The 144,179-nt window shown below is 44.9% G+C and overlaps 4 protein-coding genes across 4 annotated transcripts; 3 read left to right on the forward strand and 1 right to left on the reverse strand.

Moving 5' to 3' along the window:
• Positions 1-15,362: 15,362 nt before the first annotated feature.
• On the forward strand, positions 15,363-17,338 carry LOC100282927 (RAB5-interacting protein). The gene is made up of 4 exons (NM_001291635.1): positions 15,363-15,569; positions 15,660-15,763; positions 16,859-16,988; positions 17,082-17,338. The coding sequence occupies exons 1-4, from the start codon at positions 15,450-15,452 to the stop codon at positions 17,118-17,120; spliced, it is 393 nt and encodes a 130-aa protein (NP_001278564.1). The 5' UTR covers positions 15,363-15,449; the 3' UTR covers positions 17,121-17,338.
• A 1,628-nt stretch (positions 17,339-18,966) lies between these two features.
• On the reverse strand, positions 18,967-77,131 carry LOC103631022 (uncharacterized protein At2g37660, chloroplastic). The gene is made up of 6 exons (XM_035960277.1): positions 77,053-77,131; positions 37,255-37,298; positions 36,386-36,447; positions 36,179-36,302; positions 35,881-36,070; positions 18,967-19,625 (listed from the first exon to the last, which is right to left on the reverse strand). The coding sequence occupies exons 1-5, from the start codon at positions 77,129-77,131 to the stop codon at positions 35,951-35,953; spliced, it is 429 nt and encodes a 142-aa protein (XP_035816170.1). The 3' UTR covers positions 18,967-19,625; positions 35,881-35,950.
• LOC103631021 (scarecrow-like protein 9) lies at positions 19,632-22,421 on the forward strand. Its single transcript, XM_008652040.2, has one exon. It carries the CDS (start codon positions 20,106-20,108, stop codon positions 22,284-22,286), a length of 2,181 nt encoding a protein of 726 aa, XP_008650262.1. The 5' UTR covers positions 19,632-20,105; the 3' UTR covers positions 22,287-22,421.
• On the forward strand, positions 29,778-35,874 carry LOC103629255 (scarecrow-like protein 9). The gene has a single exon (XM_020540195.3). The coding sequence runs from the start codon at positions 31,483-31,485 to the stop codon at positions 33,361-33,363; it is 1,881 nt and encodes a 626-aa protein (XP_020395784.1). The 5' UTR covers positions 29,778-31,482; the 3' UTR covers positions 33,364-35,874.
• Positions 77,132-144,179: the final 67,048 nt, after the last annotated feature.

Raw genomic sequence — 144,179 nt, forward strand, 5'->3', positions numbered from 1 at the left:
AAGGGTTTAATGGGACGCCCTTGGCTGACTAATTAGGAAAGCTAGTGGAGGACTACCTTACCCGAAAGGGGCAAGGGCAGTAGGGGAGTGGTCAGTGTAGGGAGGCCCTCGGGAGGATTTTGCTGCGATGGCGGTCCTGCAAGGGATTCCTGCATTGGAGCTTCCTATAAACTATAGCGGGTTTTCTGAAGCTAGTGGAACTTTGTAAAGGCCTCGTAGTGTTACCCTGCCTCGCCTCCTCGGTAGAGGTGTATGGGAAGTCGCGATCCCTTGGCAGATGGGTAACATGACTTGTGGGTAAAGGGTACCACCTCTGCAGAGTGTAAAACTGGTATACTAGCCGAGCTCACGGTCATGAGCAGCCCAGGACTCTCTGATGATTAAATTATGGAACTTAAACTCAATTTGTCATATGCATTGCATCGCAGGTGATGTTGTTACTTCTGTTCTACTACTTAATTGGGTTGGTATTTACTTATACTTAGTAACTGCTAATAAAATTTTGACCAACTTTAAAAGCAATGCTCAGCTCTAACCATCCTTTTTGGTAAGCCTTACACTTCACATGAACTCCCACCTTTGGCGAGTTCATTCACATTATTCCCCACAACTTGTTGAGCGATGAACGTATGTGAGCTCACTCTTGCTGTCTCACACCCCCCCCCCACAGGTCAAGAGCAGGTACCACAGGATGAGGCGCGTGGAGGATGCCGTGATGAGTTCGTGAGTGGTCTAGGTCGTCGTCTCCCAGTCAACTTTGGGTTGCTGGACCGTTGTCTCCTTATAATGTAATTACTTATTTATTTTGTATAGAACTCCTGTTATATAGTAAAGATGTGACATTCGATCCTGTGCCATGAATCATCATATGTGTGAGACTTGGTCCCAGCACACCTGGTGATTATGTTTACGCCCGGGCTTTGGACCCCTAAAACCCGGGTGTTACAGAAGTGGTATCAGAGGAATGTTGACTGTAGGACGAAACCTAGATAGAACTGGATAACCCTTATCTACTTACCTTTGCTACTCTGATTCTTTTCTAAAACTTTTCTTAATCTTTTCTCATCTATTTCCGCTTCACTCTGATTATTCTTACCTTTTCATTCTAAAGACAAATGTGGATTTCACACTTTGAAATCCTGTATCTAAAGTGACCTTTAAGAATAGGAGACCTAATCTTAGGAACAAAACAAAACTATTTTTATAGATATCTATACGCTTGAGTGTTTGTTCTTATGATACTTGTCTGATTTGGATCTTTGATTGAGTGTGATGAGTTGCGGAGTAATGTCCACAATTACATCTACATATACGTATAGGTATAAATATAAATAAATAAATCATAAGATGACTATACAAACTAAGAATGTCCCCCATTAAAAGTATATCTAGCCTAATAGCTCCATCTTGTCTTGAAAGATTATTTCTTATCTTAATAGACTCATCTTATCCTAACCACTTTACTTATCCCATCTTAATAGATCTAACTAACCTCAAAAGATTCTACCTTATCCTTATGGATTTATCTTGTTCTAATTAGCATACCTATCCCACTCTACAATAACAACCATGATCTAGCCTAAAATAAATAGATCTTATCTAGTTATACCAATCTGATCTAGACCCCACCTAATCTAACATGATCTAATCCAAATTGAGTTACTTAAACAAGTTAGTTAATATTGGTAACATAGATGGGTACTGAACCTAAATTAGTGTCTTAGACCAACTCGTCTATGGAACCACCACAACCTAGCCTATGTTATAGGTTGCCCAACCCATTTATCCCAAAAGCAAAGTAAACCTTGTTGGGCCTACCCAGCCCAAGCACCCGACAACTATCTTAACCATATGTCCATAACACGGATGGAAACTCTAAGGATGAAGGCCAAAGAAGAACAACCATGTCAAAGGAGGATAAGCATCAACTCAAGTATTCAAAGATCAAGTTGAGTCGCCAGAAGAATCAAGGTCCAAAGGTTAGGATGAAGTCTTTCCTTATTATGCCCTTGCAACAACCACTACTTGCCATAATCGTACCACATCTAACCTAATAAATGGCTAGACATACAATATTCATATTTTCCAAATCATCTACTAACTATTATGTAAAGACTTGAACAAAACTCTGATTCCCGAAACCAAATGAGAAACTAAAATTCTAGACCAAACCTATTTTATTCCTTTTTTTTTACAAATCTCGAGGACGAGATTCTTTTTAAGGGGGTAGGATTTGTAATACTCAAAATTGTATAAAAGGATTATATAGTGAATTCCTTATCTTATGTGCCATATTTGCATCATAAAAAGAGCATACATAAAAGTTGGAGATGAATTAAAACAAATGATAAAAAAAAGAATGCATCATGTTGGAGTTTATATGTTTGTGCATTAAATAAAATAATAATGTTAATGGTAATAAGATAATAATTACTAGAAGTTGAATTAAGCCCTAAATTAAACCTAGGGTTTTTGAAAATGAGAAGAAGAGAAATGATATAAAAAAAATAATAATATAATTATATTTCCAAAGTTGGTATTCTAAATTCCACAACATGAATTGAGAATAAATTAAGCACAAGTTTGAATTCAAATTCGAAATTCAAATTGAATTTGGGAATAGAGGAAGGGAAATAGAGAATAAAAAGGAAAAGAATAAAAGGCTATTTGGGCCTCAGACCTCCATTTCGGCCCAGCCAGGCTTTCCTCTGCACGCCGCGCGGCCCACTCTAGCGCTGTCACTGTCGCTGACATGGCGGGACCCCTCAGTCAGTCCGCGGATGAGCGCGCTCGGTCGCGGACGCCGGCTCTGCTCTCTGTTGACCGGGCCCACTGGGCAGTCGCTCAGCGCCGCGCGTGGGCGTCTTCCTCGCACGGCTCTTTCCCCTTCGCTGAACCAAACAAAGCTGAAGCAGCCACCAAAACGGAATCCGCGGAATCATCGGTAAATCGAGCAGGATCCGGAAATGACTTGGGGGAAATCGGCGGGCGGATTGCGCGGACTCCGTGGTGCCAGGGGACTTTCTCCCACCTTCCGCTGCGCAACAAACTCGACCGCATCTCGCGTGAGCTCACCGAATCGAACTCCGAATCGTCCGTGGCCCCTCCCCCTCTCTGGCCGGACTCCACGGCGGTACTATAAAGGCGCAGGGCCGCACCCTCCCTTGGCCATAGGGGTTGGGGTTCCTCGTCCGGGTGTGTGAAGCATGGGTGGCGGGTGGAAGAAGGCGCGCCGCCGTGGACCTGCTTGTCTACCGGCATTGAGGCACCGTCAACCGGCCATGGACTCTCCCTGGGACACACGGAAGAGGTTCGCACCGTCACCAAGCCAACTCGGTGGCCGGAACCTAGACAATTCCTCGTCGGACTTCATGGGGCGCTGCTGAACCGCCGGTCGTCGTGGCCGACCCCCGTAGCAACGCCATCGCCGGTGAGAAACCCCTCTGTCGAGCTCGGTTACCTCTTCAATCGCCGGTGCGTCAACGCGTTGTTGTTCAATAGGGCCCAGACAGCGTCTTGCACCACTTGATTTGAGAATAGGGGTCTTGGAGCGCTAGATTGGGATTGCTCCGGTGGAGCTTCCGCCGTGCTATGTGCACGCGGGCGCTCTGCTCGGTCGTGGGGATGACGATCGGTAGCCGTAGGATCTCAAACGGAAGGGTGGTGTCCGAACCGTTGATCGGTTGGCGAAGGGCTGCGATTTGATCTGAGGACGGATTCAGCTAGGGCTCCTCACGTCCGTAGATTCAAAGATGAACGGGTAATCAGGTGTGTGGGACACTTTTGATCCCGACTCTAGGATTAGGATCTGGCGGTCAGCAACGCGTACTGGTTTATCATGTGGGCCGATCTAATCACAGCCATCAGATAGAAATCCAACGGCTCACATCCAACCCTACCCCTTCGCCGAGCCTGTTTTGTAAATGAGCCCCTCACCTTTTAGCGAATCAACCCGCAGTCCAGTTTGACTGTAACTCTGAGTCTAGGAAACTTTTAAATCTTACCCCCTGTATTTTCCAGAATTCATGCGCCGGGTCCAGAGTTAAGTAAAATCAGAGAAAATAAAACAGAAATAGATTTTTAGTATGAAAATAATTCTGTAAACTTGTATAATTCATAGTTAATTCATTTTAGCTCCAAATTGAGTCATTCCAGTTGCAATAATTTTGTACTAATATTATCTATCAACTAGTAGTACTGTTTAGCCATGAAACTTGAATTAAAATTGTTCATTTGGATTAATTTATTCTAAGCATTAAATAAATTCAGAAATTCATAACTTAATAACTGTAGCTCCGAATTTAGTGGTTCTTGTTTCTACGATCTCGTAGCAGCGCGTAGATCATTATTATGCAATATGTTCTTATGTTTGGTGTGATGTTAATTTTGGCTATACCATGTCTGTTTGTACTGCTACGACTAGCGCGAGGTTACGAGTCACCTGAGGATCATCCTGGTACCTGGAATCTCAAGACCCAGGCAAGTTGTGCCCTTGATCACTTCTTTTTACCTACTCATGTTCTAATTAATCATAATGATCTGCATAGGTTAATTTTGATGGGACCCAATAGGTTACCCTAGTTTGATTATCTTTATACCTTGTTTACCACTGAACTTTTTGGGTAGTACTTGCTAGTGCTTTATGTGGTTTTGGGTATGAAGATACATTATTCATGATTATACTTTTGTTATCCGTTGTTATTTACTGTTCATGTCAAGATCATTAAATGTTAATTGGAACATAGAGCTTAACTTGAGAACCACGTGCCACCACAAGGGTTTAATGGGACGCCCTTGGCTGACTAATTAGGAAAGCTAGTGGAGGACTACCTTACCCGAAAGGGGCAAGGGCAGTAGGGGAGTGGTCAGTGTAGGGAGGCCCTCGGGAGGATTTTGCTGCGATGGCGGTCCTGCAAGGGATTCCTGCATTGGAGCTTCCTATAAACTGTAGCGGGTTTTCTGAAGCTAGTGGAACTTTGTAAAGGCCTCGTAGTGTTACCCTGCCTCGCCTCCTCGGTAGAGGTGTATGGGAAGTCGCGATCCCTTGGCAGATGGGTAACATGACTTGTGGGTAAAGGGTACCACCTCTGCAGAGTGTAAAACTGGTATACTAGCCGAGCTCACGGTCATGAGCAGCTCAGGACTCTCTGATGATTAAATTATGGAACTTAAACTCAATTTGTCATATGCATTGCATCGCAGGTGATGTTGTTACTTCTGTTCTACTACTTAATTGGGTTGGTATTTACTTATACTTAGTAACTGCTAATAAAATTTTGACCAACTTTAAAAGCAATGCTCAGCTCTAACCATCCTTTTTGGTAAGCCTTACACTTCACATGAACTCCCACCTTTGGCGAGTTCATTCACATTATTCCCCACAACTTGTTGAGCGATGAACGTATGTGAGCTCACTCTTGCTGTCTCACACCCCCCCACAGGTCAAGAGCAGGTACCACAGGATGAGGCGCGTGGAGGATGCCGTGATGAGTTCGTGAGTGGTCTAGGCCGTCGTCTCCCAGTCAACTTTGGGTTGCTGGACCGTTGTCTCCTTATAATGTAATTACTTATTTATTTTGTATAGAACTCCTGTTATATAGTAAAGATGTGACATTCGATCCTGTGCCATGAATCATCATATGTGTGAGACTTGGTCCCAGCACACCTGGTGATTATGTTTACGCCCGGGCTTTGGACCCCTAAAACCCGGGTGTTACAGATGGCTCCGACGAGTCGCCGCCGCGTTCGCTGGGGCACCTCGCCTGTGTGTCGGTCGGAGGGAAGGAGAACCTTGTGAACCATTGGATCCGGGATGGAGGGTAGAGATTAGATGGGCGACAACGGTTCGATTATGGCGTGCGTGGATCGCTGGATCGTGGGCCGACGGCCATGATCGGATCCTTAGTGTTTAAAATAGGCACCGTTGGATCTTGATCCGACGACAAGTGGCACGTACCGGTTCGTCGTAGCTGGCTTTTAATCTGAAGCGTCCGGTTCCTATCCTGTGACCAGGGATCCACCATACCCTTTCGTCATGGGCGTTTTACACAAGAGACCCTGCGAAATATAAGAATCAACCCGCCATCCTGTGCGGAGTTCTCTGTGTCTGGGGGATTTCATGTGTTAGCCCCCGAGTTTTCGGAAAATAGTGGCCACCGTCCATAGTCTGGGAATTTCAGGAAATAAAATCTAAAATGATTTTCAGGATAAAAATAAATATGATAAACTTAGAAAATTCATAACTTGATGAATTTAGCTCCAAATTGATTCATTCCAGTGGCATTAATTTTGTAAGTATTGTTTATTACCTAGTACCTTTATCTAACCATGAAACTTGATTTAAAATTATTCACATGAATAACTCTATTCTAGGTATTAAATAACTTTAGAAATTCCTAACTTAATAACCGTAGCTCCGAATTTAGTGGTTCTTGTTTCTACGATCTCGTAGCAACGCGTAGATTATTATTACACAGTTTATTCTTATGTTTGGTGTGATGTTAATTTTGCATATACCATGTTGGTTTGTATTGCTACGAATAGCGGTGAGGTTACGAGTCATTTGATGATCATCCTGGTACCTGGAATCTCAAGTCCCAGGCAAGTTGTGCCCTTGATCACTTCTTTTACCCACTCATGTTCTAATTAATCATAATGATCTGCATAGGTTAATTTTGATGGGACCCAATAGGTTACCCTAGTTTGATTATCTTTATACCTTGTTTACCACTGAACTTTTTGGGTAGTACTTGCTAGTGCTTTACGTGGTTTTGGGTATGAAGATACATTATTCATGATTATACTTTTGTTATTCGTTGTTATTTACTGTTCATGATAAGATCATTATGTTAATTGGAACATGGAGCGACCACCCGGGAAAACAGTGCTACCACAAGGGTTTATGGACGCCCTTGGCTGATTAATTAGGAAAGCTAGTGGAAGACTACCTTACCCGAAAGGGGCAAGGGCAGTAGGGGAGTGGTCAGTGTAGGGAGGTCCTTGGGATGATTTTGCTGCGATGGCGATCATGCGAGGGATCCCTGCATTGGAGCTTCCTATAAACTGTAGCGGGTTTTTCTGAAGCTAGTGGAACTTTGTAAAGGCCTCGTAGTGTTACCCTGCCTCGCCTCCTCGGTAGAGGTGTATGGGAAGTCGCGATCCCTTGGCAGATGGGTAACATGACTTGTGGGTAAAGATGCGCAACCTCTGCAGAGTGTAAAACTGGTATACTAGCCGTGCTCACGGTCATGAGCAGCTCGGACCCTCACATGATTAATTTATGGAACTAAATTCAATATGTCATATGCATTGCATCGCAGGTGATGATGTTATTACTTTTGTTCTACTACTTAATTGGGTTGGTATTTACTTATACTTAGTAATTGCTAATAAAATTTTGACCAACTCTAAAAGCAATGCAGCTCTAACCATCCTCTTTGGTAAGCCTTACACTTCACGTGAGCTCCCACCTTTGGCAAGTTCATGCACATTATTCCCCACAACTTGTTGAGCGATGAACGTATGTGAGCTCACTCTTGCTGTCTCACACCCCCCCACAGGTCAAGAACAGGTACCACAGGATGAGGCGCATGGAGGATGCTGCGATGTGTTCGTGAGAGGTCTAGGCCGTCGTCTCCCAGTCAACTTCGGGTTGCTGGACCGTTGTCTCCTTATAATGTAATTATTTGTTTATTTTGTACAGAACTCCTATTATATAGTAAAGATGTGACATTCGATCATGTGCCATGATTCATCATATGTGTGAGACTTGGTCCCAGCACACCTGGTGATTGTTCGCGCCCGGGTCTTGGTGCCCCGAAATCCGGGTGTGACAAAGAGGCACAATTTGTGGGGGAGGCGCCCGTGCGCGGAGGGAGCGCGGTGGGGGAGGCGCGATTTGTGGGGGAGGTGCGGTGGGGAACGACATAGGCGCAGTGGTAGAACTGGCACACGGGTGTGGACGCCTACAATGAAATCTTATAGAGTAGTAGAGATTTTTATCCGTCCCCGCTCACCAGTCTGGAGAAGAATTTCCTTGTTTTATATTATTTGGGGGAAAAACTTCTCCATTCTCGTACCCTAAGGACAAGTTTGAGAACTCCATTTTACAAGTAATTTTTATTTTTCCCAAGAGAAAATAAATTAATTTCTCTTGAAAAATTGGAAATCCCTTGTAAAAATGAGGTTTCTAAACTAGCTCTAACGGAGAGAAATTCCCATTGGGAATCAGGGCCATTGACTTCTCTATGGGCCTGTTTGGTTCAGTTTTTTCTGACTAACTTTTCTGAGAATCTGACTGTGGAGAGAATCTGACTGTGAAAAGAATCTGAATATCATGGGGATTACGTGCGGAGGGAGATAAAATTGTCAAAAGGGTTCAAAATCTAAAAAAGTCGAATTTCTACTATTACTAGGTGGATGCCCGTGCGTTGCAACGGGAAGATAAAATACCACGGTAACTCATGTACAAATGTGTTATAGTATTATAGGAAAAGGTTTCGTAATTTATTTATAATCCTACCTATACATTAATATACAAAAACACTAATTATATTCTATATTTTTGTTAGTATCACTAAAAGTAGATGTTTACATATCTTAAAAGATATAGATGTATATTCGTCTGTTGCTATGGAATCAATATGATAAGATACATTGATATGCAAAAATACTAATTATTATTCTATACTTTTGTTAGCATCACTAAAAGTAGATGTTTTCATAGCATCAGTTCGTCTAAGTTTTTTTGTTCAACATCACATACTTGTGTTGCTAATGTAACAAAAAAAAAATTCACACGCCTCACAAACATTACAATATGATCAAAATAGACACTAACCAAACCTTGGAGGACTTTGTGCTGCTAGTGAACACCTACTCTACTGCTATGCTGCTTACCCAAGACAGAGGAAATACACACGAGCAACTGTTGTGGACTTGTTGCAAAATAGCAAGGAAAGGTATTGGTAATAGCAAGCATAATTGTAGTAGCTGCAAGTATAACAATGACAGTCTGCTCTTTAGTACCTTACATGTATGAAATAAAAAAACTATATAGGTAAAGTGAACAACATGTCGTTATGTAAATCTAGCACACTAATGCTATGACCCTAAATTGCGAAATTCAAACAACCAAAAAGGCCAAAAATATTTATTTCATCAACCCATACTTGTTTGTTTAGGCCCACACAAACAAGAAGCAAGGAATCACTAACTTCTACACCCTAGTATTTTTTTCTTTTGGTTTAAAAGTAAGGGCTCAGATTCTCACCTGAAATCCAGAACGATTACCAAGCGAGATAAGCATCAAACATTATTTAAATATAGGGACTCAAACGAGTTGTATTGTTGCAGACTGGTATTGTATTATTGAAGCCTTTTATTCGTGTCTTGGACCATTTTTAGCTGGCTTAACACAACACATATTATGTTAACAAATAGGTGTAGGAACTCATGTAAAAATATTCAATAAGACTATGTTCACCATTTCTCAAAAATACATTCTGCCAACCATTACCTGCTCAATAAAACCTTAGCATCATGAGTGACCCTCTGTAGGTCCACAGTTATCACATCTCAAGATCTCTCAGCTGATTCCCTTTCCTGCTTTACTTTCTCATAAGATTCCACAGTGGGCAACACAGGAACAATAAAAGTCTCAGATTCATCGTTGAAACTATATGACAGGTGAATGAATTTGTATATATGGAGAGCAGTAAAATTAGTCACCGAGAATCAACCAAAAGCACATAAAGATGTAAGCTTTGAATGAATAGGAAGTGAGATCATCTGGTCAATTGCTACACCCAACCTTCCGTAGTGCAATATTATGCCCCAAAGAAAAAAAGTTAGCACAGATCATACACAAATCAAGAACATATATGCTACTATATAGTGATAACATACATGATTGTCCAAGGGTGACAAAGGAAATCAGGATGTGGAGAAGAGACAAATGAAGGCAGTAGGGAAGGTACAGGACAAGGTCGTGGCCTGACCTCGCTGTCAGACAGTGAGGGTGGACTTGTTGTTCCATACGGGGGCGCTGGAGTTGGTGTCCAGAAGCTAGAGTAGCTCCCGCTAGACAGGCAGTGCTGCAAGAGCGAAGAATCCCACCCATGTGAGATGAGCGAGCACATCAATCAACGACCGGGCGCAAACAAGATATGAAAAATTGATTTGAGGATCTAATACATGATAGGGTAAAATCGTTGAAGAAAGAACCCAAGATAGAAAGAAAAAAAAGAGAAAACAACACCTTGAGCGAAGATCCATGGCTGCTTGTGAATCACGTCGAGCAGGTGAGTGGAAGGGATTCGGGGAGCAGACGCTTCTATACCGTGAGCCACTTCCCGGAGCTGCGCGGCCATGGACCACGACCGCGTCGCGGAGGTGCTACAATGCTGCCCGACATTCCTAGTGCCGACGCCGTCAGGGCCGCTACAGACCTGTTTGTTCGGTTGTCATGTTTGTCAACGCTTACAGCAAATAGTAAGCGAATATATAGTACTGAAACTGAAAAGTCAACAAATGCAAGAATAAATTGATGGCCAAATATCATACCCGAACCAGCCACATGGTTGGAAATATAACACAACTTTGTCTCCGGTTGTCAGGTTTGTCATAACCATCTCTCCAGGAGAATCAACCCAAGTACGCCCAAATATCAGGTTGTTAACCTTTGTTAGTGGTGGCACCAAATCCAACACGACACCAGATTTTTTAAGTGTCACTCTAGTCCTGTGACATGGAAATTATATTACAGGGATTAGAATAACTGGGTCCCAATTCAGCCTTCAAAAAGGTTTCCATTTTATTCCAATAAAATATTTTTAAGCCATACAGATCTCCAAGAAAGGAATACAATTCTAACAATTAACCTTCCAACTGGATAGATTTTCAATGAATTTCCCAAGAACTTTGTCTTCACCTTAGGCGTGATATCATAAGTAAAATGCTCATTCTCACAGTGAGCAACACCCATTGGGGGATGATGGCTTACCTGATAAAAATGAGAGTACAAAATGCATAATTAGAAAACTTTGTTGACAAAGTTGTCTCCATTCAAGATAATCTGCAATGACATTCGTATCACCGACCTACTCGGCAAGAAATGTAATGCCCTGGTGGTTAACCATCTCATAAGTCTCTCCAAGGATCGGATTAAAAGGCTTCCATGTGCGCTGATATGTGAAGTATACCGAAACAGCCCATGTAGCTGAAACAAATTGATTAACAGCTCAGTCAAGTCAAGCATGATATGGCACCGAACGCTGTGCAAGGCAAGGGAAGGAGAAAACTCACAAGCATAAACCATATGCATGTATGGATCCTCACATTCATCTGCTTTGTCTAACAATTCACAGTATTCCATCAACTGCATTCAGCAGGAACAGGTAAAAACATTAGCATGAATCATCACAAGATAAAAGAGAAGTTATTTTCTGTATGGAGCTCAGTAAAGAATAGGAAGATCCTTGTATCACATAATGGGTGACCAAATCAAAACTTATAATGGCCATCCAATAATAGGGTCATACCGCATTAGGTTACTTACCTCTATGTTTTTTTATTGAATTTTTCATGGCATTACAGGCAACCTAATTTCTACAGCAGAACATGAAACACGACATCAGGAGTTTGCCATACAAGTAATTGCTACCGAACAACCATAAGGCAGCTTGTAAGGTCTTCTAACCTTATACATTAGTAAATAAATATTTGGTGAAGGGGAAAATTGCTACAACATAGAATACAGTTTATGCACAAAATTTTTTTTTAAAGACGACAAGGATCAAACAAGTTGTGGAACAATCTATTACGGAAATATTACTATAGGTCAAATTGAGCTAGAAAAAACTGTTTTTTAGAGTCGAACATAAATAAAAAATTCAGGTTATAAATTTGATATGAGCTAGCACAATAGAAAGAAAACTAAGCACATGCATTTCTGCATCCCATAGTAGAGGAATTCATCGATTCAAGAATAACCTTTAGCATGCATACCAATACTGCAGCAAAACCAATAACCCAAGTAAAAAGTGTATCTTCCAATTAGTGTAAAGTGGCCTTGCCAGATGTACCTGATCTTTGAAATAAGCAACAGCTCTCTTAGCACACTTCTCTAGACTTTCTCCATTTGGCGGAGGAATATCATAACTGCGGCGCCACTCATGTACTTGTTCTTTGCCAAATCGATCTATAGTTTCTTGCTTATTAAGGCCTTGTAGCTCACCATACCTAGAAATGTCAAGGGATATTTAAAGAGAAGCACAGTCAAACAACTATTATAATCGTATACTCCCTCTGTCCCAAATTAAAATTGGTCTTAGTAAATTAATAGATTCATATAATACTTGATGTATATGTTTTATATATGTGTCTAGAATCTAGATTTATCATCATCTATTTGAATATAGACATAAAAATCAAGAGCTAAAATTAATACTATTTTGAGACAGAGGGAGTAATTAGCAAATCAAAGAGTATGGAGAAAGTATTACATCCGTTCATTCAATTGCCAAGCTGTGATGACAGGAATGGACTATTTCATTGTCTCCTCACTGTATATCTGACTCCACTTGTGAGCTTGTTCACTCTCATTATGCGTGATAACTGGGATCTGTAAATACATATATCACCAGCAAAGCATGATTTCTCCAGCAAGTTAATACACATGCTAGAAGAAATTACTGGAATTTAAAAGGAAAGACACAAACCTTCTTGTGCCGATGCTGCATCATGGCAAGCATTGCGGTCATCTGAGCATGAATCAGTGATGAAGTATATATCACATCGATTGGGATATTGCATATCCTTTTACCTGCCTCAATGGCCTCCTCAACACCCTTCGGTGTCAGGGGTACATCGACGCAGCCAGTAAACAGATTTTTCTCGTTCCACAGGGATTCACCATGCCGAATCAATATAAGAGCGCTTTCACCTACAACGACACAGAGATAACAGATTAGCAGATCTTATTATATGCCCCCAAATTCTGAGAAGCCCAAAGTTAAATGTGTCAAATGGACAGTTTCTCAAATTAAAAACAAATAACCACCATAGGAGGTCGTTAAAATTACTTGATTTCTTTGGGGTGTGGCCGCTGTTGCCATCGGATGGTAGGTGCGTCGGCTCCATGACAGAAGACTGCGAGCTCGAGGCCCACATCAAACGAGCTTTTTGGAACTGAGGTATAGCCAAGATAGGGCTTCTGAAAATTATTATCCCGAACAACGAAATTGGATTTATAGTATTATAATACGTTCGGCCTCGGTATTTTGGTACCCGATCTCCTTTGATGCGTGCTCCCGCGCTGTTACGGTTGTTTATCTCGGTTTCCGTTTCTCAGAACGGATCCATCGCTCCCCAAGCTCCACCCGGCAGCGGTCCCGTCCTCTTTGCCGCTGGCGCTCCCGTCGTCTTTGGCGGCTGCGCTCCTGTCCTCTTTGACCGCGCCGCCTCTGGTACGTAGACCGTGCTCCCGTCGTCCTTGCCGGCGGCGTTCCCGTTCGCTTCCTGTCATTGCACGTTGGGTTGGGAGCTCGCGGCCCGCGTCGCTCGGATCACCGCTTGCCCGCCGTGCTGGGATCATAGTGTTGCTGCCCTGCTGCGCTGGGATCCTAGTCTAACAGACAACAAGCTCGTCAGCTAAGATATTGTTTATTTATTCTATGGGTCATAGTGTTGTTGCCCTGCTGGACTGATCTCCGAAGTGCATACTACTAAGCAAAATAGCTGTTGCTAATGGTGGCATACTGGATTTTTCTGGTATAAAATAGTAATTTATATGAGGATGTTAAAGGCGTCGAGTTCACCAGTTCAGTAAAATACCTCTGTTTGGCAGCTCAAACTGGGAACTTTCAACCAGTTCAGTAAACTCCAGTCAGCTACTCCAGTTCAGTAAAATCCATGCAGCTCAAACTACCTCTGTTTCACCAGTTCTATGCAGTAGCAGGTACCCCCGTCTCGTGCTCCTCCCAGGCAGCTACTCCAATTGAAGCAATGGAGACTCCCGGCAGCGCTCCGTCTCGGTCCCAGGCAGCTACTCCTGGCTGGAGGAGTCGTCAAAACTGAAATGAGCTGCAGAGAGCTGATGCAAGCTGGAGAGAGCCGTCAAAAACAGAACCCTGCCAAGACCTAATGCACGCTAGAGAGAGCTCAACAGCCGCACATTCCAAAGCGCCCAGCCAACTCAATGTCATCGTCAGAGAAAGGGATGGGAATGGAGAAGAAGAGCTCAGTTCCAAAAAGCTCCACATCAAACCCAGTTTTCTGCTGCCTAAACCACATCTTCCTTTTAGATAAACCAGGCGAGCATTGTCCATCCTCTTTCTGAATCTAGAGTTCTTCGCACTGCACCAGTGGGATTGCGAAAATGCTAGCGCGTGGTGAGAGATAGCCCTAGCCATTCTAATCCAAGAAAAAGAAAAGCAGTTAGTAACTGGTTCTACTGGTAATGAGTTCTAGGAAGAGGCTGAACAATTATTCGCTCGCTAACTTTATAATGAAACAGGCTCAATTCGACCATTTAGCCATAGAGCAAAACTGATCGAAGAAACCAACATAAGATTGATGAACTCTTCTAGTGAAAACATTCCTCCCTTTATTCCACAAAATGGCAGAGCAGTAAAATGGAATACATGACCAACAAAAATGAACAAGTCCTCAATGAAGCGCACCTCAAGAACTCAGCAATGTGCGGCATTAGAGCCGTACCCTTCCTCCCTGCCACTGCTGCCCTCCGTGGCGAGGTGAGCGATGTTTCCTATGCGCAGGTTGAAGGGCTAGGGTTGGTGGTGGCGAGAAGAATCTCTTTGTGAGTTCACCCGTGACGACGTCGCGGAAGAAGGCGGCGTCGAACGCGAGCTCGCCGGTCGTCTTGCCGGCCCACTTCCTCGCCAGCGCCGGCACGACCGCGTCCTCTAGGTACACGTCGATGGCCGTCTTGACCCTGCGTGGGCGAGCGCTGAGAGCGAGATCTGCGTGGGCGAGCGCTGAGAGCGGTGGAGGACTGGAGGGGATTCTCCTGCTCGGCGGAGGGATCGCTGATGGCTTGGGGATTGCATCGCGGGGTGGGTGGAGGGGCGACATTCGCGGGGACGGGCGCGGGCATGCCGGGGGTGGGGGGGGGAGGCGGAGCCACGAAAATGGTCTACACTATGCTCTTAATAGTTGTAGAGATGACGACTCGACTAATTATATGGTTTTACTAAAGCCACTCTTATAAAAGCGGGTTAAAAAATTGAGATGTATGGCGGTGACCACTTAAGCGTGGTGGCTTCTGAGTTTTGCCTCGATTTCGATTCTTTCTTTTTCCCCCACGTGCGCCGCCGCGACCTTCCTCGATCCCATCTCCCAACGCCCCCGCCTCGCCTCGGGATCCCGCCGCCGCTCCATCTGCCTTTGCTCCCCCACCCGCAGGCAGCGAGCGACAGCGACGGCGAGGGATGGCCAAGGCCAGGTCGTTGGCGAAGCAGAAGCAGGCGCAGCAATCAAACGGCGGCGGCGGCCACGCGCTGTCCTCCAAGCTCGCCCGGTACCTCGACCCGGAGGCCTCCTTGGACAAGGTACGCCCCGCCCGCCCCTCCTCTTGCGCGCGCGCGGCGCCGGGTAACTGCTCCTGTGCTGACGCTCCCGTCTCGGCCTGGCTCTTGCAGGACCAACTGCTGGACGCGGTGCACTGGATCCGCCAGGCGGTGGGGCTCATATGCGGCCTGCTCTGGGGAGCCGTCCCCCTCGTCGGCGCCGTCTGGATCGCACTGTCAGTTCCTACCTCCCCCTAACCCTCCGTCCCTCCCATCTTCTCGTCCTCCCTCGGCCTTGCCTTGTAGATCTGTAGCTCCCCCTTCGCGCGCATAAGCGAGATCGAGCTCTTTCTTATACGGTGTACATATACATGCGTACCCTTTGTAATTTGTTACAAGATAGATACCAGATCGAGTTTACGGCTGCTCAGGGACGTTGCGTCATGGCGTGGTCACTGTTAAATTGATAGCGCTTGTGCGATTGGAATCCATGAGACTGGCCGGTTTCTCAATTTTGTTGGTTGGCTAAGGGAGTCAGGGAGACAGGGACAATTTCACAACTGCTACGAGCGGTCAGATCTGTTGTTAGACCCTTGTGTTTACTTGTGAGTTTGGGGTCTGATACTCCGATTAGCTAGTTAGTGGTCTGATTAGCTGCACACTAGCTGAATTTTCCAGTTACTACCTCTGTAAAACAGTGCATTTACTTTGCCTTTTCTTTTGTCAACACCCAAAATCCTAATTCCTGCTCAATGGTACTACTGGGTCACAATTGTGTCAATATGTAGCTGCTTACTTCAACGATACAGTTTTGGCGGGTCTTCTTTGATGAGTGTATCCTATCGTGCTCTAGAGTCTAGACTATCTTCGGGCCATAATGTAAATACATGGTTTTCTATAATGAGTCTTGGTTGGGACTGAGTGTACAATACTTTAAGGCCTTGTTCGGTTATTCCCAATACACATGGATTGGATGGGATTGGAAAAAATTCTTAAGAAGTTTGACTTGTTTGGGATTCAAACCCATCCAATCCCACTCAATCCATATGGATTGAGAGCTAACCGAACAAGCCCTAAGGTGGCCTTAGCAAACAGGAAAAGGCTTGCAGAGTAGAACAATTTGGATGATTTTCTGCTAAGTTTTAGATGAATGCTAAGCACACAACGTGCTGCTTGCAATATAAAACGATTTTGTTGCCATGACCTAAATGCCGTAATCCGTTGCTAAAACTATGATGACTTGTGGGTTTGATCTTTATTTGAGCTCAGCGTGTGAGGCTGTGAGCTCTTACTATGGTTCTGTTATGAAATATAATGCATCCCCCTTACAGATTTATGGCCATCTCGACTGGCATTATCTATTGGTACTACACCTACTTGCTGAAGGTTGACGAGGAGGAATATGGAGGCCATGGGGCGCTTCTTCAGGAGGGTCTTTTCGCTTCATTCACCCTTTTCCTGGTAACTATTCTGCTCTACTTTCAAAAAAGAAGAAGGAAAGGACCTATCTCTTTGTAGTCGCTGACATGTCATTTTCTTTTTCGTTGCTTGCAGCTTTCGTGGACTCTAGTATACAGTCTGGCTCACTTCTGAGAAGCTCCTTTGGCGCACATACCTTTGTTCACTGTGCCAGACAGAAAAGACTCACCAGGACAGTGTAGACTAAGGAGCATTTTAGAACGAGCGTTGTATCAAAACGGTTCTGAGCTGTAATGTTATTTCCCAACCCCCAGTGTAATCTTGGTGCTATGGGATTAGTTCGGTGCTAAGCAGAACAAAAATGTTGCATACTACGCGTTTTTCAGTCAAACGACATCCTCTTGCATTAGGAACTGAATTCCATCCTCTTGCATTAGGATCTGAATTCCATGGACAACTTTTAACGCACGGAAGACCTATTTGGTTCGCTGCCTAACTTTTCTGTCTAAGGTTTGTTTGTTTGGTGTCTAAGGCACCACAACGTGCCTAACTTTTCTGTCTAAGCTTAGTTCTTCAATTCGAGCGACTAAGCTTAGATAATCTCTTCAATTCGAGCGACTAAGCTTAGACAATCTGTGGCACCTTAGGTAGAAAACCAAACAGATGTGGTACAGTTAGCTACAAACTAAATAGGCCCGAATTGTTCTAGGATTTGTTACAAGGCGATTTTGAGCAAAGGCAAACTGTAATGCAGCTTTATTTTATCAGATGGATCATATCGTCCTGTATGTATCATTGTGCTTTTTTCCATTGGAGTTACTGTTTGTTCAGATGCATCATTCCATAAACCCAATGCTAAAGCTCTGTTCTAGTATATCCTGGTGCATGGTTACTGTCAGGAATAATGGACTATGGTTAGGACCTGCTAAAAGTAATCTTCCATGGAAAAGTTTGCACCAGTTGATATGGAGATGGAGGTATGCTATGCTACCAGATCTACCAGCACCAAATGAATATGCTTTTGCAATGGCTTTGAGCAGCACTGCAGCATGAAGAAATATCGATTCGCAAATTTAATTAGACATGCCATTTTCAATAGCGTATATGTATACATCTGCATTTGCCTCCTGGTGTCATTTCCAAGACGCTTTTAGTCTCCTTAAACTTAGGCTCCGTTTCATAGGACTCTTTCTCTGTTCAGCCTATTCTCTAAGAAAATAGCTCTCTCTTTATTTTTAGGAAGAGCTCTAGAAAAAACACTATATTTAATTAGAAATATAGCTTCTCCTGGCGTAGAGTCGACGAAGAGAAAAACATGAGAGAAAAGCCAATAGAAGCTTTTTTTTCTGACTCCCGCCTCCTGCGGTTTTTTTTGAGGAGTTCATCCCTCTTTTTCTAGAAAAGCCCATCAAAGAGCTCACTTTGATAGATTTTTTCAAGAAACCATTGAAGGAGTTTTAGAAGGAGTCCTACCAAAAGGGGTGTTAGATGGACAAACTTTAATGGACTTATGGGATGTTTGGTTTCTAGCTACTAATTTTAATCCTTCTATTTCAGTTCATTTTAGTTCCTTGTCTCTTTTATTCCCTGTGTTTGAAAACAGAGATACTAAAATTAGTGTCTAAAACCATACATTCTCTTATTCTTCATTCTCTACGAGAAAAGGATGGGACAAAAAAAAAGATTTTTATTGGTTCATCCGTACCAACCTGGATCCATTTGTTTGTATCACTCTCCATCTTCCATCATTAGTTTATTACTCTAGTTTTCATCATCAGAGAAGAAAAATAAAGGTTCATTTCTTGGTGGCTTATGCCCGCTGTTACGTACTACGGTGCGACTGATCTGCTTTATCAAATGCTACCTGCCTTGTAGTTTGCTACAGATGGGACACCTGTGCGCTAAACTGCTGAAACCTGGAGACGTATAGAAAAAAAAAGTATAAGCATCTCTGCCGTCCATGAAACACAGTCAACTGCTAAAACAAAATTTTTTAAAAAAAACTACAGGCTACAGCACACAGGAAAGTAGGATGATATCATTCTGAAGTATATGCATCTCTTGTAGTTTGCCATATGGGTGAACGAAAACTTCATGTGTAATAGTATCGTTCCCATTTGGATGAACAATTATGGCTTCATCTATATGGTCAACAGATTTTTGTAAAGCATTAGTAGGCCTATTGTTAGGATATAAATCCATCAGATTATTCACATTGATCTTCATGCTATATAGATGGTATTGTCAAACTCCTTCATGAGCAGCACGGTAGCCTAACCAGCTGAGCTGGTCAGGCTGGTCTCGCTCTTTGCTCCCAATCTTTGGCTGTTATCGACCTTCCAAACTGCAGAGCTGAGCGGCTAAATTGTAGAGAGGATGGGAAGACAGCCTGGGCCATTCTCTGTCTGCGTCCTGGATGTCGACATCCCCATGGGTGGTGTTGCTCACTGTTCAGTGTAACAACACCATAGGGCACCTCAAGTCTTGTTGTACAAAGATTTTCTTTTATCTCTATATAAGGCTGCTTGCATTCCTGGAGAGAAAGACATGCTCTTCTTCCTGCCACCTCCTGCTGAAGGGCTTGAGCATAGGTGACATTGCTATTAATCAAGGTATGTGAAGTACAGCTTCAACGCTTGCTCTTCATGTCCAAGCTATATTAGCCATTATACATGCATCCTGCAGCCCAGAAAAGAGAGAAAATTAGGAGCATCCATTCTGCCGCAAGAAACGTTGTGAATGAGTCTTTCATGTGTGGCACTGATGCCAACAAGAAGACTCTTAATAGGCAAATAAAGCTAGCACTTATTTTCTTTTCTAACATCATCGATCCATCACAGTACATGGGTCGATCATATCTGTTTGTTGAAGCAAGACCACATTCCTGCCCAGCTAAAAACATGTTTTGCTAGTGACAGTATAACCTAGCTGATGCAAATAACCTATTATCTAAAAGCATTTATTAACAAAACTTTGAATATTAAGTGCATGGATTATAACGGATTAATCCAGCATACGAGTAAGATGGACCTAATTTTTGTTATCTTTGCAGAAAATCCATTCAAATACAAACTAGTTTTCCTCTCAGAGACAAGCTGAACACTTCTGTTCTACTGAAGAGATAATAATCCTTCCAGTGACCAGTGTGGTCAATATTCGATGCCGATTGAGCCTTCCTTTGATGATCTGTACACCATTACAGCGCCTGGACAGCGGCAAGATGGCTCTTCTTTCTCTTCTCAGCAGCAACTCACACTGTATGACCACAGACTCTGTGATCCCCAGTTGTTCCACAAACCAACCAATGAATCAAACATGCAATTTTCCGGTGTAGTCACCATTCCTGGAATGCACAATGTGAGTACCAACCTCGGACAAAACCACCTGCAGATTACCACAGGGGTTAGTCCAGACTACCAAAGGATCAGATCAAACAATGCTCTTCACCACATAAGCCAGATCCTGATGGAGGATGTGGATGAGAGGGTCGGCTCACATGAAGGTGGGGCCGCCCTTCAGGATGCCGAGAAGGCCTTCTACGATATTCTTCAGCAGGTATACCCACCTTCACTCGACTGGTCACCGCTACATAACAGCAGCGAAGCAGGAGGACCAAATGAGGGTAGCAGCAATTATCACAAAAGGCCTCGCAGAAGCAGTTTCACTAATGACATTTCCAGTCACAGCATGTTGCAGTCCTTGCCAGCCCCATTGAGTCCATATGGCTATGGCAGGAGCCTTTTACTTCCATATCAGTCTCTGGCAAACACTGGGAGGGCCTCAAGATTTGGTTCCCCTGCCTTGCAAACTAGAAGAGAAGCTGAGGATGCAAAGTGGTTCGATAAGATGGTGATCAATTTGGATGACGACAAGCTTTTCATTTCCATACTGACCACTGCTAAAGCAAAAAGAATAGTCGGGAAGAGCAAATATGCAATCTTTCAGATCACAGGCCACAGGAACAATCCATATATCCAGGACTTGGATACCAGGGAAGGGAGAAGTAAAAAGCATACCATCAGCTGCGAAATAAGCCGCAACGAGAAGTTGGACACCGTTCTGCTATGCTATGGTCTGGACTGTTTCATTGAAACAGCAAGGCTGAGAGACATGGCTGTAAAGGAAGTAAGTAAGGATGCACCGAAGGGTCAAAGCAAAGCAAATGCTCAACAGAAGTCTCAGGGTGGTACTAGGCAGCTCAAGAAAGAGGTGGTCGATCTCAGGACCCTCCTCATCCACTGTGCACAGGCTGTGGCAGCTGATGACCGTCTGTTGGCCAGTGAGCTCATCAAGAAGATAAGACAGCACTCCTCAAGAGATGGAGAGTGGTGCCAGAGACAGGCATTTTACTTTGTGAATGGCCTTGAGGCACGCCTGACTGGCACAGGGAGCCAGTTGTTCCACAAGATGCTGGCGAAGCGAGTAAGCGAAGACGTCGTGTTGAAGATCTACAACTTTTATCTTGCAGTCTGCCCTTTCCACAGGGCATCATACACCTTTGCTAACCAAACTATTATGGAAACCTCGGTGGGGCAATCCAGGGTGCACATCGTTGATTTTGGTGTCTGCTATGGTTTTCAATGGCCATCGCTGATCCAGCTTTTCGGTGAGCAAGGAGTGACTCCAAGGCTTCGGATTACAGGTATAGAAGTGCCTCGGCCAGGTTTCAGCCCCTTGGAGAACATCGAGCGGGCAGGGAAACTGTTGGCTGACTATGCAAACATGTACAAGGTGCCCTTTCAGTATCAGGGCATTTACTCACGGTACGAAGATATTCAGATCGAAGATCTCAACATCGAGGAGGATGAAGTGCTTATAATCAACTGCATGTACCGGATGAAGAACCTCGGCGATGAGACAGTAGCCATGGATAGCGCAAGGGATAGGGTACTGAAGATAATGAGGAGGATGAACCCGAAGGTGTCTATTTTCGGCATTCTGAATGGATCATACAGTTCCCCCTTCTTCGTGACACGTTTCAAAGAGCTTCTGTTCCATTACTCCTCGCTGTTCGACATGCTTAATACCAATGTTTCACGGGATAATGAAGCGAGAAAGCTGTTAGAGGGTGGGCTCCTTGGGCGGGACATCTTAAACATAATAGCATGTGAGGGTGCTGACAGGACTGAGAGGCCAGAAACTTACCAGCAGTGGCAAGCAAGGTGCCTCAAGGCTGGGTTCGAGCAGCTTCCTCTCGATCCTGCCATCATGAAGTCAGTATTATGGATGAAGAAAGAAATTTACCATGAGGACTTTGTTGCTGATGAAGACAACGGCTGGCTGCTACAAGGGTGGAAAGGGAGAGTACTGTATGCACTGTCCAAATGGAAGGTTAATTAATCATATATATGCTGATCGGTAATACTCAAACAATTGGTGGTATGCACCATGTGCACCTTGGCTCTCTCCAACAGAGCCTGTAAAGGCTCCTTTACCTTAAATATAGAGGATCGAACGGTCCTCTACCCCCTTCAACAGTGTCTTCTAAATGGTCCTCTAAATTAGAGGACGCTGCTGGACCCTCTCTATATAGAGTTTCTCTAAACGGTCCTCTATTCATTTGAATACTTTAAACAACCGGTTTAGCAAAACTAAAATATGTATAATACATTTGAGAGTATGACAAATACGTATGTACAAAAGTTTAAAAATAAAAATGTCTCTAATATAGTTATTTGCGTATAGAGGATGTGATTTAGAGGACGTTGTTGGAGAACAAGGAGATATAGAAGATGGAATCTTTTAGAGGGCACTGTAAAGGACAAATATAGATGATAGATATAGAGGACGTTGCTGGACTGTAAATGGTCATGTACGCTATATATAGCGGTTTTCGTCGTCCGGTACCTCTCCAACAACATCCCGTAAGACATCCGCTAAAATAGAGTTCGACTCTCGCAACCACTAAAGCTGGAGGAGAGCTGTGCATCCGCTATACGTCTCCGCAGGCTTCGTGTCGTCTCCTCCGGTGTCCTTGTACAACTACGGCGAGGTGGAGTAGGGACAAAAGACGACTACGGCGAGGCAAAGATGGCCATGCGTGTGTGGCCTCGGTCTCCTCGGAGCCCAACAGGAAGGTCACATAGGGGGCATCTAACCGGGTGGTTCATGCCTCTTTTTGCCAGCCTATCAGTAGTCCAACATTTGTTATGAGCCACCAGCCACAGGAAAAAATGGCACTTGGGTGGCATCCAAGATTTCCAGATCCTTTTATGATGGTGAAAGGAGCATGAACCCTGGAAGAGACCAACATAAGCAGTTTTAGCCGAGTAAAGACCATCTGGCGCTAAGGAGAAAATGTGCCTATCTTCAATCTCAGGATGCAACATTAAATCCGATAAAGCTTCGCAGAGGTGCAGATAATCAATCAAGGCCCCTTCTGTTAGAGCTCCCCTAATATCACCAATCCATCTTCTATTGACCATAGCCTCTCGCACTGTTCTTTTGTTGATAATTCTTTTAGGTATGATGAAGATCAGCCTTGGTGCAATATCAACGACCTTCTTTCCATTGATCCATTTATCAACCCAAAAAAGAGTATTAGCACCATTACCAACCACCAAAACCAACACTGCAGAGAAGAAAGATCTAGCATTGCTTGGGACCTGAATGGGGAGATCTACCCATGGCCTGGAAGAATCGGTTTTTTCAGCCACAACCATCTCATTCTAAGATCCCAACATAGCTTAGGTAGGCTAGAAATCCCCAGACCTCCCAGATGAAGAGGCATGCAGACCTTTTCCCAAGCAACCATACAATGGCCTCCTTTAGCATCCTTTCTGCCTCTCCATAAGAAACCTCTTCTAATTTTAACAATTGCATTAATTGCCCACTTAGGGAATTCAATAGCCATTGCGGTATAAATTGTCATACCAGTGAGGACATGCTGCACTAGAATTCTTCTGCCAGCCTTGTTCAACAAATCTGCCTTCCAGCTTGGAAGAAGATCTACAATTTTCTCAATAATGGGCAGAAACTGCTACTTGGTCAGTTTATGAAGGGAGAGAGGGAGTGAGAGCACCTAGAGGGGGGGGGGTGAATAGGTGATCCTGTAAAACTTGAAACTTAAAGCCACAAACTTGATTAGGTGTTAGCACAATAAAATCAAGTGACTAAGGAGAGCTCTTGTGAACCACAATTGACACAGTGAAAGCAAGCACAAGAGACTCGAGGATTTATCCCGTGGTTCGGCCAAGTACAAAACTTGCCTACTCCACATTGTGGCGTCCCAACGGACGAGGGTTGCACTCAACCCCTCTCAAGTGATCCAATGATCAACTTGAATACCAGAGTGTTCTTCTTTCTTTACTCTTTCCCGTTTGTGAGGAATCTCCACAACTTGGAGTCTCTCACCCTTACAATAAGAATCAAAGTGAAAGCACTAGAGTAAGGGAGGGAAGCAACACACATAAATCCACAGCAATACGCACACACACAGCCAAGACTTGAGCTCAATTGAATAACACAGGGTTCACCACTAGAACGGAGCTCAAATCACTAAGAATGCCAATCGAGTGCGCAAAGACGAAGTGTGAATGATCAAGAGTGCTTAGAGTATGCTTGGTGGTCTCCTTCATGCGCCTAGGGGTCCCTTTTATAGCCCCAAGGCAGCTAGGAGCCGTTGAGATCATCCAGGAAGACAAATCTTTCCTTCTGTCGACTAGTGCACCGGACAGTCCGGTGCACCACCAGACACTGTCCGGTGCAGATTTCTTTCCTATTCAGGCGCAGCCGACCGTTGGCGATTTGGAGCCGTTGGCGCACCGGACACTGTCCGGTGCACACCGGACAGTCCGATGCCCCCTTCAGACCGTTGGCCCGGCCACGCGTCACGCCCGGATTGCGCGGCCGACCATTGGCTCACCGGACAGTCCGGTGAATTTTAGCCGTACGCCGTTGATCGCTTCCCGAGAGCGACGACTTCGCCGTGGATGGCTCACCGAGACTGGTCCTGGCGCACCGGACACTGTCCGGTGCACCACCGGACAGTCCGGTGCACCCAGACCGAAGCTGTCTTTAGCTGCACATTGTCAGCTCTTTTCCAAATTGTTTTCTCCTGTTTTCTAGCACTTAGACAAATATGTTAGTACACAAAAACCAATGTACTAAGTCTAGAATCATACCTTTGTATTGATTTGCACTTTGTCCACCATTTGGCATAGTTTAACACATAATCATTTGTGTTGGACACTTAATCACCAAAATACTTAGAAATGGCCCAAGGGCACATTTCCCTTTCAGGGAGACCTAGATATTTGCAATGGAAAGAAGCACACCACATGGTAACCAATTTTGAACCTCCAAGATGGTCTGCTCCAAACATCTGATAGGGTAGATATTGGATTTCTGAACATTGTTGCGGAGACCAGAGGCGTGTTACTAACCTTGGGATTAACAATTGAAAATCAGTCCCTAAGGACTATCTGATATATATAGGCTGTAGGCCTGGGCCTGGGCCTAATGGGCCTTAACACCCCTCCTCAAACTCAATGTGGAAAAGGAGGATCTGAAGCGTTGAGTTTGATCATGTGAAATTGATGTTGTGCTCTTGTTTGTGCTTTGGTGAAGAAATATGCCAATTGAGATTATGAGGGTACATATTGAAGGTCAATAGTCTTCTGCTGACAATGAGACCGAGTAAATGATGCATCGACACCAATGTGTTTAGTAAGTTCATGCTTCACTGGATCATGAGAAATCTGTATAGCACTCATGTTATCACATAATAGAGGTGTAGGAGTGTCACAAGAAACACCAAGATCAGCCAATAGCCAGCGCAGCCAAATAATTTCAGCAGTGGTAGTAGCAAGGGCCCAAAGTTCGGCTTCAGCACTAGAACGAGATATGTCTGCTTGCTTCTTGGATTTCTAGGCAATAGGAGAGGATCCAAGAAGAATACAGTAACCTATAGTAGAACAACGGTCAACAGGGTCACTTGCCCAAGTGGCATCAGAGTATGCATGTAGCTGAAGTGGACTATCAGAATCATAGAGTAAACATCTTGATTGTGTCCCGCGTAAGTATCGAAGCATACAAAGCAAATGACCATAATGAACTGAGGTTGGTTTGGATACAAATTGACTCAACATATGAACATCATGAGCAATATCAGGTCTGGTGATGGTGAGATAAACAAGACTACCCACAATATGACGATATCGAGTGGGGTCTGCTAGAGGTGTCCCATCCCGCGGACAAAGTTTTAAATGAATATCCATTGGTGTTGCAACTGTCCGAGTATCAGTAATTCCAGAGCGATCAAGAAGATCTTGTATATACTTGGATTGAGACAGATAAAAACCTTTTGAAGTTTGATGAACTTCAATACCCAAGAAATAGCTAAGTGGACCCAAATCAGACATCTGAAATTCCTTACTAAGATGCTGCTTAACATGAGAAATATGTTCTGAGTTGTCACCTGTAATCAGCATATCATCCACATATAATAGAAGTAAAGTGCGCCCTTTTGGAGAGACATGAACAAACAATGCAGGGTCATGTTCACTAGAAGAGAAACCAACAGCTGTGATGACAAAGATGAATCGTTCAAACCAAGCATGAGGGGTTTGTTTCAGCCCGTACAATGTGCGACGAAGACGACAAACGTGTCCTGAGGGAGTATCAACCCCCGGAGGAGGATGCATATACACTTCTTCACGTAGATCGCCATTGAGAAAAGCATTCTTGACATCCATCTGGGAGATAGTCCAAAAAGATGAGGCCGCAACTGCAATCAAGGTTCGAACAGTAGTCATATGTGCAACAGGAGCAAAAGTCTCATCATAATCAAGTCCTTGAGTCTGTTGGAAACCACGAGCCACAAGACGAGCTTTCTACCTCTCAATGGAACCATCTGGTTTTGTCTTAATTTTGAAGACCCATTTGCATGTAATAGGAACAACATGCGAGGGTAAAGGAACGATATCCCATGTACAAGTGCGTTCAAGAACAGCCAATTCATCAATCATAGCTAGCTGCCACTCAAGAATCCTAGAAGCTTCCTGATAAGTAGTGGGTTCAACAATTGCCATACCAGCTCGTGGGAAACCATAGCGATCTGGAGGTTCAATGGTACCACGATCACGAAGACGATATCCCTAATTAAAAACATCGTTAGACTCATAATTGTTAGTACAAGAATCAGGTACATGATCAGTATCAGGACCAGCCGCAGGAATAGACCGGGAACGACGAATGTAGGTTTGGATGATAGGTGGTTTGGAAGAGTAAGTAGAGGATGACGTGGAGGTGGAAGGTGGTGTTATGGGAATGAGAACATCAGATGTGGATGTAGAAGGTGATGGTTCAGCAGCAGGAATGGAAGGAAGACATATGAAAGAAGTAGATTCTGTGGGATAATTTGAGGAGTGAGTAGACTGGTTGTGAAAGAAGGGTCGATTTTCATTGAAGCTCACATCTCTAGAAATTCGAATACGACGAGTAGATGGATCATAACAACGATATCCTTTGTGTTCAGGACTGTATCCAAGGAATACACACTCTACAGATTGAGCAGTCAATTTGGTCCGCTCACGAGGTGGTAACAAGACATAACATATACATCCAAACACATGAAGATGATCATATCGTGGAGAAGTGCCAAAAAGAACTTCACCTGGTGATTTGCCAGAAAGTTTAGATGATGGTTGTCTATTAATGAGATACACGTCAGTGGAAACAACTTCACTCCAAAAGTGTGAAGGAACAAAAGAAGATATCAAAAGAGTACGAGCACTCTCAATAATATGACAGTATTTGCGTTCAACAACACCATTTTGGGCATGAGCACCAGGACAAGAAAGTTGAGCTAGAGTACCCTCTATGGTCGATATCTGGCGAAAATTATCAGATAAAAATTTACCACCAGAATCAGAACGAAAAATTTTAATAGTAGCAGAAAATTGGGTGTGAACCATGCGAGTGAAGGACTTGTAAATAGAAGGCAATTTGGAGCGACGTTTCATGAAGTAAATCCAAGTATAATGAGAATGATCATCAATAAAAATGACATAATATTTATGACCACCTTTAGAAACAAACGGAGCTAGACCCCAAACATCAGAGTGAATTAGATCAAAAGGTTTAGCAGAGTGGAAATTACTAGTAAAATATGAGAGTTGTATTTTGTAAAGGCCCATATATTATTGTATGCCTATATATATGCTACAGTACCCGAGGGGACTATTATCTCGCCTAATCCATGTTAGTCACATGGTAACAGAGCAGGTTAGGGTTTAAGTCTAAACCAAACCCTGATCCAATTTTTCGGCGCCGTCGCGCCGTCGCTGTGCTGCCCTCGCGGCCAACTCCTTCCCCTTCTCCGGCTGCTGTCGCGACCCTCCCACTCCCGCCCGCCGTCGCGGCCGCGGGTCCTTTTCCCGGCCGCTGTCACGGCCTGCTGGCCGCCGCTTCGTCGCGGATCCGCCGTCCCTGCGCATCCGCCGTCCGCCGGATCCGCCTTCCGCCGCGCCGTCGACCTCCCGTCCCTGCGCATCCGCCGTCCGCCGGATCCACCATCTGCCGCGCCCCGTCGACCTGCCGTCCCTGACCGTCCGCCGGATCCGCCGTCCGCCGCGCCCCATCCACCTGCCGTCCCTGCGCCAATCGCGGATTCGCGCAGATCCGCCCGTCGTCGCAGTTGTCGTCCCTGCGCACGGCCTGCTCTGCGCAGATCCGACGTCCAGGGATCTTCCTTTGATGATGCAAAAGGCTTTAGTGATGTCTAGCTTGAAAAGAAGACATGCCCTATTTTGCTGATGCAAAAATCTCGAAGTTTGCTGAACTAGCATAAAGTTGTCTTGAATGAATCTTCCTTTGATGAAAGCACTCTGATTTGGAGATACCAGATCGTTCAGTTTGCTAGCAAGCCTATTGGCCAGGATCTTAGTTACCAGTTTAGCAAAGTTGTGCACTAAACTGATAGGTCTGAAATCTTTCACCTGATCGGCCCCATCAATCTTTGGGACCATAGCAATATATGCAGAATTTACTCTGTCCAAGTTTATGAAGTTCCTACTCCATACTGCTGAAATTGCATTGAGCACCTCCACTTTGATGATGTTCCAACAAGCCTTGTAGAACCTCCCTATGAACCCATCTGGCCCAAGGGCCTTATCGAAATGGAGATTCAATATAGTTTCCCATACCTCCTGCTCAGTGAAAGGGACGTCCAGAGTAGAGGTTATGAGCTGGGAGACCAAGGGCTTCTAGGTCGATGGTACTTTCCCTGAAATCAGACTGACCGATGAGATTGGAATAGAAATGGTCCACCAGATTAGCTTTGTCAGCCTGGCTAGTGACAATATTATCTCCATCTCTCAGCAAGGTCACCAAATTTTTTCTTTTCCGATATCTAGCATGCATATGGAAATATTTAGTGTTTGCATCACCTTCCTTTATCGGTTTATCCATGTTATTCTTGATCTTAATCTTGCCATCGTTCTTTGGAAGGAGGCCAACAACAAGGACTGTTTCTTGAGCTTATTTTTAAGCCAGTTTTCAGCCGGAGTGAGTGGTCTGTGATCCTGAGCAATTTCAAGTCTATGCAGCAGCTCTCTTGCCAGACAAAGCTGACAAACAACATCAATCTTAGCAGAATCAACCAAAACTCTCACAACATCTTGTCTGACCGAAGATTTAAGTCCTCTCACATTTCAGAAAAGTATTTTAGAAGGATCCATTGGATAAACTAACAGGGAACCAACTGAACAGATGAAAACAAGCCCTAGGACTTTAAGTCTTCTGGTGTAGACCACCCAAAAAGAGCAGCTAAGGCATCAACATGAGACTGGATAAGTGGGTGCTTGAAAAGCAAAGCATACTCCATTATAGCTTCACGACTAATCCCATCAGAATCGTTGATTATATGCAAGGCCCTCATAGCCTTCCTGGAAGCCCTGCTACACTAATCTTGCATGGAAAACTCGAATGTGATACTGTTATGGGTGTTGGCCCAGGATGGACCAGCCTGAGCTGGGTACTGTAGCACAGCCTATACCGCCCTTGCTAAAGAAGGAATAAGGATTAAGAAAGAGATAGGTGACGTACCAAGAAGAAGAAAGAAAGAAAATAAAGAAAGAACAAACAATACAATTCCCCGAAATACTCTAATCTCTCTCCAAGCCAATTTTACCCAGCTATCTTCCTGGAAATGGTTATCCCACAATGACCCAAGGATCATAACAGATACACACGTATACAAATTTATTCTGATTTAGTTTAATTTATAATTATAATCAACCAAGCTACAAAGAAAATATTTCTATGACAGCTTTCTATATCTTCACGTTCCAAGGCATCTGGGCAAAAAAAAACCCATTCTGGCTGAATAACAATGTTGCCTAGCTTGTGACTGAGGAAATGTACCCACAAGACATATGGAAAACTCTGTTAGCTTCATGCCAAAATCATACTTTTAATAAATCAGAAATCCAAGAAGATCCACAAGAAATGTAACCCATCCATACAGAAACATGTTCAGAGAGAAAGATGACAAGAAGCAAAGTCCAAGAGTAGCACTAAATAATTTTCTTAATTGCATCAACAAGAAAAGCTCATAATCAGCACAACAAGAAATCCCAGTCTCTTTCTTAAGCGCCAGTGACCAGACAACAAACCAATACTCTCCATGTCTGTAAAGCAAGTTCATTGCATGGAATTTAACCTTCTTCATCATCCACTAGGGCTAAGAGAGATTGAAGAAAGCTAATCAGGTGCTTCATCAGGTAATTTTCTGCCATCACATCAATCAACTAAGCAGAAGTGTTATTTATAATTGCATCTTTTTTCGAGTACAGTCTGTTTGAACTTTATGTTCCTATGCAACTTTGAGTTTCATCTCCTAAATTTTGGACGCATCAACATTTTTCTCAACAGGAGATGCTCTACGAGAGTTCAAGCTTATAATTGCCAATGTATGACTTTACAAGCCAAGTAAGCACTACATCTATACACAACATTATGAACATAAAACAAGGTCACTGCAACTTTTAGATGAATTATTCCACGTTTCATGCACTAGATAAAGTTGTGCTTTTGTTGGTTAGTTGGTCTTGGAAATAACATGTAGCTGCCGGTGAACTTTGGGATTACTTCTGGGATTGTTGCTTAAAAGGAATTCAATGATTGATAACCAAATGCATATTTCTTTAATCAACTTCCTAAGGGGAACGAATAAAAAAAATCATCAAACTTAGGAGGAACTTATGTGGCACTGTAAATTAGAAGTAGGGACATAAATTTGAGTCAAACAGGACTAAAGCTATGAGGCACAAAGTTTCAAGATAGCTAATGAGTGAGCAGGACTTTCACTGTTCTGTTGAAAGAAGAACTAGCAGCATGCTGACCACTTTTATCTTTTCTCCGCTGCAGCTACTAAACAGGACATCTCAGTTGTGAAGGTACATTTTGGCAATTATATTTATTTTGTAAGGCAAATCCCTCTATGCATGGCCAAGAAACAAAAGTGAAAGGTGGTGTCTATCTTTTGTAGATCATAAACTTTTCAAGAAAACAAGGTCCGTGGATCTCTAACACAATGGAAAGTCCTGAGTACTGTGAGATAAACTCAAATATGACTCTTGACTACATAAACCGACTGTTAATGGAGGAGGGCACTGATGAGAAGGCCAGCATATACCAACAACTTGATGCACTTCAGGCCATGGAGAAGCCATTTTATGATATTATTGGACAGACATATCCATCTTCACCTATGGAGACAATGATCAGTAGAGATAACCAAGTAGATTGTCCTCAAGACAATTATAGTAAACAGGCACGCCGTGGTTGTTTTGTCAGTGATATTCTAGAGCCACAAGGTGTGCACCTGGTAGCCAATGATTGGACTTATGAATGTGATCATTTTTCTTTGCAATTTGAGAGAGGTGCTGAAGAAGCAAATAAGTTAGTTCCCAATATTGCAAAATTGGCTGATCTGGATAGTAATGGCCTTTCTGATTCCAATCGAATGATAGAGGCAACAATTGGACAAAAGGGCAAGCATGGAAGCAAAATACGGAGTCATCCTCATGTGGACTTGGAGTTTTTGGAAGCGAGGAACAGTAAGCATTTGGCCATCTCAGCTAGTGAAACAACCCGGGATGAAATGTTTGACAGTGTTCTGCTCTGTGATTGTCGATTTAATTGTGATGCTGCTCATATTAGAGAAATCAAGGCAAAAGAAGCAAACAACAGTTCACAGAATGTTCGGAGAAAAGGATATGGTCAACGGCAAGTGAAATCACGAGGTAAGAAGAAAGAGGAGGAGGTTGACCTCAGGGCTCATCTCATGCAGTGTGCACAAGCAATAGTAGTAAACAACCTTCCATTTGCCAGTGAGCTACTGGAGAAGATAAGGCGTCACGCTTCACCATATGGAGATGGCTCTCAGAGGCTGGCACTTTACTTGGCAAATGGTCTTGAGGCACGCTTGGCTGGGACAGGGAGCCAAATGTATAAAGAACTGATGGAGAAACAAACAAGGGCCACAGACATGTTGAAGGCCTACCGCCTTTTCAATGCAGTGTGTCCTTTCGCTAGGGTAGCATACTACTTCTCCAACCAAACAATTGCTGACCTATCGAACGGACAACCAAAGGTGCATATCATTGATTTTGGCATCACACTTGGCTTTCAGTGGCCATCATTAATCCAGCGCTTTGCGAAGCGAGAAGGCGGGCCCCCTAAGCTTCGTATCACAGGCATAGATGTACCTCAGCCAGGTTTTCGCCCCCGTGCAATAATTGAGGCGACAGGAAAACGGTTGACTGAGTATGCAGAAATGTTCAATGTACCTTTTGAGTACCAAGATATCGCCTCACCATGGGAAGATATCTGCATCGAGAATCTCAATATTGACAATGATGAGGCGCTTATAGTCAACTGCATGTTCCGAACACAATATCTTGGTGATGAGACAGAAGACATAGATAGCGCAAGGGATAGGGTACTGCGTACCATGAAGAGGATCAACCCAGAGGTTCTCATTCTTGGCATTGTAAATGGGATGTACAGCTCCCCATTCTTCCTGACACGATTCAGAGAGGTTGTGTTCCATTATTCTGCGCTGTTTGACATGCTCGATGCAACTGCTCCCCAGAGTCATGAAGATAGGATACAGATAGAAAGGGATCTGCTTGGGGCAAGTGCACTTAATGTTGTGGCGTGTGAGGGTGCAGAAAGGATTGTGAGGCCAGAGACTTACAAACCATGGCAAGTGAGATGTCTCAAGGCTGGGTTCAAGCAACTTCCTGTTGATAAAGCAATCATGAAGAGATCAATAGATGAAAAAGACAAGCATTATCATGAAGACTTTGTCATCGACGAAGATAGCAGATGGCTGATACAAGGATGGAAGGGGAGGATAATGCATGCAGTGTCCTCATGGAAACCAAAGGAATCATATACTAATCAGTAAGATCCAAATGATGATGTGATGGCTTTCAGACAATCTTCAGCAGAACGCTTTAAGTACTGATCGTTGGCTTCTTGGTAAAACTGTGGCTGAACACTGTCCAATCCTGATCCAAATGATTTCTAAAAGGGCTTTAAAGCGAAGAACAGTAGCGGAGGGGCTCACAGATCGTAAATGGGTGTTAGATATAAGGGGAGGCTTGTCTGTACCAATTTTAGTGGAGTATCTGCAGCTCTGGAGCTTGGTTGATGGGGTAGGTCTTCAACCTGACATCGCAGACCAACATATTTGGCGCCTCTCTGCTCATTGTACTTATTGTAGCAAATCGGCATATGATGCATTTTTTACTGGCTCTATCTTTTTTGCCCCTTGGCGACGAGTCCGGAAGACCTGGCCCCCCTTAAGATGCAAATTCCTTGTATGGTTGGCAATCAAAAACAGGGTTTGGACAGCTGATAGACTGGGAAAAAGTGGCCTGCCCCATCCAGTTGCTTGCCCTCTGTGTGGTCAGGCCGAGGAGTCCATCCAGCATATTCTTGTCTCCTGCGTGTTTGCTCGACAAATATGGACGTCCATCCTACACAATTTAGGACTCCTAGCCATTGTCCCTCAGCCTGGATGCACACGGTTCTCAAACTGGTGGCGCCAAAGTATCAAAAGTGTTGGGAAGAGTCTAAGAAAAGGTCTTAACTCCCTGATCATTTTGATTGCTTGGGAGATTTGGAAGCACCGTAATGCTTGTGTGTTTGAGGGGGTTGTACCCTGCGCCCAGCAAGTTAGGCGTGCCGTGATTGAGGAGGGCAATGCTTGGTGCCTGGCTGTGGCTGGTGCATCAACTCTGCAAGACCTCCTCCTGCGCCAGCTCCCTAGGGGACCCTAGCAGTTTGGCTGCTGGTTGTCGCTTTGGTCGTGGTGTTGCTCTGTGTGCGTGGCGTGTTGTGTTAAAGTTGAGGGGGTCTTGGCCTATGGGCCTTTGTATTATGGGTTGACAAGTCTTGTCTCTCCTATGTTTTTTCCTTCTTAATATAATGACACGCATTGCGTTTGTTAAAAAAAAGTATCCTCTAGTCTAGATTATCATTTGAACAAATAAGTGCCACACTAAACAAAGTGTAAACGAGATTTAGGAAAGAGGTGATGGATAATATCCAAAGGAACAGACATAGCAAGTATGAGCACCCTGGTCTATTCGTTCAGGTTCTCCCCACCACCTTCCTTATCTACCCTCTGATCGAAATTGGTGTCCCCATGTGGCTACTCTGGCTATTGACAAGATCCATCGATGGTTTTTTACTTTTTTTTGGAAAGGAGATCAATGGAGGTATCCATCTTGTTGCCTGGGAAAAAAGTATGTATAAGTCTTCAATGGGGTCTATGGATGTGCTGGTTGTGGCTCCAAAAAATGCAACCCGGACGACCTTGGGCGGAACTGCAGTTATCTATTCATGCCAACACTTCAGCATTGTTCGCTTCTCAATTATCGTAACACACTGTTTTGAACTGATTATTGGCTCCATGGTCACTCATAGAGCTAGTGCCTGCCTTTTTTGCTATGGTTCTGAGGAGGGCACTTGGATCAGGGATATATAAGGATGTTTATCTGTTGAAATGCTAATTGAATACCTACAGTTGTGGGATGCCTTGGAAGAAATTGATATACAACCAGGTTAACAAGACTGCCCACGTTTGGAAGCACTTGGCTTCTGGAGAGCTCTCCACAAAGTCCACTTATGAAACTTCATCGTTCCAGTTGGTTTTGAGCTATGGAAACAACAGTGGAGATCATGGGTTCCTCCATGATGCAATTTTTTCCTACGGCTTGCCATCCACAATCGTTGCTAGACCTCAGATTGGTTAGCACGCCATGTCTTCCTCACCCAGATTGTTGTCCATTATGTGATCAAGACAACGAGATAGCTCAGCACATCCTTTTCAGATGCGCTTCCACAAGGGAGTTACACTCACGGCTTCTATCAGGCACTTGCCTCTGAACTATCTCAACCACGATAACATGGTGTTTGTGGACCAGTGATATTGACAAGAAAACTTTTCTATTCCCTTGTAATTCTGGGTGCATGGTGGATCTGAGTGCCTCCAAAAGTCAAGATGGTATTGCAGGAATTACCGATGAGGCCAAGCTTTAGTGCCGCTAGGGAGCAAAATGCCATAGCTCCTTATGGCCGGCTTAGTTCCTAGTTGTCCATACTGTACTGTGTGGCACTTCTGAAGTGGTGTTCTTGCATGTGTGGAAGGGAGAGGGATGGAGCGACAACGAGAGAGAGAGAGAGAGAGAGAGAGAGAGAGAGAACATGTGTGCTGACTTATCTGTTGAACATTATCAATAACTGAGCAATCTTATTTGATATGGAAGTTCATTAGCATTATGTACAGAATCCACTGTCTATGACAGGAAATAAAGCCAAAAAATAGCCAAAGAGAGAGCAAGAGGTAAAAAAGGATGCTACATTTCTACATGGAACAAAGGTAATGTTTTAGGAACTTAGTAAACAGGAAACTAACCTTAATACAGATTTCATATCAATTTATAAAAGAATACCCTCAATTTGTTGGCAAGAACAATATTATCTCTTTAGAAGCGACTATTAACTTGTGCAAAACGTGTCCTAAAGTCTGTAGTTGGCGTCCCTTCACCTTCTGGTTTTGATGACAGATCAAATGCCTTAAACTTTGCCTGTTCAAATAGCAAGGCCTGCATAGACAAGTCACAGATCAATCAAACGATAGAATTAGCACTTACATATCGCAAGAGCTTGAGAAAAGCATTGATCTATAGTATGTGCCTTCCACATGAAGCTACCTGTATGCAAACTTCTGCAACATCGGCCCTGGCAATAGTTCTTGTTTCTGTTTTCAGGATCTCATCATCCTTCCCAACAATCAACTCTCGCAAGCCACCATCTTTATCTTGTAAACTGCCAGCTCTGCAAGGAAAATAAAAAAAACAGTATATTACCAACATAAGTATTCACAGTTATAGCTTTAGCAACTCTCCTTGTATTACAACCTTATAATTGTGTGCAGAAGACCAGAGTCCGCTAGATACTGTTCTGCCTTGCGCTTCCACACCTGAAAAAATTAGAAGAAAAATACTAGGAAGTTACCAAACAATGCAGGCACGCAGATGATGTTCTCATGCACACAACATATGTGCATGGACAGACAAACATAGAATGGAATAGAACAAATTAGAAGAAAAAAAAGCTAAATATCCTATATACCAATACATTCGCATTTCCTAAATTATTTAGTGGGTGATTGATGTCTGTTCCTCCCATGGATCCCATCAAAACTATATGCTTTGCACCAATGTTCTAAGCTGTGTTAACCATCATTTTTTTCTCGAACGAGCAGGAGCGCTGCACATCTTTGTATAAAAGAGAAAGAAAAACGTCTTACAAGAAGGCCATTGCTGAGCAAAGACCAGGCAGAAAAAAAAGACACAAAACGAAAAAAAAACTAACTTGGCCTAGTGACCCACAAAGCCTCGGCAAGACCCAGGCTACCAAGGTGCTTTGCACCAGCCATGACCCAGCATCCTAATTTATTTAGGAAGCAATGTTGCGCTTTGTGAATAGGAGAGTTGAAATGATCATTAGTTTAATAGATTAGCGTGAAAACACAGGTTGTGTATGAAGCTTCAATAAATCAACATATATGCAAGACAAGGGGTAACATTTAGCAGCGTCTATTTGATTCTTTTGGCCAATCCAATCCACCTTGAAAGTTGAAACAGATAATTAACTCCAAATAAAATCAGGAACTGACACAGCTACTGCAATGTAAGCAATATATCAAAGAATTTCAGCCACCTGCTCAAGATAACTCCCTTCTTCAAAATTAAATCAGGGCACCCTCCGGTAGGATCAAACCTACATCTTCGGGACCGCGCTGGTGAGGATGATGAGCGCGTCGATGCCCTCAATTGCCAGAGCTATGCTCTCGGGGTCTCTTATGTCGCTGACGAGCACGTCGTCACCGCCTACGATTTTGACCTTGCTCTCTCCTGTCCTCACTAGGCCTCATGCCACAAACTCGCCTGCCCTCTCCTTCAACTTCTTGTAAGAATCTGGCCTGGAATGGATTACCACCGATGGGAAATTAGGACTTTTACAATCGAAGAGATGAATAAGGAACAATATGAACAGCTCTATCAAGTTAACGGCAAAAAGGCAAGAGCTTTGCGTACGGATGAGAAATGACAAATGAGCAGGACTTGAGCAAACCTACCTGTTCGGTCGCCGGCGTGTCAGGACCGGGTGAATTGGTGAACTATTAGTGCTCTAATGGGCCTGTTAATCTCGGCCTTGTAATCCTAGTGTTTGGGCCGGTGTTGACAATCATGGATTGAATGGGTGGCACTGTTATAATGTCACACCCGGGTTTCAGGGCACTAAGACCCGGGCGCGAACATAATCACCAGGTGTGCTGGGACCAAGTCTCACACATATGATGAATCATGACACAGGATCGAATGTTACATTTTACTATATAACAGGAGTTCTATACAAAATAAATAAATATTTACATTATAAGGAGACAACGGTCCAGCAACCCAAAGTTGACTGGGAGACGACGGCCTAGACCTCTCACGAACACATCGCAGCATCCTCCATGCGCCTCATCATGTGGTACCTGTTCTTGACTTGTGGGGGGTGTGAGACAGCAAGAGTGAGCTCACATACGTTCATCGCTCAACAAGTTGTGGGGAATAATGTGCATGAACTCGCCAAAGGTGGAAGCTCACGTGAAGTGTAAGGCTTACCAAAGAGGATGGTTAGAGCTGAGCATTGCTTTTTAAGTTGGTCAAAATTTTATTAGCAGTTACTAAGTATAAGTAAATACCAACCCAATTAAATAGTAGAACAAAAGTAACATCACCTGCGATGCAATGCATATGACAAATTGAATTTAGTTCCATAAATTAATCATGTGAGGGTCCGAGCTGCTCATGACCGTGAGCACGGCTAGTATACCAGTTTTACACTCTGCAGAGGTTGCGCATCTTTACCCACAAGTCATGTTACCCATCTGCCAAGGGATCGCGACTTCCCATACACCTCTACCGAGGAGGCGAGGCAGGGTAACACTATGAGACCTTTACAAAGTTCCACTAGCTTCAGAAAACCCGCTACAGTTTATAGGAAGCTCCAATGCAGGGTTCTTGTCTGACCGCCATCGCAGCAAAATCAACCAAGGACCTCCCTACACTGACCACTCCCCTACTGCCCTTGCCCCTTTCGGGTAAGGTAGTCCTCCACTAGCTTTCCTAATTAATCAGTCAAGGGCGTCCATAAACCCTTGTGGTAGCACTGTTTTCCCGGGTGGTCGCTCCATGTTCCAATTAACATAATGATCTTATCATGAACAGTAATAATAAACATATAATAAAAGTGTGATCATGAATAATGTATCTTCATACCCAAAACCACATAAAGCACTAGCAAGTACTACCCAAAAAGTTCAGTGGTAAACAAGGTATAAAGATAGACAAAATAGGGTAACCTATTGGGTCCCATCAAAATTAACCTATGCAGATCATTATGATTAACTAGAACATGAGTGGGTAAAAATAAGTGATCAAGGGCACAACTTGCCTGGGACTTGAGATTCCTGGTACCAGGATGATCTTCAGATGACACGTGTCCTCACTGCTAAACGTAGCAATACAGACAAACATGGTATAGGCAAAAATTAACATTACACCAATCATAAGAATAAACTGCGTAATAATAATCTACGCATCGTAACGAGATCGTGGGTTCGAGAATCGCTAAATTCGGAGCTACGGTTAAGAAGTTATGGTTTTCCGAATATCCACGTGGTTAAATATAGCATAGACTAAATACAACATTTTAACCTGTATTTCATGACAAAACAAAGTTACCAGATAATAATAAATATTATTGTTGGAACTTGCTCTCAGTCGCAAGGAGGCCAACAAGGGTGAACAGTGATGACAACAGGGTTACGTGCTAGAAGGCAGTAGCTCTGTTAATCTGGCCTCTCACGGGCACTGTGCGAGGGTATTTATAGGTACCTGAGTGCCCAGCGCCTTGTGTTAAGGACGCATGTGCCCTCAGCTACCTAGGTTATCCCCAGAATATTCCCATAAAGCAGGGTTACAGACTGTAATTACAGGAATGCCTTTACAAATGAGGCCCGTAACGCACAGCGGCCACGCAGGGCCCGTTACAATGGGCCGGATCGCACGTGGGCCTCCGAACTAGACGAGGCCGCACGGTGGGGAGACCTCGTCGCAGGCCTTCGTCTGATGTCGTACCGAGCGAAGGGTGTCCCTACCCGTTTTGTCTCCGTCGGACAGGCGACTGCGGCGAAGGCCTCGAGCGAAGGGTGGCGGCTTTGCCTTCGCCCCAACATTTGCCCTCCGAGGGACCAGTTCGACAAAGTCACCTGGTGCCGAAGACGTCGCTAGATGGCGGAGACGCTGCCCTCGCTCGAAGTGGTTCCGCGGGGGTTTTTGACGTGACCGTTGATTGACGGCGTACTGTTGGATTGCGGGTTTCCCGAAGCGTCGCGCCCTGTTAGAGTGCGGGTTTCCCGAAGAGCCGCGCCCTGTCTATAAAAGGGGGCGGGGGTCGGTGCTTTTTGAACTTCACTTTCCGCACTCCGTGAAAACCCTAGCCGCCCTTTTCGCCGTCTTGCTGTCGTCTGCCCGCCGTGCTCTTGTTCGCCGGAGATCTGGCTCGAGTGAAGCAGACCGCCCGCCGCCGCCGACGGTACGTAGCGATGCCATCCTCGTCTTCTTCCACTGCCGCTACGCCGCCGGCCGATCCCTCGCCGTCGGCCGCCGCCTCGTCTGAGGAGACGCTGAGTAGTTCGATGGCGGAGGAGTTGCGCGCCGGCGATTCTGTTGATTTTGGCGTGTCGCGGATGTCGTCGGTCCGCGTGCAAGATATGCAGCGGTTGGGTTACTTCGGTGGCGGAGTTGCTCGTGTCCCGGGGACGGAGGAAGTCCCCGAGCCGGAGGGCGAGTTGGTTGTTTTTGAGGCGTTCTTCGCCGCCGGACTCCGCTTGCCTGCGCACCGATTTGTTGGCGAAGTCCTGCGCAGGTTCAACGTTCAAATACATCAGCTGACACCGAATGCCATGGTGGCTCTGTCGAAGTATGTCTGGGCGATGACTTCGTACGGCGGACAACCATCGGTCGAAGTTTTTGCGAAGTATTATTGTTTGCACTGGCAGAAGAGGATGATTGGAGACGAAGTCGCTCAGTTTGGGTCCTGCACATTCACGCCGAAGACCGGCAAGACCACGATGCAGGTGGTCGAGTTGGTTCCTTGCGCCCGCAACAAGTGGGGCAACTGGAATGAATTTTGGTTTTACGTTGCTGAGGGTACCGTCGAAGGCCATGAGGGACTCCCCGTGTCCGAGATGTGCTCTCATTTTTACTCGGCGTACCCGCCCTTTGAAGTGGCAGAGGGGGATGTGGATGAAGGGGCCCTTCGGTGCGCCGCCGGCCTGAGCAGTGGGCGCGACTTGGTTGAAGAATTTGTTGCGTACGGGGTATGGCCCTTGGCGCATGGCTAGGCGTTGGGCGAAGTGTGCCCTCGCCAGATGCCTTCCCATGGTGGGAAGATGGTGCGAAGTCCTGCCTTCGTACTGAATCTGCAAAACCGCGACCCTGCCGCCTTTGTGCGTGAGGCGGAGGATGGGGCGGTGCGGCTCGTTGGACGTTACGTGCCAAGGACAGAGGGCCAGCGCAGCTGGAATATCCGCGGGTCGAATGACCGTTTGAACAGGGTTTTCGAATTAAATCAATTGCCATATGACGGCTACCCTGGTCAAGACGATGTGGACCGCCGTGGGAAGAAACCGGCGGTGGAGACTGGAGACGACCCTGCGCCGGCGGCCGCCCCATCCTCTAAAAAGAGAAAATTAGGTACTGTTATGGGAGGTCTTGGGGTTTCTGATGGTTTTGCTAGAGAGCTGATGAGGACGTGCGCGGCCCCCGGGGGAAGGATGTCTTCGCCCGAGCTCCGGGAGTCTTCGGCTCAGATGCTGAGGGTTACCGGGGGTTGTTGGCCTAGGAATGTTCCTATCCCCTGCGCGGCCGGTGAAGACTCTTTTACATCTCGCATGGTTCTTAAATGGAGAGTTTTTCCTTACGAGCGGAATATTGCTGCTGTTGTGTCGGCAGTGATGGACAAGGATCGCCAGGGAGCTGCACAAAAGCGGCAGGCGGCCGTCAGGCTCGTTGAAGCCAGGCCGAAGAGGCAGCGGGGGGCTGCGAAGGCTGCGGCCCCCGGCGGAGGCAAGCCGCCGCTGGCGGCAAAGTCGGGCGCCCCTGCATCTAGCAAGGCGCCGGAGGCAACGGCAGGCGCCGGAGGCAACGGCAGGCGCCGGAGGCAACGGCAGGCGCCGGAGGCTCCAAATCGACAAAGGTGGTGTCGCCTGCCGGCGGAGTGGCGGAGGTCGCGAAGGCGGCCCGAGCGTTGCCGTTGTCAAGCAAACGCGTCGCCGACTTCGCCACCAATATTAGTGTGGACGACTATCTTGGTGGTAAGTCGTTGGCTTCGTTTTTTTTATAATTTATTCGTCGGTACGTCGCAGGGTCGGACGAAGGCCAACTTGCTATAGTTGCGCCTGCCGCGGGGACCACGACGGCTGCCGTGGTGCCGAAGGCGAAGGGCGGGGCTCTTAGCGCCTGAAAGGGAAATGTGCCCTTGGGCCATTTCTAAGTATTTTGGTGATTGAGTGCCAACACAAGTGCTTAAATGTGAATTCATGCTTATGGATGGACAAAGTGCAAAACAAGAGCAAAGGTATGTTTCTAAGTCTTAGTACATTGGTTTTGTGTACTAATATACTTGTCTAAGTATTAGAAACAGAAAGAAGAAGAAAAGAGAAGAGTTGGCTGTGTACAGCCAAAAGGCTGTTTCGGTCTGGGGCACCGGACTGTCCGGTGGTGCACCGGACAGTGTCCGGTGCGCCAGGCTGCCTCGAGCGAAGTGGCCGCTCTCGGGAATTCGCCGATGGCGTACGGCTATAATTCACCGGACTGTCCGGTGAGCCAACGGTCGGGCGGGCCAACGGTCGGCCGCGCGATCTGCGCGGGACACGTGGCCGAGCCAACGGCTAGAAGGGGGCACCGGACTGTCCGGTGTGCACCGGACATGTCCGGTGCGCCAACGGCTCCAAGTCTGCCAACGGTCGGTTTCGCTATTTAAGGAAGGAAATCGGGCACCGGACAGTGTCCGGTGTGCACCGGACTGTCCGGTGCACCCGACGACAGAAGGCAAGAAAGGCCTTCCAGATTTGCTCTCAACGGCTCCTAGCTGCCTTGGGGCTATAAAAGGGACCCCTAGGCGCATGGAGGAGAACACCGAAGCAACCTTAGAGCATTCTTGATCATCCACACTCAGTCTTTGCGCATTCGTTTGTCATTCTCAGTGATTCGAGCTCCGTTCTAGTGAGAACTTTGAGATAGTCTTTTGAGCTCGATTCTTGGCCGTGTGTGTGCGCATTTTGCTGTGGATTTGTGTGTGTTGCTTCCCTCCCTTACTCCGTATTTCTTTGTGAATCTCAAGTGTAAGGGCGAGAGACTCCAAGTTGTGGAGATTCCTCGCAAACGGGATATTGAAAGGAAAAGCAAAACAATGTGGTATTCAAGTTGGTCTTTGGACTGCTTGAGAGGGGTTGATTGCAACCCTCGTCCGTTGGGACGCCACAACGTAGAGTAGGCAAGCGTTGGTCTTGGCCGAACCACGGGATAAACCACTGTGTCACCTCTGTGTTTGATCTCTTGTGGTATTGTGTTTTGTTGAGACTCCTCTCTAGCCACTTGGCGATTATTGTGCTAACACTTAACAAGTTTTTGTGGCTATAAGTTTAAGTTTCTCAGGATCACCTATTCACTCCCCCTCTAGGTGCTCTCAATTGGTATCGGAGCCGTTCTCTTCAAGAAAGGGACTAACCGCCCGAAGAGATGGATCCTAAAGGCAAGGGGATGGTGATCAACGACAAGGAGAAGGAGTCCTTCGTCAACGAGCCCAATGATGACAAGCCCACCGACTCAGGCTCGGGCCACAAAAGAAAAGACGGGAGGAAGAAGAAGACAAGGCGCATCAAGGAAATTGTCTACTACGACAGCGACGAATCTTCCTCCTCCCAAAAGGACGACGACGACTACGATAGACGAAAGACGGTTAACTCAAACTTTTCTTTCGATTATTCGCGCATCCCGCATAGTTCAAATGCTCAATTGCTCCCCATTCCACTTGGCAAGCCCCCTCACTTTGATGGAGAGGATTACGGATTTTGGAGCCACAAAATGCGTACTCACCTGTTTTCTCTCCATCCAAGCATTTGGGAGATTGTGGAAAGTGGAATGAAATTTGATAGCTCAGATAGCCCTGTGTTTATTAATGAACAGATTCATAAAAATGCACAAGCTACTACTGTGTTGCTAGCTTCTTTGTGCAGGGACGAGTATCACAAGGTGAGCGGCTTGGACAATGCCAAGCAGATCTGGGACACCCTCAAGATCTCTCATGAGGGAAACGACGTCACCTTGCTCACCAAAATGGAGTTGGTGGAGGGTGAGCTTGGACGGTTCGCGATGATAAGGGGCGAGGAGCCGACACAAACATACAACCGGCTCAAGACCCTTATCAACAAAATAAGGAGCTACGGGAGCACGCGATGGACGGACCACGACGTCGTCCGCCTAATGCTAAGGTCATTTACCGTTCTTGATCCTCATTTGGTGAACAATATTCGTGAAAATCCCAGGTACACCAAGATGTCGCCCGAAGAAGTTCTTGGGAAATTCGTTAGCGGGCGAATGATGATCAAGGAGGCGAGGTACGTGGACGACGCCTTGAATGGTCCGATCAACGAGCCGCAACCCCTTGCTCTCAAGGCAACACGTAGCAAGGTGGCACAGTTTGAGGCGGCCGGACTTAATGATGAAGAAATGGCTCTCATCATCAAAAGATTCAAGACGGTGCTTAAAGGTCGCAAGGGACAACCAAGCAAGACCAAAGCCAAGGGGAAGCGCTCATGCTTCAAATGCGGTAAGCTTGGTCATTTTATTGCTAACTGTCCCGACAATGATAGTGATCAGGATCAAGGGAACAAGAGGGAGAAAAAGAAGAACTATAAGAAGGCAAAGGGCGAGGCTCATCTTGGCAAGGAGTGGGATTCAGACTGCTCATCGTCCGACTCCGACAATGAAGGACTCGCCGCCACCGCCTTCAACAAGTCATTCCTCTTCCCCAACGAGCGTCACACTTGCCTCATGGCAAGGGAGAAGAAAGTAAGCACTCATAACACTAGTACTTATGCTTCTTCAAGTGAGGATGAGTCTAGTGATGATGATGAGATAGATTACTCATGCTTATTCAAGGGATTAGATAGAACCAAGGTAGACAAAATTAATGAATTAATTGATGCCTTGAATGATAGGAATATACTCTTAGAAAAGCAAGAGGATTTGTTGTATGAAGAGCATGATAAATTTGTAGAAGCTCAGAAATCTCTTGCTCTAGAAATTAAGAGGAATGAAATGCTCTCCAGTGAATTATCTTCTTGTCATGAAACTATTGCTAAGTTAAAAGGTTTTAATGATGATTTAAATGCTAAACTAGAAGTAGCCTGTAAATCTAATTCTTGTGTAGAGATTGTTGAGACTTGCAATAGGTGTAAAGATTTTGACATTGATGCTTGTAGTGAACACCTAGTTTCAATTTCCAAACTTAATGATGAATTGGCTAGTCTTAATGCCCAACTTAAGACTAGCAAAAGCGAATTTGATAAATTAAAATTTGCAAGGGATGCCTACACAATTGGTAGACACCCCTCAATTAAGGATGGACTTGGCTACAAGAGGGAAGCCAAGAACTTGACAAGCCATAAGGCTCCTATCTCCGCCAAGGAGAAAGGGAAGGCTCCTATGGTTAGTAGTGCTAAAAAGAACCATGCTTTTATGTACCATGATAGGAGACAAACTAGAAATGCTTATAGGAGTTATAATGCTTTTGATGATTTTGATTCTCATGCTATGTTTGCTTCTAGTTCTTCCTATGTGCATGATAGAAATATTGGTAGGAGAAATGTTGTTCATAATATGTCTAGGAAAAATGTTGTCAATGTTCCTAGAAAAGTTATGAATGGTCCCTCTACAATTTATCGTGCCTTAAATGCTTCCTTTGCTATTTATAGAAAGGATAGGAAAATAGTTGCTAGAAAATTAGGGGCAAGATGCAAGGGAGACAAAACTTGCATTTGGGTCCCTAAGGATATTTGTGCTAACCTTGTAGGACCCAACATGAGTTGGGTACCTAAGACCCAAGCCTAAATTTGCCTTGCAGGTTTATGCATCCGGGGGTTCAAGCTGGATTATTGACAGCGGATGCACAAACCATATGACGGGGGAGAAGAAGATGTTCACCTCCTACGTCAAGAATAAGGATTCCCAAGATTCAATAATATTCGGTGATGGGAATCAAGGCAAGGTAAAAGGGCTAGGTAAAATTGCAATCTCCAATGAGCACTCTATCTCCAATGTGTTTTTAGTAGAGTCTCTTGGATATAACTTGCTATCTGTTAGTCAGTTATGTAATATGGGATATAACTGCTTATTTACAAATGTAGATGTGTCTGTCTTTAAAAGATGTGATGGTTCACTAGCTTTTAAGGGTGTACTAGACGGCAAGCTTTACTTAGTTGATTTTGCAAAAGAAGAGGCCGGTCTAGATGCATGCTTAATGGCTAAGACTTGCATGGGCTGGCTGTGGCATCGCCGCTTAGCACATGTGGGGATGAAGAACCTTCACAAGCTTCTAAAGGGAGAACACGTGATAGGGCTAACCAATGTTCATTTCGAAAAAGATAGACCTTGTGCAGCTTGTCAAGCAGGGAAACAAGTGGGAGGCTCTCATCACACCAAAAATGTGATGACAACATCAAGACCCCTGGAGCTGCTACATATAGACCTCTTCGGACCCGTCGCCTATCTGAGCATAGGAGGAAGTAAGTATGGTCTAGTTATCGTTGATGACTTTTGTCGCTTCACTTGGGTATTCTTTTTGCAGGATAAATCTGAAACCCAAGGGACCCTCAAGCGCTTCCTAAGGAGAGCTCAAAATGAGTTTGAGCTCAAGGTGAAGAAGATAAGGAGCGACAACGGGTCCGAGTTCAAGAACCTTCAAGTGGAGGAGTTCCTTGAGGAGGAAGGGATCAAGCACGAGTTCTCCGCTCCCTACACACCACAGCAAAATGGTGTGGTAGAGAGGAAGAACAGGACACTCATTGATATGGCGAGGACGATGCTTGGAGAGTTCAAGACCCCCGAGTGCTTTTGGTCGGAAGCCGTGAACACAGCTTGTCACGCCATCAACAGGGTCTACCTTCACCGCCTCCTCAAGAAGACGTCGTATGAGCTTCTAACCGGTAACAAACCCAATGTATCTTACTTTCGTGTATTTGGGAGCAAATGCTACATTCTAGTGAACAAGGGTAGAAATTCTAAGAAGGGTTTTTGTTAGGTTATGACTCAAATACAAAGGCGTATAGAGTCTTCAACAAATCATCGGGTTTGGTTGAAGTCTCTAGCGACGTTGTATTTGATGAGACTAATGGCTCTCCAAGAGAGCAAGTTGTTGATTGTGATGATGTAGATGAAGAAGATGTTCCGACGGCTGCTATACGAACCATGGCGATTGGAGAAGTGCGGCCACAGGAACAAGATGAACGAGATCAACCTTCTTCCTCAACAACGGTGCATCCCCCAACTCAAGACGATGAACAGGTTCATCAACAGGAGGCGTGTGATCAAGGGGGAGCACAAGATGATCATGTGATGGAGGAAGAAGCGCAACTGGCACCTCCAACCCAAGTTCGAGCGATGATTCAAAGGAATCATCCCGTCGATCAAATTCTGGGTGATATTAGCAAGGGAGTAACAACTCGATCTCGATTAGTTAATTTTTGTGAGCATTACTCCTTTGTCTCTTCTACTGAGCCTTTCAGGGTAGAAGAGGCCTTGCTAGATCCGGACTGGGTGTTGGCCATGCAAGAGGAGCTCAACAACTTCAAGAGAAATGAAGTTTGGACGCTGGTACCTCGTCCTAAGCAAAATGTTGTGGGAACCAAGTGGGTGTTCCGCAACAAACAGGACGAGCACGGGGTGGTGACGAGGAACAAGGCTCGACTTGTGGCAAAAGGTTATGCCCAAGTCGCAGGTTTGGACTTTGAGGAGACTTTTGCTCCTGTGGCTAGGCTAGAATCAATTCGTTTCTTGCTAGCATATGCCGCTCACCATTCTTTCAGGTTGTACCAAATGGATGTGAAGAGCGCGTTCCTCAACGGGCCGATCAAGGAGGAGGTGTACGTAGAGCAACCCCCTGGCTTCGAGGATGAACGGTACCCCGACCACGTGTGTAAGCTCTCTAAGGCGCTCTATGGACTTAAGCAAGCCCCAAGAGCATGGTATGAATGCCTTAGAGACTTTCTAATTGTTAATGCTTTCAAGGTTGGGAAAGCCGATCCAACTCTCTTTACTAAGACATGTGATGGTGATCTGTTTGTGTGCCAAATTTATGTCGATGACATAATATTTGGTTCTACTAACCAAAAGTCTTGTGAAGAGTTTAGCAGGGTAATGACGCAGAAATTCGAGATATCGATGATGGGCGAGTTGAACTACTTCCTTGGGTTCCAAGTGAAGCAACTCAAGGACGGCACCTTCATCTCCCAAACGAAGTACACGCAAGATCTGCTAAAGCGGTTTGGGATGAAGGACGCCAAGCCCGCAAAGACGCCGATGGGAACCGACGGACACACCGACCTCAACAAAGGAGGTAAGTCCGTTGATCAAAAAGCATACCGGTCAATGATAGGGTCTTTACTTTATTTATGTGCTAGTAGACCAGATATTATGCTTAGCGTATGCATGTGTGCTAGATTTCAATCCGATCCTAAGGAGTGTCACTTAGTGGCGGTGAAGCAAATTCTAAGATATTTGGTTGCTACGCCTTGCTTCGGGCTCTGGTATCCAAAAGGGTCTACCTTTGACTTGGTTGGATACTCAGATTCCGACTATGCTGGATGTAAGGTCGATAGGAAGAGTACATCAGGGACGTGCCAATTCTTAGGAAGGTCCCTGGTGTCGTGGAACTCTAAGAAACAAACCTCCGTTGCCCTATCCACCGCTGAGGCCGAGTATGTTGCCGCAGGACAGTGTTGCGCGCAACTACTTTGGATGAGGCAAACACTCCGGGACTTTGGCTACAATCTGAGCAAAGTCCCACTCCTATGTGATAATGAGAGTGCTATCCGCATGGCGGAAAATCCTGTTGAACACAGCCGCACAAAGCACATTGACATCCGGCATCACTATTTGAGAGACCACCAGCAAAAGGGAGATATCGAAGTGTTTCATGTTAGCACCGAGAACCAGCTAGCCGATATCTTTACCAAGCCTCTAGATGAGAAGACCTTTTGCAGGTTGCGTAGTGAGCTAAATGTCTTAGATTCGCGGAACTTGGATTGAATTGTAGCATACATGTGTTTATGCCTTTGATCATGTTCATTCTTCATTTTGTTGCTTATTGTGGTGCTCAAGTTGTACAAACACTCCCTGGACCTCACAAGTCCGTTGCAAAGTGATGCACAGTTTTAGGGGGAGATGTGTTACAACTTGACCCTTTGAGACTAACCATATGCTTGAGTTTGCTTGACTTGGACCATGAAAGACTTCCACTACACTCCGATGAGAGGGTAACTTATTCCAAGTTCATCTCATGAACTCTTATTGCCATTTGCTCTTAATTGAAGATTTTGGTGAGGCAATGCGGTTATCGGGCCAAGATTGATCCCGTTTTGGTGCTTGATGCCAAAGGGGGAGAAAATAAAGGCCAAAGCGATAAATGGATCAGCTACCACTTGAGAGATTTTGAAAATAGTAGGATAGAGCTTTTGATTTGTCAAAACTCTTTTGTTGTCTCTCTTGTCAAAAGTTGGCTTCTTGTGGGGAGAAGTATTGATTATGGGAAAAAGGGGGAGTTTTTGAAATCAATCTCTTTTGGAATGACTCTCTTTATGCTTCAACATGTGTGTTTGACTTAGAGATAGAGATTTGAGTTTGATTTGCAAAAACAAACCAAGTGGTGGCAAAGGATGATCCATATATGCTAAAATTGAATCAAAATAAATTTGAGTTTTATTTAAAGTGATATTGCACTTGTTCTAGTTGCTTTATGTTGTGTTGGCATAAATCACCAAAAAGGGGGAGATTGAAAGGGAAATGTGCCCTTGGGCCATTTCTAAGTATTTTGGTGATTGAGTGCCAACACAAGTGCTTAAATGTGAATTCATGCTTATGGATGGACAAAGTGCAAAACAAGAGCAAAGGTATGTTTCTAAGTCTTAGTACATTGGTTTTGTGTACTAATATACTTGTCTAAGTATTAGAAACAGAAAGAAGAAGAAAAGAGAAGAGTTGGCTGTGTACAGCCAAAAGGCTGTTTCGGTCTGGGGCACCGGACTGTCCGGTGGTGCACCGGACAGTGTCCGGTGCGCCAGGCTGCCTCGAGCGAAGTGGCCGCTCTCGGGAATTCGCCGACGGCGTATGGCTATAATTCACCGGACTGTCCGGTGTGCACCAGACTGTCCGGTGAGCCAACGGTCGGCCGGGCCAACGGTCGGCCGCGCGATCTGCGCGGGACACGTGGCCGAGCCAACGGCTAGAAGGGGGCACCGGACTGTCCGGTGCGCCAACGGCTCCAATTCTGCCAACGGTCGGTTTCGCTATTTAAGGAAGGAAATCGGGCACCGGACAGTGTCCGGTGTGCACCGGACTGTCCGGTGCACCCGACGACAGAAGGCAAGAAAGGCCTTCCAGATTTGCTCTCAACGGCTCCTAGCTGCCTTGGGGCTATAAAAGAGACCCCTAGGCGCATGGAGGAGAACACCGAAGCAACCTTAGAGCATTCTTGATCATCCACACTCAGTCTTTGCGCATTCGTTTGTCATTCTCAGTGATTCGAGCTCCGTTCTAGTGAGAACTTTGAGATAGTCTTTTGAGCTCGATTCTTGGCCGTGTGTGTGCGCATTTTGCTGTGGATTTGTGTGTGTTGCTTCCCTCCCTTACTCCGTATTTCTTTGTGAATCTCAAGTGTAAGGGCGAGAGACTCCAAGTTGTGGAGATTCCTCGCAAACGGGATATTGAAAGGAAAAGCAAAACACTGTGGTATTCAAGTTGGTCTTTGGACTGCTTGAGAGGGGTTGATTGCAACCCTCGTCCGTTGGGACGCCACAACGTGGAGTAGGCAAGCGTTGGTCTTGGCCGAACCACGGGATAAACCACTGTGTCACCTCTGTGTTTGATCTCTTGTGGTATTGTGTTTTGTTGAGACTCCTCTCTAGCCACTTGGCGATTATTGTGCTAACACTTAACAAGTTTTTGTGGCTATAAGTTTAAGTTTCCCAGGATCACCTATTCACCCCCCCTCTAGGTGCTCTCCGCGCCGGAGGCGAGGTGTCGGCCCTCGCGGCTGTCAGGGATGGGGCGGGCGCTGCGTCCCGCCGGCTGGAGGAGGTGACGGAGGCGCTGAGTCAGGCGTCCCGCCGGCTGAAGGAGGTGTCTCTCTTTTTTTTTGCGTGTTGAGGCCGCGGCCTTACGTGTGTTCTGCAGGTGGCCGACTTCGCCAACCGTACAGCGTCGGGGGCCCTCACGGCGGCTGTGTCTGCCGAGGTCGAGAGACTTCGGACACAACATGCTGACGCCGTCCATGAGAAATTGGCTGCCGACAGCAAGTGCCGTAAGCTGACGGACAGGGTGGCCGTGCTGGAGAGGGAGAAGGCTAACCTCCGGTGCCAACTGGCGGGGGAGAAGAGGGAGACCAACGAGGCCCTCGCCAAGGAGCGGGCCGCGCAGGCGGAGGCCAAATTGGCGCGTGCGGAGGGCAATATTGCCAGGGAGCGCGCCGAGCAGCTGCAGGAGCGGCTCACCGCCCTGGAAAGTCGCGTGGAGAGTGCTGAGGCCGTGTCGCGCGCGGAGGCAGAGCGGACGCGCAAACAGCTCATGGATACATACCGTGAGCTAGGCACGAGGACCGGTGAATTCGAAGTGCCGGACCGAGAGCCCGGGCTTCGCTGCCTGGAGTGGGTGCAGGAGGAATTGCAAGCACTCCCCACTATCGTGGAGGGGTTTATGTCGTATGCCTCCCTGGTCACCTGCGAGGGGGCGATGAATGCGCTCTCCCGCGAAGGGTGCCGGCACTTCGAGGTCTTCGACCAAGCCGATGAAGATTTCGATCGAGATATCTTTAAGGTTGAGGACCCCGTAGTGAAGGAATCCGCCGGAGCCATCTACGACCGGATGTGGGGTGCGCACGGTCGCGAGGTGGTCAGGGAGCGGGCCGAGACGGCGAGGGCTCAGGTAACGTGTTCGTTTGTTTGGCGTTTGTTGGATGTGGGCTGTGTGTGTGTGTGCTGAATTTTGTGTGTTTTGTCTTAGGTGGCGCGTGGCGAGAGGGTGGACGACTTCGGGGCGTTGAACAGCGCGCCGCCCGACCCGGAGCCAACCCCGGCGGAGGCCGTGCCTAGGGTCGCCCTGGAGCCGACCCCGGTGTGGCAGAACCGCCCGAATTATTCCAGTTTAAGTGCCTAAGTCACGCCTCAGGGGCCGTAACACACTTAAATCAGAATAACCCGTCAGTCCCTCAGATCTAGTCTGATGAAGCCACTTAACCAGGATCAAATCCCACAATCTCACTCGAAGGTGAGTCACAGAAGAAACACAATAAAACAGGAAACCTCAAATTAAGTACTGAGTTATTACATAAATCGGAGTTTTTGAGTAGCGAATAAAGTTCATAAATTAAAGTGCAGCGGATAATCGATGTCGTCGGTAATGAGGAAATGGGCAAGGCCTAGCCCACTACTCCTCATGCTCCTCTCCTGCCGGAGCAACATCCCACTCGACCGTCCAACCCGGTGGCAGGGTGGTAGGCCAAGTCACACCATCAACTACATCCTGCATGGTACCTGCAAAAATGGTGCCACAAGCAAGGCTGAGTATACTAATACTCAGCTAGACTTAACCGGTGTGAGGAGTCTACTCCTCTACCTCTAGACTATGCAGCTGTTTGGCTGAGGGGTTTGGTTTGCCAAAAGCACTGGCTGTTTCTAAAATCAACTTTTAGCTTTTCAAATTTTACCATCATTAACTTAGCTAGATTTGCTCCTTCTAAGCATACATGGTAACAATCAATTAGTTCAATCAACAAGTTATCTCATATAATCCACATTTCACTTCTTACTCGATGCAGTACAAGGAATCAAGTAGTCTCATTAGCTGCGAGAAGCAGACGATTCGAATCGAGTTTTTAAACCTTGCAAGGTAAACCTAAACACACGGCATGTCAGGGTACTCCGACCCCACACATGACAACCGTCCCCATCGATTCCCCGTTCGCGTCCAGGCCTCACCGCCTTGGCATACAATGCTCCACTGACCCCGACTGCCGTCGTGCAGTGGCCGCACTTGTACCCACCATAGCTAGCATGGGAGACCCTGTCTCAGGTCGCCTGAGGGATAAAGTCCGCGCCCGGCTTCACTCAGGTACTAGGTTTACCGGTTACCATTTTTCCCGGCATGTGCTTAGTACGTTCAAAAGCTTTACTCAGGTATCCACACATTAATCCTTAATTCATTTTTTTCCCGTCTCATGGACATGGCATCCTCCCTGGATCCAAGTCCACGGACCAACATATATCCCGTTATCAAGATGAATACAATCAATTCCTGACCTCGCGCGAGTGCTAGAAAAATCACTCGACTTCTACCGAGATCCTGATTAGCAAGCAGCTACTCGACCTAGCATACTAGTATTCATCTCAAAAAGGAATCCTAAGTTCATGCAGCTAGAGGTTTCAAGCAACTCCTACACTTAAGTGCACATTGCAATCCTACAAGCATTAAGTGTAGTAAAGTAGCATATAATAACATGGTTATGCATAAAACCGGGGCTTGCCTTCAATTGCTGGGGCTGCGGGGAGATCCTCAATAGCAGCCTCTGAAGCCTGCTCCTGGTCCTCCTCTTGGGTAGGTCCTTGCTCGGGGATGAGAACGTACTCTCCGTCGGCAAGATTACAATCTAATGAATGCAATGCGTAAGATATATGCATGATATGATATGTGCTTTAGAATTTATAACTTTAAAGATGTATGATCTTTTGAGTTAAAACCAGTTAACTTTACTTATGTAAAACCCTTTAGTGGTATACTTGGTAAATTGGGTTAGTCTTATTGGGATGAGGTTTATTTCTTCTTCTCTTTTCTTTTATTCTCTTTAATGTTTTGGAGTAGGTTTGAACTACAAGTTGCTCTTATAAAATTCCAAAAATTCTGCAAAAATTACAGTGGCTTGTTACTGGTGTATGATTCTCTGTCTCAAAATTTGGGGTTCAGAAAGTGAAGGGTTTTCTCTGGACAAAATTACCAAATTTTAGGGCAGAAAGGGTACTTTGAACTACAACTATTATTTAACAGTGGGTAATTCTCAAAAGCTTATTTTTGCTGGCTTTTAGGTGTTATAACATGACTTGATACAAATTTCTAGTCATTAATACCCTTTAATTATTTTCTTATGATTTCTTAAGGTTTCTAGACAAAGGGGTGCTTTCTACTACCACTATACTTGAAAAACATCAAACAACAGAGTTCTTATTTTTCTTAGCTAGCATTTTGTGCAAGGGCAATCATTCTGGAGTTTGGCTTCCTTTTGCCTAAGGGAAGGGGTGGTTTGCATTATTTGAGCTAAATGGCCTTTCTCACAACTTACTAGCAAAAGGCATGGGTTCACTTCTTTTTCATGGGTTTGTATTTTTCTCTGGTGGTTTATCTCATCCTGGACTTGGCAAAATTTTGGTTGCCTATTATCACATTATTTGGGGTTGCTCATGATTTAGTGGGAAAATGCCTTATTATCATTCTGTATTTATTTTCCCTACTTAAAAAGTTAGGCTGGGGTGCTCTGTATTTTTGTAGTGGGGCTCTGGTGGTTATAAGTTCACTGGATTTTTCTTAACCACTTTGGTTATAGTTTTGCAATTCTAATAATTGATTTTCAGTCTACATAATGCTAATTAAAGCATCTTAATTAGAAACTGGTCCAAATTAATGGTCTCTGCATTTTTCCTAGGTTCTTTGTTGCATAAGTAATCTAGGAAAAATATTACTAATCACTGTTCATTAATCTCTAAGGCCTTTCTGATTTTCTCTAAGTTTTGGACAAAATGGCTTTAAATGAATAACTACATCATAATCTCTAATGCTGGGGCTCCTACTATTTTTAAACAGTGTCTAATTAAGGTATAAGCATCTACAAATTTTCTTAAGTTCAGCACACAAGAAAAACTAATTTTCCTTAATTAAACAAGGTTTAGGGGGTTTCTGTTTTTAATTTTAAACTCTAAAATTTAGAACAGAAAGCATATGGTTCACTATTTTTAAATGATAGGTCATAAAATTCCAGAGCTAGCAAAATTGGTTTGACAGCTTTTCATTAAGATTTCATCAAGTTATGGATTTTCTAAGTTCTCTGGTCATTTTAAAAAGAAATAACAAAATTGATTAAATGGAAATCCACTTTGCACTGGGGTCCCTGGCGGTTTTCTAAGTTTTCCTCGCAATTCAGTCCTTAGGTTACTATTCACATGAGTCGCTGACATTACGAAAAACCCCTCGGGTTCTACAGAACCTAACCCGAGGTCCTTCTTCTACCTTAAACAGTAGCCGCGGCGAAGAAAAGGGCGGAGGGGCTTACCGGCGGCGAGACTGTTCCGGTGAAGTGGTCGAGGGTGAAGGGGAGGTCGCGGGGATCACAACGGTGTGCGGAACACCGTCGGAGGTGACCGGAGTCGGTCGGTCCACGCGCGCAGGCGGGGATGCTCGTCGGCGGCGTGGAGACCGGCCTGGTCACGGCGAGATAGTTCAATCAAATAGGTCAGGGAGGTCCACGGGATGCCAGAGAAGACATGAGCGAAAGGAATCGGGCGGAGACTCACTGGATAGCTCGGTCCACGCGCGGCGGCGGAAGACCGAAGTCCGGTGAGGTTGATCTCGGGCCTCCGGTGAAGTCCGGTCGGGTCCGAGGGCTTGGCAAGCTTCACGGGCTACTGGCGGAGCTAGCCGAAGCACTGGTTGGGCTGGAGGGTGGCTGGAGTGGGCTGGCCACGGCGGCCGTAGCTCTGGCGGCAATGGCGGGCAGAAATGAGCTCGCCGGAGCTAAGGAACGGTGGCTGGCCGGTGAGGGTGAGTGCGGGGCGAAGAGAGGTGCGCCCGGGGAGGCTTTATAGGCGCGGGCGGGCACGGCCGAGGGCGTGGGCGCGCGGCGGACTTGACCGGACGCCGGGGCGAGCGCGCGCGCGGGTTGGGCGAGCTCTGGCGTGCCGACCAGGGTCGAACACGTGTGCCCGTGCGTTCTGCCCAAGCTCTGGCGCGTGTGGTCGCTCATCCGAGCCTGCTCTCGCCTTGGTCAGTGCACAAAACCTCTTCTCCTCCCTACAAGCTACCATTCTTGTGTGGAGGTCATAGGATTTTGCCTACTGGTTGCAGAGATATGGAGCCAGGAAATCTGGTCTGTCTCCCTGCCCAAACCCGAGGCAAATCCCAAGTTTTGTCGTGTCTAGGGCTCGCGTCCCAATGCCATCTTCTGGCACACGACAGAGGGGTTAGTTAGACACAATTTTGTCAATGGGGCCATTAGGATTCGAGTTAGGGATCAAGGTGAACATCCCTGATCTTTGGCTCAAGGTCTGAATTTCAGAATTCTGAAATTCAGAATTCCCAATGAGTCCCAACAAAAGAAGCTTGATTTGGGGGTTTTCTTGAATTATTTTGGCTAAGCTTTCTCAATCTATCTTGTTGCTTATCACATATACTTTAACTTATATAATTGGCTCAACTCAAAATTTTAAACTTTTCATTCCCTTTTGCTTATTTTCTTGAATTTTGTTCATGGGGTTCACTTAGGGTTCTTAATTAGGGTTGCACATTCTTATCCTTTAAGAGACTCAATTGTCTTGATCATGACACTTTTAAGCATATACTTGGTGAATTCTTTCTTACTTAAGTTATTTTGATGCTCATGCTTACTTTGGTTTACATGAAATAATGGTTCTTGGTTTGGCTTTTTAAGAGAAACCCTAGGTGACACTGGGGTGTCACAGCCTTCCCCCCTTAAAGGAATCTCGTCCCGAGATTCGGGCCAGAGTCCTCCCGGGGTGAAGCGAAGGGTGAGACTGATAGGAAAAGGGTGGGGATTGTTATTATTAGGGCAAAACTGCTCTTCGAGTGTCATTCTCTTTGCAACTTCAGAAGGAAGTCCTTTTAAGTTTTACTTTATAGTTACTTCATTCTGAATTAAGATCATATTTTTGGAAATTAGATTCGAAAGGCAGGAGGAGGGGTTGGGGGTGATTACATACCAGCTTCCTTAGGTAGGCAATCGGGGAAGTTGGATCTTAAGAATTCCTCGGTTTCCCAAGTAGCTTCCTCCTCTGAGTGATTACTCCACTGGACCTTGAACATCTTGATTGATTTAGCCCGAGTTGATCTCTCTTTGCAGTCCAGAATCTTGGAGGGGTACTCTTGGTACGAGAGATCTGGCTCTATCTCCAATTCTGGCTCTGCTATGATCTCAGTCGGCAATCGAACACATTTCTTCAGCTGAGATACATGGAATACGCTGTGAATGGCAGACATCTTTGAAGGTAACTTCAACTTGTATGCCACGGCTCCACATGCTTCTATGATCTCATAAGGTCCAATGTAACGAGGGGCTAGCTTGCCTTTGATCCCAAACCTCTGCACTCCCTTGGTGGGTGATACCTTGAGGTATACGAAACTTCCCACCTCGAACTGGAGAGGTTTCCTTCTTCTATCATGATAGCTCTTCTGCCTGGCCTGAGCAGCTTCTAGATTCTTCCTGATTGACTTGACCCTCCTTTCGGCTTCAGTCACTAAATCAGGTCCAAAAACTTCTCTTTCACCAGGCTGAGACCAATTGAGTGGTGTCCTGCACCTTCTTCCATAGAGAGCTTCAAAAGGTGCCATCTTTAGGCTGGATTGGTAACTATTGTTATAAGCAAACTCTGCCAAGGAGAGGTGCTTATCCTAGTTCTTGCCACAATCGATCGCACAAGCTCTCAGCATATCCTCCAGAATCTGGTTTACTCTTTCCGTCTGACCATCAGTCTGTGGGTGGTAAGCTGAACTCCTGATTAGCTTGGTTCCCAAAGACTCTTGCAATTGTTCCCAAAATCTGGCAACAAATTGGGCTCCTCGGTCAGAAACAATGGTCCGAGGTAATCCATGCAAACACACGATCCGGTCGATATACAATTCTGCGTACTTCTGAGCCTTATCAGTGGTGTGCACAGGAAGGAAATGTGCCACTTTCGTCAATCGGTCCACAATAACCCAAATCGAATCATGATGACGAGAGGTGTTGGGTAGACCCACAATGAAATCCATGCTGATGTCGTCCCACTTCCACGAAGGTACGGACAGTGGTTGCAAAGCTCCAGCGGACTTCAAGTGGCTTGCCTTTATCCTCTGACAGGTGTCACACTCTGATACATACTGGGCTATCTCCCTCTTCATTCTGGTCCACCAGTACAAAAGCTTCAGATCATGGTACATCTTGGTGCTTCCCGGATGCATAGAGAATTTGGAGAGATGAGCCTCATCCAAAATTTTCTTCTTGAGATCCTGGTCCTTAGGAATTACCAATCTGCTTTTGAACCATAACACACCCTTCTCATCCTGGCGGAAACAATTATACTTCTCAACCTTCTGATGGAGATTCTTCTTGATAATTTGCACTCCCTTGTCACTGAGCTGGGCCATGATGATCTGGTCTTGCAAAGCTGGCTCAACAGCAATGTGAGACAAAGAACCAGAAGGAATCACTTCAATCTGCATCTTGCTCAACTCATCGCACAAGGTGTTAACATGAGAATCCATCAGAATACAGTTGCATTGCAACTTCCGACTCAAGGCATCTGCTACCACATTAGCTTTCCCTGGGTGATAATGTACCTCCAGGTCATAATCCTTGATCAGCTCTAGCCATCTTCTCTGCCTCATGTTAAGATCAGCCTGAGTAAAAATGTACTTAAGGCTCTTATGATCAGTGAAGATGTTGCAGTGGGTTCCCATTAGATAGTGCCTCCACATCTTCAATGCATGAACCACTGCTGCTAACTCAAGGTCATGAGTGGGATAATTCTGCTCATGAGGCCTGAGTGCTCTTGAGGCATAAGCAATGACTCGGTTGTCTTGCATCAAGACACAACCTAGCCCGGTGCCAGAGGCATCACAATATACATCAAAAGGCTTGCTGCTGTCGGGTTGCGCCAATACTGGTGCTGTGGTCAGATGCTGCCTTAATGCATGGAAGGCATCTTCGCACTTCTGACTCCACACAAATTTGACTTCTTTCTTCAACAACTCAGTAATAGGCTTCGCAATTCGAGAGAAGTCCGGAATAAATCTTCGGTAATAACCAGCCAATCCCAGAAAACTCCGAATTTGGCGAATAGTCGTTGGTGGCCTCCAGTTCATCACCTCTTGCACTTTATCAGGATCAACAGCTATTCCAGCCTGAGAGATAGTGTGACCCAAGAATTTGATTTCCTTTAGCCAAAAATCACATTTGGATAACTTGGCATAAAGGTGGTGATCTCGCAGACGTTGAAGTACTACATGCAAATGCCCGGCATGTTCTTCTTCGTTCCTTGAGTACACCAGAATATCATCGATGAAAACCACCACGAACTTGTCCAATTCTGGCATGAAAACAGAATTCATCAGATACATGAAATATGCTGGTGCATTCGTCAGCCCGAATGACATCACCAAGAATTCATATAGCCCATATCTGGTTGAGAATGCCGTCTTCGGAATATCACTTGCTCGTATTTTGATCTGATGGTAGCCAGAGCGAAGGTCTATCTTGGAAAACACCTTGGCCCCGACCAACTGGTCAAAGAGAACATCAATACGAGGCAAAGGATACTTGTTCTTGATAGTTACCGCATTAAGAGGGCGGTAATCTATACACAGCCTCAAGCTTTCATCCTTCTTCTTCACAAACAGTGCTGGACAGCCCCAAGGCGAAGTGCTTGGGCGAATAAATCCCTTATCCAGCAACTCTTGCAACTGCTTCTTCAACTCTGCCAACTCAGCGGGTGGCATTCGGTAGGGCCTCTTGGAAATTGGGGCCGTTCCCGGTTGCAACTCGATGGCGAACTCAATATCCCGGTCCGGTGGCATTCCTGACAATTCATCAGGAAAGACATCTGCATACTCACAGACCACTGGGATCTTCTTCAGGGGTAATTCCGTCATAGAGAAAGCACATGACTGAGAAGAACCCTGACTAGGCAGAATCAAAGTGAAATTCCCGCAGAAGGGAGAATTAACTTCCACGGTACGACTGGCTACGTCGAGCACAACTTGGTGCAAGGTCATCCAATTTGCTCCTAGAATAATGTCCACATTTTCCAATCCCAACACAAGAAGAGTGGTTTTGATAATGTGGCTTCCCAGTTGAATAGGCACACTTTGGTTTAATTGATTAGTTGCAATTTTACCCCCAGGTGTGACTATCATGAATGACCCTTTTGAGTGAGAGAATGGCAGTTTGCAATTAGCACTGAACTTTTGGCTAATGAAACTATGAGATGCACCAGAATCAAACAGAATTAAAGCAGGTTGATTATAAACTGAAAAGGTACCGGTCATGATAGGAGCTCCTTCTGGCACTTCCTCTAGAGCAGTGAAGTTGAGCTTCCCTTGCCTGACTTGCACCTTCTGCTTTCTTCCCTTGTCTTGATTTGGTGCTGGCATCTGCCTCTGCTGGTTCCTGGGACAATTCTTGGCATAGTGGCCCACATTGCCACAAGTGAAACACTTGTTCCCATTGCCCTGGCGGAACTGCTGCTGCTGCGGAGGTTGATTGTTTCTTGGGGCGGGAGCTGGATAGCGGTTGGATGCCGGCTGCTGCTGCTGCTGAGGTGGCCTGATCACCCATCTGCCTGCCTGCTGCTGAAAACCCCTGCTCTGATTGTGAGAAACAATCCGGAACCTCTGAGCCTGAGCGGATGGTGCTGCCATTGGTGCCTTTCTCTTCTTCTCTGCCCGGTGAGCAACAATGCAATCCTCCTGAGAGATGGCCATGTTGACCAACTCATTGAAGCTATCGGCCCGGACAGTGTTGAGTCGTTCCCGCAGCTTGGTATTGAGACCTCTGCGGAAGCGATCCCTCTTCTTCTCATCAGAATCAGCATGATAACCTGCATACTGGCATAAGTCGTTGAAGGCTTGCGCATACTGCAGTACCGTGCGGGTTCCTTGATTGAGGGCCAGGAATTCGTTCAACTTCCGATCAAGAATGCCAGCTGGAATGTGGTGCCCTCTGAAGGCAGTCTTGAATTCTTCCCAAGATACTTCACGATCATCGGGGAGCATAGCACGGAAGTGATCCCACCAAGTCCGAGCAGGGCCGCGAAGCTGCTGTGCGGCGAAGCGAGCCTTGGCCTCATCAGGGCAGTCTCCCGTGAGGAGGGGAAACTTGGACTCGACGACGCGAAGCCACACGTCGGCGTCCAACGGATCCTCTGCCTTGGTGAACAAGGGCGGCTGTGTGCTCAGAAACTCCTGGTATGTTGCCATAGCCGGAGGTCGCTGATGCTGGCCTCCACCATGATGCTGTTGGTGGGGCTGGCGCTGCAAGAGCTGTCGCAGAATTTCATTCTGCTAGGCCATCAGCTCCTGCACTGTGGGAGCTGGAGGAGGTGGCGGGGGAGCTTGCTCATTCTACCCGCGACGCTGCCTCGCTGCCATCTGAAAACAGAGATTGTCGCCATTGTTATCCCAATTCACATTTCCGAACGACAAGATATCATCTCATATGGAAGGAAAATGCCATAATCATAATATTAGGTTCGAAATGAAGATAACAGGGTGACAAGGATCCCACAAATATCAAAAGTTTACAGGGTTACATTAATCAGGGGAAGGTACCCACAAGCCTAGTCCAAAATGTGATACTACTAAGCTCGCATAGGTTTCTATCCGCCTAAAAATGTCAAAGCAACTGCTTAACCCTGAGCGGTGGAAGCGACACTGGATACGGGTGAAGGAGGTATCGCGGAGGTAGTCCCATTGGCACCAGGGGCTGGTCCTAGCTCCTCGGGAGCCTCTTCTCCCTCGCTTCCTGCTTCATTGGCCTCCATCTCCAGGTGGTGCATGTCCAAGTGGTCATTTGCTTCCTCGAGTTCCCTCTGCACGTCGTGAAGCTGGTTCTCCAAGACATCAATAGTGTTATCTCGGATCTCCACTTGCTGCTCCAGGGTGGTAATACGCTGGTTCAGCCTCTCCACCTGCAGATCCTTTTCCACCAACTCTGTGGATAGGTCGACCACAAAATCTTCCCGACTGTCGAGGGTGAGCTTGGCAGCCTGAGCGGTGTTAGCAAGAAGTGTCATAGCATCGCTCTGAAGGGCCTGAAGGCGGTACAGCGCACTCATGCACTGAACAGTGACCCTCCCGACCAAGTCAGGATACATTGCCCACACATCCTTCACATGGCTCACGCGGTTACACCACATGGGATCATCCTTCTTCTCAGCGGGGAAGAGTCCCAAGGGGTGCATCACCATCTCTAGGGGGTGGTAGCCACAAAAAGTCGTCAGAGTCTTCATGGCTGCTGCCTCAACGGTGTCGTCCGTCCTGAGTCCAATCGTCTCAGAGTCAAGAGAACGCCAACCCGGCTGAAGGGGATGAGCCTCCAAAGTTAGCCAGACCCGACAACGAGGTACCCGATGCTCCTCATACAACTGCACCGTGTACAAAGGGGGCGTAGGGTAACCGGCGGAATTAAGCACTTCCCACAAGATGGAAGGAAAGCCATCGCGAGAAAGGAAGTCAGAACTGAAACGAGAGTCTCCTCCACTGGCGGGGGTGGGTGAATTCATCTGCGGAAGGGAATCAAAGATAAAGATTATGGTGGAAGGAAAAAGAAAAAGAGAGCCGGATGGTTCGAAGAAAAGGGGGTTAGCTCAATTTTAATTCCTCTTTATGTTTTATAATGCATGCATGCGGAAAGAAACGTTGCCTCTCAAAAGGAAAATAGGGTGCCTTTTTAGGGCATCCTAAAATATAAGTATTGGCCCACAGGGCCTAATTAGTTAGCCACCTATTTCTCCCTCTATGCCTAAGGCCTTTCGTCCTAGGTCTAGCGGTCTAGTCCTGACGATCCGTAGTAGCTTCTAGGCAGGTTTTAGATTTTGAAAATTGGTATTCTTGGTTTATTGCCCTTCTCTGTGGCGAAATTTGCTCCGATACCAGCTGTGGTAGAACCGCCCGAATTATTCCAGTTTAAGTGCCTAAGTCACGCCTCAGGGGCCGTAACACACTTAAATCGGAATAACCCGTCAGTCCCTCAGATCTAGTCTGATGAAGCCACTTAACCAGGATCAAATCCCACAATCTCACTCGAAGGTGAGTCACAGAAGAAACACAATAAAACAGGAAACCTCAAATTAAGTACTGAGTTATTACATAAATCGGAGTTTTTGAGTAGCGAATAAAGTTCATAAATTAAAGTGCAACGGATAATCGATGTCGTCGGTAATGAGGAAATGGGCAAGGCCTAGCCCACTACTCCTCATGCTCCTCTCCTGCCGGAGCAACATCCCACTCGACCGTCCAACCCGGTGGCAGGGTGGTAGGCCAAGTCACACCATCAACTACATCCTGCATGGTACCTGCAAAAATGGTGCCACAAGCAAGGCTGAGTATACTAATACTCAGCTAGACTTAACCGGTGTGAGGAGTCTACTCCTCTACCTCTAGACTATGCAGCTGTTTGGCTGAGGGGTTTGGTTTGCCAAAAGCACTGGCTGTTTCTAAAATCAACTTTTAGCTTTTCAAATTTTACCATCATTAACTTAGCTAGATTTGCTCCTTCTAAGCATACATGGTAACAATCAATTAGTTCAATCAACAAGTTATCTCATATAATCCACATTTCACTTCTTACTCGATGCAGTACAAGGAATCAAGCAGTCTCATTAGCTGCGAGAAGCAGACGATTCGAATCGAGTTTTTAAACCTTGCAAGGTAAACCTAAACACACGGCATGTCAGGGTACTCCGACCCCACACATGACAACCGTCCCCATTGATTCCCCGTTCGCGTCCAGGCCTCACCGCCTTGGCATACAATGCTCCACTGACCCCGACTGCCGTCGTGCAGTGGCCGCACTTGTACCCACCATAGCTAGCATGGGAGACCCTGTCTCAGGTCGCCTGAGGGATAAAGTCCGCGCCCGGCTTCACTCAGGTACTAGGTTTACCGGTTACCATTTTTCCCGGCATGTGCTTAGTACGTTCAAAAGCTTGACTCAGGTATCCACACATTAATCCTTAATTCATTTTTTTCCCGTCTCATGGACATGGCATCCTCCCTGGATCCAAGTCCACGGACCAACATATATCCCGTTATCAAGATGAATACAATCAATTCCTGACCTCGCGCGAGTGCTAGAAAAATCACTCGACTTCTACCGAGATCCTGATTAGCAAGCAGCTACTCGACCTAGCATACTAGTATTCATCTCAAAAAGGAATCCTAAGTTCATGCAGCTAGAGGTTTCAAGCAACTCCTACACTTAAGTGCACATTGCAATCCTACAAGCATTAAGTGTAGTAAAGTAGCATATAATAACATGGTTATGCATAAAACCGGGGCTTGCCTTCAATTGCTGGGGCTGCGGGGAGATCCTCAATAGCAGCCTCTGAAGCCTGCTCCTGGTCCTCCTCTTGGGTAGGTCCTTGCTCGGGGATGAGAACGTACTCTCCGTCGGCAAGATTACAATCTAATGAATGCAATGCGTAAGATATATGCATGATATGATATGTGCTTTAGAATTTATAACTTTAAAGATGTATGATCTTTTGAGTTAAAACCAGTTAACTTTACTTATGTAAAACCCTTTAGTGGTATACTTGGTAAATTGGGTTAGTCTTATTGGGATGAGGTTTATTTCTTCTTCTCTTTTCTTTTATTCTCTTTAATGTTTTGGAGTAGGTTTGAACTACAAGTTGCTCTTATAAAATTCCAAAAATTCTGCAAAAATTACAGTGGCTTGTTACTGGTGTATGATTCTCTGTCTCAAAATTTGGGGTTCAGAAAGTGAAGGGTTTTCTCTGGACAAAATTACCAAATTTTAGGGCAGAAAGGGTACTTTGAACTACAACTATTATTTAACAGTGGGTAATTCTCAAAAGCTTATTTTTGCTGGCTTTTAGGTGTTATAACATGACTTGATACAAATTTCTAGTCATTAATACCCTTTAATTATTTTCTTATGATTTTCTTAAGGTTTCTAGCCAAAGGGGTGCTTTCTACTACCACTATACTCGAAAAACATCAAACAATAGAGTTCTTATTTTTCTTAGCTAGCATTTTGTGCAAGAGCAATCATTTTGGAGTTTGGCTTCCTTTTGCCTAAGGGAAGGGGTGGTTTGCATTATTTGAGCTAAATGGCCTTTCTCACAACTTACTAGCAAAAGGCATGGGTTCACTTCTTTTTCATGGGTTTGTATTTTTCTCTGGTGGTTTATCTCATCCTGGACTTGGCAAAATTTTGGTTGCCTATTATCACATTATTTGGGGTTGCTCATGATTTAGTGGGAAAATGCCTTATTATCATTCTGTATTTATTTTCCCTACTTAAAAAGTTAGGCTGGGGTGCTCTGTATTTTTGTAGTGGGGCTCTGGTGGTTATAAGTTCACTGGATTTTTCTTAACCACTTTGGTTATAGTTTTGCAATTCTAATAATTGATTTTCAGTCTACATAATGCTAATTAAAGCATCTTAATTAGAAACTGGTCCAAATTAATGGTCTCTGCATTTTTCCTAGGTTCTCTGTTGCATAAGTAATCTAGGAAAAATATTACTAATCACTGTTCATTAATCTCTAAGGCCTTTCTGATTTTCTCTAAGTTTTGGACAAAATGGCTTTAAATGAATAACTACATCATAATCTCTAATGCTGGGGCTCCTACTATTTTTAAACAGTGTCTAATTAAGGTATACGCATCTACAAATTTTCTTAAGTTCAGCACACAAGAAAAACTAATTTTCCTTAATTAAACAAGGTTTAGGGGGTTTCTGTTTTTAATTTTAAACTCTAAAATTTAGAACAGAAAGCATATGGTTCACTATTTTTAAATGATAGGTCATAAAATTCCAGAGCTAGCAAAATTGGTTTGACAGCTTTTCATTAAGATTTCATCAAGTTATGGATTTTCTAAGTTCTCTGGTCATTTTAAAAAGAAATAACAAAATTGATTAAATGGAAATCCACTTTGCACTGGGGTCCCTGGCGGTTTTCTAAGTTTTCCTCGCAATTCAGTCCTTAGGTTACTATTCACATGAGTCGCTGACATTACGAAAAACCCCTCGGGTTCTACAGAACCTAACCCGAGGTCCTTCTACCTTAAACAGTAGCCGCGGCGAAGAAAAGGGCGGAGGGGCTTACCGGCGGCGAGACTGTTCCGGTGAAGTGGTCGAGGGTGAAGGGGAGGTCGCGGGGATCACAACGGTGTGCGGAACACCGTCGGAGGTGGCCGGAGTCGGTCGGTCCACGCGCGCAGGCGGGGATGCTCGTCGGCGGCGAGGAGACCGGCCTGGTCACGGCGAGATAGTTCAATCAAATAGGTCAGGGAGGTCCACGGGATGCCAGAGAAGACATGAGCGAAAGGAATCGGGCGGAGACTCACTGGATAGCTCGGTCCACGCGCGGCGGCGGAAGACCGAAGTCCGGTGAGGTTGATCTCGGGCCTCCGGTGAAGTCCGGTCGGGTCCGAGGGCTTGGCAAGCTTCACGGGCTACTGGCGGAGCTAGTCGAAGCACTGGTTGGGCTGGAGGGTGGCTGGAGTGGGCTGGCCACGGCGGCCGTAGCTCTGGCGGCAATGGCGGGCAGAAATGAGCTCGCCGGAGCTAAGGAACGGTGGCTAGCCGGTGAGGGTGAGTGCGAGGCGAAGAGAGGTGCGCCCGGGGAGGCTTTATAGGCGCGGGCGGGCACGGCCGAGGGCGTGGGCGCGCGGCGGACTTGACCGGACGCCGGGGCGAGCGCGCGCGCGGGTTGGGCGAGCTCTGGCGTGCCGACCAGGGTCGAACACGTGTGCCCGTGCGTTCTGCCCAAGCTCTGGCGCGTGTGGTCGCTCATCCGAGCCTGCTCTCGCCTTTGTCAGTGCACAAAACCTCTTCTCCTCCCTACAAGCTACCATTCTTGTGTGGAGGTCATAGGATTTTGCCTACTGGTTGCAGAGATATGGAGCCAGGAAATCTGGTCTGTCTCCCTGCCCAAACCCGAGGCAAATCCCAAGTTTTGTCGTGTCTAGGGCTCGCGTCCCAATGCCATCTTCTGGCACACGACAGAGGGGTTAGTTAGACACAATTTTGTCAATGGGGCCATTAGGATTCGAGTTAGGGATCAAGGTGAACATCCCTGATCTTTGGCTCAAGGTCTGAATTTCAGAATTCTGAAATTCAGAATTCCCAATGAGTCCCAACAAAAGAAGCTTGATTTGGGGGTTTTCTTGAATTATTTTGGCTAAGCTTTCTCAATCTATCTTGTTGCTTATCACATATACTTTAACTTATATAATTGGCTCAACTCAAAATTTTAAACTTTTCATTCCCTTTTGCTTATTTTCTTGAATTTTGTTCATGGGGTTCACTTAGGGTTCTTAATTAGGGTTGCATATTCTTATCCTTTAAGAGACTCAATTGTCTTGATCATGACACTTTTAAGCATATACTTGGTGAATTCTTTCTTACTTAAGTTATTTTGATGCTCATGCTTACTTTGGTTTACATGAAATAATGGTTCTTGGTTTGGCTTTTTAAGAGAAACCCTAGGTGACACTGGGGTGTCACACCCGGAGACTGCGGAAGACGCACCGGATGCCTCCGCATCCACTGCGGCCGGAGAAGACCTGCCCCCGGAGGTTGCCGAAGGTGCGCCTGATGCCCCCGCAGCTGCTGCGCCGAGTGCTGAAGATCCCGTGGCGGTGGCGGCGGAAACAGCAGCGGAAGCAACGGCGGAGGCTCCCGCAACGTCAGGGCCTTCGCAGGTGGCGTAGTGGGTGTAGAGGGTTGGGGAAATTTGTCTATGTTGCTGAATTTTGGTTGCTGCGCAGGTTCAAGATTTTGGGCCTGCGCACGCAACCGCTACTACTAAATTTTTGGCGGCTTCGACCGCGGAAGGTGGTAATGAATGTGGTGGATCTTCATCTGAGTTTTCTGATTTTGCTGACTCTGGGAGCTCGGTTGAGTGGACTGAGGAGTCGTCGGAGGAGGATTTGGACTACTTTGCGGCCTTGGATGTGGCTGCGGCGGAGGCCTCGCCGCACGCCGCGGACGCAGGAGATGTGCCGGGTCCTAGTACCGGGCGACGACGACGAAGGGCGGTTGCAAAGCGTAGAGTTAGTGGGGCGGAGGGGGCTCGGCTTCATGTGAGTAGGGCTGGCCGGCGGGAACTGCTGTCTTTGCCGGCCGCCGAGAGTACAGGTGAAGGGGAACTGCGAAGTCTTTTTGCGGGTGAAGAGCTTAGGATAATGTTATTTAATTATAGGGAGATGGGAATTATTCCTAAGGTTGAGCCGATGTAGAGTGTGGTGCCCTCGCTTGTATATGTGTAAAGGCTTGTATGATGTAGCTGTGTGTCTTGTTATGCTGTGCTGGTGTGATTGTAGTCAGTCTTGGCGCGGACGGTGTGATGTTGTCGTTTCTGCATTTGTTGTGCTAGTCCGGCTGCACCCTAAGGCGACTTCTGCACGGACAGTCTTCGTGGTAGACTTCGGTTTTTTCGCACTTGTTGTGCTAGTCCGGCTGCACCCTTAGGCGGCTTCTGCGCGGACAGTCTACGCGGTAGACTTCGGTTTTTTCGCACTTGTTGTGCTAGTCCGGCTGCACCCTTAGGCGACTTCTGCGCGGACAGTCTACGCGGTAGACTTTGGTTTTTTCGCACTTGTTGTGCTAGTCCGGCTGCACCCTTAGGCGACTTCTGCGCGGACAGTCTACGCGGTAGACTTCGGTTTTTTCGCACTTGTTGTGCTAGTCCGGCTGCACCCTTAGGCGACTTCTGCGCGGATTTGTCGCACGCGAGGGTGGCTAGCGCTTAGCCTTGCGGTGACCTCGTATTGGTCGAATGTCGAAGACCGTCGTCGCGGTCTTTTTTCGACGCATGTTTTTGCGGGGGTTTTTCACACATATATTACATGGCTCCGCCTCGTTAAAAACCTCACCCCCCGGGAGGAAAAAAGTGCGGGCTGGTACAAGATTGTTTTTGCGGATTACAAGGGCGAAATCGGCCCTGAGGAATCAAACAAAAAATTTGCGGAGGTTGTCGATGTTCCAGGAGTGCTCCAGGTCCTCGGCGTTTGGCGTTGTGAGCCTGTAAGCGCTGGGGGAAGCTTTTGTCTTGACTATGAAGGGGCCCTCCCACTTGGGCTCCAGCTTGCCCTTGGACTCCGTCCGAGCTGTCCGGACGAGTACGAGGTCCCCTTCGCTGAACTCCCTCGGGATGACTGTGTGGTCGCGCCATGCTTTGGTCTGGGCTTGATATTTGTTTAGGGCCTGTAGGGCGAAGACTCGGTCTCCATCAATGAGATCCTTTGAAGTTGGCTCGTCCACGTCAGGGACGGCTGACGGGACTGTTTGCGGGGACCCATGCTTTATTTCTTGCGGGGTCATGGCCTCCGATCCGTATAGAAGGCGAAAGGGAGTGAACCCAGTCGCCCTGCACTCAGTCGTGTTTAGTGCCCAGACTGCCTCAGGTAACAAATCGGTCCATCTGCCCTTTTTCTCATCAAGGAGCATCTTCTTGACAGCTGTGAAGATTTTCCCATTGGCGCGTTCCACGACCCCGTTGGACTGCGGATGATAGACTGAGGCGAAGGCAAGCTTGGTGCCGATGGAGAAACAAAAATCCTTGAAGTCTTGGCTGTCAAACTGCTTGCCGTTGTCAACTGTTAGTTCGGACGGTACTCCGAAGCGGCAAACAATGTTTTGCCAGAAGAATTTTTGGGCAGTCTTCGATGTTATTGTAGAAACAGCCCTCGCCTCGATCCATTTGGTGAAGTACTCGACAGCGACGAAGGCGAACTTGAGGTTTCCCTGAGCGGTGGGTAGGGGCCCGACAATGTCCAGGCCCCAGCGCTGGAGAGGCCATGTATGGACGATCAGCTTTGTATACTGCGAGGGGCTGCCTGACCGAGGGGAAAACTTCTGGCAGGCTTCACAGGACCTTGTGACCCGATTCGCGGCGCAGATCATTGCGGGCCAGTAAAAGCCCTGGCGGATAACCTTAGCAGCTAGGGCCCTTGGCCCTGCGTGTGAGCCGCACGTGCCACTGTGGACTTCACGTAGGATTTGCATGCCTTCGGTTTCGGTGACGCACTTCAGCATTGGCTGACTGACCCCTTTCTTGTAGAGTTGGCCTTCAATCAGTGCGAAGTCCCGGCTTCGATGTCTGAGGCGCTTGGCCTCGCTAACGTCGGTTGGATGATAGTACCCCTGTAGGAACAGGGTTATTGGTGCCCGCCAGTCTTCGGTCATGATAAGGTTGACTATGCGGTGGCCCTCGCTGTCATTGGTTATTTGGAGCCCTTCGGGGCTCCGGACGGCTGGCGTGCTGATGACATGAAAGAACACGTCGGAGGGCAGAGATTCGCCTCTGGCGGCAGCCTTGGCCAATGCGTCGGCCTCTTCATTCTTGGCCCGATCCACATGCTGCAAGGTGAACCCCTTGAATTGCTTCTCGAGACTTCAGATGGCCGCGAGGTACTGCATGAGCGTGGGGTCCTTTGCTGCATAGTCTTTTTCGACTTGGCCGGCAACTACCTTGGAGTCTGTTTTGATGATGCAGGTGGTGACTCCGAGGGCCCTTAGCTTGCGGAGGCCGAGGATGACTGCTTCGTATTCTGCTATATTATTTGTGCATCTGTCGGATTCCAGATTGAAGTTGAGGCGTGCTGCATATCTGTGCTTGACCCCGATTGGTGAGGTGATGACTGCAGCGACGCCTGCCCCCGCATGGCACCATGCGCCGTCGCAATGGATCGTCCAAATCTTCTCTACGGGCGGGTCTGGCTGTGTTGTTGGCCCAGTCCAGTCGACAACGAAGTCTGCCAGGACTTGAGACTTGATAGCTGTCTTGGGCTCGAAGCAGATGTGGTAGCCGGAGAGTTCGGCCGCCCACTTGGCAATCCTCACCGATGCCTCCGGGTTTCTGAATAATTCGCCGAGTCCCCTGTTGAGGTGACTCGGACCTTGAATGCTTCGAAGTAATGGCGCAGTTTGCGCGAAGACATGACGACTGCGTAGGCAATCTTCTCCAGCTCTGTCATGTTGCACTTGGACGGTGACAGCACTTCGGAGACATAGTACACGGGGCACTGCCGAACCGCACCCCCGACGGTCTGCTCCTGCACTAGTGCCGCGCTGACTGCATGTGGCGAAGCCGCGACGTAGAGCAGCAGGGGGAGCGAGGGGTCGGGGCTGGTAAGGACGGCCAACTCTGTCAGGTACTGTTTTAATGAGGCGAAGGCCGCCGCCTGCTCTGGTCCCCAGGCAAAGTCCTTTGCACCACGGAGTGTCTTGAGGAAGGGGAGACTTCGCTCGGCGGACCTGGAGATGAATCTGTTGAGAGCGGCCAATCTGCCTGTCAGGCGCTGGACGTCCCTAACGGACTGCGGAGGCGTCATGTCTATGATGGCCTGAATCTTTGCTGGGTTGGCCTCGATGCCGCGGTGTGATACCAGGTAGCCCAATATTTTGCCTTGGCGAACGCCGAAGACGCACTTTTCCGGGTTTAGGCGGAGTTGTGCGTCTCGCATGTTCGTGAATGTTTCGGCGAGGTCGGCGAGGTGGTCCTCCTTGCTCTTGCTGGCGACAACAATGTCGTCCACATATGTGAATATGTTTCTGCCAACTTGCCCTTCGAGCACTGTTTTGGTAAGCCTAAAAAAGGTGGACCCAGCGTTCTTGAGTCCCTCCGGCATTCTGATGAAGCAATATGTGCCGAAGGGTGTTATAAAGTTGGTGCTAGCCTTGTCTTCTTCCTTCATGTATATCTGGTGGTAACCGGAGAAGCAGTCGAGGAGGGACATGACTTCGCATCCGGCCGCGCTATCGACTATTTTGTCGATCCGCGGCAACGGGAAATTGTCCTTCGGGCAGGCTTTATTGAGACTGGTGAAGTCGATGCACATTCGCCACTTCCCGCTTTTTTTCTGCACCATCACGACATTGGAGAGCCATGTGGGGTAAGCCACCGGCTCGATGAATTTGGCTTCCAGGAGGCGGTGCACTTCTGCCTTGGCGGCCTCCGTCTTCTCATCGGACATCTTGCGAAGCCGCTATTTCTTCGGCCTTACCGAAGGGTCGATTCCCAGACTGTGCTCAATTATTGAACGGCTAACCCCGACCAGATCGAGGGCCGACCAGGCGAAGACATCTTTGTTCTTGGATAGGCAGCAGAGGAGCTTCTCTTCTTCATGCGAAGTAAGGTCTTCGCTTATGATGACTGTCTGCCTGGGCGTGGCCTGGTCGAGGGGGACAGTCTTGGTCCCGTCGTTGCTCTGCAGCTGTGCCTTGTCGTGCTGCTTGTTGGTTGGGCTGGCGGGCGCGGGGACCTCGCGCTGGGCCGTGAGGCAGTGCACGTTTCGTTGACCGGGCACGAAGTCCCGCTCTATGTTGCGCGCAGTCTGTTGATTGCCGAAGACTGTGATGACGCCTAACGGACCTGGTATCTTCATACATAGGTACAGTCCGTGAATGGCTGCTTCAAACTTATTGATGGAGCCTCGGCCCATGATGGCATTGTAAGGATATACCATGTCCACGATATCAAAGGTTATTTGCTCACTTCGGGCATTGGGTGCTACACCGAAGGAGAGAGGCAGCTCTATTTTGCCGACGGGGAAGGTGCCCTTGCCGCCGAAGCCATACAACGGGTTGTCCGAAGGCTTAAGCAGGCTGTGGCTTATGCCCATGCGATCGAAGGCGTGAAGGAAGATGATGTCCGCCTGACTGCCGTTGTCAACTAGGACTTTGTGCAGGTCCCAGCCTGCCACGCTGCAATTGATAACCATGGCGTCGCAGTGGGGGGCGCTGCGCAGGTCGACGTCTCGTGCGTCGAAGGTTAGCGGTATGTGGGACCACTTTGTCTGCACGACTGGGCCAGTGACGGCGACATGGTTGATGCTGCGGTAGTGGTCCCGCTTCTGCCGCTTGGTGTCGAAGTCTGTGCTGGACCCCCCAGTTATCATGTGGATGACTCCGCGATATGGTTGATCGGCGAAGTCTTCCTGCTTTGGGGCATGGGGGATGTTTTGGTGTTGCTGGTGTGGTGGTGGGGGTGGAGGAGGTACGATTTGTACTTCCTGATGGTGTTGGTAAGCGTGGTGCGGTGGATGCGGGGCGGGAGCGTGGATATATGGTGGAGGGGGTTGCTGGTAGTTGTGCGCGACAATTCTGGGGTTGTCGGCTGGCTGCGCCCGTGCCATTCTGTCTCTGGTGGCCTTCGTTTCGGGGCAGTCTTTGGTTTGGTGGGCGCAATCTTCGCCGTGGAAGAGGCAGTAGAATCGGCGCGGCGGTTGCGCCCGCCCTTGGCCCCTACCGCGAGTTCCATTTCCGCGGCCCTGGGGGGGATATTCCTGGCGACGAGGGGGTCATCAGCAGGATGCTGGTTGGCGATGTTGTGCACTTGCTGCTGACTGCAGCCGTCTCGACCGGAGTCTGGCTGCGGAGTTCTCGTCCACGTGCGGCTGGACTGTGGGGCATCTTTGGGTTTCCGCTGTGACTCAACCTTGCGCTGGTGGAGCTCTTCGGATTTGGCATATTTTTCAAAGAGCTGATATAGCTCCTGGAGGTTTTTGGGCGGATCTCTGATACAGTGGCTGTAGAGGACGCCGGCACGAAGGCCACTGATGGCGTAGTGGATGGCTATCTGATCATCAACGGAAGGAAGCTGTGACTTGAGTGTTAAAAATTTGCGGTAATACTCCCGCAGAGTCTCCTTTTCCAGCTGCTTGCAAAGCGAGAGCTCGGCCAAGGCGTCGGTGTCTGGGCGGTACCCTTGGAAGTTGAGCAGGAACTTGTCCCTGAGACTTCTCCAGGAATCAATGGACAGCGGGGGCAATCTGGTGAACTAGGTGAGAGCTGGGCCCTCTAGGGCGATGATGAAAGACTTCGCCATTGTGGCGTCGTCCCCTCCGGCGGATGCGACGGCGACCTGATAACTCATTATGTATTGCGCCGGGTCGGTGCTGCCGTTGTACTTGGGATATGTCCCTGCTCGGAAGTTAGCTGGCCAAGGCGTCACTTGCAGGTGTGGCGCCAGGGGACTTCGCTCGTCGAGATAGTTGACCCCTTGGAATGGCGCGGCGTGCTGGAAGGTGTGGTCGTGCTGAGGGAAGCGCGGGTCTTCCGGTTGTGCTCGGTGTTGCAGGGGTGGCCCATGCTGCAGGCCGAGGTGGCCTTCGCGCGTGTCTTCCAGTTGTGCGCGCTGCTGGAGGGGTGGCCCATGCTGCAGGCCAAGGTGGCCTTCGCGCTGCATCAGCGCGATCTCCCGCTCGAGGTCTTGGGCCTTCTGCTCTTCATCGCGTATCATTTGCCGCACTTTGGTTAGTGCGGACACACGCTGGCGCTTGGCTTCCAGTATCTCTTTCTGCCTCTGGAGATTGCGGTTCTTGAGGCGTAGGGCGCGCAGCTGTAGCTGTTCTTCCGCTGAGACGCCGAGGACTTCACCATCCTCGGTGAGGTCCGCGCCCTCCAGTGTGGCGAAGCCTGGGGGTGGCTGCGATTGTCCTTCAGGGTCGCAGGTGCGGAAAGTGTTGTCTTCGCAGGTGCGGGGAACATTGTCTTCGGTGGCCTCTTGGTGGGTGGATTGGGTCAGGGCGAGGGCCTTGCCCTTTCTTGCGGCGAGCAGTGCTGCCTTCGCAGCCTCGTCAGCCTTCGGGTTAGCTCTCTTGGGTGCCATCGCGGGTGGTTTTCTCGTAGCACGAACGGTGGGCACCAAATGTTGGAACTTGCTCTCAGTCGCAAGGAGGCCAACAAGGGTGAACAGTGATGACAACAGGGTTACGTGCTAGAAGGCAGTAGCTCTGTTAATCTGGCCTCTCACGGGCACTGTGCGGGGGTATTTATAGGTACCTGAGTGCCCAGCGCCTTGTGTTAAGGACGCATGTGCCCTCAGCTACCTAGGTTATCCCCAGAATTTTCTCATAAAGCAGGGTTACAGACTGTAATTACAGGAATGCCTTTACAAATGAGGCCCGTAATGCACAGCGGCCACGCAGGGCCCGTTACAATGGGCCGGATCGCACGTGGGCCTCCGAACTAGACGAGGCCGCACGGTGGGGAGACCTCGTCGCAGGCCTTCGTCTGATGCCGTACCGAGCGAAGGGTGTCCCTACCCGTTTTGTCTCCGTCGGACAGGCGACTGCGGCGAAGGCCTCGAGCGAAGGGTGGCGGCTTTGCCTTCGCCCCAACAATTATTGTGAGACTAATGCAACTAGAATGGATCAAAACGAAGTTACGGATATTGAGTTATGAATTTCTGAAATTATTTAGCACCTAGAATAGATTAATTTAATTGAGCAATTTTAATTCAAGTTTCATGGTCAAACAAAGGTACTAGGTGATAAACAATATTAATACAAAACTATTGCAACTGGAATGACTCAAATTGAAGCTAAAATGGATTTAATATGATTTATTCAAGTTTCTGGATTTATTTTTGTATTAAAAATCAATTTCCTGAACTATTTCTTTATTTTTATTACACTCTGGACCGCGCAACAAATTCTGTAGAGTACAGAGGCCCCTACGCAAGTGTTCCCAAGACTCAGAACAACATCCGCAAGGACGGCGGGTTTATTTTTCAGAAATCAGAGGGCTCTTTTAGAATTTGTCACGGCCAAAGGGGTATCGGACGACCATGGCCGCACGATTAGATCTGGGCGGTCCGAAACCACACCCAACATTAAACCGCGCCAGCCACAGGATTTCCGATCTACGATCGATACAAATCCCCTTACCTCCATCCATCATCGTAGATCCGACGGTCACTAAGGCATATAATCTAGGCCATCCCTTAGCTGATCAATGGCAGAGGCGCCGTCTTCCACCCGATTAGCGCCCAGTCAACGGCGCCCTAATCCCCACGGCGGCGCTACTCGCCGGCGCGATGACCATCCCCCGCATCATTGCCCAAATCTCCAAATCGACGACATCTACTCGTTCCAGAGAATACGGTGAATAGAGTGGGGCTTCTTACCATCAATCAGGGCTGCACAGTCGCTGTACCACGCCGTGAAGTGGGTTCACGGCAACCCATGAACGTCGGCGAGAAATCGCCCCAGCCGCGACGCCCTGACCCCCGAATTGGTGATCGTCGCGACATCCACGTGCTCTGGCGAGGCATCGAGCGGATCACCGAGCGGTGACAAGGAGGGGAGAAGGAAGAGGATGAGCAGCGCGCGGTGAAGGGGGCAACGCCGGGCTCCACAGATGGCGGAGGCCTAGCGCGCGTAGCCACAGAGCTCGCAGGGGCGCCCGCACTTGGGTTTGAGGGAGCTCACAGGGAAGGTCGGGGACTCGTCCATGGAGGGAGCTCCGCGGCTGGTTGTTGAGATCCGCTCGCGAGCTCGATCCATGGCGGCTGGGTTCTGGGCGCACAACAGAGGGGAAAGGCGCTGGTCAAAGCGGACGCGAACGCCTGGGTCTTATAACCCAATGGTCGGGCATCCGAACGGAACCGGGGAGATCGCGGAGGTGGTTGAGCTCGCGCCCACGGAGTCCGCGGCGACGGACTCACGTTCTGTGCGCGCGATGCGCGGGCTGTTGCGCGGAAGAAGGAGATCCTGACGGCGCAGGGCCCACCTCACAGTGACGCCGACGCGCAAGGGAGCAAGGACTGGGCTGGCGCAGGAGTGGGGAGATGGTGGGCCGAAAAGGAGAAGGGCGGCCCAGCTAGGGTTTTCTTTTTCTTTTCTTTTATTTTCTGTTTTCTTCTCTTTTCTGTTTTAGTTTTCAATTTTCATAATTAATTTTTTTATTCAGTTTTGAATACAAGAATTCACACCCAAAGGTAAAGCATGATGCATAATTTAATTTTTCCTTTATTTATTTTTATGCATTTAGATAATTGTTTTAATGATGGAATATACACTTAAGATAGATGATCCTCTTTAGTAATATTTACTTAGGCCATGTTAATATATAATATTTCTCATGAATTATTTTAGTTCAATTATTTTTAAGGATGGTTGTGATTATATGGTTTATAAAAGGAATAATAATTAGTTTGAAACTCTCTCCCTTATTTGCCGCTCCAACTTCTAGCTTTAAGTTTTAGATCTATGCTTCGAATACCACATTCTTGCCTATTATTATATTTTATAGAGGATGGAAATATTTATTAGAAGTCATTTTACCTCAAATCTCTTAGAGAAACATTTATAATTCTCAGCACATGATTTCGGGTGTTACATATAAGCCACACCGTAGCACTTGTTGGTCAAGAAATGATAACAGAAAAATCTACACATACCTGTCTTCTCCTTCCATTTCCTTCTGCTTCTATTTCGTTCCTTCTCTTCTCCAGTTTCCTCTCCGGTGATCACCGACATCTCGCCACGGGTCATCACAATTGGTATCAGAGGGGCGTTGTCATCGTCTCGGTGACGACGATCTCTGGAGGATTTCGAAACATCTCCCAGCAAGCCTTCCGCTCAAGCACGACATCTCATCGCAGCCATGGAGGATGTCGAGAAGAGAATCACGGAGAAGTTCCAGCAGGCCATGGAAGCGTCTGCGTCAACTCTGCAGGAACTCTTGAAGAAGATGGATGGAATCAGCGGAGTGAACAACAAGCTTGAAGAGATTGAAGGTCGGCAAGCGGAACACGTCAAGATCGTGCAATACTTGCAGGTCAAAATGGACCTCTCGATGAAGTCCCTGGTGCAAGTCTCGCAGGACCAAACTAGGCTGGTGAATCTGGTGAATGTCGTTGCAAAGAACGCCTGTATGGACGGAGTTACAGGCACAGGCGATGGGTTGATCGGACCCCGTCCGACAGGGATGACGATAGGACCACAAATTCAGAATCCACCTCCTCCTGTTATTCCACATGGTATGGGGCCTCCTCCTCCTCCTCCTATTATTCCACATGGAGTGGGGAATGGTGATGGTTTGCCAAGGCGCGGGGAAGGGGAGTCAGATGCGAGTGGCCGAAGGAGAGGACTGCCGAAGTGGGAGTTTCTGGTGTTTGATGGAGAGGACGCAAGAATTTGGGTGGACATGTGTGAGGCATATTTTGCACTATTTTTTATTCCAGATGCATTCAGAGTTAGTGCAGTATCTTTACATCTGAAAGGGAAAGCTGCACACTGGTTTCAGGCATATAGAGATTCATTGAACTTGATGGATTGGGCTGAGTTCAGAGTGGCTGTGTTGGAAGAGTTTGAGGTCTCTACTCATTCAGATAAGATGCAGGAGTTGCTAACATTGAGACAAACTGGTTCAGTGTTGGAGTATAAAACCCATTTTGAGAAATTGGTGTACCATATAAAGTTGTTTGACAAGGCCATCAGTGACACCTTCCTGGTTACACAATTTGTTCTGGGTCTCAAATGGGAATTGAGAGGTGGGGTGGAAGTACAATTTCCCAAGATAGTGTCAATGGCTGCTCAGTTAGCATTCAAGCATGAAGCATTGCAGGCAAAATAGACATCAAGGAGACAGGCAGTGGGGAAGCAGGGTGCAACAATACACAATAAAGATGGAGTAGGAGTCACTGGTGAATTGTGGAAAGCTAGACAATTGAAAGAGTATAGGAGAATTAATGGGTTGTGTTTTAAGTGTGGAGAGAAGTTCATCCCAGGTCACAAATGTAAGGTGGTTGTGCAACCTCAGCTGAATGTCATGGTTGCAGAAGGTCAGGACGGAGGTCAGATCCTGCAAGATGAGGTGCTAGAATTATTGGAAAGGGTTGAGCACCGGAATGAGGAGGAAATGACCTTGTCTCTGAATGCCATGAATGGTACTGACACTTCAAAGTGTATCAGGCTTAGGGCAATGGTTAAGAACCATACCATTTTGCAGTTGCTTGATTCAGGGAGCTCCAATACTTTTATCAGTGAGATAGCTCTAGCTAAAATGGGTTGTAAGGTCCAGGAAATACAACCATTAGATGTGAAGGTAGCCAATGGACAGGCTATCAGGTGTGAAAAGAGAGCTTTGCAGCTGGAATGGTGCTGTTGTGGAAAGACTTTTTGTGCTGATGCTTATGTGCTCCCTGTCACTGCCTTTGACATGATTTTGGGTATGGATTGGCTAGAGCAGCACAGTCCAATGTTATGTGCTTGGGACAAAAAGTGGGTGGAATTTGAGGAAGACGGTGTGCCCATCAGGTTGCAAGGGGATTTGGTTAGACCAGAGAAGGTTATTTGTGAGTCTAGTGGTGATCAAGTGTATAAATGGGAAAAAGGAAATGAGGTGTGGGCTGTGGCATTGATACAGAAGGTGGAGGAAGGGTTACAGCCAAAGGTGGAGGTAGTTCTAGCTGAAGTTCAAGAGGTGTTAACCCAGTTTCATGATGTGTTCAAAACTCTAGATGTTTTACCGCCATCAAGAGATTATGATCATTCCATCACATTGTTACCTGGAACAGCTCATGTGAACTGCAGACCATATAGATACTCACCTTTACAGAAAGATGAAATTGAAAGGCAAGTGATGGAGATGCTCAAGTCAGGACTCATCACTAGGAGTGTGAGTCCCTTTGCTGCACCTGTATTGTTAGTAAAGAAGAAAGATGGGAGTTGGTGTTTTTGTGTTGATTATCGAAAGCTGAATTGAATCACTGTCAAGAATAAATTTCCCATGCCTGTGATAGATGAGTTCTTGGATGAATTGGCAGGAGCCACATATTTCTCCAAGATGGATATGGCATCAGGGTTCCATCAGATAAGAATGGCTCAAGTTGACGAGGAAAAGACAGCCTTCAAGATGCACCATGGTCATTTCCAATTCAGAGTTATGCCATTTGGGCTTACAAATGCCCCGACCACATTTCAATGTTTGATGAATGCAGTATTTCAGCACTGTATGAGGAAGTTTGTGTTGATCTTCATGGATGACATCTTGGTTTACAGTCCCACTTTGCAAGCTCATGTGGTCCATTTTCAAGAAGTGTTCTCAGTGTTGCAACAACACAAGTTGTATGCGAAGAGAAGTGTTCTTTTGTTGTGACACATATTGAATATTTGGGGCATGTCATATCTGCTAATGGGGTTGCCACTGACCCAAGCAAAATTGAAGCAATGCTCAAATGGCTAGTACCCAATTCTCACACAAAGTTGAGAGGATTCTTGGGACTCACTGGGTATTATCGGAAATTTGTTCAGAATTATGGTATAATTGCCAAACCTCTGACAACTATTTTGCAGCTGAAATTATTTGAGTGGCCAGAGTCTGCTCAAATTGCTTTCGATGAACTCAAGAAGGCTATGGCATCCACTCCTGTTCTAGCTTTGCCAAATTATGAAGAAACTTTTGTGGTGGAAACAGATGCATGTGACAAGGGCATTGGTGATGTACTATCGCAAAAGGGACACCGAGTGGCTTTCTATATCAAGGCATTAGGGGTTTCCAATTGCAAGTTGTCAATCTATGAAAAGGAGTTCCTGGCCATTCTTATGGCAGTGGATAGATGGAGATGTTACCTACAGAGGAAACCTTTTGTAATTAAAACTGACCACAAAAGTCTGACTCACTTGCAGGACCAAACTCTGGTCACTGAATTACAAAGGAAGGCGATGGCCAAACTGTATGGACTTCAGTTTCAGATCCAGTACAGGAAAGGGGTCGAGAACAAGGCTGCTGATGCACTATCGAGGGTGGCACATCAGTTGGAGTTTGCTGCTTTGTCTGTGTGTACTCCAATGTGGGTTCAAGAAGTTCTCTAATCCTATGAGTTGGATTGTAGTGTGCAGAAATTACTGGCTTAGTTGGCTATGCACAGCCCCAATGAGCAAGGGTTCAGGATTCAAGGTCTGGTATATAAGCAGAACCAGTTGCTGGTGGGTCAGAATTTGGGGCTGCATACAAAGATTATCAAGGCTCTTCATGCATGTGCAATAGGAGGACATTATGGAGTACAAGCTACCTATCAGAGGGTCCAGAAATCCTTTTACTGGCCTGGGTTGAAAAGTGCAGTGGAGTTATTTGTCAAGCAGTGTCAAGTGTGCCAACAAGCAAAACATGAGCATGTCAAGTCACCTGGGTTACTTCAGCCTCTACCCATTCCACAAAATAGTTGGCATGACTTGTCTATGGATTTTATAGAGAGTCTACCTAGATCAAATGGATTTGTAGTGATCCTGGTGGTGGTAGACAGGTTAACAAAGTATGCACATTTTGTTCCAGTGAAACACCCTTACACTGCGCAACAAATAGCCCACATTTTTTCTCCAATGTGGTTAAACTGCATGGGTTGCCAAAATCCATTGTGTCAGACAGAGACAGAGTTTTCACTAGCCACTTTTGGCAGGAATTGTTCAAGTTGGTGGGCACTCAGTTGCATCTTAGCTCGGCATACCATCCACAATCTGATGGACAGACGGAGAGAGTTAATCAATGTTTAGAAATGTTTTTGAGGTGTGCTGTGAATGACACTCCCTCCCAATGGGTGAAATGGTTAGATTCGGCTGAACTATGGTACAATAGCTGCTACCATTCATCTCTAAAATGTTCTCCATTCAAGGCTTTGTATGGGGTAGAGCCAAACTTGGGAGTTTTGCCTATCTCACTGTCTAACGGTTCAACTGAAGCTGCAGTATCCTTGCAACAGAGACATGACTATCTTGACATGATTAAAACTCACTTGGCCTCAGCTGAAAACAAGATGAAGTTTTATGCAGACCAGCAAAGGACATTTAGACAGTTTGCTGTGGGGGATAAGGTGATAGAAAAGATTGGTTCGGTGGCTTATCGTTTGCAGATGCCGGACACAGTGGCAATACATCCTGTTTTCCATGTGTCGCAACTTAAGGAGTTTGTGCCAGATCATACTCCGGTGTTTACTCAGCTTCCTCCGACAGCCTTTTTAGACAACTCTCCACCGGTTCCTGAAGCCATTTTGGATCGTCGTTTGGTCAGAAAGGGGTCTGCTATAGTGGTCCAAATTCTTATCAAATGGAGAGGATTGCCTTCCTCCATGTCATCGTGGGAAGATTATACCGTCCTAAAGGAGAGATTTCCTGCTGCTGCAATCTGGGGACCAGATGCATCTCAAGGGGAGGATGATGTCAGGACCGGGTGAATTGGTGAAGTATTAATGCTCTAATGGGCCTGTTAATCTCGTCCTTGTAATCCTAGTGTTTGGGCCGGTGTTGACAATCATGGATTGAGTGGGTGGCACTGTTATAAGCCACACCGTAGCACTTGCTGGTCAAGAAATGAGAATAGAAAAATCTACACATACCTGTCTTCTCCTTCCATTTCCTTCTGCTTCTATTTCGTTCCTTCTCTTCTCCAATTTCCTCTCCGGTGATCACCGGCATCTCGCCGCGGGTCATCACACGGTGCCGGTGACGAGCACAGTGCGCGGCGACCCACCACCGGCCACTGCCGGGAGTCCCCGCTTCGCTGAGATAATGTGGCAGGGATGCCGGAGAGGTGGGCCCGTCAACGGAGAAGCCACCCGCACACATGGCGCCGCCGCGGTCACAAGTTTTAGCTTAAGCTGTTCCAACTTTTCGGCCCGTTTCTACGTGAATCATTTTAGTCAAAACCATCTAAAATCAACGTGAACATAGAATCGATCGAGTCTTAGCGATAGTAGGAAACTATCACTTTCTACATCCTAAACCCTATGGACTCTTTTATTTTCCTCCGCATGTAATCTCCATGATATTCAGATTCTCTTCACAATTAGATTCTCTCAATAGTTAGATTATCAGAAAACCTCCTCAGAAATAACTAAACCAAACATGCCCTATTCCTCAGCGAGTGGCCAACGAGTCGTTGGTCACCTTACTGTTTAGCCCAGTTTGCTACCAATTTTTTTTTATACTTTGTTCACTTGCATGTGACAACATTACCATCTATATCATACCATACCACTATATATAATCCACCAGTTTAAACTTTACAAAATTCACCCAATCAAATCACCTCCATACTCATAACCTTCATGAAATCCACCACACAAATTACACACAGACTTAACACTCTATCAAAACCAATGGCCATATTGTTGGATAACTCTCTCTCCCTTACTCTAATGAACAATATTATTTAGATCATCTCTCTTCTCTATCCCTCATCCCTCTCCCTCTCCCGTAAGTCTGCTGCCCCTAGCCTCCCCATCCTCACTGCCCCTCCCTCTCACCCGCGCCACCGCCGTCAACCCCTCGTGTCATTTTTGTTGTCGTCGTCGACCCCTCCCTACCCCTCCACGGGGTCGTAGCGTTAGCACAACTATATGCTAGTAGGAAGGTAAATGGTCCACAAGTGGTTTATAAAACTTTGGTCTAGATTGCAGTATCAATACTTCAAAAAATAATGCAAGTTTATAAAACTTTGGTCTAGATTGCAGTGTCAATACTTCAAAAATAGTGCAGTTTTGGCTAAACCAAGGTATTCAAACAGTGTTTTATAAAATTCAATCAAACACCTTTTGGTCCAAAATACTACATTATTCTTAAAAACCATAGACCTTCCTACCAAACATGCTCTTGCTCTCTAACCTCCATATTCATTGCTCCTTGTTGGGGCGGAGACCGAACATGACCTAGATCAACGATGATGCGAAGGCTCGACTGTTAGAAATATGCCCTAGAGATAATCATAGAGATGAGCATATTTCTTTGTATCCATGATATATATATTTCTTAATTGAATATCCATGGAAGGCACCTTGTATTGATTAGCAATTATGTGAATTGTTTGTGAGATTCTTTACTTATATGGTTATTCTAAATGATGTCCCTAGTCAGAGTCGATGACTAGCACATGTATTAGTTGATGACTACATTTCACAAGTCATGAACATGGAGATGTTAAACTTATAATGTGGGCGCATGTATGACATGAGGCTGGACCGACCCAACGTGAGATATTGTAATATAGTTCTCTTTTTGCAACATGAATACTGTATCCTTAGACCTGAGATTGTCACATGTTCTCAAGATGTGAATTGACTTACTTAGGGACTATCAAACGCTATTCCGTAACTGGGTAATTATAAAGGTAGTTTTGGGTTTGTCAGGAAGCATGCTGTGAGGCATGGTCAGTCAAGATGGAATTTGTCCCTCTCTTTGTGAGAGAGATATCTCTAGGCCCCTCGAGTGATTGGATCAAGAAATGCATGGCCGTGCTAGGGTTAAGAGTTAACCATTGAAAGGATTCCAATTCACAGTATCGAGAAAGAGAGGTCAGCTTAGAGCCAGACCAAATATCGTGAGACAAAGGGCGCATAGGAGTTGACATGTCTTGCTAGAGGCCGCTGTCAATTATTGGGCCAAGTAAGAGTACTCGGGCTATGTCTATTTGTACGTGAACCTATAGGGTCACACACTTAAGGGGAAGGAAGCCTAACTCGGATTAGATCCGAAATTAGACTAGGATTTAGGGTTACTGATGGGCCTCGGTGTCAGAAGCCCACCATAACGCCTATATAATGAGGGGCGGGGGCGCGGTTAGGCTTACCCTAATTCGCCACCAGCAAACGACTAGCCGCTCGCCTCTCGCCCTCGCTAAGCCGCCGTCGCGAACCTAGCAGTTCGGTACGCGGCGCTTCCTCCCTGTACGTGTGGATACCTCGGAGGTGCTGCATCTGGAGCACTAGGACGAACCGTGCGAGGACGTGAAGGACGCCGACGACTGCACGACACTGCTCGACGCGTTCGTCTACATCGAGACGTCTTCCGCTGCTCTGCGCGTCTAGTGGTAATTCCATGACCTATAACCGCAGTAGTTCTTGGTTTTATGGGGTTGAAAATTTTGTTTTGCGCTAGCGTAGCCTCCCCGTAATCCTTCAGTGGTATCGGAGCAGGTTCTGCGTAGTTTTAGGTCTAGATCTAGGTTCATGAGATGGATCTACTTGATGCACGGTTTGATTAGATCAATTGGTTATAAAGGGTTGAAGTAGATTACATCAGATATGACTGAAGAGATTAGTTCGTCCTTCTCTGTTATGTGCGCGACTTGCCCCTACCGGCTGGAATCACCATCGGGGCTAACTGCGTACACAACCAGCAGATTGACGTAACAGATCAACGTCATGAGTGTAATCTTCTTCGGGTCAAAAGTCTCGGATTTGGGTTGATTTGATCAACCACATGAGATTTTCAGTGGAATATCCATACATACGATGCCCTGAGACCCGCGGGGGGCGGCTCCCCCCTCGACCCCCCGTGGCTATCTACTGTATTGGCGAACATATAGAAACGTGTTTGTCTAACCTATTTTTACAGGACATCTTGTGATCGGTATGGCTATTGTGTCTATATGATGCATATTAATGAATTATTCATGACCTGCGTGTCGTGACCAGGGCAATACGGCTGGAGCCACATGTATTGTCCAAATTTAATGTAATGACCTGCGTGTCAACATGTGATGATCCAAAGCGTATATGTAATTTGTTTCCCAGCATACATTAGATAGGTCTTGAAGGACTCATCACCTGAAGGATGGCATACCTATATCATGGAGATGGAGATCATCGTGATGGACAGATTATTGGAGATGGGGATCACCATGTGACAGCAAGCCATACCGAATCACAACTGTTGTGTGAATGCCATTCTTAATGTTCTACTTGTTCATATTGCATATATGTCCTTGCATGCGATGATATAAGTAGGACGATCCCTCATAAATGTTTAAGCTTAAATGCCTCTCCAAACCTTGCACTATCATAAGTCTTGTACAATTGGTGGTGGGTCTATGAAATTAGGGTGCCACCAGTTTTCCTTGACTAGATAGGTTTGTATCGGATACGAACCGCAGAAAGGGTTGGTTAACTTAAACAAAGTCAGCTTAATGGTTAAGGACTTTGGGGCATAAGGTTGGGAGCCGAGACATAGAGATGTCACCCAACAACAGAAGTCATATATATGATATGATTAGCAAGGAGTTGCTTACCGATCTACCTTGTCTTCTAGCGGTGATGCTAAATCTCACTAGTAGACTTGTTAGTTGTGGGTTCTGAATCACTAAGTATCAATCGAGGGATATTGATTTTAGTGGGAGTAGACTATTAAATGTTTAATATGATTTACTCTGTCATGGATATTTTTGTCTTAGTATTTTACATTATTTTGTTGTAGATAAATGGCACCTAGCACACCAACATTTACTTTGCGATCAATTCTTGAAAAGGATAAGTTAAATGGAACAAACTATACGGATTGGATCCGTAACCTGAGAATTGTTCTCAGGGCTGAAAAAAAGGAAGACGTTCTAGACACCCCACTGCCAGAGGATCCTGGTGAAAATGCAACTGCTGCAGCTAAAACCGCTTACAAGAAAGCAATGGATGCTAATCTTGAAGTGAGTTGCCTAATGCTTGCTTGCATGGAGCCTGAGCTACAGATGCAGTTTGAGACAAACCATGAGGCGCACAATATGATCGTGGCGCTCAAGGATATGTTCCAGACTCAGGCTAGGACTGAAAGGTTCAATGTGTCCAAAGCCTTTCTGGAATGCAAGCTAGCAGAAGGCACATCAGTTGGGCCACACGTAATCAAAATGGTTAGTTACAGTCAGAGGTTGGAGAAGCTAGGCTTCCCAATAAGCCAAGAGTTGGCCACTGACTTCATTTTGGCATCTCTTCCGCCCAGCTATGGAAACTTCATTACGAACTACCATATGCATGGGGCGGAGAGGGGCCTCAATGAACTATGTGGCATGCTGAAAACAGCAGAGGGGGACATAAAGAAAAGCGCTGGCAGCAGCGGCCATGTGATGGCGGTCCAAAACAAACCCAACTTTAAGAAGAAGGGTAAATCTCAAAAGAAGAAGGGCAAGGCAAAGGATACAGTATCCAAGCCAAATCAAAAGCCCAAGGCTGGACCAGCTACAGATGCAGAGTGCTTTTATTGCAAAGAACTTGGTCACTAGAAAAGGAATTGCAAGCAGTACTTGGCCTCTATTAAGGTTCACGGCGGTAAGGGTACAGCCGCAGCAGGTACACTTGCTATTCACATTACAGAAATTTTTCTTGCTGATAATTCTTGGGTATTTGATACCGGATCGGTTGCCCATATTTGCAATTCGATGCAGGGAATGATAAGAAGTAGAAGCGTGAAAAGAGGAGAAGTTTATTTCCGGGTAGGCAATAATGCAAGAGTTGCTGCGTTGACCGTCGGGACGATGCAACTCCACCTCCCATCAGGATTTATTTTGGAGTTAAATAATTGTTATCTAGTTCCTAGTATGAGTCGAAACATTATGTCTCCTTCATGTTTGATGAAGGATGGTTATTCATTTGCGAGTGAAAACAATGGTTGTGTGATCTCTAAGAATGGCATGTTTGTGGCTTTTGCATCCATTATGAATGGGTTATTCATTTTAAATCTTGATGATGCACCTATCTGTAATATTAGTGCTAAAAGGCCTCGGCCTAATGATTTAAGTCCTACCTACATGTGGCACTGTCGTTTGGGTCATATAAGTGAGAATCGCATGAAGAAGCTTCATTCTGATGGGCTTTTAACTTCGTTTGATTTTGAATCATACGAGACATGTGAAGCTTGCTTACTTGGTAAGATGACCAAGGCGCCCTTCATGGGTTTACCGGAGAGGACATTAGATTTATTGGAACTCATACATACTGATGTGTGTGGACCAATGAGTACGACAGCTAGGGGAGGATTCCAATACTTCATAACCTTCACTGATGATTTTAGTAGATATGGGTATGTCTACTTAATGAAACACAAGTCTGAATCCTTAGAAAAGTTCAAAGAGTTTTAGAATGAAGTAGAAAATCAGCGTGGCAAGAAAATTAAAGCACTGCGATCGGATCGTGGAGGTGAATATTTGAGTCATGAGTTTAGCAATCATCTAAGGAGTTGTGGAATTGTTCCACAGCTTACGCCACCTGGAACGCCTCAGAGGAATGGCGTGTCTGAGCGACGTAATCGGACTTTATTGGATATGGTTCGATCAATGATGAGCTAGTCGGACCTACCTTTGTCGTTTTGGGGATACGCTCTAGAAACAGCAGCTTTCACACTAAATAGGGTACCGTCTAAGTCCGTAGTTAAGACACCATATGAGATGTGGACTGGGAAGACTCCTAGTTTGTCTTTTCTGAAGATTTGGGGTTGTGAGGTTTACGTCAAGCGACTTCAGTCGGATAAACTCACTCCAAAATCGGACAAGTGCATGTTCGTGGGATATCCAAAGGAAACTTTAGGATATTACTTTTACCACCGGTCAGAGGGCAAAGTGTTTGTCGCCCGGAACGGTGTGTTCTTAGAGAAAGAGTTTCTCAAAAGAGAGAAAAGTAAACAAAAGGTGTATCTTGAAGAAGTTCAGGATGAGCCAGTGGGACAAGATTCAACAAGTGATGCTAATGTAGCAGAACAAGTTGAGACGTCTATGGCAAGAGAATCACCACCACAACCACGTAGGTCAGCAAGGCTTCGCGAGGCACGAGGAGAAGTGCTATTGTTGGGCAATGGGGAAGTGTTGTTGTTAGACAACGACGAACCTGCAACATATGCAGAAGCGATGATGGACCCAGATTCCGAGAAATGGCAAGTCGCCATGAGATCCGAGATAGATTCCATGGGAGAAAATCAAGTTTGGAACTTGGTTGACCCGCCTGATGGTGTTAGACCCATAGAATGCAAATGGATCTATAAGAAGAAGAAAGACATGGATGGAAATGTTCACATCTATAAGGCTCGGCTTGTTGCAAAGGGTTTTCGACAAGTTCAAGGAGTTGACTATGACGAGACATTCTCGCCAGTAGCGATGCTTAAATCTATTCGGATCATTCTAGCTATTGCCGCATATTTTGATTATGAGATTTGGCAGATGGATGTCAAAACAGCTTTCCTTAATGGAAACCTAGATGAGGACGTGTATATGATACAGCCCGAGGGTTTTGTCGATCCGATCAATGCTGGAAAGATATGCAAACTTCAGAAATCCATTTATGGGTTGAAGCAAGCATCTCGGAGTTGGAACATTCGTTTTGATGAAGTGGTCAAAGGGCTTGGTTTTCATCATAATGAAGAAGAAGCTTGTGTTTACAAGAAGGAAAGTGGGAGCGCTGTTGTATTTCTGATCTTGTATGTGGATGACATATTATTGATTGGGAATGACATTCCTATGCTGGAGTCCGTCAAGGCTTCACTGAAAAAGAGTTTTTCTATGAAGGACTTAGGGGAAGCAGCATATATTTTGGGCATAAGGATCTATAGAGATAGGTCGAAGAGGCTTATAGGATTAAGTCAAGATACGTACATTGACAAGGTTTTGAAACGGTTCAACATGGAACAGTCCAAGAAAGGGTTCTTACCTATGTCACATGGTATACACCTTAGCCAGATGCAATGTCCTGCGACGGCTAATGAGCGGGAGCGCATGAGTAAGGTACCATACGCCTCAGCAATTGGATCAATCATGTATGCCATGATAAGTACACACCCAGATGTTTCATACGCTATAAGTGCTACGAGTAGGTACCAGGCTGATCCAGGTGAGGGTCACTGGACAGCGGTAAAAGGCATTCTTAAGTACTTAAGAAGGACTAAAGATATGTTCCTGGTATATGGGGGTAAGGAGGAGCTCGTTGTAACTGGTTACACCGATGCTAGCTTCCAAACTGACCCAGACGAGTTAAAATCGCAATCAGGTTTTGTGTTCACAATAAATGGTGGTGCTGTTAGTTGGAAGAGTTCCAAATAGGAGACTGTGACTGATTCTACAATAGAAGCCGAGTACATTGCAGCTTCTGAATCTGCGAAGGAAGGTGTTTGGATAAGAAAGTTCCTCATCGAGCTTGGTGTGTTTCCTAATGCATCTAGTCCATTGAACCTCTACTGTGACAACAATGGGGCTATTGCGCAAGCTAAGGAGCCAAGGAACCACCAGAAAAGCAAACACGTACTACGGAAGTTTCACCTCATATGGGAATTCGTTAGGCGGGGTGAGATAAAGATATGCAAAATACATAAGGATTTGAATGTTGCTGATCCTTTGACAAAACCTCTTCCACAACCTAAGCATGAGGCACACATGAGATCTATGGGTATTAGATATCTTCTAGATTAACTCTAGTGCAAGTGGGAGACTATTAGAAATATGCCCTAGAGATAATCATAGAGATGAGCATATTTCTTTGTATCCATGATATATATATTGCTTAATTGAATATCCATGGAAGACACCTTGTATTGATTAGCAATTATGTGAATTGTTTGTGAGATTCTTTACTTATATGGTTATTCTAAATGATGTCCCTAGTCAGAGTCGATGACTAGCACATGTATTAGTTGATGACTACATTTCACAAGTCATGAACATGGAGATGTTAAACTAATAATGTGGGCGCATGTATGACATGAGGCTGGACCGACCCAACGTGAGATATTGTAATATAGTTCTCTTTTTGCAACATGAATACTGTATCCTTAGACCTGAGATTGTCGCATGTTCTCAAGATGTGAATTGACTTACTTAGGGACTATCAAACGCTATTCCGTAACTGGGTAGTTATAAAGGTAGTTTTGGGTTTGTCAGGAAGCATGCTGTGAGGCATGGTCAGTCAAGATGGAATTTGTCCCTCTCTTTGTGAGAGAGATATCTCTGGGCCCCTCGAGTGATTGGATCAAGAAATGCATGGCCGTGCTAGGGTTAAGAGTTAACCATTGAAAGGATTCCAATTCACAGTATCGAGAAAGAGAGGTCAGCTTAGAGCCAGACCAAATATCGTGAGACAAAGGGAACAACATGTACGTAATGTTGCAATGGTTCGTCTGATATGATCTTTACGTGCGCATAGGAGTTGACATGTCTTGCTAGAGGCCGCTGTCAATTATTGGGCCAAGTAAGAGTACTCGGGCTATGTCTATTTGTACGTGAACCTATAGGGTCACACACTTAAGGGGAAGGAAGCCTAACTCGGATTAGATCCGAAATTAGACTGGGCTTTAGGGTTACTGACGGGCCTCGGTGTCTGAAGCCCACCATAACGCCTATATAATGAGGGGCGGGGGCGCGGTTAGGCTTACCCTAATTCGCCACCAGCAAACGAGTAGCCGTCGCCTCTCGGCCTCGCCAAGCCGCCGTCGCGAACCTAGCAATTCGGTACGCGGCGCTTCCTCCCTGTACGTGTGGATACCTCGGAGGTGCTGCATCTGGAGCACTAGGACGAACCGTGCGAGGACGTGAAGGACGCCGACGACTGCACGACACTGCTCGACGCATTCGTCTACATCGAGACGTCTTCCGCTGCTCTGCGCGTCTAGTGGTAATTCCATGACCTATAACCACAGTAGTTCTTGGTTTTATGGGGTTGAAAATTTTGTTTTGCGCTAGCGTAGCCTCCCCGTAATCCTTCATCGACCCCTCATTTTAACTAACCATACTTGCACATGACCATGGACAATTGAAGCCCTCACTATGCAGTAACTTTGACGGAGCCTTCGACTCAGCAGCTAACAACCGACCACGACGAAGGCCCACGTGCGAGACAAGCACCGAAGGACTTCGCCAGCCACGACTCAAGGACCCTCGGCACAACCGCACAAACCATACTTCTGAGGGAGCGAAGGGCACGAAGACGCGAAAGCTACTGAAAGTCGCCTAGAGGGGGGGGGTGTATAGGCAAAACCTAAAATTTATAAACTTAAACACACACTAAGGCCGGGGTTAGCGTTAGAATTAAATTCGAGGCGGAAGATTGTTTCTCTTGCCACGAGTTGCTAAAATGATGTGGATGACGTTTGGGAGCAAACTCAAATCAATATTGGCAAGGAAACTTTAGAGAGAGGAAAGAGGACAAACAAATCAAGCGAGAATCAAAGTGAGTGAACACGATGATTTGTTTTACCGAGGTTCGGTTCCAAAGAACCTAGTCCCCGTTGATGAGGCCACAAAGGCCGTGTCTATTTCAACCCTTTCCCTCTCTCAAACGGTCACTTAGACCGAGTGAGCCTTCTCCTTAATCAAACAGGTCACTAAGACCCCACAAGGATCACCACGCACTTAGGTGTTGTTGTCACACCCGGTTTTAGAAGGTAAACCGAATGCGAACCATGTAGGTGCCAGGATCAGCAATTCACGTACACAGCAGTTACATAACATGGACATCATCACATAGTGCTCGAATAGTATTAAAAAGGGGAATAATAGTCGATTACATCATATGTCTGAGACATCCACATAGTCTTTACAATAATCAAAGTGCGAAAACGAAACGTAGATAAACGCGGCCTTCACAGGCAGCCGACTAGGGGTTGCCGCTAACCCACGCCTAGAACTCGTCATAATCTTGGAACTCCTGGAAGTCTCCTTTCACAACTTCATCTTCTCCTGAGCAGGGGTTGCAATGCTGACAACCTGGGGATGGGGGGTTTGGTGTGTAGAGCAAGGGTGAGTACACATCAACATACTCAGCAAGTGTCCTGTTTGGCTGTAGTGGACTAGCTTTATGTGGGGGTAAGTCAAGCAGTTGCTTTTAGTTGGTCAGATTATTATTACTAGTAGAAAGCCAGGTTTTAGCATTAACCCAAGTTATTAACCCAATGTACCCTTTCCAAACGGAAAGAATACCACTTACCATTACCAAAGTCAATACCAAAACCATCATTCTCATCACCACCTGCATTCCGAACATCTCTGATCAAGTATCTCTAATCACTGGAGCTCCCTTGGCCGCTCATAACCGCGAGCACGACTGATATATCAGTTTCATAACACTCTGCAGAGGTTGTGCACTTTACCCACAAGCTGTGATTCCCTTTCTGCCCGGAGATCATGACTCTCCATTGATCACTACCAAGGTGACCCAGCAGGGCATCACTACGTAGCCTTTACAAAGATTCCCCAGGGCTATAGCCGCCCATTAGGTTTCCTAAATGCACCACACTCCTCCCAAAGGGGGCGAACCCAAGCTTGGCAGAGCGAGCCGCATACACCGAGCCCCATTGACGGCACGACAGCTAAGCGAACTACACCCCGGATCCTCTAATTATTCAGCTAAGGGCATCCTATTCCACCCTTATGGTTGCACTGTTTTCCCGGGCGGTCATCCAATCGAACAGGTCCTTACGGAGAGGCACTCGAGAAACCACTCGAGCCCCCTTGAAGGCCACAAGTATAACATCATAATAAAGGAGGGGAAAACAGCGTATCATTGATAAATCTCATCATGTTTATTGATTAGAGTTGAGCAATAGCATAAAGCTAAACAATAATAATCCAACCCAAATAGGTAAACAAGGACATGGATAATGAAAGCTAGTCAATCCTTAGGTATAACTGTGAAATACGGGAGGTGAATTAAAGAATGTACAGGACAAAGATAGGTCAAGGGACACTTGCCTCCACCAAACAGATGCTCACGGTCTTCAACTTTGTGGAACTTGAAGAGTTTGATCTCTTGGTCACCGAAGCTTGACTGTCGATTCCTCCAAGTTCGGAAATGGATCGCAGTCTATTCGTGACGCACAACGAATACAAACAGGCACAAACAAACAACCATGTATGTATAAGAACATTACACCATTCAAGTAAAACATAATAAAATACACAAAATAAAATAGAGCGCGTTACTATGGTCACGCGAGGAAAAAGAAATGCGTTAGTCAAAGTTACGGTCGAGTATATATCGCGTCTACACTAAACGAGTATTAATCATAGCATTTAGTTTGACCTCATTATATTAATCGATATTTATTTAAAATGAAACTAGAGCTATCGCACGGTTTTAATTAGCTGACCACACTAACAATTCTTAGTTAAATAAGTAATTTAAATAACATCAGCGACTCTAAGTGGAACGAATTAGCGGAGCGAGATGAAATATATAACGCGTGAAACAGCATGGCCGCTTGCGACTTAGCGCGCGGCACGCGCAGGCCACGTGTGACGACGCGCGACACTACGCGAACTAGTACGAGCGACAACACGCGATCGACCCGCAAATCAGCACGTGACCACGTGCGAAACAGCGCACCCGACAGGCGAGAAAAACTAAATAGGTAATGTGTTTATACGAAACAAATATTAAATACACAAAAAGTAGTTAAGTTAATATTAACCATGTTAATGGTTATTTATAAAAGCGCAAGTTGACAACTATATATTTAATTCAATTGGACTACTAATCTAATAAACATTAGTCAAGCACCCACTAAATAAATTAATTAGAATATGAGGTCCGATGAATTAATGTTATTAGCTTCTGAGTAACGTCGTTACAAATCTAACGCAACCGGAACAAAACAAAACATATTTATAACGCAAGAGCTAACATATAATTGGTGATTCACGAATTTAAAGTGATGTGGAGTATTCTTATTGGACAGAAACGAGGCTACACAGAGAGTCACAAAGAGCGCAGCCACAGAAGATCCAAATGGTGGGATCCCTTGTGCATGAACAGTTATCTTCTTCCTCCTCACGTTGAATGAGAAAATGGAGGGGTCAGCCGGTCGTGGAGGGAGGAGGTGCTGGCCGCACCGACCCAGGGCGAGTTCGCCGGTGACTTGCTCGCTGGCAGCCGCGGCGCAGGGCGTAGCAGTGGGCGCGCAGGCCGCTCCACGGGGCCAGGGCGTGGATCGGGTGCCGACAGGGGAAGGCCGCAGGGGATGTGGTGGCCGCGAGCCACCGCGGGCCGCGAGCCGCCGCGACCGAGGTCGTCGGCCGCGTAGGCTGGCCGCCAGGGCTACCCGCGTCGTGCCAGGAGGCGGCCTGGGCACGCACTCCGGGGTGCTGCAGAGTGGCGACGACATACAGCGATGTCGGGTCGGCATGGAGCGCGCGCAGCTTCGCAGGGGCTCGGACGAGGGACGAGCGGGAGCTCTGGGCGCCAGAGCTCGGCACCAGGGGCCGCCATGGCTGGACGGATCCGCTAGTAATGGGCTTCGAGACAGGCGTCCGTGGGAGGGCTTCGTTGGGGGAATGGGCTGCTACACGCCGCCAGAAGGAAAAGGGAGAAGAGAAGGCTTACCTGCGTCGCTGGTAACCGAAGGGGCATGCTCGTGTGATCTGGGTCTCGGGAAATCGGAGGCGGTTTGGCGATTGGAAACAAGAGGAGGGATGTCTACGTACCTGGTAAGCGCTGCCCTTCACGCCTACGATCTGGGGAAACGATCTGGATCTAGGGGAAGACAGGAGGTTTTGCGACGACTAGAGTGGTATTTATAGAAAAGAGAGAATGTGGAAGGCGGTTGTAAAATTTGTCGTAGGTTGCGTCCTGGCCGAGCCAAAGCGACGATCGCGCGATGAGTTGCACGATACAGTAAACGACGAAGACGGAGTTAAGCAGAGGTAGGCGATGGTAGATGAAATAAAGGGGTAACAGTTGTGCGAGCAGCAAACGTTCACGAGGAGGAAATGCGGTTTGACGGCCTCGCGAAAATGACACAAATCATAGAACGAGTTCGACGAAAGGAACACACATATATATAATCGAGTTTTTCCAAGATTTTGTAGTTTTCGTAAATACTGAATTTTAGGTATTTAATTATTATTAGAAAAACTAAAATTCATATTTTAGTACTTGAAGAAACGTTTTGAAGGTTCCCGAAAAAAAAATCCGAAAACATGGTCAAGATAATTCGATACAGTTCGAAAAAACTTTTCACTCATAAACACTATGCAACGACATGAATGCAACAATCAAAGTTTCTCCAGGATTTTATTTTACTACGCCAAAAACTCATATATATATATATATAATAAAATAACTATCCATCATTTAGAAAAAGAGAAGAAAAGCAGGTAAAGAAGAGGGTAACACCTGAATTTGGTGAATATTAGAAAAGTAATTTTATACCCCCAAATTCAGGGTGTTACAAATCTAACCCACTTAATAGAATCTCGCCCTCGAGATTCAAGAAGAAGATAGCAAGAAAACAATGAGGTTGGTTCATCGATTGTCCAAAGTTTCTTCCATTCAACATTGACTCTACCAGCTTATCTTGCGGACTGATTACTTTGACCTTCAGGAGCTCGAGACCAATTGATAACATTCTTGAGGATCCCTTGGACCTGTGGGTTAGGACCCACGCACGCTTTCGCTGCGCCACTTCAATCTTGTTGGTTGATGTTGATCGTATTGTCTTCATCGGGGTTAGCGGCTAACCCCCTTAATAGGAGCATCGATATGCACTTGGTGAAGATGCTGCCGACTCTGATCTTGACTGATTTAGAGGAGTTGGAGGCTGCCAAATGGACAGGTGCAAGAGGAAAGGGTAGCGAGAAAAGGTAAGTATAGACAGATTTAGAGAGAGCAGGGGGAGAACCCAACTACTTAACTCTATGGCATTCACCTAGTAATCTGATGTCATTGCGGATTAAGGGCCACAACACATCAACACTCATTCCAAAGAAGCAAATAAGTCATCATACAAAGACAAACAACACAAGCATACAACAACAAACATTTCGTTGCTACACGTTCCTTCTAATTAAATGGTGGTCTTTCCTTAAAAAGGGAAACTACTCTAAGGCCAACAAAAGGCAAGGGGAATAACAAGACATGGATGGCAGGGGCATGAGCATAATAAAGGATGGAGCTAAAGCAATGATTGTAACCGACAAGGGAGAGAATGCAACCAAGGTCAGGATAGGTAAAACACCATTCTCAAATCGAGATGGAAAAGATGATATTTCAAAAGGTAGGCTTAGGATAACATCATGGAAAGGTCTAGAGATTACAAAGGTAAGGGAGGTGAAAGGCAAAAACACACCAAAAGATAGAGTTAGGACAAGACTTGCAACGCGATAGAGGAAAAAGGGAACGAACAAGAGCGGGATAGGCAAGACATCACTCTTGAAATGAAATGGGAGAGGAGGCTTTAAAATGTAGGTGCAAGATAAGCATCATAGTAAAGATCAAGGGATGACAAGGGTTAAGGTGATAATAGACAAACACCACCAAGGATGTATTTTAGACAAAACTTGTGAGGCATCAGAGAAGGGGAAGCGATCAATGGTGAAGTAGGTGAGGCATTATCCTCAAATAGCGATGAAAAAGAGGAGGCTTTAAAGGGTAGGTTCAAGATAAGCATGTGGGCAAGGGCATACGTATCACGAGGGTTTAAAGGTAATAATGGACAAGGATGTAGAAGAGGAGGTAAATGGGTATAAGAACCAAGGATATAAATACCATAGAGGGTGGAGTTAAGACAGGACGTGCAAGTGAAAAAAGAGGGTACATCCAAGGGCCAGATAGGTAAACTACCACTTTCAATTCGAGGTGGAAGAGCGGAGATTTTTTTTTAGTGTGAATAAAGATGAGTATCAAGGCAAGATCGATGGATGACAAGGTGATGGTGATAGAAAATCAAAACACAGCAAAGGATGGAATTAAGACAACACTTGTAAGGCGAAAAGAAGTGAAGAGAAATCAAGGGAGAGGTAGGTAACTCGCAACTCTCGAACTGGGTTGAAAGAAAGGGGAGGATTTAAAGGATAAGTTTAAGGTAAGCATTTAGGTAGAAGACATAAATATCACAAGGGCCAAAGGCGATAACGGACAAGGGTGTAAAAGAAAAGATAAAGGCATAGAAGAGCAAGTGGTACAAATACAATAACGAATGGAGTTAAGTCTAGGCCTACACGCGGTAAAGAAGAGGATATAGTCAAGGGTGAGATAAGTAAAACATATCTCTCGAATTGAGATAGAAAAGAGGGGATTTCAACAAGCAGACCTAAGATAAGTATCAAGGCAAGATCTACAGATTACAAAGGTAAGGATGATATCAAACAAAAGCTCAACAAAGGATGAAATTAAGGTAAGACAAGACTTGCAAAGCGACAAAGGGAAAGGAAACGAACAAGAGCAGGATAGGAAAAATAACACTCTCGGATTGAAATGGAATAAGTGAGGCTAAAAAATAGGTAAACATCATGGTAAATATGGAGAGAGGTCAAGGGTCAAAGGTGATAATAGGCAAGGATATAAAGGAAGAGGTAAATGTGCATAAGAAACCAGGAATCTAGATACAATCAAGAAAAGAAATAAGATAAGTCTTGCAACAGGTAAATTATAGGATATAACCACGGGTGAGATAAGTAAGAGACCACGCTTGAACTAAGGTGGGAGATTGGAGGTTTTAGATAACGAACATAGCGTAATCACCAAGGTAAGATTGAGAGATGAGAAGGGTAAAGGCAATAATAAGCAAAAGCACAACAAAGGATGAGGTTACAAACTTGCGAGCCAAAGAAGAGGATACGACCAAGAGAAAGAAGGTATGAGACGGAAGAGCGGCGATTTTAAAGGGCAGTTATGAGACAAACATCAATGTAGGATATAGAGGTGTCAAGGGTGCATATGATAATAATTAAAAAGCATAACAAAGGATATAGTTAAGACAAGACTCGCGAAACGACAAAGTGGAGAAAACTATCAAGGGTAAGATCGATAAGGTTCCAACAGAAGGGTTGAAGTAAAGATTCATTACCGAGTGGAGTTACAAGGAGACAACGAGATCAACAAGGATATGCAAAGTAGAATGACCACTCATGGATCATTAGGAAATAAGGGTGGTCAAGGATATGTTAAATGTCTTGAACAGTCATTGGGATATAAAGGTAGCATATATAAAAAAATAAGAGTATGCAAGATTCCAATGATACAAGCGTACTCAGACATGGGAATGGAAAAAGGTAGAGGATAATGACTTAACAGCGGAACAGGGAGGGATCTCGGAAGGCCAGAAGTTCATGGACATATAAACTAGAGTGTTTAAGTAGGCAGGAGAAATTCAGATGTAAGGGTTTGAAACAAAGGTACTGAAGAATCAAGGAGTACGAGCATGTCAATACTAAGAGGACAAAGATAGTCAAAGGGTAGCAATTTAGTGATGGAAGAGGGAAAAATCCCAACAGACAAAAAGTTATGGTCAGGGGGCATCTTCAAAGATGTCGCGAGCATAAGAGTGAGAACAGAACTAATATGACCAGCAAATAAACCATAAATAAATGAAGGATTAGAATAAAACACAATTTTCAGCAAGGTATAATATATAGTAAAACATAGGTTTGGTCGATATGACCAACTTTTGAAGGGATAGCAAAGTCAAGGTGAGAATAAGGGTCTATAATCTTTAGAACGACCATTCTACTCTAGGTTAGCGGTCCTACAGTCAGCACGGCTTTGATACCACTTATGTCACACCCGGTTTTAGAAGGTAAACCGAATGCGAACCATGTACGTGCCAGGATCAGCAATTCACGTACACAACAGTTACATAACATGGACATCATAACACAGTGCTCGAATAGTATTAAAAAGGGAATAATAGTCGATTACATCATATGTCTGAGACATCCACATAGTCTTTACAATAATCAAAGTGCGAAAACGAAACGTAGATAAACACGGCCTTCACAGGCGGCCGACTGGGGGTTGCCGCTAACCCACGCCTAGAACTCGTCAAAATCCTGGAACTCCTGGAAGTCTCCTTTCACAGCTTCATCTTCTCCTGAGCAGGGGTTGCAATGCTGACAACCTGGGGATAGGGGGGTTTGGTGTGTAGAGCAAGGGTGAGTACACATCAACATACTCAGCAAGTGTCCTGTTTGGCCGTAGTGGACTAGCTTTATGTGGGGGTAAGTCAAGCAGTTACTTTTAGTTGGTCAGATTATTATTACTAGTAGAAAGCCAGGTTTTAGCATTAACCCAAGTTATTAACCCAATGTACCCTTTCCAAACGGAAAGAATACCACTTACCATTACCAAAGTCAATACCAAAACCATCATTCTCATCACCACCTGCATTCCGAACATCTCTGATCAAGTATCTCTAATCAATGGAGCTCCCTTGGCCGCTCATAACCGCGAGCACAGCTGATATATCAGTTTCATAACACTCTGCAGAGGTTGTGCACTTTACCCACAAGCCGTGATTCCCTTTCTGCCCGGAGTTCATGACTCTCCATTGATCACTACCAAGGTGACCCAGCAGGGCATCACTATGTAGCCTTTACAAAGATTCCTCGGGGCTATAGCCGCCCGTTAGGTTTCCTAAATGCACCACACTCCTCCCCAAGGGGGCGAACCCAAGCTTGGCAGAGCGAGCCGCATACACCGATGTAACACCCCGGGGTCCACAAACACCCCGGAATGCTACTGAACTACACATCTGACATCCATATATAAAATTTCGGCAGCATCTCTTTTGAAAGATTGCATAAACGAGGGGCAACAGTTTATAAACATATATCATGAAAAAAACATACTAAGCATTATTAATCTGCTAGCAAAGGAAAGTTAAACATAACGACATGAACTGAATTAACCAGTGCACACGACTAGGAAAAAACAAACATCATTTGTCATCGAGTTTCTAATTAAATCATGGCTGCAACTGGGCATCGTTATTATAATAGTGAAGGTGAACGTGCTGCTACTTCCCTCATTCCCAACATGAATCAAGTACCTGCATTGAGTAATGCAAGAGTGAGATGATACATCTCAGCAAGCAAATTGTTTTGACGAGATATTTAAACCACAAATTGAATTAAACAACATTTTAAAGGAATCACAGTTGAGATCAGAAATACTTGTAGATACAGAACTCAATAGTCCCAATATAACCAATACCATCTCATTTCCTCGAACAACCACAATAGGTTGTATAACCCTTCCCTGCGTCAACAATACCTGCAGATATCACTTCAATATATGCATAGGAATGCAATGTGTAGGTCATCTGCCCTCATACCTCTGAGAGTATAAAACCACATCATCTGCTAATATCACTTTAATGAATGCATATAAATGCAATGCATATGTCCTCTGCCTTCATACCTCTAAGGGTATGAAGCCGCATCGTACCCCTCCTCGGGCAACGTACGATGCTAAGTTGTACCGGTACGGTCGGACCATAGGTCACGACCAAACTTCAGATGCAAATGAATCATGTAATGCATATGGCATGCTGCATTTATAAATACACTTCACTTCCTTCAGATACAAAACAAACCTCAAATAATACTTCATCTGTCTTCAGATACGATACAAACCTCAAATAATACTTTATCTGCCTTCACGGGTGTAAATTAATCTCATGGGTCATACTCGAACCATAATCATCATCAATATATGATTGAGCATCAGTATAATACAATCAAGTAAAGCATCACCATAGAGTTCAATTATGAAAGAATTCCATAATTCTGAATATTAGAGTGTAGGCGATAAAAAAACAACAAGTCAAAACGGTAGAAACCACTGCTACATTCACTTGCCTTCATCGAGGAAGAAAGATGTACTAGGCATGATCCGGAGTGTAGCCACCTGCTAGCGGGCATAAAATTTAGTACAAATATTTCACAAACATTTGCCAACAATCAACAAATCGCTCCTACACTTGAAACCAAGACCCGGTGGAAAGACTCCCACCCTGAACCACATGTCAAACAGCAGCAGCACTGTTTGTTAATTTTGTATCTTTAAAATTATAACAGTGGTGATATTAAACAAATACTCTAGGAGTGTATATACAAAATACTCTACAACTTCAGTATTCAATGGATAATTAAATTCTGCCATCTATAAGTTCTAAAACATCTGATAAGATAAATGTCTGAATCTGTTTCAGACAGCAGCATAGTTAACTTCAAAATTCAATATCTACCAAACTACTCAACCAAAAATTATGCAATTCTGCTGGCAGTAAGAACTTTTATCCCTCTACAAATGTCTCCATAGTTGGAACAGCCAATTCGGCTATTTACTATATGAAACCCACCAGTGAACAGACTCGCTCATTTTTGTCAGGCAAACAGGAACAGCCACAGTAAAACAAATATAACTGGAGTTTCATAATTCATATGAATGCGCTCTTTAACAATCTGGAAAGCTTATAAAATTGTCTACAACTTCTTTTACAATCCTAAAGTTTAATTCTGTAGATAAAATTGCCTAAATCTTAAGAGAACAGATTCTGCACAGAATTATGAGACTGAAAAACTGCTATAATCAAACTGCAATAACTTTCTGATCTGATGTCCGATTGAGGTGTTCTTCGCGGCCACGGAAAGATATACAAATTATCTACGACTCATAGACAGACGTTTTATTTTTTTGAGGCCACTAAGATCACGGAAAACTGGCATGAACAGAAACTGTTGAATCTGCCATCCTGCAGAAACTAATTTCGAGATCAAAATCTAATCTCCCATCTAATCCAACCAAAAAAACTAATTGCAGGGCCTAAAACTCATCCAAAACAAGAGAAAGCCTTCATCAAGTGGAGAAAAGAGAGAGAGGAAAGGAAATCCAACCAATTCTTGGAGAGGAACGACGATGATGAGTGACGGTATGCCCTCATCTCCCCTCTCTTCTCTTCTTTTTTCTTCATCTCATCTCTTGGGGCAAGGCACGAAAGGGTGACGGCTGCTAGGGGTGGGAGGACGTGGATTCTAGGGTTAGGGAGGTATAAATAGAAGGAAACTTCCACAATCCTAATATCCAATGGCTCAGATCAACCGGCACTCGAAAAGACTCATCTGGACTTCAAACAAGGCAAACTAGTGATTGATCAGAATCATCTTGATGAGATCTATACATCTACGGCCTCCGATCATCCATAGGACACACCATATTTGGATTATAAAAATGGTTTATTTTTTTAGGGTGTTACATTCTACCCCCCTTAAAAAGAATTCGTCCTCGAATTCGACCACTCCAAGCAAAACATCCAAGGTACCCCAAATAGCACCACCATTGAAAACATGGGTCCATTATTGGTATTAATCAACACAAGAACTTCTACCTCGGACTAATGGTCTAAGGAAGCTACACAACCTAACAACAAGCATGAAACAACCTGCAATGAAGCTCAAAGCAAGTCATAGATGCGATCAACACTACGATTTCACAACATCGAATTTGGATGCAGCCATACATCAGCATCAATGTCTTAAAACGACACTCTTTTATGAAGGAGTAATATGCACTAAGCACAACTCTTACCAACTTCAACAATTTATTTTAATTCAATGGTAAAACATCCACACCAGATGAACGTATAAAAAGATCAAACACCTCACCTCACAGCACCACAAAACAAGTAGTTCTATTGAAACAAAACTCCTAATCTTCCTAAACCCCGTTCTTGCCATCATGAAAAGATAATCATGTAATCTAACATTCTTTGCACCCCACAAAAGGGAGAAACTCTACAGAACTAATGGAGCAATAAAGCAGACAAGAAGCCCATAACATTCTACGCGGCACATTTCATCGAAGAAATGCCAAAAACTCCACAAAGAGCATTGATAGCACAACAACAACACAATACTTGCTTAACCAATGTCGCTATACTTCATCCAACAACTCAACTAAGAAAAATAACCAAACTAGTAAGGTTAACCTACAAATAATATAAGTCTTCATCTACTGTAGTTCAGAAACTTACATTTCATTCTATCATACGATGCACTCAAAGTACTAGACATACGAGGTCAATGATAACCCCGTAATCCTTCACACATTTGACAAACATCCCCAGTTGATGTAAAAAACCACATCATTTAGGAATAGGTGACTAACCACACACAACCAACTCTAGGATAGGCAATGACTTCATTCAAACCAATAGATAGGTGGTCCAACAATGGATCCACCAGCATGCATCAGGGAGAGAACCATTTGATCCTCAACGTATTAATACATAATCAATAGATCAAGAAAAACAAAGATTTATTCTACAACTAGCATGACTAACATGCAACCACTTTAAACCACCTCTAACTGTAACACCCCGGGGTCCACAAACACCCCGGAATGCTACTAAAACACACAATAGAAGAGAGACATGTAAGCCATTCTGGCTATGTAAAGACTTTCCCAAAATTCATATAAAAGTACCAATATTCATTTCTTTCAGAACTGGTTTCTCGACATAAACAATCATTCTTTGCAAAGATAGTTGGAACTATCCACCAACCACTCAACAACTTTAATTCAAATTGATGGTTACCTTGTAACCCAAAACACGCAATTCACACTCCTCTTAGGAACATCCTCAATCAAGCATATATAACAATATTATTGCAATAAAACTCAACCATGAAAAACATGATGAAATCAACATAGGCATACTTGTATATCACAAGCATAATAACAACTTCAATCTTACCAAAGACCAGCGATATCAATCGCATTAATAAAACAATATAAAGATTTAGAGATAAATCATATTAGGCATTAAGTCATAAACAACATACCACATCACCGTAAAGGAATAGGGATGGGTGAAATTATTGTCATATGCACTTCAAAGACACTAATATATATATCAAAGATATTTGAACTCATACCCTTCCTATATGTGCAAGTGTGTCAAATTTATCTTCAAATTGCCAAGAATCTAAAGCCTATGCTTTGATACCAACTGTAACACCCCGGGGTCCACAAACACCCCGGAATGCTACTGAACTACACATCTAACATCCATATATAAAATTTCGGCAGCATCTCTTTTGAAAGATTGCATAAACGAGGGGCAACAGTGTATAAACATATATCATGAAAAAAACATACTAAGCATTATTAATCTGCTAGCAAAGGAAAGTTAAACATAACGACATGAACTGAATTAACCAGTGCACACGACTAGGAAAAAACAAACATCATTTGTCATCGAGTTTCTAATTAAATCATGGTTGCAACTGGGCATCGTTATTATAATAGTGAAGGTGAACGTGCTGCTACTTCCCTCATTCCCAACATGAATCAAGTACCTGCATTGAGTAATGCAAGAGTGAGATGATACATCTCAGCAAGCAAATTGTTTTGACGAGATATTTAAACCACAAATTGAATTAAACAACATTTTAAAGGAATCACAGTTGAGATCAGAAATACTTGTAGATACAGAACTCAATAGTCCCAATATAACCAATACCATCTCATTTCCTCGAACAACCACAATAGGTTGTATAACCCTTCCCTGCGTCAACAATACCTGCAGATATCACTTCAATATATGCATAGGAATGCAATGTGTAGGTCATCTGCCCTCATACCTCTGAGAGTATAAAACCACATCATCTGCTAATATCACTTTAATGAATGCATATAAATGCAATGCATATGTCCTCTGCCTTCATACCTCTAAGGGTATGAAGCCGCATCGTACCCCTCCTCGGGCAACGTACGATGCTAAGTTGTACCGGTACGGTCGGACCATAGGTCACGACCAAACTTCAGATGCAAATGAATCATGTAATGCATATGGCATGCTGCATTTATAAATACACTTCACTTCCTTCAGATACAAAACAAACCTCAAATAATACTTCATCTGTCTTCAGATACGATACAAACCTCAAATAATACTTTATCTGCCTTCACGGGTGTAAATTAATCTCATGGGTCATACTCGAACCATAATCATCATCAATATATGATTGAGCATCAGTATAATACAATCAAGTAAAGCATCACCATAGAGTTCAATTATGAAAGAATTCCATAATTCTGAATATTAGAGTGTAGGCGATAAAAAAACAACAAGTCAAAACGGTAGAAACCACTGCTACATTCACTTGCCTTCATCGAGGAAGAAAGATGTACTAGGCATGATCCGGAGTGTAGCCACCTGCTAGCGGGCATAAAATTTAGTACAAATATTTCACAAACATTTGCCAACAATCAACAAATCGCTCCTACACTTGAAACCAAGACCCGGTGGAAAGACTCCCACCCTGAACCACATGTCAAACAGCAGCAGCACTGTTTGTTAATTTTGTATCTTTAAAATTATAACAGTGGTGATATTAAACAAATACTCTAGGAGTGTATACACAAAATACTCTACAACTTCAGTATTCAATGGATAATTAAATTCTGCCATCTATAAGTTCTAAAACATCTGATAAGATAAATGTCTGAATCTGTTTCAGACAGCAGCATAGTTAACTTCAAAATTCAATATCTACCAAACTACTCAACCAAAAATTATGCAATTCTGCTGGCAGTAAGAACTTTTATCCCTCTACAAATGTCTCCATAGTTGGAACAGCCAATTCGGCTATTTACTGTATGAAACCCACCAGTGAACAGACCCGCTCATTTTTGTCAGGCAAACAGGAACAGCCACAGTAAAACAAACATAACTGGAGTTTCATAATTCATATGAATGCGCTCTTTAACAATCTGGAAAGCTTATAAAATTGTCTACAACTTCTTTTACAATCCTAAAGTTTAATTCTGTAGATAAAATTGCCTAAATCTTAAGAGAACAGATTCTGCACAGAATTATGAGACTGAAAAACTGCTATAATCAAACTGCAATAACTTTCTGATCTGATGTCCGATTGAGGTGTTCTTCGCGGCCACGGAAAGATATACAAATTATCTACGACTCATAGACAGACGTTTTATTTTTTTGAGACCACTAAGATCACGGAAAACTGGCATGAACAGAAACTGTTGAATCTGCCATCCTGCAAAAACTAATTTCGAGATCAAAATCTAATCTCCCATCTAATCCAACCAAAAAAACTAATTGCAGGGCCTAAAACTCATCCAAAACAAGAGAAAGCCTTCATCAAGTGGAGAAAAGAGAGAGAGGAAAGGAAATCCAACCAATTCTTGGAGAGGAACGACGATGATGAGTGACGGTATGCCCTCATCTCCCCTCTCTTCTCTTCTTTTTTCTTCATCTCATCTCTTGGGGCAAGGCACAAAAGGGTGACGGCTGCTAGGGGTGGGAGGACGTGGATTCTAGGGTTAGGGAGGTATAAATAGAATGAAACTTCCACAATCCTAATATCCAATGGCTCAGATCAACCGGCACTCGAAAAGACTCATCTGGACTTCAAACAAGGCAAACTAGTGATTGATCAGAATCATCTTGATGAGATCTATACATCTACGGCCTCCGATCATCCATAGGACACACCATATTTGGATTATAAAAATGGTTTATTTTTTTAGGGTGTTACAACCGAGCCCCATTGACGGCACGACGGCTAAGCGAACTACACCCCGGATCCTCTAATTATTCAGCTAAGGGCATCCCATTCCACCCTTATGGTTGCACTGTTTTCCCGGGCGGTCATCCAATTGAACAGGTCCTTACAGAGAGGCACTCGAGAAACCGCTCGAGCCCCCTTGAAGGCCACAAGTATAACATCATAATAAAGAAGGGGAAAACAACGTATCATTGATAAATCTCATCATGTTCATTGATTAGAGTTGAGCAATAGCATAAAGCTAAACAATAATAATCCAACCAAAATAGGTAAACAAGGACATGTATAACGAAAGCTAGTCAATCCTTAGGTATAACTGTGAAATACGGGAGGTGAATTAAAGAATGTACAGGACAGAGATAGGTCAAGGGACACATGCCTCCACCAAACAGATGCTCAGGGTCTTCAACTTTGTGGAACTCGAAGAGTTTGATCTCTTGGTCACCGAAGCTTGACCGTCGATTCCTCCAAGTTCGGAAATGGATCGCAGTCTATTCGCGACGCACAGCGAATACAAATAGGCACAAACAAACAACCATGTATGTATAAGAACATTACACCATTCAAGTAAAACATAATAAAATACGCAAAATAAAATAGAGCGCGTTACTATGGTCACGCGAGGAAAAAGAAACCGTTAGTCGAAGTTACGGTCGAGTAGATATCGCGTCTACACTAAACGAGTATTTATCATAGCATTTAGTTTGACCTGATTATATTAATCGATATTTATTTAAAATGAAACTAGAGCTATCGCACGGTTTTAATTAGCTGACCACGCTAACAATTCTTAGTTAAATAAGTAATTTAAATAACATCAGCGACTCTAAGTGGAACGAATTAGCGGAGCGAGATGAAATATATAACGCGTGAAACAACATGGCCACTTGCGACTTAGCGCGCGGCACGTGCAGGCCACGTGTGACGACGCGCGACACTACGCGAACTAGTACGAGCGACAACACGCGATCAACCCGCAAATCAGCACGTGACCACGTGCGAAACAGCGCGCCCGACAGGCGAGAAAAACTAAATAGGTAATGTGTTTATACTAAACAAATATTAAATACACAAAAAGTAGTTAAGTTAATATTAGCCATGTTAATGTTTATTTATAAAAGCGCAAGTTGACAACTATATATTTAATTCAATTGGACTACTAATCTAATAAACATTAGTCAAGCACCCACTAAATAAATTAATTAGAATATGAGGTCCGATGAATTAATGTTATTAGCATGTGAGTAATGTCGTTACAAATCTAACGCAACCGGAACAAAACAAAACATATTTATAACGCAAGAGCTAACATATAATTGGTGATTCACGAATTTAAAGTGATGTGGAGTATTCTTATTGGACAGAAACGAGGCTACACAGAGAGTCACAAAGAGCGCAGCCACAGAAGATCCAAATGGTGGGATCCCTTGTGCATGAACAGTTATCTTCCTCCTCCTCACGTTGAATGGGAAAAATGGAGGGGTCAGCCTGTCGTGGAGGGAGGAGGTGCTGGCCGCACCGACCCAGGGCGAGTTCGCCGGCGACTTGCTGGCTGGCAGCCGCGGCGCGGGGCGTAGCAGTAGGCGCGCAGGAGTGCGCGCAGCTTCGTAGGGGCTTGGACGAGGGACGAGCGGGGGCTCTGGGCGCCAGAGCTCGGCACCAGGGGCCGCCTTGGCTGGACGGATCCACCGGTAATGGGCTTCGAGACAGGCGTCCGTGGGAGGGCTTCGTTGGGGGAAAGGGCTGCTACACACCGCCGGAAGGAAAAGGGAGAAGAGAAGGCTTACCTGCGTCGCTGGTAACCGAAGGGGCATGCTCGTGTGATCTGGGTCTCGGGAAATCGGAGGCGGTTTGGCGATTGGAAACAAGAGGAGGGATGTCTGCGTACCTGGTAAGCGCTGCCCTTCACGCCTGCGATCTGGGGAAACGATCTGGATCTAGGGGAAGACATGAGGTTTTGCGACGACTAGAGTGGTATTTATAGAAAAGAGAGAATGTGGAAGGCAGTTGTAAAATTTGTCGCAGGTTGCGTCCTGGCCGAGCCAAAGCGACGATCGCGCGATGAGTTGCACGATACAGTAAACGACGAAGACCGAGTTAAGCAGAGGTAGGCGATGGTAGATGAAATAAAGGGGTAACAGTTGTGCGAGCAACAAACGTTCACGAGGAGGAAATGCGGTTTGACGACCTCGCGAAAATGACACAAACCATAGAACGAGTTCGACGAAAGGAACACACATATATATAATCGAGTTTTCCAAGATTTTGTAGTTTTCGCAAATACTGAATTTTAGGTATTTAATTACTATTAGAAAAACTAAAATTCATATTTTAGTACTTGAAGAAACGTTTTGAAGGTTCCCGAAAAAAAATCCGAAAACATGGTCAAGATAACTCGATACAGTTCGAAAAACTTTTCACTCATAAACACTATGCAACGATATGAATGCAACAATCAAAGTTTCTCCAGGATTTTATTTTACTACGCCAAAAACTCATATATATATATATAATAAAATAACTATCCATCATTTAGAAAAAGAGAAGAAAAGCAGGTAAAGTAGAGGGTAACACCTGAATTTGGTGAATATTAGAAAAGAAATTTTATACCCCAAATTCAGGGTGTTACAGTTGTCACACCCGGTTCCAGGGGCAGAGCTGGGTGCATCGCATATGTGTGCCAAGATCTATTTCCACACATATGTTGACGTCACAAGTGTAATATATCAAAAGACAATGCAATAAAGGCGTAAAGAGAGTAGAGTACTTTATTACATCATCTGAATCATTGTATCTTTAACAAGTATCAACATCCATGTAGGGCAGAATTAAATATGGGTAATCTCCCATAGGAAGATGACCGGCGCATCGTTAGACTTAAAACTCATCATCGTCATCAGCGAAGTCTCTAGCATCACCATCTGATCAAAATATTAGCAAGGGTGAGCTCACTTATGGTCGGGGCTCAGCAATTGGGGGAAAATTAATGCAAGTTTAACAAGGTGAGGCTAAGGTTGAGAAGTAAGCATTTTAGTTGGTCAATATTTTATTAACAACACTTGTCTTACTAATAAGTATATATCCCAAGTATCCCATTTAAACAAAGGTATAAGAGTATATCAAAAACACTTAAGTGAAACCACTTAAGCAAACCATTGGCAGATCATCAGATCTCGATTTATTGTCCATCTTTAAGTTCAATTATCATGTGAGGGTCCAGGTTGCTCTTAACCGTGAGCACGGCTGACATATCAGTTTTACACTATGCAGAGGTGACATATCTTTACCCATGAGTCGTGATTCCCTTCTAGCCTAGGTTGATCAGACCCGTATTCACTTCCAAGGTGAATGGCTAGGGTCTCACTACGAGGCTTTTCCCTAGAGTCCTCAATATGCAAATGCTGGAAATGGTCAAACTGCATAGAGCACATCTAATGTAACCAACTTATAATCTAGTCTGCAGGGTAAATTTTGGGAACTATGCCCATATCCAATCTGCCTGAGCCAGAAATATAAGCTCTTGGCAGATACCCCCATTCCGGTCGACCACGACCAGCACCCAACATAAGACTTCCCTAGTTATTTAGCAAAGGGCGTCCCATACCACCCTCATGGTAGCACTGTTTTCCTGGGTGGTCACTCCATGTTCCAATTAATATGCAATAATCTTGTTTAGCAATCGAGTTAACATCATAATACCAATTTCATTTCCGTAACATTAATATCAAATAATGAGTGACATCAAATAAATAAGTTGAGCGGTAGCACAAATTTGCAAAGCATAGTATTTTCCCAGGGTAATCAAGGAATAAAGTTAGTAAAATTAGGAAATCCTTAATTAGGTAAATCCCATCAAATTATGCAATATATCTGAAAAGTAAACATTATTATATGCATTACTTGGGTACAAATAGAATATGCAGAGGGAGAATCCACTTGCCTTGCTCGAACGTGTCCTGCGGGTCATCCTCGAACGTGTTAGGCTCGTCTACCTCACAGTCCACTTTTAGCATTGATTTGCGTATCGCACATACAAAAGAATACGTACGCCAAATAAATAAACATACACCAGTACAGGGGTAATCATTCACCATTACATTCACATTCATACATCACACTTATCACACTCATAAATACGTCATAAAGCGTAAATACTTATTAACTCATTTATGACTATTATTGCGAGTCATTATTGATGAAATTATGACTAGGTTCTATAATAATAGTTTTAACTAGTATTAATACGTATTAACATTCTTTATGAAAATAAAGGCTAATTATTTTCTCTATTACAAATAAATAGACTAATAGATTTTATTCCTTTTATTTCTAACTAGAATTTATGCATATAGTTAAAAATGACTCTACTAACATTAATATTCTAAGAATCTATATAAATCACCAATTGGACTTTTAATAACATAAACATGGTTATTATGACAAAAACAAGTGTTTAACTAATCTTAAGAATTTAAGTGCTATACTTATGAACATCTTTATTTTGGCTAGTAAAAACCTATTTTCATTACGACCAGTGGTATTCTTTTAGTTTTCTCCTTTCTTTCTAAAAGAAAGTATTATTAAAATAATCGAAGATAAATCATCTAATAACCTATAATATTTATATTCATGAATTCTATACCATTTACTAATTCCATGTTAAGAAAAGTTTATATTATCTATTAAAATGAATTTATGATTATAACCTTCTAAATAATTTCCAAAACTCATTGTGAACAAAATTAACTATAAAAATTACCTATCTAGTGTTTTTATCACCAACATGTGTCTATTAATTTTCTTCATACTTCTCTCTAATCCAAAATTCTAAACGTCATCGTTAACAAATAACATGAATAATCACGTGCACTAATTTATCGCATATATCTACCAAAAATCCATAGCGCACGTACGCGTGAATTTCGAATCACAATATGCTTATATTACAACACAATAATTATAAAATTCACAAACTGAATCAAAAAGTAATTTCAAAAATACATAAAATTCTTTTGGGTCATCTTCAACCTTGCGATGAACGGCAGACGGGCTTGGGCGTGCGTCTAGGTGAAGGTTCGGTACGGCGGTTGGCTCAAACGGCGAGGAGATTGAGAGAGAGAATGGGGCGAGCTCAGGTAGGAAGGAGAAGAGAGGAGCTCGGCGTTGGCTTTATAGAGGAGAAGGGAGAGATAGAAAGAGACGCTAGGGAAGGGAGAGAGGCGTCCAGGGTATTCAAGGCGCCATTGATGGCGTTCATCAATGGGGACGAACGTGGGGGAAGGGAAACGGTCGATTGAAGCTTCTTTACGCGGGGAGAAGAACAGACGCGGGACTTGGGGTCGCTCGGTCGGGTCGCTTGGGCTCGGCCGCGGGCGGTGATGGCGGCCGGGTCGCGGGGCTGGTCGCTCGGTCGGCGCTGGGCGGCGTCGGTCCTGCGGGGTCGGGCTCCTAGGCGCGGCTCCAAGGGTTCTGGCGCGGGGGAGGGCGCAACACAGGCACGAGGCCCGGGGCGCAGCGGCTGCGTAGTCAGGGTCGCGTGGTGCTGGGCGCGATCGGGCGCGGGCATAGGCCCTGGCGGCGCGAGCTGGGAAGGGAAGGGATGCGAGGAGGAGGAGAGAGAAGAGTGGGTGGCGGACTGGCGGCTGGGTTAGGCAGGGACCAGTGACGGCTTGGGAAGGCCAGGGAGCGACGGCTGGCTTACATAGGCCCTAGTGGGCTTTTAGGGTTAGGGTTTAGCTTAGGGTTTTTTTTCTTTTTTTTCTATTTCTTTTCTAATTTCAAAATATATTTTTAAATAACCCTAAAATTCATAATAATTATACCAAAACTATTTATAAATAAAATATTTATTTTTGGACTAATAATTATTATATTATTTACTAGGATTTTAATTTAAGAAGAAATGCTATTAAATATCCAAAACCAATCACGAGCAATAAAAATTATTCCAAATGTAAATAAATAACAAACACTAGAATAAAAAATTTATTACCCTAATTACCAATATAACTAAATGCATTACTTTTAGTTGATGGTTTTTATAGTGTTACAAACCTACCCTCTTAAAAGAATCTCGTCCTCGAGATTAAAGAACTTCCGAGAATAACAGGGTGTCACACCCGGATTTAAGGAACAAAGCCGGGTGCATCTTATACATGCGCCAAAGAAGACAACACATATAATAATAGAGTATATAGAGATAAATGTCACAATATAATCAGAGTACTTATTACATAGCGGAAGTCTTACAAAATAGAAGATAAATATAAAACGAACTAAGGATCATCCTTGGCGCCATAAAGTCAACTGGGAGACTCCACCTAGATCGAATCGAACTCCTCGATGTGTGGCTCCTCTTGAACCACCTGTTCTTCTCCTGTGGGGGGTGGGTGTGGGACAACAAGGGTGAGCTCACACATGTTCATCGCTCAACAAGTTGTGGGGAATAATGTGTATGAACTCACCAAAGGTGGGAGTTCATGTGATATGTAAGGCTGATCAATAATAGGGGTTAAAGATGAGCATTGATTTTAATAAGTTGATCAAATTTTAATAGCAATTACTAAATGTAAGTAAATACCAAACCATAATAAAAAATAATAGAACAAAATTAATAATAAATCCCATGCAATGCATATGACAAATTGAGTTTAAGTTCCATAATTTAATCATGCGAGAGTCCTGAGCTGCTCATGACCGTGAGCTCGGCTAGTATACCAGTTTTACTCTCTGCAGAGGTTGTACCCTGTACACCCAAGTCATGTATCCCATGTCGCCAGGGTTTGCAAGACCCTTAGACACTACCGAGGTGAATGGCTAGGGATCAACTACGAGGCCTTTACAAAGTTCCACTAGCTTCCGAAAACCTGCTACAGTTTATGGGAAGAGCACTTGCAAGAATCCCCCGTCTTACCGCCATCGCAGCAAAATCAACCTGAGAACCTCCTTGCATGCAACTCCCCTACTGCCCTTTCCCCTTTCGGGTAAGGTAGTCTTCCACTAGTGTTGGGGGCCTTCGTCTTCCGAAGGTCCTCAAAACATGATTTAACAATGTTTCCCGAGTGTAATATATGAACAGCTGCCTTCGAACTCGGATCAGAACCACACAGTGTGAAAAGCACGAACAATACGAAGGTTGACGCAGCGCCGAAGCTACGTGCAAGGGAGCTTCGGCATAATGGCAAAAAAAGGGAACCGACTTAAAAGGGAAAAGACTATTTAGACCTCGGTGGACTACCTTAAAGTCATTAGCAAATGTGAAGGGCATGGATGTAATTTTACACGGGCTGTGTCCCGTGCCTATAAATAGATGAACAGTACCCCCGTATTTCACGCTGACTTGTACTCATTTTTGCGTCACGCTTGTACTTTCATTTTCTGTCAAGCCGAAGGTACAAATGTAATTCAATATTGTCATTATTTATTTGTTCATTTATGATTATATAATAAGAAATGTGTATGATGATGTTATATGTTTGTTCACATTATCCCTTATGTTTTTACATGCTTCATCCACCCTTGATATGTTTATATATATATGTTGAGATGACGAAGGTATGTCCTTCATGAGTTTTGTCCGAAGATCATTATATCCTTAGGGATATAATGTTCTGAAGGACGAAGGGCATTAACAAATAACCTGTTTTTATGTTGCCTTGTTCTCAATTTATAACATTTGAGAACAAGTCCCCAACATTGGCGCCCACCTCCGGTGAACCCTTTTTCGACCACCTTCGGCAAGCACCGACCTTCGTCATGCCGCCGAAGAAAGCTTCAGCGCCAGGGGCTGCCGCACTTCAGCCACTGGACCCAAATCAGGAGACCCTCTCTCTTCGAGAGGCCCGAAGCCAGAAAAGAAAGGCCACCAGTTGAACACTCCAGGAGGAGGAGTTGGACCAGGAGATCAGAAACATGGAGATAATCCATCAGCAGGTATAACAGAAGAAGGAGAAGATGGCCCAACTAGCTGATCTTCAAAGACAGATCGATGAAGCTACCAAAGAAGTACGCCATCTTGCTCAAGACGAACAAGAATGAAGGCCTCAGCATAGGGAGCTTCACCAAGAAGGCTTATTCAACTAGGATGGATGGTATGATGATTTTAATCATGATACCTTTACCTTTGATGATGCTTCTCCCTTGGCAGCAGAACTGCAGGCTATCCCATGGCCTCCATCATACAAGCCACCTCAGCTCCCCATGTATGATGGGCATTCAGATCCGAAGCAGTTCTTGATGAGTTATGAAGCGACTATATCTTCATACGGAGGCAATGCAACTGTCATGGCCAAATCCTTCGTCATGGTAGTTAAGAATGTGGCACAAACATGATATTCTTCTCTTTGGCCAAGGACTATTAATTCATGGCAGAAACTTAAGGATATGCTAGTAACAAGTTTCCAAGGCTTCCAGACGAAGCCAGTCACAGCTCAGGCACTGTTTCAATGCACGCAAGATCATGAGGAGTATCTCCAGGCGTATGTCCGAAGGTTTTTGCGTCTGAGAGCACAAGCGCCTACAGTGCCCAATGAAATTGTCATTGAGGCCATGATCAAGGGGCTTTGTCCAGGACCCACTGCCCAGTATTTTGCTAGAAAGCCTCCACAGACTCTGGAGAAGCTGCTTCAAAAGATGGATGAATACATCCGGGCCGACAATGACTTTCGCCAGAGAAGGGAGGAAGCCTACAGGTTCTCTGAGATGACCAGGGGCTTCGGAGGAAGAATCCACCCGAGGCATGTCAGGTCAATTCACTCCACTCAAAGTGATGACAGAGGAAGTCAGCTGCAGAGGCCACAATATACTTCACAATCTTCGGGGCAGCAGCAAAGCTCTTTCCGGTCGCTAGCTCCAAGAGGCAGAGGCGCCAGGGGCTTCGGAGGAAGATATGGGGATCAGCCCAGGAAGATCTACTACCTATTTTGTGGGGAAGACAAGGGCCATACTATAAGAATGTGCCAAATCACCATCCAAAAGCAGAAGGAAATCGCAGAAGCCGAAGCTAAGCAAAGTCAACCGAAGCAGGTCCTGCACACTGCTTCGTGTCATTCACCCTACATACCAGAATATGTGGGTAATCATCCTGCAGCTTCGGTTGCTTCGGCTAGTCAGCCACAGGCTTCTTGGCCACAACTTCCACCTCCACCACTACTACAACCTACTTATTAACGAGGTCAGCAACCAGAAGGGAGCCAGCAGACCCATCAGCAGCGAGATTTCAGGGAGGAATCCAAAGCCCGCACAGTCAACAGTACTGTGCCGGAATCAAAACACATCTATTAAGAGATATCCTACCTCCGAAGCATTTTTATATTCATTGTCATTTTATTTTTAATAAGGAACAATCGATGTAAACTTAGTTTCCTTGCCATTTTTAATTTCTTGTAATAGCTTCGTTCTTGTCATAGTGAAATATATCTTCTCCATAGACTCACGAAGCTCAAAAATTGCTGAATACTGAAGCTCAAAAGTCGTTCCTAAGGGAATGCAGAGTTAAAAATCGCATTGCAAGTCTCACCGAAGCTACAAAAAGTCATTCCTAAGGAGCGCAGTGTAAGTTGCCGAAGCTACAAAAAGTCATTCCTAAGGGAGCGCAGTGTAAGTTTTCTGCTCAAAAGTCGTTCCAAAGGGAATGCAGAGCCAAATACCGCCAAAATATAAGGCGAAGCGCGAAAAGTCAACGCGAATACCACCGAAATATAAGGCGAAGCGCGAAAAGTCAACACGAATACCGCCAAAATAGAAGGCGAAGAAGTTCAAAAGACGTTCCTAAGGGGATGCAGAACTTACACCGAAAACAAGCGGTGAAGCCGAAAAATAAACGGCAAAGAGATTTTTGATGGTTCCTAAGGGGACGCAGATATTGTGTTTCAGCGTGGGTATGTGTCTTCGGCATTAGCATCATTCTTTGCATCATATCATCACATCATATCACATAGCATCACATCATACATCATATCACATCAATGACATCAATTGGAAACGAGGCCGATCTTCGGAGAATGCTTTACAAAAAATGGAAAGATGCCAAGGCACAACGTAAGCTGAGAATTACAGCTTCATCAGTTCTGCTGTGAAAAGAGGAATTTATTGTTTACGAAGTATTGATGATTTTATAAAATGTGGATGATGATTATGAGGCATAAAAACTCTTCTTTACGAAGCATGAAAAGAAGGGAAGGTGTTTTTTCGCCGAAGGCTCAAAAACGGTATGTACATAAAGTTTCACACATCGCAGAGAACTGAATTACGAACAATTCATATATTACATTCAAATCTATAAGCACCAAATATTACAAACATAGTTCAACAAATGTTACATTAATATTCTAGAAATGTTTTTACAATAGCTACTCTTCTTCCTTCAGAACTTTTTCTGCAGCTTCGGTTAGCAGTTTGGTAACAACTTCGTCTACAATAGCTTCAGCCATATTAATAATTTCTATTGCTTTCTTTGTCTCTGGGTCGGCCAGTGGGTCAAATGGCTCTGGGGGAGGAGATAGTTCAGCTGCAGTAGAAGACATAAATTAGTTCAAAGTCACAAAAATAAACAACAAAGCTAAAAGCCATTAAGTAAACCTATCCGTCTTTCGAGTTTCGCAGCTCTTTCAGCTTCTTTTGTTGCTTCTCGAGCGTCATGAATATTGTTTTTGCTCTTCTTCATTATTTCATGAGCCATCCCTCGGCCGCCATTTTCCCAGATATCAGTAAAAAGTTTTCCGCCTATTAAACTCGCTTCGGCTGGGGTCCTTCGTATCGTCAATAGAGAAGGCAGCTTCGGCCTAGGCCAATGTTTTAACATGTTCGCAACCTGCCTTCTCCAAAACGGCTGCAACTCCCCTAGCACCAGAGAAGGCACAGACGTCCCCGCGGTCACTCAAAATCTCCTCAAAAGCTTCGGCTTCACTACTGATCCACTTGATGATGCCCTCAGGGTTGCCCCGTATGAAGTTGTCTTCGTTGGAATACGCGCCCACGTTGGCGAAGCTGACCTTTATCTTTTTCACACACTCCACAGATTTTTCAAAGCATCTTTCTTTGGATGCGCGAAGCTCTGCAACTGTTTTTTCAAAATAATTTTTCCAGTATTCGCTGGCATCTCGATCAGCTTCGGCAACAGCTCATTTTAATTTAGCCTCGACTAACTGTTTTGGAAGGTCTTCAATTTCACTTTTCTAGGCCTCAGCTTGAACATTGGAACTAGCTTCGTCTTCTTTTATCTTGTTTACCAATGAAATTAATATTTTATCCTTTTCAAGGCCTTCGTTCCTTTGTTCAATCACCTCTGAACGAAGGTTGTTCAGAGCCATTGTGCACCCTTCATCTTCGCTATTTTTCTGTGCCCTAAGGGCATTGCTAAGGATCAAGCCCTGCAAAAGGAGTATAGTATTAAGTATAAACAAGTGAAATAATTCGTTTTTAAATACAAAAATTGATTTTCGCACCTTTATATTATTATATGCCAAACCGTCGGCCAATTCATCCTTCGATAGTACTGAGAGGCCATCTTCTAACGTTGGGAACCCGAAGCTTCTGCCCATCTCCCGGCAAACAGATATCTCTTTGCTATCCGAGAGACAATACAAAAAATCTTCTTCTCCGCTGCTGTTAAACACTAATGCCCCCTTCGGATAATTCAGCTTCTGGGCATAGTGTTGAGCTTCTCGTTCTTCTTCTTTAGAGAGTCTTTTTCCCAAAGCATGACGAATGATATATTCAATACTTTCTTTTAAAGATTCGGGAGCAGGAGCGGCAACTTTTTCAGGCAAAGTTTGTTCTATAGCCTCTTCCTCTGCTGCCTTCTCTTCAATTTCCGAGGGTTTTTTCTCAGCAGGCTCTAAAGGCCCAGCTTCGGCACTAGCCTGGCTCACAACAGTTTCAACTTCGGCGGTTTTGTTTCAGCTTCGATTTGTATTTTCGAAGCCTCGGCAATTTTCCCTGAAGGAGTAGAGCTTGAAGCCTTTACTTATTCTAGCACATCTAGTACATTTGTCATTCTTGTTCTTTTGGGAGTTGCCGCAAGACCTTTTTGTATCTTCGGCACTGTTACTTCCGCCGAAGGGCTTAAAATTACTAACATTTTTTTTTTCAGTTTTTGGCTCTTCGGCCTTATCTTTACCAGTCTTTGCCTCAGCTTGCTCGGCTGAGGGTGCCTTCGGCATGGTAGTCGGTTCTTCAGTTTTCTGCATAGGAGGAATGGGCTCCTTTGATTCAGCAGCTGAAGAAATCTTCTTGCCAAGCTCAGGTACCACAGCCGGTTCAATATAACGCGGCCGATGGGTAAGGACCTTCAACTTTTTACTCTTTGGCGCAGGCTCGCTTGGAGCAGCCGAAGCATCAACCTTTCCAGAAGTTGCACCCTTTCTTTTCTGCCCCCGTGGCGGGTAGCGATAGTAAGGGTACACAAATCCAATAGCATCAAAAACCCTTTTTAATCTTTTCTTTTTTGGCTCCCGAAGGCCGCAGATAGTGCATTATCTTCGGACTTGGAATATGCTCCAAGTAACTCATCGCTAGTATTTTCAATACACTTCAGCCAGTCATCATCTGGTTCGACAAACTTGTCCCCAAACCTGAAGGTGTATTTCAATCGAACCAGGCCGCCTTCGCTAGGGTTAGTGATGGTTTCTTTCGGCATTTCCCAGCTGTCTATAAGTGGCCATATCCTGTAGGCTATATGTTCTTGAAGTAAGTCTCTTGTCCCAATAAAAGAGCAAACTGTGCTGAGGCCCTTCGGCATGCTTCGGCTACCTCATCAATTTCTACCCTCGGCTTTCGCAGGCCGAAGCGGGACCAGATGGGGCGCATGATGATCTCTTTAATGTCTTCTCTCGCCTTCAAATCATTTTTCACATAAAACCACTCTTCCATCCAGGCCCCGGGCCATCTCTTCCGAAACGTTGGCACTGGGTAGCTTGCGCCAGAGCGAGCAACGAAGCTATAGCAACCAAAATTGTTATGATATTGTTCTTTACCCTAGGCCTTCGTCTCATACGAAAGTTCATGCATACTGCAAAAACATCTTGCACTTGGCTCTAGACCTTGACTTCTCACAGCCGAGACGAATATCCCCATTCTAATAACTACTTCGGGAGTGATCTGGTGAAGGAAAATCTGGTATGTCTTTAAAACTTCAACCACAAATCTGCTCAACGGGAACCGAAGTCCAGCTTTGAAGAAGCTTCGGAAGATCACAACTTCGTTTTCTTTGGGAGCAGGAACGACCCTGTCTACGTCAGCCCTCACAATAGACATATCTCGAAAATACCTTCCTCTCATATTATCAAGATGATTCTGTTTGATAGTTGATTTCCCGAAGACTGCATGACTTGGTCACCAGGGCCGATCTTCAAAGTCTTCGCCTCCACTCTCCACATCATAGCTGTCGCTATCATTAGTATCTTCAGACAAGCCTTCCAGTATCTCTTTAGTTATCTTCTCTGTATTTGTTTTTGCTATTGACTCAACAAATCCAGCAGTCTTCTCCTCAAGGAGCTTATCCTCTTCGGTTAGCTTCGTCTCAGCAACTGTCTTCTTGTCTTGAGACATCTTCTCTTTGGAAATGACGAAAACATGTCCTTCAAATCGAAGCTCAAAAGCTTAAGAGCTATCAAGCGCTAGTAAGCACAAGTTATAAAATTGAGAAAATAAGGCAAATGGCACAAGCAGTGTATCAAGTGCAGTCGATGTGAGTTCCTATTTATACGCCTAGTGCGCTCGAACTTGGAGGGCCCCGTCTGTCATTGACTATTGCTATTCTAGCAAAGGGAAGGTGTTTTTTCGGACCTTTGGCTTAGGGCCTTCGTCCATGTCACAATCTGAATTCGTCATTCTAACAAATTAATATTGCGAGGGGCTAGTGTTGGGGGCCTTTGTCTTCCGAAGGTCCTCAAAAACATGATTTAACAATGTTTCCCGAGTGTAATATATGAATAGGTGCCTTCGGACTCAGATCAGAACCACACAGTGTGAAAAGCACGAACAATACAAAGGTTGACGCAGCGCCGAAGCTACGTGCAAGCGAGCTTTGGCATAACGGCAAAAAAGGGAACCGACTTAAAAGGGAAAAGGCTATTTAGACCTCAGTGGACTACCTTAAAGTCATTAGCAAATGTGAAGGGCATAGATGTAATTTTACACGGGCTATGTCCCGTGCCTATAAATAGATGAACAGTACCCCCGTATTGTTCACGCTGACTTGTACTCATTTTTGCGTCACACTTGTACTTTCATTTTCTGTCAAGCCGAAGATACAAATGTAATTCAATATTGTCATTATTTATTTGTTCATTTATGATTATATAATAAGAAATGTATATGATGATGTTATATGTTTGTTCACATTATCTCTTATGTTTTTACATGCTTCATACGCCCTTGATATATATATATATATATATATGTTGAGATGACGAAGGTATGTACTTCATGACCTTTGTCCGAAGATCATTATTGAAAGGGAAATGTGCCCTTGGGCCATTTCTAGTATATTTTGGTGATTAAGTGCTCAACACATATTGAGTGAGTAATTATGTGCCAAATGATGAATGAAGTGCAAATCAACAAGAAGGTATGATTCTATACTTAGTACATTGGTTTTTGTGTACTAATATATTTGTCTAAGTGCTAGAATCAGAGAAAAGAGAAAAAGGAAAAGACTTGGCTAGACCAGCCAAGACTCATCGCAGTCTGGCACACCGGACTGTCCGATGGTGCACCGGACAGTGTCCGGTGCGCCAGGCTGGTTTCTGGCGATCTGGCCACTCTCGGGAATTCGTCGGCGGCGTACGGCTATAATTCACCGAACTATCCGGTGGTGCACCAGATTGTCCGGTGAGCCAACGGCCGCCAGCGCAACGTTCGGCCGCCAAATCCGCGGGCGACGGGTGGCTCGCTCCAACGATCGCCAGGAGGCACCGGACAGTGTCCGGTGCGCCAACGGCTACAACTCTGCAATGGTCGGCTGTGCCATTTTAGGAAGGCGATCTGCACCGGACCATGAACAGTACCTGTCCGGTGGTGCACCGGACTATCCGGTGCGCCACCTGACAGAAGGCAAGAATTGCCTTCCCAGATTGCCTCCAACGGCTCCTAGCTGCCTTAGGGCTATAAAAGAGGCCCCTAGGCGCATGGAGGAGACACCCAAGCAATTCCTTGATCATTCCTTAGCACCAAGACTCCATTCTCACGCATTCGATTCTTTGAGATAGTGACTTGAGCACCATTTGAGTAGAGAACTCCTCGAGTTGTGTTGTGAGCTCAAGTTGTGGCTTGTGTGCGTGATTGTGCTCTTGTTTTGAGTCTTGTGTGTGTTGCTTTTCCCTCCCTTACTTCCATGCTTCTTTGTGATCATAAATTGTAAGGGCGAGAGGCTCCAAGTTGTGGAGATTCCTCGCGAACGGGAGAAAGTATAAGAAAGGAAAACACCATGGTATTCAAGTAGATCATTGGATCACTTGAAAGGGGTTGAGTGCAACCCTCGTCCATTGGGACACCACAACGTGGAGTAGGCAAGTGTTACTTGGCTGAACCACGGGATAAATCACCATGTCTTTTGTGGTGTCTTTCTTTGTGACCATTGTGTTTCACAAAAGCTCAGTCCTTAGCCACTTTGTCATATTGCACTAACACTTAACCAAGTTTTTGTGGCTACAAGTATTTGATTTTTATAGGATCACCTATTCACCCCCCTCTAGGTGCTCTCAATTGGTATCAGAGCCGTTCTCTTCACAAAAGGGACTAATCGTCCGAAGAGATGGATCCTAAGGGAAAGGGGATGGTGGTCAACAACAAGACAAAAGAGTCCATCGTCAACGAGCCAAGAGATGATAAGCCCTCGGACTCTGGCTCGAGTCATAAGAAAAGAGACGGGAAGAAGAAGAGGCGCATCAAGAAGATCGTCTACTACGACAGCGACGCGTCTTATTCTTCCCCAAGAGACAACGACGACGAGAAAAAGAAACCGGTTAACTCAAACTTTTCTTTTGATTATTCTCGTATTCCGTTTAACTCCAATGCTCATTTACTTTCAATTCCACTTGGGAAACCTCCGCACTTTGATGGAGAAGACTACTCATTTTGGAGTCACAAAATGCTTAGTCACCTATTCTCTCCATCCAAGTATTTGGGAGATTGTTGAAAAAGGAATGCTTTTTGATAGTACTGACAACCCCATTTTCATTAATGAGCAAATCCATAAAAATGCACAAGCTACCACTATTTTGCTAGCATCCTTGTGCAGGGACGAGTACCACAAGGTGAGCGGCTTGGATAACGCCAAGCAAATTTGGGACACCCTCAAGATTTCTCATGAGGGGAACGACGCCACCATGATCACCAAGATGGAGTTGGTGGAAGGCAAACTGGGAAGGTTAGCAATGATCAGGGGAGAGGAGCCAACACAAACGTACAACAGGCTCAAGACCCTGGTCAACAAAATCGGGAGCTATGGAAGCACGAGATGGACGAACCACGACATCGTCCGACTTATGCTCAGGTCCTTCACTGTTCTTGATCCTCATCTTGTGAACTTAATCCGTGAGAATCCTAAGTACACAAAGATGACGCCGGAGGAAATACTCGGAAAGTTTGTAAGCGGGCGTATGATGATCAAGGAAGCAAGATACGTCGATGAGGCATTGAATGGCCCAATGCCCATCTAAGAGCCTCAAACCATTGCTCTCAAAGCAACAAGCAGCAGGGAGGCGCTACCTAGCAAGGTGGCACAAGTTGAGGCGGCCGGGCTAAACGAGGATGAGATGGCCCTAATTATAAAGTGCTTCAAGACCGCATTAAAAGGACGCAAGGAGCACCCTAACAAGAACAAAGCAAAGGGAAAGCGCTCCTGCTTCAAGTGCGATAAGACAGGTCATTTTATTGCTCAATGTCCCGATAATGAAAATGACCAGGGGGAAGAAAGACATGGGAATAAGGAGAAGAAGAAAAGCTATAGAAAGGCGAAGGGTGAGGCGCATCTTGGCAAAGAGTGGGACTCGGACTACTCGACATCCGACTCCGATGATGAAGGACTGGCAGCCTCGGCCTTTAACAAATCTTCGCTCTTCCCCAACGAACGCCACACCTGCCTCATGGCCAAGGAAAAGAAGGTGAGTGTTCGAGATTCCCCCAAGTACTCTACTTCTAGTGATGAGGACTCTAGTGATGATGAAGTAGATTACACTAGCTTGTTCAAAGGATTAGATATAGCTAAAGTAGAAAAGATTAATGAGTTGATTGATGCCTTGAATGAAAAAGATAGACTGCTAGAGAGGCAAGAGGACATTTTGTATGAGGAACATGACAAATTTATTAGTGTTCAAAAGTCTCTTGCCTTAGAGATTAAAAGGAATGAATTACTAGCTTCTGAGTTATCTATTTGCAATGAATCTATTTCTAGCTTGAAGACTTTGAATGATGATTTAAATGCTAAGCTAGAAGTAGTTAATAAATCTAGTCCTTGTGTATAGCACATTGTGATTTGTAATAGGTGTAAGGATTTCGATATTGATGCATGTGTTGAGCACCTTACTTCTATTACAAAATTAAATGATGAAATGGCAAGTCTTAATGCTCAACTTAAGACTTGCAAAAATGACTTTGATAAACTAAAATTTGCAAGGGATGCCTACACTATTGGTAGACACCCCTCAATTAAGGATGGGCTTGGCTTTAAGAAGGAAGCTAAGAACTTAACAAGCCAAAGGGCTCCCATTCTCAACAAGGAGAAAGGGAAGGCCCCTATGGCTAGTTGCATTCAAAAGAATCATGCGTTCATTTATGATAGAAAAGTTTCTAGGAATACTCATTATAACAGGAGTTATGGTGCTTATGATTCACATGCTATGATTGCTTCAAGTTCTACTTTTGTGCACGGTAGAAGTAGGCCTAGGAAGGGAAATGTTATTCATCATGTGCCTAAGAAAATGCCTAATGAATTTGCTACTGTTTTTCATGCCTGCAACACTAATTTTGTACTTTCATGTAAAAATAAGAAAGTGGTTGCTAGGAAGTTGGGGGCCAAATGCAAGGGAGACAAGACTTGCATTTGGGTCCCAAAGGATATTGTAACTAACCTTGTAGGACCCAACAAGAGTTGGGTACCTAAGACCCAAGCCTAATTTGCCTTGCAGGTTTATGCATCCGGGGGCTCAAGCTGGATTATCGACAGCGGATGCACAAACCACATGACGGGGGAGAAGAAGATGTTCACCTCCTACGTCAAGAGCAAAGATTCCCAAGATTCGATCATCTTTGGAGATGGGAACCAAGGCAAGGTTAAAGGTCTAGGAAAGATAGCTATTTCATCCGAGCATTCCATATCTAATATGTTCTTAGTTGAACCACTAGGATACAACTTATTGTTTGTTAGTCAACTATGTAATATGGGATATAATTGTCTGTTTACCAATATAGATGTGTCTGTCTTTAGAAGGGGTGATGGTTCACTAGCTTTTAAGGGTGTACTAGACGACAAATTCTATTTAGTTGATTTTTTGAAGGAGGAGGCCGATCTAGATGCATGCTTAATTGTTAATACTAGCATGGGCTGGCTGTGGCATCGGCGTTTAGCACATGTTGGAATGAAGAACCTTCAAAAACTTCTAAAGGGAGAACACGTGTTAGGTCTAACCAATGTATCTTTCGAAAAAGATAGACCTTGTGCAGCTTGTCAAGCAAGTAAATAGGTGGGAAGTACTCATCATAGCAAGAACGTGATGACCACGACAAGACATCTAGAGCTACTTCATATGGACCTCTTCGGACCCGTCGCCTACCTTAGCATCGGGGGAATTAAGTATGGTCTTGTTATTGTTGATGATTTTTCCCGCTTCACTTGGGTATTCTTTTTGCAGGATAAAACAGAAACCCAAGGGACCCTAAAGCGCTTTTTAAGGAGAGCTCAAAATGAATTTGAGCTCAAGGTGAAAAAGATAAGGAGCGACAACGGGTCCAAGTTCAAGAATCTTCAAGTGGAGGAGTACCTTGAGGAGGAAGGAATCAAGCACGAGTTCTCCGCTCCCTACACACCACAGCAAAACGGTGTGGTAGAAAGGAAGAACAAGACGCTTATAGACATGGCGAGGATGATGCTTGGAGAATTCAAGACACCCGAGCGATTTTGGTTGGAAGCTGTGAACACAGCTTGCCACGCCATAAACCGGGTCTACCTTCATCGCCTCCTCAAGAAGACCTCGTATGAACTTCTAACCGGTAACAAACCCAACATTTCGTACTTTCGTGTATTTGGGAGTAAATGTTATATTCTAGTGAAGAAAGGTAGAAATTCCAAATTTGCTCCAAAAGCCGTAGAAGGATTTTTGTTAGGTTATGACTCAAATACAAAGGCGTATAGAGTCTTCAACAAATCATCGGGTTTGGTTGAAGTCTCTAGCGACGTTGTATTTGATAAAACTAATGGCTCTCCAAGAGAGCAAGTTGATCTTGATGATGTAGATGAAGATGATGTTCCAACGGACGCAATTCGCACCATGGCGATTGGAAATGTGCGACCATAGGAACACAAAGAACAAGATCAACCTTCTTCCTCAACGACGGTGCACCCCCCAACTCAAGATGATGAACAGGTTCCTCAAGATGAGATGTGTGATCAAGGGGGAGCACATGAAGACCAAGTTGTGGAAGAAGAAGCACCACGGGCCCCTCCCACTCAAGTCCGAGCGACGATTCAAAGGAATCATCCCGTCGACCAGATTTTGGGTGATATAAGCAAGGGAGTAACTACTCGCTCTAGATTAGCTAATTTTTGTGAGCATTACTCGTTTGTCTCTTCTATTGAGCCTTTCAGGGTAGAAGAGGCCTTGCTAGATCCGGACTGGGTGTTGGCCATGCAGGAAGAGCTCAATAACTTCAAGAGAAATGAAGTTTGGACCCTGGTGCCACGTCCAAAGCAAAACGTTGTGGGAACCAAGTGGGTGTTCCGCAACAAGCAAGACAAGCACGGAGTGGTGACAAGGAACAAGGCTCGACTTGTAGCAAAAGGTTATGCCCAAGTCGCAGGTTTGGATTTCGAGGAGACTTTTGCTCCTGTGGCTAGGCTACAGTCTATCACATTCTATTAGCCTATGCCACTCACCATTCCTTCAGGTTGTTCCAAATGGATGTGAAGAGCGCTTTCCTCAACGGGCCAATCAAGGAGGAGGTGTACGTAGAGCAACCCCCTGGCTTTGAGGATGAACGGTACCCCGACCATGTGTGTAAGCTCTCTAAGGCGCTCTATGGACTTAAGCAAGCCCCAAGAGCATGGTATGAATGCCTTAGAGATTTTCTAATTGGTAATGCTTTCGAGGTTGGGAAAGCTGATCCAACTCTTTTCACTAAGACTTGTGATGGTGACCTATTTGTGTGCCAAATTTATGTCGATGACATAATATTTGGTTCTACTAACCAAAAGTCTTGTGAAGAGTTTAGCAAGGTGATGACACAGAAATTCGAGATGTCTATGATGGGCGAGTTGAACTACTTCCTTGGGTTCCAAGTGAAGCAACTCAAGGATGGCACCTTCATCTCTCAAACGAAGTACACGCAAGACTTGCTCAAGCGGTTCGGGATGAAGGACGCCAAGCCCGCAAAGACTCCAATGGGAACCGACAGACATGTCGACCTCAACAAAGGAGGTAAGTCCGTTGATCAAAAGGCATACCGGTCTATGATAGGATCCTTGCTTTATTTATGTGCTAGTAGGCCGGATATTATGCTTAGTGTATGCATGTGTGCTAGATTTCAATCCGACCCAAGGGAGTGTCACCTTGTGGCCGTTAAGCGAATTCTTAGATATTTAGTTGCTACGCCTTGCTTCGGGATCTGGTATCCAAAGGGGTCTACCTTTGACTTAATTGGATACTCAGACTCCGATTATGCCGGGTGCAAGGTTGATAGAAAGAGTACATCAGGGACATGCCAATTCCTAGGAAGGTCCCTGGTGTCTTGGAGTTGTAAGAAACAAACTTCTGTTGCCCTATCCACCGCTGAGGCCTAGTATGTTGCCGCAGGACAGTGTTGCGCGCAACTACTTTGGATGAGGCAAACTCTCTAGGACTTTGGGTACAATCTGAGCAAAGTCCCACTCCTATATGACAATGAGAGTGCAATCCGCATGGCGGACAATCCTGTTGAACACAGCCACACAAAGCACATTGACATCCGGCATCACTTTTTGAGAGACCACCAGCAAAAGGGAGATATCGAAGTGTTTTATGTTAGCACCGAGAACCAGCCAGCCGATATCTTTACCAAGCCTTTAGATGAGAAGACCTTTTGCAGGCTGCGTAGTGAGCTAAATGTCTTAGATTCGCGTAACTTGGATTGATCTATAGCATACATGTGTTTTATGTCTTTAATCATGTTCCTTTATGCATATTATTGCTTATTTATGGTGCTCAAGTTGTGCAAGGGATCCTCGGACCTCACAAGTCAATGTGTGAGTGATGCACATATTTAGGGGGAGGCATGCTAACCGTGTGTTTGAGTTTTCTTGATTTAGTCTCAAAAGTGGATTGAAAGGGAAAGGTGGACTTGGACCATGAAAGACTTCCACTGCACTCCGATGTGAGGGTAACTAACTCCAAGTTCATCTCTATGCTCTTATTGCCTTTTTGCTCTTAATTGACAACTTGGTGATGCAATGGGGTTAAAGGGCCAATAATGATCCCGTTTTGATGTTTAATGCCAAAGGGGGAGAAATTAAGGCCAAAGCAAATGGATCAGCTACCACTTGAGCAAATGGATCAGCTACCACTTGAGAACTTTGAAAATAGTAGAGTTAGAACTTTTGATTTGTCAAAATACTCTTAATGTGCAAAATTTGGTCTCTTGTGGGGAGAATATTTGATTATGGGAAAAAGGGGGAGTTTTTGGCTCTTGATCAATTTTCTCATGGAATATCTCTCTTTATGCCTAAACAAGTGTGTTTAACTTAGAGATAGGAAAATGAGTTTGATTTCAAAAACAAACCAAGTGGTGGCAAAGAATGATCCAAATATGTCAAATTTAAATAAAAAACAATCTTTGTTCTCAAGTATATGGATGTTGCACTTCTATTGGTTGCTTTTTGATGTGTTGGCATAAATCACCAAAAAGGGGGAGATTGAAAGGGAAATGTGCCCTTGGGCCATTTCAAGTATATTTTGGTGATTAAGTGCTCAACACATATTGAGTGAGTAATTATGTGCCAAATGATGAATGAAGTGCAAATCAACAAGAAGGTATTATTCTAGACTTAGTACATTGGTTTTTGTGTACTAATATATTTGTCTAAGTGCTAGAATCAGAGAAAAGAGAAAAAGGAAAAGACTTGGCTGGAGCAGCCAAGACTCGGCGCAGTCTGGCACACCGGACTGCCGGTGGTGCACCAGACAGTGTCCGGTGCGCCAGGCTGGTTTCTGGCGAACTGGCCACTCTCGGGAATTCGTCGGCGGTGTACGGCTATAATTCACCGGACTGTCCGGTGGTGCACCGGGCTGTCCGGTGAGCCAACGACCGCCAGCGCAACGGTCGGCCGCCAAATCCGCGAGCGACGCGTGGCTCGCTCCAACGGTCGGCAGGAGGCACCGGACTGTCCAGTGTGCACCGGACAGTGTCCGGTGCGCCAACGGCTACAACTCTGCAACGGTCGGCTGTGCCATTTTAGGAAGGCGATCTGCACTAGACCATGAACAGTACCTGTCCAGTGGTGCACCGGACTGTCCGGTGCGCCACCCGACAGAAGGCAAGAATTGCCTTCCCAGATTGCCTCCAACGGCTCCTAGCTACCTTGGGGCTATAAAAGAGGACCCTAGGCGCATGGAGGAGACACCCAAGCAATTCCTTGATCATTCCTAAGCACCAAGACTCCATTCTCGCGCATTCGATTCTTTGAGATAGTGACTTGAGCACCATTTGAGTAGAGAACTCCTCGAGTTGTGTTGTGAGCTCAAGTTGTGGCTTGTGTGCGTGATTGTGCTCTTGTTTTGAGTCTTGTGTGTGTTTCTTTTCCCTCCCTTACTTCCATGCTTCTTTGTGATCATAAATTGTAAGGGCGAGAGGCTCCAAGTTGTGGAGATTCCTCGCGAACGGGAGAAAGTATAAGAAAGGAAAACAACGTGGTATTCAAGTAGATCATTGGATCACTTGAAAGGGGTTGAGTGCAACCCTCGTCCATTGGGACGCCACAACATGGAGTAGGCAAGTGTTACTTGGCCGAACCACGGGATAAATCACCGTGTCTTTTGTGGTGTCTTTCTTTATGATCATTGTGTTTCACAAAAGCTCGGTCCTTAGCCACTTGATCATATTGCACTAACACTTAACCAAGTTTTTGTGGCTACAAGTATTTGATATTTACAGGATCACCTATTCACCCCCCCCTCTAGGTGCTCTCAATTATATCCTTAGGGAAATAATGTTCTGAAGGACGAAGGGCATTAACAAATAACCTGTTTTTGTGTTGCCTTGTTCTCAATTTATAGCATTTGAGAACAAGTCCCCAACAACTAGCTTTCCTAATTAGTCAGCCAAGGGCGTCCTATTCCACCCTTGTGGTGGCACATGTTTCTCAAGTTAAGCTCCATGTTCCAATTAACATTAATGATCTTGACATGAACATAAATAGAATAACAAAATAATTGGAACATGGATATAATGAAATATTATCCCAAAACCATGTAAAGCGATAGCAAAACTACCCAAGTGATTCAGTGATAGCAAGGTAAAATGGATAAATAGACTAGGGTGACCTATTGGGTCCCATCAAAATTAAATCTATGCATGAATAAGTGATATTAAAGAACATTGTTGGGTAATAAAAGTGGTCAAGAGCACAACTTGCTTGGCACTTGAGATTCCAATTACCAGGATGATTCTTCAGATCCTCGTGACCTCACTGCTAATCGTAGCAATACAAACAAACATGATATAGACAAAATTAACATCACACCAAGCATAAGTACAAATTGAATGATAATGATCTACGCGATGCTACGAGATCGTGGGAACAAGAACCACTAAAATCGGAGTTACGGTTAAGGAGTTATGATTTTACAGAAGATTTATGTGATTAAAATATTAAACTATATTATAAATTGGTTAATATAACTCATATAAGAGGTTATTCAATAAATAACTATGTCAACTTTAATCTAAGTTATAAATTAACCATTGATCATATTCTAGTAGATTATAATGATAAGCAGTTAACAAGACTAACCAACATGAGTTAAATAAGATCTAAACATAAAATAATGAGACATGGTATAATAAATGTTGTTATTGCATAGTAAATATTTATACGAGGATAACGCAACTTGAACGGATCAAATCAGAGTTAAAACGGAGAAGTTATGAATTTCTAAAGATTCTATATGTTTTGTACAAGATTAAATAGGATATAAATTTTAATATGACTTTCATGTCAAAACAGAGATATTATATGATAAACAATAATATTATAGATTTATAGAAATTGGAATGGGTCAATTTGGACTAAGTTTGCATTTTTATGAATTAAACACATTCTAGTATTTATTTTACACTAAAATTCCATTTCTATAACATTTTCCTGATTTTTCTAACTCTCTGGACTGCGCCTCAAATTCCAGAAAGACTAGGGGAAATCACAGAAAAATGTCCGAAGACACAGAACGCCAGTCACTGGACCGCGGGTTTATTCATACATTTTCCAGGGTCCCTTATGCTATTCTGCCATGGCGAAGGGGTACCGGAGGATCTGAGCCATCCGATCAATACTGGACGCCTCGGATTAGATCCATATTCCATCGAACCGGTATCGGATACGGTCCGACAGATCACCATCCAAGGGTCGGGATCTAACGACACTAGCGCTCCCGCTCACCCACACATCTGCAGATATACGGCTCTGATTTGTTTTCCCCAAAGCGGTAAGCTACAATTGATCTGGGCCGCTCACCAAAACATCTACGGCCCCGCGCTGTTCTTCCCCCCACGAACTCAAGCTGGGCGGCGGCGCCACAAGGCCGAACGGTGGCGCCATAGCCGACCATCTTCCCCCCAGAATTCGTGCTCGGAACACTGACACAAAGCACGCTACACATAGAAGAGACGTTGGCGAACTGGATGAGGGAGTTCTCACCGGCGAAGGCGTTGCGGTGGGGCTGGTCCACGGACGGAGGCGAATCCGCCGTCGAGGATGAACACGGTGAGAAATTCCGACGACATGGAACGTGAATCCATCCAGGTGAGGCAACGACTCGATTCCGCGCGACATGATGTGGCTCTCAGGTCCGATTCCGACGACTCGACCCTACCATTAGCTCGAATCACACACGACGGCGATTTCTCGGCACTCTCTCTACCTCGACTTATCCTCACAGCATCCGCAGGGAGGGCGATTAGAATGTCTAGACACGATGGGAGAGGCGGCGTCCGGCCATAGTTATATCCTAGGGATCCGGTCAAGTGGACGCAGCCGAAAACCCGCCGAGGTTGTTGAGCTCGCGCGGATTCCGCGCCTTTGGCGACCTCGAGGATGAAGGCGCGCTCACCCGGGCCCACATGGTAGTGTGTTCGTGCGGTGGTTGAGGTCAAATTTTCTTTCTCATTTTCGTGCGGATTTCCTTTCTCATTTTCTATTCTATATTTTCATTTATACTTTGAGGTCAAATTTATGTGTTCAATAAAATACCTCACAACAAAGCCATCAGTGAGAGATGCACTTTTCTTTATTTATTTATTGGTTGCTTAATTAATTTAGTACCATTAATTGATTATGAGAAGAAAAGATCCAAATGAATTTTCCAAGGGATTCAACAATTCTCAAAACACTATCATAAATATATTTGTTTATTTTATTTATTTATTTATTTATATTTTTTCTACCCAGTTTTAGGGCTTTACACTAGGGGAATTCTGCTCTGAGCTCATCTTCTCTTTCCCTAGTAGCCTTATCTTCCGAATGATGACTCCACTGAACCTTGCACATGTTAATGACTTTACTCCGTGTAATTCTGCAAGATGTGTCTAGAATTCTGACTGGGTACTCCGAATAAGTCAAATCCTCATTAACATTCTGTTCTTCCATGGGTAACTGTTCCTCCGGTACTCTCAAGCACTTCTTGAGTTGTGACACGTGAAATACGTCATGCACATCCGATAAACTATTGGGTAGCTCTAACTGGTACGCTACTTCACCTTTTCTTTCCAAAATCTTGAATGGGCCAATATAGCGAGGAGATAATTTTCCTTTAACCTTAAATCTTTTCATTCCTCTCATCGGTGAAACTTTAAGGTATACAAAGTCTCCTACTTCGAATATCAACTCTCTTCTTCTATTATCAGCATAGCTTTTCTGTCTTGACTATGCTGTCTTCAAATTCTCTCTGATAATCTGCACTTGCTTTTCTGCTTCTTGGAGAATTTCTGGACCAAATACTTGACTTTCTCCGGTCTGATTCCAATAAAGCGGTGTTCTACACTTTCGTCCGTAAAGTGCTTCAAATGGTGCCATTTTTAGACTTGCTTGATAACTATTGTTATATGAAAATTCTGCATAAGGCAAACTTTTATCCCAACTTCTACCATGCTTTAGAGCGCAAGCTCTTAGCACATCTTTCAACACTTGGTTTGTTCTTTCCGTTTGCCCATCCGTTTGTGGATGATAAGCTGAACTAAAGTTTAGCTTGGTATCCATGGACTCATGTAGTCTTTTCCAAAAGAGTGAGGTAAATTGAGTTCCTCGGTCCGATATGATCTTCTTCGGTACTCCATGAGACAAACAATCCTCGACATGTATAAAACTCTGCTAACTGGGTTCCTGAGTAAGTTGTCTTCATAGGTATAAAGTGTGCCACTTTAGTCAACCTATCTACTATGACCCATATTGAATCATAGCCATCCCGAGTACGGGGTAGTCCAACTACGAAATCCATACTGATTTCTTCCCATTTCCATTCCGGTACTCTGAGAGGTTGTAGCAATCCTGCTGGTCTTTGGTGTTCGGCTTTAACTCGCTGACACACGTCACACAATGCAACATGAGTAGCAACATCTCTTTTCAAACCGTACCACCAATACTTTTCCTTTAGATCCTGGTACATCTTTGTACTTCCAGGGTGAATAGAGTAAGCCGAATCATGAACTTCTCTCAAAATAAGTTGGCGTAGGTGTTCGATTTCTGGTACACAGATTCTCTTTTTAAACCATAGTGTGCCTTGCTCATCTTCTGTGAAATCTGGGGCTTTTCCCAAACTAATTTGTGTCTTAATTTCTTTGATTTTCTCATCAGATTCTTGTCCTTTACGAATCTCTTCTTCCAAAGTAGATTCGACTTCCATAACTATTGCTTCCATATTATTGAGCATACCAAGGTTGAGTTGCTCCATTTCCCAGCACAATTCTTATGACATCAAATGAGTAGTGATGTTGTTCACTTGACCCTTACGGCTCAAAGCATCAGCACTACATTTGCTTTTCCTAGGTGATATTGTATTTCCAAATCATAGTCTTTGATCAACTCAAGCCATCTTCTCTGTCTTAGGTGAGTTCTTTCTGAGTGAATATATATTTCAAGCTTTTGTGATCCATGAAGATTTTGCACTTGTTTCCAATCATAGAGTGTCTCCAAATCTTCAAAGCATGAACTACGATAGCTAGTTCCAAATCATGCATAGGATAATTCTTCTCATGCTTCCTCAACTGTCTTGAGGCATAAGCTATTACTTTTCCTTGTTGCATTAGCACACATCCAAGTTCAAGGTGTGATGCATCGCAATACACATCAAATCCCTTGTGAATGTCTGGCATTACCAATATTGGTACAGTGGTTAACCTTTTCTTAAGTTCCTCAAAACAATTCTGGCATGCTTCATCCCACTTGAATTCTTTACCTTTCTCCAGTAGTGAGGTAAGAGGTGTCACTAACTTGGAAAAACCTTCAATAAATCTTCTATAGTATCCTGCCAATCCAAGAAAACTTCTGATCTTAGACGCATCCTTTGGTTGCTTCCAATTTAGTATTTTGCTTATCTTTCCTAGATCTACTTTAATTCCTCCATCAGTAACAATATGTCCTAGGAAGGTGTTGGGGGCCTTCGTCTTCCGAAGGTCCTCAAAAACATAATTTAACAATGTTTTCCGAGTGCAATATGTGAACAGGCGCCTTCTGTCTCGGATCAGAATCACACGGTGTGAAGAACATGAACAATACGAAGGTTGACGCAGCGCCGAAGCTACATGCAAGGGAGCTTCGGCATAACAGCAGAAAAGGGGAACCGACTTAAAAGGGAAAAGGCTATTTAGACCTCGGTGAATTACCTTAAAGTTATTAGCAAATGTAAATGGCCTGGATGTAATTTTACACGAGCTATGTCCCGTGCCTATAAATAGGTGAACAGTACCCCCGTACTGTTCACACTGACTTGTATTCACTCGTGCGTCATGTTTGGACTTTTGCCTTCTGTCAAGCAGAAGGTACAAATGTAATTCAATATTGTTCATGTTCATTCATGGTGATATAATAAAGATATATTAATGATGTCATATGATTATTCATGTCAACTCTCATGTTTCATATGCTTCTTCTTTCATTAATATATATATATATATATACTGCAATGATGAAGTTACGTCCTTCAAAACCTTCGTATGAAGACCATTATATCCTAAGGGGGATAATGCTTCAAAGGACGAAGGACTTTAACCATTAACATTTTGTGTTGCCTTATTCTTAACTCATAGCATTTGAGAACAAGTCCCCAACATTGGCGCCCACTTCCGGTGAACCCTTTTCGACCACCTTCGGCAAGCACTGACCTTCGTCATGCCACCGAAGAAAGCTTCGGCGTCAGGGGCTGCCACGCTGCAGCCACTGGACCCGAACCAGGAGACCCTTTCTCTTCGAGAGGCCCAAAGCCAGAAGAGGAAGGCCACTAGTCCAACACTCTAGGAGGAGGAGTTGGACCAAGAAATCAGAAACATGGAGATAATCCATCAACAAGTGCAAAGGAAGAAGGAGAAGATGGCTCGACTAGCTGATCTTCAAAGGCAGATCGACGAAGCCACTGAAGAAGTACGCCATCTTGTTCAAGGCGAACAAGATCGAAGGCCCCAACACAGGGAGCTTCATCAAGAAGGCTTATACAACAACGATGGATGGTATGATGGTTTTAATCATGATACCTCTACTTTTGATGATGCTTCTCCCTTGGCAGCAGAACTGTAGGCTATCCCATGGCCCCCATCATACAAGTCACCTCAGCTTCCCATGCATGATGGGCATTTAGACCCGAAACAGTTTTTGATGAGTTATGAAGCAACTTTATCTTCATATGGAGGCAATGCAGCTGTCATGGCTAAGTCCTTCGTCATGGCAGTTCGGAATGTGGCCAAAACATGGTATTCTTCTCTTCGGCCAGGGATCATTACTTCGTGGCAGAAGCTCAAGGATATGCCGGTGACAAGTTTCCAAGGCTTCCAGACAAAGCCAGTCACAACTCAGGCCTTGTTTCAGTGCATGCAAGATCATGAGGAATACCTCCAGGCATATGTCCGAAGGTTCTTGCGTCTCAGAGCACAAGCGCCTACATTGCCTAATGAAATTGTCATTGAAGCCATGATTAAGGGGCTTCGTCCAGGACCAATTGCTCAGTATTTCGCTAGAAAGCCACCATAGACTCTGGAGAAGCTGCTTCAGAAGATGGATGAATACATTCGGGATGACAATGACTTCCGCCAAAGAAGGGAGGAAGCATACAGGTTCTCTGAAATGACCAGGGGCTTCGGAGGAAGAATCCACCTGAGGCACGTCAGGTCAATTCACAACACCTAGAGTGATGACAGAGGAAGTCAACAGCAGAGGCAGCAATATTCTTCGCAAGCTTCGGGGCAGCAACAAAGCTCTTTCCGGCCGCCAGCTCCAAGAGGCAGAGGCGCCAGGGGCTTCAGAGGAAGATATGGGGACCAGCCCAGGAAGATCTACTGCTTATTTTGTGGTGAAGACAAGGGCCACAATACAAGAACGTGTCAAATCACCATCCAAAAGCAAAAGGAAATTGCAGAAGCCGAAGCCCGGCAAAGTCAACCGAAGCAGGTCCTGCACACTGCTTCGTGTCATTCACCCTACATACCAGAATATGTGGGTAATCATCCCGCAACTTCTATTGCTTCGGCTAGTCAACCGCAAGCTTCTTGGCCACAACTTCCACCTCCACCGCCACTATAACCTGCCTACTCACGAGGACAGCAGCCAGAAGGAAGCCAACAGACCCATCAGCAGCGAGATTTCAGGGAAGGGTCCGAAGCTCGCACAGTTAATAGCACTGTGCCAGAATCAAAACACATATATTGAGAGATATCCTACCTCTGGCATAGTTTTATATTCACTGTCATTTTCTTTTTAAATAAGGAGCTATCAGTGTAAAACTAGTTTTCTTGTCATTTTTAATTTCCTGTACTAAGCTTCGTTCATATCAAAATGGAATATACCTTCATCACAGACTTATGAGAATGCCGAAGGTACAAAGAAATATTCCTTCGGGAATGCATAGCCAGAAATCACAGTGAAACTTTCACCAAAGCCACAAAAAGTCGTTCTTAAAGAACGCAGCGTAAGTTTGCCGAAGCTTCAAAAAGCCGTTCCCAAGGGAGCGCAGTGTAAGTTTTCTGCTCAAAAGTCGTTCCTTAGGGAATGCAGAGCCAAATACCGCCAAAATATAAGGCGAAGCGCGAAAAGTCAACGCGAATACCGCCGAAATAGAAGGCGAAGAAGTTCAAAAGACGTTCCTTAGGGAATGCAGAACTTACACCGAAAAATAAATGGTGCAGCCGAAAAATAAACGGCAAAGAGATTTCAGTCATTCCTTAGGGAATGAAGGTTGTGGATGAAGCTTCGGATATGTGTGTTTGGGCATTTATTGGTATGATACATTAGCATCATTCTTTACATCATATCATCGCATCATATCGCATAGCATCACATCATACATCATGTCACATCAATGACATCAATTAAAAACGAGGCCGATTTTCGGGCAATGCTTTACAAAAAATGAAAAGATGCCAAGGCACAAAGTAAGCTGAGAATCACAACTTCATCAGTTCTGATGCGGAAAAAGAGATTTATTATTTACGAAGCATTGATGTTTTACAAAGTATGGATGATTTTTACGAAGCATAAAAGCTCTTCTTTACAAAGCATGAAAAGAAGGGAAGGTGTTTTTTCGCCGTAGGCTCAAAAATGGTATGTATAAAAAGTTTCATGCATCGCAAAGAACTGAATTACAAACCACTCATATATTACATTCAAATCCATAAGCACTGAATATTAAAAATATAGTTCAGCAAATGTTACATTAACATTCTAGAAAATGTTTTTACAATAGCTACTCTTCCTTCAGAACTTTTCTGCGGCTTCGGTTAGCAGCTTAGTAACAACTTCATCTACAATAGCTTCAGCCATATTAATAATTTCTATTGTTTTCCTTGTCTCTAGGTCGGCCAGTGGGTCGAATGGCTCCGGGGGAGGGGATAGTTCAGCTGCGGTAGAAGACATAAATTAGTTCGAAGTCACAAAAATAAACAACAAAGCTAAAAGCCATTAAGTAATACCTATTCGTCTTTCAAGTCCCGCAGCTCTTTCAGCTTCTTTTGTTGCTTCTCGAGCATCATGAATATCTTTTTCGCTCTTCTTCATTATTTCATGGGCCATCCCTCGGCCAACATTTTCCCAGATATCAGTAAAACATTTCCCCCCTATTGAGCTTGCTTCGACCAAGGGGTCCTTCATATCGTCGATAGAGAAAGCAGCTTCGGCCTGGGCCAAAGTTTTAACATGTTCGCACCCTGCCTTCTCCGAAATAGCTGCAACTCCCCTCGCACCAGAGAAGGCACAAACGTCCCCACGGTCACTCAAAATCTCTTCAAAGGCTTCGGCCTCACCGCTGACCCACTCAATTACGCCTTCAGGGTCACCCCGTATGAAGTTATCTTCGCTTGAGTACGCGCACACGTTGGCGAAGCTAGTTTTTATCTTTTTTACGCATTCCACAGATTTTTCAAAGCATCTTTCTTTCGATGCGCGAAGTTCTGTAACTGTTTTTTCAAAATAATTTTTCCAGTACTCACTGGCATCTCGATCAGCTTCGGCAACAGCGCATTTTAATTTGGCCTCGGCTAACTGTTTCCGAAGGTCTTCAATTTCACTTTTTTGGGCCTCAGCTTGTGCTTTGGAACTAGCCTCGTCTTCTTTTATTTTGCTCACCAATGAAATTAATATTTTATCTTTTTCAAGACCTTCGTTCCTTAGTTCAATTACTTCCGAACGAAGGTTGTTCAGGGCTATAGTGCATCCTTCGTCTTCGATATTTTTCTGTGCCCTGAGGGCATTGCTAAGGATCAAGCCCTGCAAAAGGAGCATAGTATTAAGCATAAATAAATGAAAAAAATCATTTTTAAGTACAAAAATTGATTTTCACACCTTTATACTATTATATGCTAAACTGTCGGCCAATTCATCCTTCGACAGTACTGAAAGCCCATCTTCTAATGCTGGGAATCCGAAGCTTCTGCTCATCTCTCGGCAGACAGATATCTCCTTGTTGTCTGGGAGACAGTACAAAAAATCCTCTTCTCCGCTGCCATTGAACACTAATGCCCCCTTTGGATATTTCAGCTTCTGAGCATAGTGTTGAGCTTCTCGTTCTTCTTCTTTAGAGAGCTTCTTTCCCGAAGCATGACGGATGATATATTCAATATTCTCTTTCAAAGCTTCGGGAGCAGGCACGGGAGTTTTCTCAGGCAAACTCTGTTCTATAGCTTCTTCCTCTGCTGCCTTCTCTTCAAATCCCGAAGGTCGTTTATCAGCAGGATCTGAAGGCCCAACTTCGGCGCTGGCCTGACTCATTGCAGCTTCGGCTTCGGTCAGTTTTGTTTTGGCTTCAATTTGCACTTTCGAAGCCTTGGCAATTTTCCCTGGAGTAGAGCTTGAAGCCTTTACCGTCTCCAGCACATCTAGTACACTTGCCATCCTTTTTCTCTTGGGGGTCGCCGCAAGACCTTTTTGTGCCTTCGACATTGTCAAACTTCTAATGTTTTCATTCCTTCGATTCTTGGCTCCCCTTCGATTCTTGGCTCCTCAGTTTTATCACCCTTCGGCTCAGCTAACTTGGCTGAGGGTGCCTTCGGCAAGGTGGCCGGTTCTTTAGCTTTCTGCGTAGAAGAAATTAGCTCCTTTGGAGCAGCAGCTGAAGAAGTTTCCCCACCAAACTCGGGTACCACGGCCGGCTCAATGTAACGAGGCCGGTGGGTGAGGACTTTTAACTTTTTACTCTTCGGCGTAGGCTCACTTGGAGCAGCCGAAGCAGCAACCTTTTCAGAGGTTGCACCCTTTCTTTTCTGCCCCTGTGGCGGGTAGCGATAGTCAGGTACATAAATCCAATAGCATCAAAAACTCTATTTAATCTTTTCTTTTTTCGGCTCCCGAAGGCCGTAGATAGTGCATTATCTTCGGACTTGGAATATGCTCCAAGTAACTCATCGCTAGTATTTTCAACACACTTCAGCCAGTCATCATCTGGTTCAACAAACTGGTCTCCAAACCTGAAGGTGTATTTCAATCGAACCAGGCCGCCTTCGCTAGGGTTAGTGATGGTTTCTTTCAGCATTTCCCAGTTGTCTATCAGTGGCCATATCCTGTAGGCTACATGTTCTTGAACTAAGTCTCTTGTCCCAATAAAAGAGCAGACTATGCTGAAGGCCCTTCGGTATGCCTCGGCTGCCTCATCAATTTCTACCTTCGGCTTTTGGAGGCCAAAGCGGGACTAGATGGGGCGCATGATGATTTCTTTAATGTCTTCTCTCGCCTTCAAATCATTTTTCACGTAAAACCACTCTTCCATCCAGGCCCTGGGCCATCTCTTTCGAAACGTCAGCACTGGGTAGCTTGCGCCAGAGCGAGCAACGAAGCTGTAGCAACCAAAATTGTTATGATATTGTTCTTTACCCCAGGGCTTCGTCTCATACAAAAGTTCATGCATACTGCAAAAGCATCTTGCACTTGGCTCTAGACCTTGACTTCTCACAGCCCAGACGAAGATCCCCATTCTAATAACTGCTTCAGGAGCGATTTGGTGAAGGAAAATCTGGTATGTCTTCAAAACCTCAACCACAAATCTTCTCAACGGGAACCGAAGCCCAGCTTTGAAGAAGCTTTGGAAGATTACAACTTCGTTTTCTTCAGGAGCAGGAACGGCCCTGTCTACGTCAGCCCTCATAATAGACATATCTCGAAAATACCTTCCTCTCATATTATCAAGATGACTCTGTTTGATAGTTGATTTCCCGAAGACTGCATGACTTGGTCACCAGGGCCGATCTTCAGAGTCTTCGCCTCCACTCTCCACATCATAGCTATCACTATCATCAGTATCTTCAGACAAGCCTTCCAGAATTTCTTTAGTAATCTTCTTTGTATTCGTTTTCGCTATTGACTCAACAAATCCAGCAGTCTTCTCCGCAAGAAGCTTCTCCTCTTCGGTTAGCTTCGTCTCAGCAACTGTCTTCTTGTCTTGAGACATCTTCTCTTTGGAAATGACGAAAACGTGTCCTTCAAACCGAAGCTAAAAAGCTTGAGATCTATCAAGCGCTAGTAACCAGCAAGTTAAAAAATTGAGAAAATAAGGCAAATGGGACAAGCATAGTATCAAATGCAGTCGGTGTGAGATCCTATTTATACGCCCAGCGCACTCCAAGTTGGAGGGCCCCGTCTGTCATTGACTGTTGCTATTCTAGCAAAGGGAAGATGTTTTTTCGGACCTTCGGCTTAGGGCCTTCGTCCATATCGCAATCTGAATTCGTTATTCTAACAAATTAATATTGCGAGGGGCTATTGTTGGGGGCCTTCGTCTTCCGAAGGTCCTCAAAATCATAATTTAACAATGTTTTCCGAGTGCAATATGTGAACAGGCGCCTTCTGTCTCGGATCAGAATCACATGGTGTGAAGAGCATGAACAATACGAAGGTTGACGCAGCGCCAAAGCTACATGCAAGGGAGCTTCTGCATAATGGCAGAAAAGGGGAACCGACTTAAAAGGGAAAAGGCTATTTAGACCTCGGTGAATTACCTTAAAGTTATTAGCAAATGTAAAGGGCCTAGATGTAATTTTACACGAGTTGTGTCCCGTGCCTATAAATAGGTGAACAGTACCCTCGTACTGTTCACGCTGACTTGTATTCACTCGTGCGACACGTTTGGACTTTTGCCTTCTGTCAAGCCGAAGGTACAAATGTAATTCAATATTGTTCATGTTCATTCATGGTGATATAATAAAGATATATTAATGATGTCATATGATTATTCATGTCAACTCTCATGTTTCATATGCTTCTTCTTTCATTAATATATATATATACTGCAATGATGAAGGTACGTCCTTCAAAACCTTCGTCTGAAGACCATTATATCCTAAGGGAGATAATGCTTCGAAGGACGAAGGACTTTAACCATTAACATTTTGTGTTGCCTTGTTCTTAACGCATAGCATTTGAGAACAAGTCCCCAACAGAAGGCAACTACCTTCAGCCAAAAATCACACTTCGAGAATTTTGCATACAATTGGTTGTCACGAAGCTTTTGTAGGACTAGTATTAGATGATCTTCATGTGTTTCTTCATTTGGAGAGTATATCAGTATGTCGTCAATGAATACGACCACAAACTAATCCAGATATTCCATGAATACTTTATTCATAAAGTTCATAAAGTTTGCTGGTGCATTAGTTAGTCCAAACGACATGACCAAAAACTCATATAATCCATATCTCATAGTGAAGGCTGTCTTGGGTACGTCTTCTGCTCAAATCTTTAACTGATGATATCCAGACCTTAGATCTATCTTCAAGAATATCTTAGCTCCCTTCATCTGATCAAATAAATCTTCAATCCGAGGTAATGGGTATTTATTCTTAATTGTTACCTCATTCAAACTTCCATAATGAACACACATTCTTCTCGAACCATCTTTCTTGCTCACAAATAGAACTGGGGCTGCCCAAGGGGATGAACTTAGGCGAATGAAACCTTTTTCTAATAATTCCTCTATTTGTTTCTTCAGTTCAACTAAATCTTTGACATCCATTCTATAGGGTCTTTTTGAGATAGGTGCAGTTTCGGGTAATAATTCAATAGAAAACTCTATATCATGGTCAGGTGGCATACTTGGTAATTCCTCCAGAAATACGTATGGGTATTCACACACTATCTTGATATTTTCCAGGGGCTTTTCTTCCAAGTGATTTATCATTGTTTCTCCTTTTGCATCTGTTGACATATTTGTGCTAACTTGGACTCTTTCATGTTGTGGACTTGTCAACATAATTGTTCCGTTGGCACATTGTATCACTCCATCACAACTTTTCAACCAGTCACATCCAAGAATCACATCAATACTGTTGGATCCTAAGACCACTAGGTTGACTGGAAAATCTATTTCTTAAATCTTGAGATTAACATGGAGGCATGAATGTGTGGCCTTCATGTCACCTCCCGGTGAACTAATGTGTAACATCTTCTTAAAAGGGTGCTTTGGTATGTTATGTTTTTCCACGAATGACTCAGTTATAAATGAATGCGATGCTCCAGAGTCAAATAAAACTGATGCAGGTATGGAGTTAATAAGAAACATACCATACACCATGTCGGCATCCTCAGGAACTGATTCTGCAGTGACGTGATTGACTCTTCCTCTACTCTGGTTCTGCGGAGTCTTGTTCTGCGCAGATCCACGAGCAGGGGTGTTCTGGTCATTCCTCTGGTTGTTGCTCTTCTGAGGTGTCTGCTCGTTGCACCTTGGGCAGTTGTTAGCATAATGGCCAAGCTCACCGCACTTGAAACAACCAATGGTTGGACTGGTGCGTTGTTGCTTTTGGCCTACGTGTTCACGACGCCACCTTGACGAGTCTGTGAACTACCACCAGACCTTTGGTTGGTCTGAGAGTTGTTATCTGCTGGTTTTGACTTTGATTATTTCTTTGGCCTTGTTGTCCAGAGTGTTGCATCTGATAATTGTTTCCACTCTAATTTCTAGAGAGGAACTAAGAACCTTGCGAGTTGTTTGGGCGAGTGTTCCTGCTAGACTGACCTTAGAACTTCCTTTTATGGTCAGATAGTTCCCTTCTTTTGCTTTCAAGGCCAATTGCCTTGTTCAGTAGAGTCTGAAAATTAGGGATGGTAGGACTTTGCAGTTGATAGTTCAGAGGTCCAATCAATCCTTCCAAGAAACACTCTTGGCGATTCTCATCCGTATCCACCTCTTCCGGTGCGTAGCGTGAAAGCTGGGTGAAGCGATCACGGTACTCACTGACAGTCATATTCCCTTGAGTAAGGGAAAGGAACTCCTTCTTCTTTAGTTTCATAATTCTCGAGGGAATATGATGAGCGCGGAAGTTCACTTGGAACTCCTGCCAGGTTATAGTATCTGCATTGGCGTGTGCCGCTGTGAAGGCATCCCATCATTCGGACGC

Source organism: Zea mays, chromosome 6, assembly GCF_902167145.1.
Source record: "Zea mays cultivar B73 chromosome 6, Zm-B73-REFERENCE-NAM-5.0, whole genome shotgun sequence".
Taxonomy (NCBI): domain Eukaryota; kingdom Viridiplantae; phylum Streptophyta; class Magnoliopsida; order Poales; family Poaceae; genus Zea; species Zea mays.

What these genes read in the sequence shown, in the direction of transcription:
- LOC100282927 (NM_001291635.1), top strand. Translation starts at nt 15,450, where the DNA reads ATGGCCAAGGCCAGGTCGTTGGCGAAGCAGAAGCAGGCGCAGCAATCA. An exon ending in GGCGCCGTCTGGATCGCACT is followed by an intron (nt 15,764 to 16,858) that starts GTCAGTTCCTAC and finishes TCCCCCTTACAG; the next exon opens with ATTTATGGCCATCTCGACTG. An exon ending in CTTCATTCACCCTTTTCCTG is followed by an intron (nt 16,989 to 17,081) that starts GTAACTATTCTG and finishes CGTTGCTTGCAG; the next exon opens with CTTTCGTGGACTCTAGTATA.
- LOC103631021 (XM_008652040.2), top strand. Translation starts at nt 20,106, where the DNA reads ATGCCGATTGAGCCTTCCTTTGATGATCTGTACACCATTACAGCGCCT.
- LOC103629255 (XM_020540195.3), top strand. Translation starts at nt 31,483, where the DNA reads ATGGAAAGTCCTGAGTACTGTGAGATAAACTCAAATATGACTCTTGAC.
- LOC103631022 (XM_035960277.1), bottom strand. Translation starts at nt 77,131, where the DNA reads ATGTCGGTGATCACCGGAGAGGAAACTGGAGAAGAGAAGGAACGAAAT. An exon ending in GAAATGGAAGGAGAAGACAG is followed by an intron (nt 37,299 to 77,052) that starts GTATGTGTAGAT and finishes CTGGCAATTGAG; the next exon opens with GGCATCGACGCGCTCATCAT. An exon ending in CTTCTGCACACAATTATAAG is followed by an intron (nt 36,303 to 36,385) that starts GTTGTAATACAA and finishes TTTTCCTTGCAG; the next exon opens with AGCTGGCAGTTTACAAGATA.